We start from the raw sequence: 144,179 nt of genomic DNA, 5'->3' as shown, positions 1-144,179 counted from the left end.
GACCGAACCATGCAAAATCGCAATTTTTTTCCAAGTGCGAGCCCAAAAAAGTGTCCTAGAGGTTGAACTTTTTCACGCTTTTTTGCATTCATGTTTAGAACAAAAAAAAAACATCTCCCACAAAAAATTTGAATTTTTCGACAAGGTACGGATTAAATATGAATTTTTAACGCGCCTAAAATTTAAGACACGAAAACATCAAAACATCAACCTAAAAATTGAATTTTGAGCTGTTTTTTTGCAGACACATCTATAAAAATACATATAGAGGATCTACAAATTTTCTTAGTATTTCGACTAATCCTTAATTTATTTTGAATTTTTTACTGAAACGCGTAAAATTGCAATATTTTTCCAATTGCGCGTCCGGAAAAGTTATATAGAGGTTGAATTTTTTCATTATTTTTTGTACACATATTAAGAACGTAAAAAAAACATTTCCCGCAAAAAATTTGAATTTTTCGACAACGGATGGATTGAATATGAATTTTTAATGAGTCAATAACTCAAGAAACCAAAACATCAAAATGTCGACCTAGAATGTGTTGAATAACTCAAGACAATTTGTTGAATGTGTTTGTCTGTCTGAGAATGACTGGAAAATGGCAACCATGTTTTGAGTTCCGCCCACCATGTTCCTAGTCCAAACATGGACAGTATAATATGACAGGTTGTATGTGAAACAGTCGTGAAAACCTCTCTCTCTCTCTCTCTCTCTCTCTCTCTCTCTCATCCATGTTTAGAGGTTAATATGCATATATAACATAGATTAGAAGAAAAATAAATTGCGGTATTGAAAATTTGAAGGAATCAAAAATTTATTAATATTAATATAATGGAATATATGTATTTACACATATACGGGTCGACCTAATAGGTTTTTCTATACCCTTAACATGACCTGTTTAAATTAATGGACTTTTTAAATTGTATGAGCCTGACCTATTTTAGTAACAAGTTGAAAATTGCTTTTTTGACAATGAAAACTTCCTATTGACACAAGTAAAATACTAAAATGCCCCCAACGGCAGTTAACAACTGTTGGGTCAAGCGCCTGCAGTTAACTGCCGCTGGCTCCTCCAGAGGCAAGTAACTGCCTCTGGCTTTGCTGCTTTTTATTATGATTTTACGCGTTTCGGTCGAAAAATCAAAATAAATCGAAACTTATTCAGAATTCTACGAAACTTTACAGACACCTCTATAAAAATACATATAGATGATGTGAAAAGTTTCGTAACATTCCGAATAAGTCTTTGTTTTTTTTTTCCGACCAAAACGCGCAAAATCGCAATTGAAAAAATAAAAAAAAGCGACACTTATTCGAAATGTTACGAAACTTTGCACATCATCTATATGTATATTTATAGAGGTGTCTATAAAGTTTCGTAGCATTTCGACTAAGTCTCGATTTATTTTGATTTTTTGACCGAACCATGCAAAATCGCAATTTTTTTCCAAGTGCGAGCCCAAAAAAGTGTCCTAGAGGTTGAACTTTTTCACGCTTTTTTGCATTCATGTTTAGAACAAAAAAAAAACATCTCCCACAAAAAATTTGAATTTTTCGACAAGGTACGGATTAAATATGAATTTTTAACGCGCCTAAAATTTAAGACACGAAAACATCAAAACATCAACCTAAAAATTGAATTTTGAGCTGTTTTTTTGCAGACACATCTATAAAAATACATATAGAGGATCTACAAATTTTCTTAGTATTTCGACTAATCCTTAATTTATTTTGAATTTTTTACTGAAACGCGTAAAATTGCAATATTTTTCCAATTGCGCGTCCGGAAAAGTTATATAGAGGTTGAATTTTTTCATTATTTTTTGTACACATATTAAGAACGTAAAAAAAACATTTCCCGCAAAAAATTTGAATTTTTCGACAACGGATGGATTGAATATGAATTTTTAATGAGTCAATAACTCAAGAAACCAAAACATCAAAATGTCGACCTAGAATGTGTTGAATAACTCAAGACAATTTGTTGAATGTGTTTGTCTGTCTGAGAATGACTGGAAAATGGCAACCATGTTTTGAGTTCCGCCCACCATGTTCCTAGTCCAAACATGGACAGTATAATATGACAGGTTGTATGTGAAACAGTCGTGAAAACCTCTCTCTCTCTCTCTCTCTCTCTCTCTCTCTCTCTCTCTCTCATATCCATGTTTAGAGGTTAATATGCATATATAACATAGATTAGAAGAAAAATAAATTGCGGTATTGAAAATTTGAAGGAATCGAAAATTTATTAATATTAATATAATGGAATATATATATACGGGTCGACCTAATAGGTTTTTCTATACCCTTAACATGACCTGTTTAAATTAATGGACTTTTTAAATTGTATGAGCCTGACCTATTTTAGTAACAAGTTGAAAATTGCTTTTTTGACAATGAAAACTTCCTATTGACACAAGTAAAATACTAAAATGCCCCCAACGGCAGTTAACAACTGTTGGGTCAAGCGCCTGCAGTTAACTGCCGCTGGCTCCTCCAGAGGCAAGTAACTGCCTCTGGCTTTGCTGCTTTTTATTATGATTTTACGCGTTTCGGTCGAAAAATCAAAATAAATCGAAACTTATTCAGAATTCTACGAAACTTTACAGACACCTCTATAAAAATACATATAGATGATGTGAAAAGTTTCGTAACATTCCGAATAAGTCTTTGTTTTTTTTTTCCGACCAAAACGCGCAAAATCGCAATTGAAAAAATAAAAAAAAGCGACACTTATTCGAAATGTTACGAAACTTTGCACATCATCTATATGTATATTTATAGAGGTGTCTATAAAGTTTCGTAGCATTTCGACTAAGTCTCGATTTATTTTGATTTTTTGACCGAACCATGCAAAATCGCAATTTTTTTCCAAGTGCGAGCCCAAAAAAGTGTCCTAGAGGCTGAACTTTTTCACGCTTTTTTGCATTCATGTTTAGAACAAAAAAAAAACATCTCCCACAAAAAATTTGAATTTTTCGACAAGGTACGGATTAAATATGAATTTTTAACGCGCCTAAAATTTAAGACACGAAAACATCAAAACATCAACCTAAAAATTGAATTTTGAGCTGTTTTTTTGCAGACACATCTATAAAAATACATATAGAGGATCTACAAATTTTCTTAGTATTTCGACTAATCCTTAATTTATTTTGAATTTTTTACTGAAACGCGTAAAATTGCAATATTTTTCCAATTGCGCGTCCGGAAAAGTTATATAGAGGTTGAATTTTTTCATTATTTTTTGTACACATATTAAGAACGTAAAAAAAACATTTCCCGCAAAAAATTTGAATTTTTCGACAACGGATGGATTGAATATGAATTTTTAATGAGTCAATAACTCAAGAAACCAAAACATCAAAATGTCGACCTAGAATGTGTTGAATAACTCAAGACAATTTGTTGAATGTGTTTGTCTGTCTGAGAATGACTGGAAAATGGCAACCATGTTTTGAGTTCCGCCCACCATGTTCCTAGTCCAAACATGGACAGTATAATATGACAGGTTGTATGTGAAACAGTCGTGAAAACCTCTCTCTCTCTCTCTCTCTCTCTCTCTCTCTCTCTCTCTCTCTCTCTCTCATATCCATGTTTAGAGGTTAATATGCATATATAACATAGATTAGAAGAAAAATAAATTGCGGTATTGAAAATTTGAAGGAATCGAAAATTTATTAATATTAATATAATGGAATATATGTATTTACACATATACGGGTCGACCTAATAGGTTTTTCTATACCCTTAACATGACCTGTTTAAATTAATGGACTTTTTAAATTGTATGAGCCTGACCTATTTTAGTAACAAGTTGAAAATTGCTTTTTTGACAATGAAAACTTCCTATTGACACAAGTAAAATACTAAAATGCCCCCAACGGCAGTTAACAACTGTTGGGTCAAGCGCCTGCAGTTAACTGCCGCTGGCTCCTCCAGAGGCAAGTAACTGCCTCTGGCTTTGCTGCTTTTTATTATGATTTTACGCGTTTCGGTCGAAAAATCAAAATAAATCGAAACTTATTCAGAATTCTACGAAACTTTACAGACACCTCTATAAAAATACATATAGATGATGTGAAAAGTTTCGTAACATTCCGAATAAGTCTTTGTTTTTTTTTTCCGACCAAAACGCGCAAAATCGCAATTGAAAAAATAAAAAAAAGCGACACTTATTCGAAATGTTACGAAACTTTGCACATCATCTATATGTATATTTATAGAGGTGTCTATAAAGTTTCGTAGCATTTCGACTAAGTCTCGATTTATTTTGATTTTTTGACCGAACCATGCAAAATCGCAATTTTTTTCCAAGTGCGAGCCCAAAAAAGTGTCCTAGAGGTTGAACTTTTTCACGCTTTTTTGCATTCATGTTTAGAACAAAAAAAAAACATCTCCCACAAAAAATTTGAATTTTTCGACAAGGTACGGATTAAATATGAATTTTTAACGCGCCTAAAATTTAAGACACGAAAACATCAAAACATCAACCTAAAAATTGAATTTTGAGCTGTTTTTTTGCAGACACATCTATAAAAATACATATAGAGGATCTACAAATTTTCTTAGTATTTCGACTAATCCTTAATTTATTTTGAATTTTTTACTGAAACGCGTAAAATTGCAATATTTTTCCAATTGCGCGTCCGGAAAAGTTATATAGAGGTTGAATTTTTTCATTATTTTTTGTACACATATTAAGAACGTAAAAAAAACATTTCCCGCAAAAAATTTGAATTTTTCGACAACGGATGGATTGAATATGAATTTTTAATGAGTCAATAACTCAAGAAACCAAAACATCAAAATGTCGACCTAGAATGTGTTGAATAACTCAAGACAATTTGTTGAATGTGTTTGTCTGTCTGAGAATGACTGGAAAATGGCAACCATGTTTTGAGTTCCGCCCACCATGTTCCTAGTCCAAACATGGACAGTATAATATGACAGGTTGTATGTGAAACAGTCGTGAAAACCTCTCTCTCTCTCTCTCTCTCTCTCTCTCTCTCATCCATGTTTAGAGGTTAATATGCATATATAACATAGATTAGAAGAAAAATAAATTGCGGTATTGAAAATTTGAAGGAATCGAAAATTTATTAATATTAATATAATGGAATATATGTATTTACACATATACGGGTCGACCTAATAGGTTTTTCTATACCCTTAACATGACCTGTTTAAATTAATGGACTTTTTAAATTGTATGAGCCTGACCTATTTTAGTAACAAGTTGAAAATTGCTTTTTTGACAATGAAAACTTCCTATTGACACAAGTAAAATACTAAAATGCCCCCAACGGCAGTTAACAACTGTTGGGTCAAGCGCCTGCAGTTAACTGCCGCTGGCTCCTCCAGAGGCAAGTAACTGCCTCTGGCTTTGCTGCTTTTTATTATGATTTTACGCGTTTCGGTCGAAAAATCAAAATAAATCGAAACTTATTCAGAATTCTACGAAACTTTACAGACACCTCTATAAAAATACATATAGATGATGTGAAAAGTTTCGTAACATTCCGAATAAGTCTTTGTTTTTTTTTTCCGACCAAAACGCGCAAAATCGCAATTGAAAAAATAAAAAAAAGCGACACTTATTCGAAATGTTACGAAACTTTGCACATCATCTATATGTATATTTATAGAGGTGTCTATAAAGTTTCGTAGCATTTCGACTAAGTCTCGATTTATTTTGATTTTTTGACCGAACCATGCAAAATCGCAATTTTTTTCCAAGTGCGAGCCCAAAAAAGTGTCCTAGAGGTTGAACTTTTTCACGCTTTTTTGCATTCATGTTTAGAACAAAAAAAAAACATCTCCCACAAAAAATTTGAATTTTTCGACAAGGTACGGATTAAATATGAATTTTTAACGCGCCTAAAATTTAAGACACGAAAACATCAAAACATCAACCTAAAAATTGAATTTTGAGCTGTTTTTTTGCAGACACATCTATAAAAATACATATAGAGGATCTACAAATTTTCTTAGTATTTCGACTAATCCTTAATTTATTTTGAATTTTTTACTGAAACGCGTAAAATTGCAATATTTTTCCAATTGCGCGTCCGGAAAAGTTATATAGAGGTTGAATTTTTTCATTATTTTTTGTACACATATTAAGAACGTAAAAAAAACATTTCCCGCAAAAAATTTGAATTTTTCGACAACGGATGGATTGAATATGAATTTTTAATGAGTCAATAACTCAAGAAACCAAAACATCAAAATGTCGACCTAGAATGTGTTGAATAACTCAAGACAATTTGTTGAATGTGTTTGTCTGTCTGAGAATGACTGGAAAATGGCAACCATGTTTTGAGTTCCGCCCACCATGTTCCTAGTCCAAACATGGACAGTATAATATGACAGGTTGTATGTGAAACAGTCGTGAAAACCTCTCTCTCTCTCTCTCTCTCTCTCTCTCTCTCATCCATGTTTAGAGGTTAATATGCATATATAACATAGATTAGAAGAAAAATAAATTGCGGTATTGAAAATTTGAAGGAATCGAAAATTTATTAATATTAATATAATGGAATATATGTATTTACACATATACGGGTCGACCTAATAGGTTTTTCTATACCCTTAACATGACCTGTTTAAATTAATGGACTTTTTAAATTGTATGAGCCTGACCTATTTTAGTAACAAGTTGAAAATTGCTTTTTTGACAATGAAAACTTCCTATTGACACAAGTAAAATACTAAAATGCCCCCAACGGCAGTTAACAACTGTTGGGTCAAGCGCCTGCAGTTAACTGCCGCTGGCTCCTCCAGAGGCAAGTAACTGCCTCTGGCTTTGCTGCTTTTTATTATGATTTTACGCGTTTCGGTCGAAAAATCAAAATAAATCGAAACTTATTCAGAATTCTACGAAACTTTACAGACACCTCTATAAAAATACATATAGATGATGTGAAAAGTTTCGTAACATTCCGAATAAGTCTTTGTTTTTTTTTTCCGACCAAAACGCGCAAAATCGCAATTGAAAAAATAAAAAAAAGCGACACTTATTCGAAATGTTACGAAACTTTGCACATCATCTATATGTATATTTATAGAGGTGTCTATAAAGTTTCGTAGCATTTCGACTAAGTCTCGATTTATTTTGATTTTTTGACCGAACCATGCAAAATCGCAATTTTTTTCCAAGTGCGAGCCCAAAAAAGTGTCCTAGAGGTTGAACTTTTTCACGCTTTTTTGCATTCATGTTTAGAACAAAAAAAAAACATCTCCCACAAAAAATTTGAATTTTTCGACAAGGTACGGATTAAATATGAATTTTTAACGCGCCTAAAATTTAAGACACGAAAACATCAAAACATCAACCTAAAAATTGAATTTTGAGCTGTTTTTTTGCAGACACATCTATAAAAATACATATAGAGGATCTACAAATTTTCTTAGTATTTCGACTAATCCTTAATTTATTTTGAATTTTTTACTGAAACGCGTAAAATTGCAATATTTTTCCAATTGCGCGTCCGGAAAAGTTATATAGAGGTTGAATTTTTTCATTATTTTTTGTACACATATTAAGAACGTAAAAAAAACATTTCCCGCAAAAAATTTGAATTTTTCGACAACGGATGGATTGAATATGAATTTTTAATGAGTCAATAACTCAAGAAACCAAAACATCAAAATGTCGACCTAGAATGTGTTGAATAACTCAAGACAATTTGTTGAATGTGTTTGTCTGTCTGAGAATGACTGGAAAATGGCAACCATGTTTTGAGTTCCGCCCACCATGTTCCTAGTCCAAACATGGACAGTATAATATGACAGGTTGTATGTGAAACAGTCGTGAAAACCTCTCTCTCTCTCTCTCTCTCTCTCTCTCTCTCATATCCATGTTTAGAGGTTAATATGCATATATAACATAGATTAGAAGAAAAATAAATTGCGGTATTGAAAATTTGAAGGAATCGAAAATTTATTAATATTAATATAATGGAATATATGTATTTACACATATACGGGTCGACCTAATAGGTTTTTCTATACCCTTAACATGACCTGTTTAAATTAATGGACTTTTTAAATTGTATGAGCCTGACCTATTTTAGTAACAAGTTGAAAATTGCTTTTTTGACAATGAAAACTTCCTATTGACACAAGTAAAATACTAAAATGCCCCCAACGGCAGTTAACAACTGTTGGGTCAAGCGCCTGCAGTTAACTGCCGCTGGCTCCTCCAGAGGCAAGTAACTGCCTCTGGCTTTGCTGCTTTTTATTATGATTTTACGCGTTTCGGTCGAAAAATCAAAATAAATCGAAACTTATTCAGAATTCTACGAAACTTTACAGACACCTCTATAAAAATACATATAGATGATGTGAAAAGTTTCGTAACATTCCGAATAAGTCTTTGTTTTTTTTTTCCGACCAAAACGCGCAAAATCGCAATTGAAAAAATAAAAAAAAGCGACACTTATTCGAAATGTTACGAAACTTTGCACATCATCTATATGTATATTTATAGAGGTGTCTATAAAGTTTCGTAGCATTTCGACTAAGTCTCGATTTATTTTGATTTTTTGACCGAACCATGCAAAATCGCAATTTTTTTCCAAGTGCGAGCCCAAAAAAGTGTCCTAGAGGTTGAACTTTTTCACGCTTTTTTGCATTCATGTTTAGAACAAAAAAAAAACATCTCCCACAAAAAATTTGAATTTTTCGACAAGGTACGGATTAAATATGAATTTTTAACGCGCCTAAAATTTAAGACACGAAAACATCAAAACATCAACCTAAAAATTGAATTTTGAGCTGTTTTTTTGCAGACACATCTATAAAAATACATATAGAGGATCTACAAATTTTCTTAGTATTTCGACTAATCCTTAATTTATTTTGAATTTTTTACTGAAACGCGTAAAATTGCAATATTTTTCCAATTGCGCGTCCGGAAAAGTTATATAGAGGTTGAATTTTTTCATTATTTTTTGTACACATATTAAGAACGTAAAAAAAACATTTCCCGCAAAAAATTTGAATTTTTCGACAACGGATGGATTGAATATGAATTTTTAATGAGTCAATAACTCAAGAAACCAAAACATCAAAATGTCGACCTAGAATGTGTTGAATAACTCAAGACAATTTGTTGAATGTGTTTGTCTGTCTGAGAATGACTGGAAAATGGCAACCATGTTTTGAGTTCCGCCCACCATGTTCCTAGTCCAAACATGGACAGTATAATATGACAGGTTGTATGTGAAACAGTCGTGAAAACCTCTCTCTCTCTCTCTCTCTCTCTCTCTCTCTCTCTCTCTCATCCATGTTTAGAGGTTAATATGCATATATAACATAGATTAGAAGAAAAATAAATTGCGGTATTGAAAATTTGAAGGAATCGAAAATTTATTAATATTAATATAATGGAATATATGTATTTACACATATACGGGTCGACCTAATAGGTTTTTCTATACCCTTAACATGACCTGTTTAAATTAATGGACTTTTTAAATTGTATGAGCCTGACCTATTTTAGTAACAAGTTGAAAATTGCTTTTTTGACAATGAAAACTTCCTATTGACACAAGTAAAATACTAAAATGCCCCCAACGGCAGTTAACAACTGTTGGGTCAAGCGCCTGCAGTTAACTGCCGCTGGCTCCTCCAGAGGCAAGTAACTGCCTCTGGCTTTGCTGCTTTTTATTATGATTTTACGCGTTTCGGTCGAAAAATCAAAATAAATCGAAACTTATTCAGAATTCTACGAAACTTTACAGACACCTCTATAAAAATACATATAGATGATGTGAAAAGTTTCGTAACATTCCGAATAAGTCTTTGTTTTTTTTTTCCGACCAAAACGCGCAAAATCGCAATTGAAAAAATAAAAAAAAGCGACACTTATTCGAAATGTTACGAAACTTTGCACATCATCTATATGTATATTTATAGAGGTGTCTATAAAGTTTCGTAGCATTTCGACTAAGTCTCGATTTATTTTGATTTTTTGACCGAACCATGCAAAATCGCAATTTTTTTCCAAGTGCGAGCCCAAAAAAGTGTCCTAGAGGTTGAACTTTTTCACGCTTTTTTGCATTCATGTTTAGAACAAAAAAAAAACATCTCCCACAAAAAATTTGAATTTTTCGACAAGGTACGGATTAAATATGAATTTTTAACGCGCCTAAAATTTAAGACACGAAAACATCAAAACATCAACCTAAAAATTGAATTTTGAGCTGTTTTTTTGCAGACACATCTATAAAAATACATATAGAGGATCTACAAATTTTCTTAGTATTTCGACTAATCCTTAATTTATTTTGAATTTTTTACTGAAACGCGTAAAATTGCAATATTTTTCCAATTGCGCGTCCGGAAAAGTTATATAGAGGTTGAATTTTTTCATTATTTTTTGTACACATATTAAGAACGTAAAAAAAACATTTCCCGCAAAAAATTTGAATTTTTCGACAACGGATGGATTGAATATGAATTTTTAATGAGTCAATAACTCAAGAAACCAAAACATCAAAATGTCGACCTAGAATGTGTTGAATAACTCAAGACAATTTGTTGAATGTGTTTGTCTGTCTGAGAATGACTGGAAAATGGCAACCATGTTTTGAGTTCCGCCCACCATGTTCCTAGTCCAAACATGGACAGTATAATATGACAGGTTGTATGTGAAACAGTCGTGAAAACCTCTCTCTCTCTCTCTCTCTCTCTCTCTCTCTCTCTCTCTCTCTCTATCTCTCTCTCTCTCATCCATGTTTAGAGGTTAATATGCATATATAACATAGATTAGAAGAAAAATAAATTGCGGTATTGAAAATTTGAAGGAATCGAAAATTTATTAATATTAATATAATGGAATATATGTATTTACACATATACGGGTCGACCTAATAGGTTTTTCTATACCCTTAACATGACCTGTTTAAATTAATGGACTTTTTAAATTGTATGAGCCTGACCTATTTTAGTAACAAGTTGAAAATTGCTTTTTTGACAATGAAAACTTCCTATTGACACAAGTAAAATACTAAAATGCCCCCAACGGCAGTTAACAACTGTTGGGTCAAGCGCCTGCAGTTAACTGCCGCTGGCTCCTCCAGAGGCAAGTAACTGCCTCTGGCTTTGCTGCTTTTTATTATGATTTTACGCGTTTCGGTCGAAAAATCAAAATAAATCGAAACTTATTCAGAATTCTACGAAACTTTACAGACACCTCTATAAAAATACATATAGATGATGTGAAAAGTTTCGTAACATTCCGAATAAGTCTTTGTTTTTTTTTTTCCGACCAAAACGCGCAAAATCGCAATTGAAAAAATAAAAAAAAGCGACACTTATTCGAAATGTTACGAAACTTTGCACATCATCTATATGTATATTTATAGAGGTGTCTATAAAGTTTCGTAGCATTTCGACTAAGTCTCGATTTATTTTGATTTTTTGACCGAACCATGCAAAATCGCAATTTTTTTCCAAGTGCGAGCCCAAAAAAGTGTCCTAGAGGTTGAACTTTTTCACGCTTTTTTGCATTCATGTTTAGAACAAAAAAAAAACATCTCCCACAAAAAATTTGAATTTTTCGACAAGGTACGGATTAAATATGAATTTTTAACGCGCCTAAAATTTAAGACACGAAAACATCAAAACATCAACCTAAAAATTGAATTTTGAGCTGTTTTTTTGCAGACACATCTATAAAAATACATATAGAGGATCTACAAATTTTCTTAGTATTTCGACTAATCCTTAATTTATTTTGAATTTTTTACTGAAACGCGTAAAATTGCAATATTTTTCCAATTGCGCGTCCGGAAAAGTTATATAGAGGTTGAATTTTTTCATTATTTTTTGTACACATATTAAGAACGTAAAAAAAACATTTCCCGCAAAAAATTTGAATTTTTCGACAACGGATGGATTGAATATGAATTTTTAATGAGTCAATAACTCAAGAAACCAAAACATCAAAATGTCGACCTAGAATGTGTTGAATAACTCAAGACAATTTGTTGAATGTGTTTGTCTGTCTGAGAATGACTGGAAAATGGCAACCATGTTTTGAGTTCCGCCCACCATGTTCCTAGTCCAAACATGGACAGTATAATATGACAGGTTGTATGTGAAACAGTCGTGAAAACCTCTCTCTCTCTCTCTCTCTCTCTCTCTCTCTCTCTCTCTCTCTCATATCCATGTTTAGAGGTTAATATGCATATATAACATAGATTAGAAGAAAAATAAATTGCGGTATTGAAAATTTGAAGGAATCGAAAATTTATTAATATTAATATAATGGAATATATGTATTTACACATATACGGGTCGACCTAATAGGTTTTTCTATACCCTTAACATGACCTGTTTAAATTAATGGACTTTTTAAATTGTATGAGCCTGACCTATTTTAGTAACAAGTTGAAAATTGCTTTTTTGACAATGAAAACTTCCTATTGACACAAGTAAAATACTAAAATGCCCCCAACGGCAGTTAACAACTGTTGGGTCAAGCGCCTGCAGTTAACTGCCGCTGGCTCCTCCAGAGGCAAGTAACTGCCTCTGGCTTTGCTGCTTTTTATTATGATTTTACGCGTTTCGGTCGAAAAATCAAAATAAATCGAAACTTATTCAGAATTCTACGAAACTTTACAGACACCTCTATAAAAATACATATAGATGATGTGAAAAGTTTCGTAACATTCCGAATAAGTCTTTGTTTTTTTTTTCCGACCAAAACGCGCAAAATCGCAATTGAAAAAATAAAAAAAAGCGACACTTATTCGAAATGTTACGAAACTTTGCACATCATCTATATGTATATTTATAGAGGTGTCTATAAAGTTTCGTAGCATTTCGACTAAGTCTCGATTTATTTTGATTTTTTGACCGAACCATGCAAAATCGCAATTTTTTTCCAAGTGCGAGCCCAAAAAAGTGTCCTAGAGGTTGAACTTTTTCACGCTTTTTTGCATTCATGTTTAGAACAAAAAAAAAACATCTCCCACAAAAAATTTGAATTTTTCGACAAGGTACGGATTAAATATGAATTTTTAACGCGCCTAAAATTTAAGACACGAAAACATCAAAACATCAACCTAAAAATTGAATTTTGAGCTGTTTTTTTGCAGACACATCTATAAAAATACATATAGAGGATCTACAAATTTTCTTAGTATTTCGACTAATCCTTAATTTATTTTGAATTTTTTACTGAAACGCGTAAAATTGCAATATTTTTCCAATTGCGCGTCCGGAAAAGTTATATAGAGGTTGAATTTTTTCATTATTTTTTGTACACATATTAAGAACGTAAAAAAAACATTTCCCGCAAAAAATTTGAATTTTTCGACAACGGATGGATTGAATATGAATTTTTAATGAGTCAATAACTCAAGAAACCAAAACATCAAAATGTCGACCTAGAATGTGTTGAATAACTCAAGACAATTTGTTGAATGTGTTTGTCTGTCTGAGAATGACTGGAAAATGGCAACCATGTTTTGAGTTCCGCCCACCATGTTCCTAGTCCAAACATGGACAGTATAATATGACAGGTTGTATGTGAAACAGTCGTGAAAACCTCTCTCTCTCTCTCTCTCTCTCTCTCTCTCTCTCTCTCTCATCCATGTTTAGAGGTTAATATGCATATATAACATAGATTAGAAGAAAAATAAATTGCGGTATTGAAAATTTGAAGGAATCGAAAATTTATTAATATTAATATAATGGAATATATGTATTTACACATATACGGGTCGACCTAATAGGTTTTTCTATACCCTTAACATGACCTGTTTAAATTAATGGACTTTTTAAATTGTATGAGCCTGACCTATTTTAGTAACAAGTTGAAAATTGCTTTTTTGACAATGAAAACTTCCTATTGACACAAGTAAAATACTAAAATGCCCCCAACGGCAGTTAACAACTGTTGGGTCAAGCGCCTGCAGTTAACTGCCGCTGGCTCCTCCAGAGGCAAGTAACTGCCTCTGGCTTTGCTGCTTTTTATTATGATTTTACGCGTTTCGGTCGAAAAATCAAAATAAATCGAAACTTATTCAGAATTCTACGAAACTTTACAGACACCTCTATAAAAATACATATAGATGATGTGAAAAGTTTCGTAACATTCCGAATAAGTCTTTGTTTTTTTTTTCCGACCAAAACGCGCAAAATCGCAATTGAAAAAATAAAAAAAAGCGACACTTATTCGAAATGTTACGAAACTTTGCACATCATCTATATGTATATTTATAGAGGTGTCTATAAAGTTTCGTAGCATTTCGACTAAGTCTCGATTTATTTTGATTTTTTGACCGAACCATGCAAAATCGCAATTTTTTTCCAAGTGCGAGCCCAAAAAAGTGTCCTAGAGGTTGAACTTTTTCACGCTTTTTTGCATTCATGTTTAGAACAAAAAAAAAACATCTCCCACAAAAAATTTGAATTTTTCGACAAGGTACGGATTAAATATGAATTTTTAACGCGCCTAAAATTTAAGACACGAAAACATCAAAACATCAACCTAAAAATTGAATTTTGAGCTGTTTTTTTGCAGACACATCTATAAAAATACATATAGAGGATCTACAAATTTTCTTAGTATTTCGACTAATCCTTAATTTATTTTGAATTTTTTACTGAAACGCGTAAAATTGCAATATTTTTCCAATTGCGCGTCCGGAAAAGTTATATAGAGGTTGAATTTTTTCATTATTTTTTGTACACATATTAAGAACGTAAAAAAAACATTTCCCGCAAAAAATTTGAATTTTTCGACAACGGATGGATTGAATATGAATTTTTAATGAGTCAATAACTCAAGAAACCAAAACATCAAAATGTCGACCTAGAATGTGTTGAATAACTCAAGACAATTTGTTGAATGTGTTTGTCTGTCTGAGAATGACTGGAAAATGGCAACCATGTTTTGAGTTCCGCCCACCATGTTCCTAGTCCAAACATGGACAGTATAATATGACAGGTTGTATGTGAAACAGTCGTGAAAACCTCTCTCTCTCTCTCTCTCTCTCTCTCTCTCTCTCTCATCCATGTTTAGAGGTTAATATGCATATATAACATAGATTAGAAGAAAAATAAATTGCGGTATTGAAAATTTGAAGGAATCGAAAATTTATTAATATTAATATAATGGAATATATGTATTTACACATATACGGGTCGACCTAATAGGTTTTTCTATACCCTTAACATGACCTGTTTAAATTAATGGACTTTTTAAATTGTATGAGCCTGACCTATTTTAGTAACAAGTTGAAAATTGCTTTTTTGACAATGAAAACTTCCTATTGACACAAGTAAAATACTAAAATGCCCCCAACGGCAGTTAACAACTGTTGGGTCAAGCGCCTGCAGTTAACTGCCGCTGGCTCCTCCAGAGGCAAGTAACTGCCTCTGGCTTTGCTGCTTTTTATTATGATTTTACGCGTTTCGGTCGAAAAATCAAAATAAATCGAAACTTATTCAGAATTCTACGAAACTTTACAGACACCTCTATAAAAATACATATAGATGATGTGAAAAGTTTCGTAACATTCCGAATAAGTCTTTGTTTTTTTTTTCCGACCAAAACGCGCAAAATCGCAATTGAAAAAATAAAAAAAAGCGACACTTATTCGAAATGTTACGAAACTTTGCACATCATCTATATGTATATTTATAGAGGTGTCTATAAAGTTTCGTAGCATTTCGACTAAGTCTCGATTTATTTTGATTTTTTGACCGAACCATGCAAAATCGCAATTTTTTTCCAAGTGCGAGCCCAAAAAAGTGTCCTAGAGGTTGAACTTTTTCACGCTTTTTTGCATTCATGTTTAGAACAAAAAAAAAACATCTCCCACAAAAAATTTGAATTTTTCGACAAGGTACGGATTAAATATGAATTTTTAACGCGCCTAAAATTTAAGACACGAAAACATCAAAACATCAACCTAAAAATTGAATTTTGAGCTGTTTTTTTGCAGACACATCTATAAAAATACATATAGAGGATCTACAAATTTTCTTAGTATTTCGACTAATCCTTAATTTATTTTGAATTTTTTACTGAAACGCGTAAAATTGCAATATTTTTCCAATTGCGCGTCCGGAAAAGTTATATAGAGGTTGAATTTTTTCATTATTTTTTGTACACATATTAAGAACGTAAAAAAAACATTTCCCGCAAAAAATTTGAATTTTTCGACAACGGATGGATTGAATATGAATTTTTAATGAGTCAATAACTCAAGAAACCAAAACATCAAAATGTCGACCTAGAATGTGTTGAATAACTCAAGACAATTTGTTGAATGTGTTTGTCTGTCTGAGAATGACTGGAAAATGGCAACCATGTTTTGAGTTCCGCCCACCATGTTCCTAGTCCAAACATGGACAGTATAATATGACAGGTTGTATGTGAAACAGTCGTGAAAACCTCTCTCTCTCTCTCTCTCTCTCTCTCTCTCTCTCTCTCATCCATGTTTAGAGGTTAATATGCATATATAACATAGATTAGAAGAAAAATAAATTGCGGTATTGAAAATTTGAAGGAATCGAAAATTTATTAATATTAATATAATGGAATATATGTATTTACACATATACGGGTCGACCTAATAGGTTTTTCTATACCCTTAACATGACCTGTTTAAATTAATGGACTTTTTAAATTGTATGAGCCTGACCTATTTTAGTAACAAGTTGAAAATTGCTTTTTTGACAATGAAAACTTCCTATTGACACAAGTAAAATACTAAAATGCCCCCAACGGCAGTTAACAACTGTTGGGTCAAGCGCCTGCAGTTAACTGCCGCTGGCTCCTCCAGAGGCAAGTAACTGCCTCTGGCTTTGCTGCTTTTTATTATGATTTTACGCGTTTCGGTCGAAAAATCAAAATAAATCGAAACTTATTCAGAATTCTACGAAACTTTACAGACACCTCTATAAAAATACATATAGATGATGTGAAAAGTTTCGTAACATTCCGAATAAGTCTTTGTTTTTTTTTTCCGACCAAAACGCGCAAAATCGCAATTGAAAAAATAAAAAAAAGCGACACTTATTCGAAATGTTACGAAACTTTGCACATCATCTATATGTATATTTATAGAGGTGTCTATAAAGTTTCGTAGCATTTCGACTAAGTCTCGATTTATTTTGATTTTTTGACCGAACCATGCAAAATCGCAATTTTTTTCCAAGTGCGAGCCCAAAAAAGTGTCCTAGAGGTTGAACTTTTTCACGCTTTTTTGCATTCATGTTTAGAACAAAAAAAAAACATCTCCCACAAAAAATTTGAATTTTTCGACAAGGTACGGATTAAATATGAATTTTTAACGCGCCTAAAATTTAAGACACGAAAACATCAAAACATCAACCTAAAAATTGAATTTTGAGCTGTTTTTTTGCAGACACATCTATAAAAATACATATAGAGGATCTACAAATTTTCTTAGTATTTCGACTAATCCTTAATTTATTTTGAATTTTTTACTGAAACGCGTAAAATTGCAATATTTTTCCAATTGCGCGTCCGGAAAAGTTATATAGAGGTTGAATTTTTTCATTATTTTTTGTACACATATTAAGAACGTAAAAAAAACATTTCCCGCAAAAAATTTGAATTTTTCGACAACGGATGGATTGAATATGAATTTTTAATGAGTCAATAACTCAAGAAACCAAAACATCAAAATGTCGACCTAGAATGTGTTGAATAACTCAAGACAATTTGTTGAATGTGTTTGTCTGTCTGAGAATGACTGGAAAATGGCAACCATGTTTTGAGTTCCGCCCACCATGTTCCTAGTCCAAACATGGACAGTATAATATGACAGGTTGTATGTGAAACAGTCGTGAAAACCTCTCTCTCTCTCTCTCTCTCTCTCTCTCTCTCATCCATGTTTAGAGGTTAATATGCATATATAACATAGATTAGAAGAAAAATAAATTGCGGTATTGAAAATTTGAAGGAATCGAAAATTTATTAATATTAATATAATGGAATATATGTATTTACACATATACGGGTCGACCTAATAGGTTTTTCTATACCCTTAACATGACCTGTTTAAATTAATGGACTTTTTAAATTGTATGAGCATGACCTATTTTAGTAACAAGTTGAAAATTGCTTTTTTGACAATGAAAACTTCCTATTGACACAAGTAAAATACTAAAATGCCCCCAACGGCAGTTAACAACTGTTGGGTCAAGCGCCTGCAGTTAACTGCCGCTGGCTCCTCCAGAGGCAAGTAACTGCCTCTGGCTTTGCTGCTTTTTATTATGATTTTACGCGTTTCGGTCGAAAAATCAAAATAAATCGAAACTTATTCAGAATTCTACGAAACTTTACAGACACCTCTATAAAAATACATATAGATGATGTGAAAAGTTTCGTAACATTCCGAATAAGTCTTTGTTTTTTTTTTCCGACCAAAACGCGCAAAATCGCAATTGAAAAAATAAAAAAAAGCGACACTTATTCGAAATGTTACGAAACTTTGCACATCATCTATATGTATATTTATAGAGGTGTCTATAAAGTTTCGTAGCATTTCGACTAAGTCTCGATTTATTTTGATTTTTTGACCGAACCATGCAAAATCGCAATTTTTTTCCAAGTGCGAGCCCAAAAAAGTGTCCTAGAGGTTGAACTTTTTCACGCTTTTTTGCATTCATGTTTAGAACAAAAAAAAAACATCTCCCACAAAAAATTTGAATTTTTCGACAAGGTACGGATTAAATATGAATTTTTAACGCGCCTAAAATTTAAGACACGAAAACATCAAAACATCAACCTAAAATTGAATTTTGAGCTGTTTTTTTGCAGACACATCTATAAAAATACATATAGAGGATCTACAAATTTTCTTAGTATTTCGACTAATCCTTAATTTATTTTGAATTTTTTACTGAAACGCGTAAAATTGCAATATTTTTCCAATTGCGCGTCCGGAAAAGTTATATAGAGGTTGAATTTTTTCATTATTTTTTGTACACATATTAAGAACGTAAAAAAAACATTTCCCGCAAAAAATTTGAATTTTTCGACAACGGATGGATTGAATATGAATTTTTAATGAGTCAATAACTCAAGAAACCAAAACATCAAAATGTCGACCTAGAATGTGTTGAATAACTCAAGACAATTTGTTGAATGTGTTTGTCTGTCTGAGAATGACTGGAAAATGGCAACCATGTTTTGAGTTCCGCCCACCATGTTCCTAGTCCAAACATGGACAGTATAATATGACAGGTTGTATGTGAAACAGTCGTGAAAACCTCTCTCTCTCTCTCTCTCTCTCTCTCTCTCTCTCTCTCTCATCCATGTTTAGAGGTTAATATGCATATATAACATAGATTAGAAGAAAAATAAATTGCGGTGTTGAAAATTTGAAGGAATCGAAAATTTATTAATATTAATATAATGGAATATATGTATTTACACATATACGGGTCGACCTAATAGGTTTTTCTATACCCTTAACATGACCTGTTTAAATTAATGGACTTTTTAAATTGTATGAGCCTGACCTATTTTAGTAACAAGTTGAAAATTGCTTTTTTGACAATGAAAACTTCCTATTGACACAAGTAAAATACTAAAATGCCCCCAACGGCAGTTAACAACTGTTGGGTCAAGCGCCTGCAGTTAACTGCCGCTGGCTCCTCCAGAGGCAAGTAACTGCCTCTGGCTTTGCTGCTTTTTATTATGATTTTACGCGTTTCGGTCGAAAAATCAAAATAAATCGAAACTTATTCAGAATTCTACGAAACTTTACAGACACCTCTATAAAAATACATATAGATGATGTGAAAAGTTTCGTAACATTCCGAATAAGTCTTTGTTTTTTTTTTCCGACCAAAACGCGCAAAATCGCAATTGAAAAAATAAAAAAAAGCGACACTTATTCGAAATGTTACGAAACTTTGCACATCATCTATATGTATATTTATAGAGGTGTCTATAAAGTTTCGTAGCATTTCGACTAAGTCTCGATTTATTTTGATTTTTTGACCGAACCATGCAAAATCGCAATTTTTTTCCAAGTGCGAGCCCAAAAAAGTGTCCTAGAGGTTGAACTTTTTCACGCTTTTTTGCATTCATGTTTAGAACAAAAAAAAAACATCTCCCACAAAAAATTTGAATTTTTCGACAAGGTACGGATTAAATATGAATTTTTAACGCGCCTAAAATTTAAGACACGAAAACATCAAAACATCAACCTAAAAATTGAATTTTGAGCTGTTTTTTTGCAGACACATCTATAAAAATACATATAGAGGATCTACAAATTTTCTTAGTATTTCGACTAATCCTTAATTTATTTTGAATTTTTTACTGAAACGCGTAAAATTGCAATATTTTTCCAATTGCGCGTCCGGAAAAGTTATATAGAGGTTGAATTTTTTCATTATTTTTTGTACACATATTAAGAACGTAAAAAAAACATTTCCCGCAAAAAATTTGAATTTTTCGACAACGGATGGATTGAATATGAATTTTTAATGAGTCAATAACTCAAGAAACCAAAACATCAAAATGTCGACCTAGAATGTGTTGAATAACTCAAGACAATTTGTTGAATGTGTTTGTCTGTCTGAGAATGACTGGAAAATGGCAACCATGTTTTGAGTTCCGCCCACCATGTTCCTAGTCCAAACATGGACAGTATAATATGACAGGTTGTATGTGAAACAGTCGTGAAAACCTCTCTCTCTCTCTCTCTCTCTCTCTCTCTCTCTCTCTCTCATCCATGTTTAGAGGTTAATATGCATATATAACATAGATTAGAAGAAAAATAAATTGCGGTATTGAAAATTTGAAGGAATCGAAAATTTATTAATATTAATATAATGGAATATATGTATTTACACATATACGGGTCGACCTAATAGGTTTTTCTATACCCTTAACATGACCTGTTTAAATTAATGGACTTTTTAAATTGTATGAGCCTGACCTATTTTAGTAACAAGTTGAAAATTGCTTTTTTGACAATGAAAACTTCCTATTGACACAAGTAAAATACTAAAATGCCCCCAACGGCAGTTAACAACTGTTGGGTCAAGCGCCTGCAGTTAACTGCCGCTGGCTCCTCCAGAGGCAAGTAACTGCCTCTGGCTTTGCTGCTTTTTATTATGATTTTACGCGTTTCGGTCGAAAAATCAAAATAAATCGAAACTTATTCAGAATTCTACGAAACTTTACAGACACCTCTATAAAAATACATATAGATGATGTGAAAAGTTTCGTAACATTCCGAATAAGTCTTTGTTTTTTTTTTCCGACCAAAACGCGCAAAATCGCAATTGAAAAAATAAAAAAAAGCGACACTTATTCGAAATGTTACGAAACTTTGCACATCATCTATATGTATATTTATAGAGGTGTCTATAAAGTTTCGTAGCATTTCGACTAAGTCTCGATTTATTTTGATTTTTTGACCGAACCATGCAAAATCGCAATTTTTTTCCAAGTGCGAGCCCAAAAAAGTGTCCTAGAGGTTGAACTTTTTCACGCTTTTTTGCATTCATGTTTAGAACAAAAAAAAAACATCTCCCACAAAAAATTTGAATTTTTCGACAAGGTACGGATTAAATATGAATTTTTAACGCGCCTAAAATTTAAGACACGAAAACATCAAAACATCAACCTAAAAATTGAATTTTGAGCTGTTTTTTTGCAGACACATCTATAAAAATACATATAGAGGATCTACAAATTTTCTTAGTATTTCGACTAATCCTTAATTTATTTTGAATTTTTTACTGAAACGCGTAAAATTGCAATATTTTTCCAATTGCGCGTCCGGAAAAGTTATATAGAGGTTGAATTTTTTCATTATTTTTTGTACACATATTAAGAACGTAAAAAAAACATTTCCCGCAAAAAATTTGAATTTTTCGACAACGGATGGATTGAATATGAATTTTTAATGAGTCAATAACTCAAGAAACCAAAACATCAAAATGTCGACCTAGAATGTGTTGAATAACTCAAGACAATTTGTTGAATGTGTTTGTCTGTCTGAGAATGACTGGAAAATGGCAACCATGTTTTGAGTTCCGCCCACCATGTTCCTAGTCCAAACATGGACAGTATAATATGACAGGTTGTATGTGAAACAGTCGTGAAAACCTCTCTCTCTCTCTCTCTCTCTCTCTCTCTCTCTCTCTCTCATATCCATGTTTAGAGGTTAATATGCATATATAACATAGATTAGAAGAAAAATAAATTGCGGTATTGAAAATTTGAAGGAATCGAAAATTTATTAATATTAATATAATGGAATATATGTATTTACACATATACGGGTCGACCTAATAGGTTTTTCTATACCCTTAACATGACCTGTTTAAATTAATGGACTTTTTAAATTGTACGAGCCTGACCTATTTTAGTAACAAGTTGAAAATTGCTTTTTTGACAATGAAAACTTCCTATTGACACAAGTAAAATACTAAAATGCCCCCAACGGCAGTTAACAACTGTTGGGTCAAGCGCCTGCAGTTAACTGCCGCTGGCTCCTCCAGAGGCAAGTAACTGCCTCTGGCTTTGCTGCTTTTTATTATGATTTTACGCGTTTCGGTCGAAAAATCAAAATAAATCGAAACTTATTCAGAATTCTACGAAACTTTACAGACACCTCTATAAAAATACATATAGATGATGTGAAAAGTTTCGTAACATTCCGAATAAGTCTTTGTTTTTTTTTTCCGACCAAAACGCGCAAAATCGCAATTGAAAAAATAAAAAAAAGCGACACTTATTCGAAATGTTACGAAACTTTGCACATCATCTATATGTATATTTATAGAGGTGTCTATAAAGTTTCGTAGCATTTCGACTAAGTCTCGATTTATTTTGATTTTTTGACCGAACCATGCAAAATCGCAATTTTTTTCCAAGTGCGAGCCCAAAAAAGTGTCCTAGAGGTTGAACTTTTTCACGCTTTTTTGCATTCATGTTTAGAACAAAAAAAAAACATCTCCCACAAAAAATTTGAATTTTTCGACAAGGTACGGATTAAATATGAATTTTTAACGCGCCTAAAATTTAAGACACGAAAACATCAAAACATCAACCTAAAAATTGAATTTTGAGCTGTTTTTTTGCAGACACATCTATAAAAATACATATAGAGGATCTACAAATTTTCTTAGTATTTCGACTAATCCTTAATTTATTTTGAATTTTTTACTGAAACGCGTAAAATTGCAATATTTTTCCAATTGCGCGTCCGGAAAAGTTATATAGAGGTTGAATTTTTTCATTATTTTTTGTACACATATTAAGAACGTAAAAAAAACATTTCCCGCAAAAAATTTGAATTTTTCGACAACGGATGGATTGAATATGAATTTTTAATGAGTCAATAACTCAAGAAACCAAAACATCAAAATGTCGACCTAGAATGTGTTGAATAACTCAAGACAATTTGTTGAATGTGTTTGTCTGTCTGAGAATGACTGGAAAATGGCAACCATGTTTTGAGTTCCGCCCACCATGTTCCTAGTCCAAACATGGACAGTATAATATGACAGGTTGTATGTGAAACAGTCGTGAAAACCTCTCTCTCTCTCTCTCTCTCTCTCTCTCTCTCTCTCTCTCTCTCTCATCCATGTTTAGAGGTTAATATGCATATATAACATAGATTAGAAGAAAAATAAATTGCGGTATTGAAAATTTGAAGGAATCGAAAATTTATTAATATTAATATAATGGAATATATGTATTTACACATATACGGGTCGACCTAATAGGTTTTTCTATACCCTTAACATGACCTGTTTAAATTAATGGACTTTTTAAATTGTATGAGCCTGACCTATTTTAGTAACAAGTTGAAAATTGCTTTTTTGACAATGAAAACTTCCTATTGACACAAGTAAAATACTAAAATGCCCCCAACGGCAGTTAACAACTGTTGGGTCAAGCGCCTGCAGTTAACTGCCGCTGGCTCCTCCAGAGGCAAGTAACTGCCTCTGGCTTTGCTGCTTTTTATTATGATTTTACGCGTTTCGGTCGAAAAATCAAAATAAATCGAAACTTATTCAGAATTCTACGAAACTTTACAGACACCTCTATAAAAATACATATAGATGATGTGAAAAGTTTCGTAACATTCCGAATAAGTCTTTGTTTTTTTTTTCCGACCAAAACGCGCAAAATCGCAATTGAAAAAATAAAAAAAAGCGACACTTATTCGAAATGTTACGAAACTTTGCACATCATCTATATGTATATTTATAGAGGTGTCTATAAAGTTTCGTAGCATTTCGACTAAGTCTCGATTTATTTTGATTTTTTGACCGAACCATGCAAAATCGCAATTTTTTTCCAAGTGCGAGCCCAAAAAAGTGTCCTAGAGGTTGAACTTTTTCACGCTTTTTTGCATTCATGTTTAGAACAAAAAAAAAACATCTCCCACAAAAAATTTGAATTTTTCGACAAGGTACGGATTAAATATGAATTTTTAACGCGCCTAAAATTTAAGACACGAAAACATCAAAACATCAACCTAAAAATTGAATTTTGAGCTGTTTTTTTGCAGACACATCTATAAAAATACATATAGAGGATCTACAAATTTTCTTAGTATTTCGACTAATCCTTAATTTATTTTGAATTTTTTACTGAAACGCGTAAAATTGCAATATTTTTCCAATTGCGCGTCCGGAAAAGTTATATAGAGGTTGAATTTTTTCATTATTTTTTGTACACATATTAAGAACGTAAAAAAAACATTTCCCGCAAAAAATTTGAATTTTTCGACAACGGATGGATTGAATATGAATTTTTAATGAGTCAATAACTCAAGAAACCAAAACATCAAAATGTCGACCTAGAATGTGTTGAATAACTCAAGACAATTTGTTGAATGTGTTTGTCTGTCTGAGAATGACTGGAAAATGGCAACCATGTTTTGAGTTCCGCCCACCATGTTCCTAGTCCAAACATGGACAGTATAATATGACAGGTTGTATGTGAAACAGTCGTGAAAACCTCTCTCTCTCTCTCTCTCTCTCTCTCTCTCTCTCTCTCTCTCTCATCCATGTTTAGAGGTTAATATGCATATATAACATAGATTAGAAGAAAAATAAATTGCGGTGTTGAAAATTTGAAGGAATCGAAAATTTATTAATATTAATATAATGGAATATATGTATTTACACATATACGGGTCGACCTAATAGGTTTTTCTATACCCTTAACATGACCTGTTTAAATTAATGGACTTTTTAAATTGTATGAGCCTGACCTATTTTAGTAACAAGTTGAAAATTGCTTTTTTGACAATGAAAACTTCCTATTGACACAAGTAAAATACTAAAATGCCCCCAACGGCAGTTAACAACTGTTGGGTCAAGCGCCTGCAGTTAACTGCCGCTGGCTCCTCCAGAGGCAAGTAACTGCCTCTGGCTTTGCTGCTTTTTATTATGATTTTACGCGTTTCGGTCGAAAAATCAAAATAAATCGAAACTTATTCAGAATTCTACGAAACTTTACAGACACCTCTATAAAAATACATATAGATGATGTGAAAAGTTTCGTAACATTCCGAATAAGTCTTTGTTTTTTTTTTCCGACCAAAACGCGCAAAATCGCAATTGAAAAAATAAAAAAAAGCGACACTTATTCGAAATGTTACGAAACTTTGCACATCATCTATATGTATATTTATAGAGGTGTCTATAAAGTTTCGTAGCATTTCGACTAAGTCTCGATTTATTTTGATTTTTTGACCGAACCATGCAAAATCGCAATTTTTTTCCAAGTGCGAGCCCAAAAAAGTGTCCTAGAGGTTGAACTTTTTCACGCTTTTTTGCATTCATGTTTAGAACAAAAAAAAAACATCTCCCACAAAAAATTTGAATTTTTCGACAAGGTACGGATTAAATATGAATTTTTAACGCGCCTAAAATTTAAGACACGAAAACATCAAAACATCAACCTAAAAATTGAATTTTGAGCTGTTTTTTTGCAGACACATCTATAAAAATACATATAGAGGATCTACAAATTTTCTTAGTATTTCGACTAATCCTTAATTTATTTTGAATTTTTTACTGAAACGCGTAAAATTGCAATATTTTTCCAATTGCGCGTCCGGAAAAGTTATATAGAGGTTGAATTTTTTCATTATTTTTTGTACACATATTAAGAACGTAAAAAAAACATTTCCCGCAAAAAATTTGAATTTTTCGACAACGGATGGATTGAATATGAATTTTTAATGAGTCAATAACTCAAGAAACCAAAACATCAAAATGTCGACCTAGAATGTGTTGAATAACTCAAGACAATTTGTTGAATGTGTTTGTCTGTCTGAGAATGACTGGAAAATGGCAACCATGTTTTGAGTTCCGCCCACCATGTTCCTAGTCCAAACATGGACAGTATAATATGACAGGTTGTATGTGAAACAGTCGTGAAAACCTCTCTCTCTCTCTCTCTCTCTCTCTCTCTCTCTCTCTCTCATCCATGTTTAGAGGTTAATATGCATATATAACATAGATTAGAAGAAAAATAAATTGCGGTATTGAAAATTTGAAGGAATCGAAAATTTATTAATATTAATATAATGGAATATATGTATTTACACATATACGGGTCGACCTAATAGGTTTTTCTATACCCTTAACATGACCTGTTTAAATTAATGGACTTTTTAAATTGTATGAGCCTGACCTATTTTAGTAACAAGTTGAAAATTGCTTTTTTGACAATGAAAACTTCCTATTGACACAAGTAAAATACTAAAATGCCCCCAACGGCAGTTAACAACTGTTGGGTCAAGCGCCTGCAGTTAACTGCCGCTGGCTCCTCCAGAGGCAAGTAACTGCCTCTGGCTTTGCTGCTTTTTATTATGATTTTACGCGTTTCGGTCGAAAAATCAAAATAAATCGAAACTTATTCAGAATTCTACGAAACTTTACAGACACCTCTATAAAAATACATATAGATGATGTGAAAAGTTTCGTAACATTCCGAATAAGTCTTTGTTTTTTTTTTCCGACCAAAACGCGCAAAATCGCAATTGAAAAAATAAAAAAAAGCGACACTTATTCGAAATGTTACGAAACTTTGCACATCATCTATATGTATATTTATAGAGGTGTCTATAAAGTTTCGTAGCATTTCGACTAAGTCTCGATTTATTTTGATTTTTTGACCGAACCATGCAAAATCGCAATTTTTTTCCAAGTGCGAGCCCAAAAAAGTGTCCTAGAGGTTGAACTTTTTCACGCTTTTTTGCATTCATGTTTAGAACAAAAAAAAAACATCTCCCACAAAAAATTTGAATTTTTCGACAAGGTACGGATTAAATATGAATTTTTAACGCGCCTAAAATTTAAGACACGAAAACATCAAAACATCAACCTAAAAATTGAATTTTGAGCTGTTTTTTTGCAGACACATCTATAAAAATACATATAGAGGATCTACAAATTTTCTTAGTATTTCGACTAATCCTTAATTTATTTTGAATTTTTTACTGAAACGCGTAAAATTGCAATATTTTTCCAATTGCGCGTCCGGAAAAGTTATATAGAGGTTGAATTTTTTCATTATTTTTTGTACACATATTAAGAACGTAAAAAAAACATTTCCCGCAAAAAATTTGAATTTTTCGACAACGGATGGATTGAATATGAATTTTTAATGAGTCAATAACTCAAGAAACCAAAACATCAAAATGTCGACCTAGAATGTGTTGAATAACTCAAGACAATTTGTTGAATGTGTTTGTCTGTCTGAGAATGACTGGAAAATGGCAACCATGTTTTGAGTTCCGCCCACCATGTTCCTAGTCCAAACATGGACAGTATAATATGACAGGTTGTATGTGAAACAGTCGTGAAAACCTCTCTCTCTCTCTCTCTCTCTCTCTCTCTCTCTCTCTCTCATCCATGTTTAGAGGTTAATATGCATATATAACATAGATTAGAAGAAAAATAAATTGCGGTATTGAAAATTTGAAGGAATCGAAAATTTATTAATATTAATATAATGGAATATATGTATTTACACATATACGGGTCGACCTAATAGGTTTTTCTATACCCTTAACATGACCTGTTTAAATTAATGGACTTTTTAAATTGTATGAGCCTGACCTATTTTAGTAACAAGTTGAAAATTGCTTTTTTGACAATGAAAACTTCCTATTGACACAAGTAAAATACTAAAATGCCCCCAACGGCAGTTAACAACTGTTGGGTCAAGCGCCTGCAGTTAACTGCCGCTGGCTCCTCCAGAGGCAAGTAACTGCCTCTGGCTTTGCTGCTTTTTATTATGATTTTACGCGTTTCGGTCGAAAAATCAAAATAAATCGAAACTTATTCAGAATTCTACGAAACTTTACAGACACCTCTATAAAAATACATATAGATGATGTGAAAAGTTTCGTAACATTCCGAATAAGTCTTTGTTTTTTTTTTTCCGACCAAAACGCGCAAAATCGCAATTGAAAAAATAAAAAAAAGCGACACTTATTCGAAATGTTACGAAACTTTGCACATCATCTATATGTATATTTATAGAGGTGTCTATAAAGTTTCGTAGCATTTCGACTAAGTCTCGATTTATTTTGATTTTTTGACCGAACCATGCAAAATCGCAATTTTTTTCCAAGTGCGAGCCCAAAAAAGTGTCCTAGAGGTTGAACTTTTTCACGCTTTTTTGCATTCATGTTTAGAACAAAAAAAAAACATCTCCCACAAAAAATTTGAATTTTTCGACAAGGTACGGATTAAATATGAATTTTTAACGCGCCTAAAATTTAAGACACGAAAACATCAAAACATCAACCTAAAAATTGAATTTTGAGCTGTTTTTTTGCAGACACATCTATAAAAATACATATAGAGGATCTACAAATTTTCTTAGTATTTCGACTAATCCTTAATTTATTTTGAATTTTTTACTGAAACGCGTAAAATTGCAATATTTTTCCAATTGCGCGTCCGGAAAAGTTATATAGAGGTTGAATTTTTTCATTATTTTTTGTACACATATTAAGAACGTAAAAAAAACATTTCCCGCAAAAAATTTGAATTTTTCGACAACGGATGGATTGAATATGAATTTTTAATGAGTCAATAACTCAAGAAACCAAAACATCAAAATGTCGACCTAGAATGTGTTGAATAACTCAAGACAATTTGTTGAATGTGTTTGTCTGTCTGAGAATGACTGGAAAATGGCAACCATGTTTTGAGTTCCGCCCACCATGTTCCTAGTCCAAACATGGACAGTATAATATGACAGGTTGTATGTGAAACAGTCGTGAAAACCTCTCTCTCTCTCTCTCTCTCTCTCTCTCTCTCTCATCCATGTTTAGAGGTTAATATGCATATATAACATAGATTAGAAGAAAAATAAATTGCGGTATTGAAAATTTGAAGGAATCGAAAATTTATTAATATTAATATAATGGAATATATGTATTTACACATATACGGGTCGACCTAATAGGTTTTTCTATACCCTTAACATGACCTGTTTAAATTAATGGACTTTTTAAATTGTATGAGCCTGACCTATTTTAGTAACAAGTTGAAAATTGCTTTTTTGACAATGAAAACTTCCTATTGACACAAGTAAAATACTAAAATGCCCCCAACGGCAGTTAACAACTGTTGGGTCAAGCGCCTGCAGTTAACTGCCGCTGGCTCCTCCAGAGGCAAGTAACTGCCTCTGGCTTTGCTGCTTTTTATTATGATTTTACGCGTTTCGGTCGAAAAATCAAAATAAATCGAAACTTATTCAGAATTCTACGAAACTTTACAGACACCTCTATAAAAATACATATAGATGATGTGAAAAGTTTCGTAACATTCCGAATAAGTCTTTGTTTTTTTTTTCCGACCAAAACGCGCAAAATCGCAATTGAAAAAATAAAAAAAAGCGACACTTATTCGAAATGTTACGAAACTTTGCACATCATCTATATGTATATTTATAGAGGTGTCTATAAAGTTTCGTAGCATTTCGACTAAGTCTCGATTTATTTTGATTTTTTGACCGAACCATGCAAAATCGCAATTTTTTTCCAAGTGCGAGCCCAAAAAAGTGTCCTAGAGGTTGAACTTTTTCACGCTTTTTTGCATTCATGTTTAGAACAAAAAAAAAACATCTCCCACAAAAAATTTGAATTTTTCGACAAGGTACGGATTAAATATGAATTTTTAACGCGCCTAAAATTTAAGACACGAAAACATCAAAACATCAACCTAAAAATTGAATTTTGAGCTGTTTTTTTGCAGACACATCTATAAAAATACATATAGAGGATCTACAAATTTTCTTAGTATTTCGACTAATCCTTAATTTATTTTGAATTTTTTACTGAAACGCGTAAAATTGCAATATTTTTCCAATTGCGCGTCCGGAAAAGTTATATAGAGGTTGAATTTTTTCATTATTTTTTGTACACATATTAAGAACGTAAAAAAAACATTTCCCGCAAAAAATTTGAATTTTTCGACAACGGATGGATTGAATATGAATTTTTAATGAGTCAATAACTCAAGAAACCAAAACATCAAAATGTCGACCTAGAATGTGTTGAATAACTCAAGACAATTTGTTGAATGTGTTTGTCTGTCTGAGAATGACTGGAAAATGGCAACCATGTTTTGAGTTCCGCCCACCATGTTCCTAGTCCAAACATGGACAGTATAATATGACAGGTTGTATGTGAAACAGTCGTGAAAACCTCTCTCTCTCTCTCTCTCTCTCTCTCTCTCTCTCTCTCATCCATGTTTAGAGGTTAATATGCATATATAACATAGATTAGAAGAAAAATAAATTGCGGTATTGAAAATTTGAAGGAATCGAAAATTTATTAATATTAATATAATGGAATATATGTATTTACACATATACGGGTCGACCTAATAGGTTTTTCTATACCCTTAACATGACCTGTTTAAATTAATGGACTTTTTAAATTGTATGAGCCTGACCTATTTTAGTAACAAGTTGAAAATTGCTTTTTTGACAATGAAAACTTCCTATTGACACAAGTAAAATACTAAAATGCCCCCAATGGCAGTTAACAACTGTTGGGTCAAGCGCCTGCAGTTAACTGCCGCTGGCTCCTCCAGAGGCAAGTAACTGCCTCTGGCTTTGCTGCTTTTTATTATGATTTTACGCGTTTCGGTCGAAAAATCAAAATAAATCGAAACTTATTCAGAATTCTACGAAACTTTACAGACACCTCTATAAAAATACATATAGATGATGTGAAAAGTTTCGTAACATTCCGAATAAGTCTTTGTTTTTTTTTTCCGACCAAAACGCGCAAAATCGCAATTGAAAAAATAAAAAAAAGCGACACTTATTCGAAATGTTACGAAACTTTGCACATCATCTATATGTATATTTATAGAGGTGTCTATAAAGTTTCGTAGCATTTCGACTAAGTCTCGATTTATTTTGATTTTTTGACCGAACCATGCAAAATCGCAATTTTTTTCCAAGTGCGAGCCCAAAAAAGTGTCCTAGAGGTTGAACTTTTTCACGCTTTTTTGCATTCATGTTTAGAACAAAAAAAAAACATCTCCCACAAAAAATTTGAATTTTTCGACAAGGTACGGATTAAATATGAATTTTTAACGCGCCTAAAATTTAAGACACGAAAACATCAAAACATCAACCTAAAAATTGAATTTTGAGCTGTTTTTTTGCAGACACATCTATAAAAATACATATAGAGGATCTACAAATTTTCTTAGTATTTCGACTAATCCTTAATTTATTTTGAATTTTTTACTGAAACGCGTAAAATTGCAATATTTTTCCAATTGCGCGTCCGGAAAAGTTATATAGAGGTTGAATTTTTTCATTATTTTTTGTACACATATTAAGAACGTAAAAAAAACATTTCCCGCAAAAAATTTGAATTTTTCGACAACGGATGGATTGAATATGAATTTTTAATGAGTCAATAACTCAAGAAACCAAAACATCAAAATGTCGACCTAGAATGTGTTGAATAACTCAAGACAATTTGTTGAATGTGTTTGTCTGTCTGAGAATGACTGGAAAATGGCAACCATGTTTTGAGTTCCGCCCACCATGTTCCTAGTCCAAACATGGACAGTATAATATGACAGGTTGTATGTGAAACAGTCGTGAAAACCTCTCTCTCTCTCTCTCTCTCTCTCTCTCTCTCTCTCTCTCATCCATGTTTAGAGGTTAATATGCATATATAACATAGATTAGAAGAAAAATAAATTGCGGTATTGAAAATTTGAAGGAATCGAAAATTTATTAATATTAATATAATGGAATATATGTATTTACACATATACGGGTCGACCTAATAGGTTTTTCTATACCCTTAACATGACCTGTTTAAATTAATGGACTTTTTAAATTGTATGAGCCTGACCTATTTTAGTAACAAGTTGAAAATTGCTTTTTTGACAATGAAAACTTCCTATTGACACAAGTAAAATACTAAAATGCCCCCAACGGCAGTTAACAACTGTTGGGTCAAGCGCCTGCAGTTAACTGCCGCTGGCTCCTCCAGAGGCAAGTAACTGCCTCTGGCTTTGCTGCTTTTTATTATGATTTTACGCGTTTCGGTCGAAAAATCAAAATAAATCGAAACTTATTCAGAATTCTACGAAACTTTACAGACACCTCTATAAAAATACATATAGATGATGTGAAAAGTTTCGTAACATTCCGAATAAGTCTTTGTTTTTTTTTTCCGACCAAAACGCGCAAAATCGCAATTGAAAAAATAAAAAAAAGCGACACTTATTCGAAATGTTACGAAACTTTGCACATCATCTATATGTATATTTATAGAGGTGTCTATAAAGTTTCGTAGCATTTCGACTAAGTCTCGATTTATTTTGATTTTTTGACCGAACCATGCAAAATCGCAATTTTTTTCCAAGTGCGAGCCCAAAAAAGTGTCCTAGAGGTTGAACTTTTTCACGCTTTTTTGCATTCATGTTTAGAACAAAAAAAAAACATCTCCCACAAAAAATTTGAATTTTTCGACAAGGTACGGATTAAATATGAATTTTTAACGCGCCTAAAATTTAAGACACGAAAACATCAACCTAAAAATTGAATTTTGAGCTGTTTTTTTGCAGACACATCTATAAAAATACATATAGAGGATCTACAAATTTTCTTAGTATTTCGACTAATCCTTAATTTATTTTGAATTTTTTACTGAAACGCGTAAAATTGCAATATTTTTCCAATTGCGCGTCCGGAAAAGTTATATAGAGGTTGAATTTTTTCATTATTTTTTGTACACATATTAAGAACGTAAAAAAAACATTTCCCGCAAAAAATTTGAATTTTTCGACAACGGATGGATTGAATATGAATTTTTAATGAGTCAATAACTCAAGAAACCAAAACATCAAAATGTCGACCTAGAATGTGTTGAATAACTCAAGACAATTTGTTGAATGTGTTTGTCTGTCTGAGAATGACTGGAAAATGGCAACCATGTTTTGAGTTCCGCCCACCATGTTCCTAGTCCAAACATGGACAGTATAATATGACAGGTTGTATGTGAAACAGTCGTGAAAACCTCTCTCTCTCTCTCTCTCTCTCTCTCTCTCATCCATGTTTAGAGGTTAATATGCATATATAACATAGATTAGAAGAAAAATAAATTGCGGTATTGAAAATTTGAAGGAATCGAAAATTTATTAATATTAATATAATGGAATATATGTATTTACACATATACGGGTCGACCTAATAGGTTTTTCTATACCCTTAACATGACCTGTTTAAATTAATGGACTTTTTAAATTGTATGAGCCTGACCTATTTTAGTAACAAGTTGAAAATTGCTTTTTTGACAATGAAAACTTCCTATTGACACAAGTAAAATACTAAAATGCCCCCAACGGCAGTTAACAACTGTTGGGTCAAGCGCCTGCAGTTAACTGCCGCTGGCTCCTCCAGAGGCAAGTAACTGCCTCTGGCTTTGCTGCTTTTTATTATGATTTTACGCGTTTCGGTCGAAAAATCAAAATAAATCGAAACTTATTCAGAATTCTACGAAACTTTACAGACACCTCTATAAAAATACATATAGATGATGTGAAAAGTTTCGTAACATTCCGAATAAGTCTTTGTTTTTTTTTTCCGACCAAAACGCGCAAAATCGCAATTGAAAAAATAAAAAAAAGCGACACTTATTCGAAATGTTACGAAACTTTGCACATCATCTATATGTATATTTATAGAGGTGTCTATAAAGTTTCGTAGCATTTCGACTAAGTCTCGATTTATTTTGATTTTTTGACCGAACCATGCAAAATCGCAATTTTTTTCCAAGTGCGAGCCCAAAAAAGTGTCCTAGAGGTTGAACTTTTTCACGCTTTTTTGCATTCATGTTTAGAACAAAAAAAAAACATCTCCCACAAAAAATTTGAATTTTTCGACAAGGTACGGATTAAATATGAATTTTTAACGCGCCTAAAATTTAAGACACGAAAACATCAAAACATCAACCTAAAAATTGAATTTTGAGCTGTTTTTTTGCAGACACATCTATAAAAATACATATAGAGGATCTACAAATTTTCTTAGTATTTCGACTAATCCTTAATTTATTTTGAATTTTTTACTGAAACGCGTAAAATTGCAATATTTTTCCAATTGCGCGTCCGGAAAAGTTATATAGAGGTTGAATTTTTTCATTATTTTTTGTACACATATTAAGAACGTAAAAAAAACATTTCCCGCAAAAAATTTGAATTTTTCGACAACGGATGGATTGAATATGAATTTTTAATGAGTCAATAACTCAAGAAACCAAAACATCAAAATGTCGACCTAGAATGTGTTGAATAACTCAAGACAATTTGTTGAATGTGTTTGTCTGTCTGAGAATGACTGGAAAATGGCAACCATGTTTTGAGTTCCGCCCACCATGTTCCTAGTCCAAACATGGACAGTATAATATGACAGGTTGTATGTGAAACAGTCGTGAAAACCTCTCTCTCTCTCTCTCTCTCTCTCTCTCTCTCTCTCATCCATGTTTAGAGGTTAATATGCATATATAACATAGATTAGAAGAAAAATAAATTGCGGTATTGAAAATTTGAAGGAATCGAAAATTTATTAATATTAATATAATGGAATATATGTATTTACACATATACGGGTCGACCTAATAGGTTTTTCTATACCCTTAACATGACCTGTTTAAATTAATGGACTTTTTAAATTGTATGAGCCTGACCTATTTTAGTAACAAGTTGAAAATTGCTTTTTTGACAATGAAAACTTCCTATTGACACAAGTAAAATACTAAAATGCCCCCAACGGCAGTTAACAACTGTTGGGTCAAGCGCCTGCAGTTAACTGCCGCTGGCTCCTCCAGAGGCAAGTAACTGCCTCTGGCTTTGCTGCTTTTTATTATGATTTTACGCGTTTCGGTCGAAAAATCAAAATAAATCGAAACTTATTCAGAATTCTACGAAACTTTACAGACACCTCTATAAAAATACATATAGATGATGTGAAAAGTTTCGTAACATTCCGAATAAGTCTTTGTTTTTTTTTTCCGACCAAAACGCGCAAAATCGCAATTGAAAAAATAAAAAAAAGCGACACTTATTCGAAATGTTACGAAACTTTGCACATCATCTATATGTATATTTATAGAGGTGTCTATAAAGTTTCGTAGCATTTCGACTAAGTCTCGATTTATTTTGATTTTTTGACCGAACCATGCAAAATCGCAATTTTTTTCCAAGTGCGAGCCCAAAAAAGTGTCCTAGAGGTTGAACTTTTTCACGCTTTTTTGCATTCATGTTTAGAACAAAAAAAAAACATCTCCCACAAAAAATTTGAATTTTTCGACAAGGTACGGATTAAATATGAATTTTTAACGCGCCTAAAATTTAAGACACGAAAACATCAACCTAAAAATTGAATTTTGAGCTGTTTTTTTGCAGACACATCTATAAAAATACATATAGAGGATCTACAAATTTTCTTAGTATTTCGACTAATCCTTAATTTATTTTGAATTTTTTACTGAAACGCGTAAAATTGCAATATTTTTCCAATTGCGCGTCCGGAAAAGTTATATAGAGGTTGAATTTTTTCATTATTTTTTGTACACATATTAAGAACGTAAAAAAAACATTTCCCGCAAAAAATTTGAATTTTTCGACAACGGATGGATTGAATATGAATTTTTAATGAGTCAATAACTCAAGAAACCAAAACATCAAAATGTCGACCTAGAATGTGTTGAATAACTCAAGACAATTTGTTGAATGTGTTTGTCTGTCTGAGAATGACTGGAAAATGGCAACCATGTTTTGAGTTCCGCCCACCATGTTCCTAGTCCAAACATGGACAGTATAATATGACAGGTTGTATGTGAAACAGTCGTGAAAACCTCTCTCTCTCTCTCTCTCTCTCTCTCTCTCATCCATGTTTAGAGGTTAATATGCATATATAACATAGATTAGAAGAAAAATAAATTGCGGTATTGAAAATTTGAAGGAATCGAAAATTTATTAATATTAATATAATGGAATATATGTATTTACACATATACGGGTCGACCTAATAGGTTTTTCTATACCCTTAACATGACCTGTTTAAATTAATGGACTTTTTAAATTGTATGAGCCTGACCTATTTTAGTAACAAGTTGAAAATTGCTTTTTTGACAATGAAAACTTCCTATTGACACAAGTAAAATACTAAAATGCCCCCAATGGCAGTTAACAACTGTTGGGTCAAGCGCCTGCAGTTAACTGCCGCTGGCTCCTCCAGAGGCAAGTAACTGCCTCTGGCTTTGCTGCTTTTTATTATGATTTTACGCGTTTCGGTCGAAAAATCAAAATAAATCAAAACTTATTCAGAATTCTACGAAACTTTACAGACACCTCTATAAAAATACATATAGATGATGTGAAAAGTTTCGTAACATTCCGAATAAGTCTTTGTTTTTTTTTTCCGACCAAAACGCGCAAAATCGCAATTGAAAAAATAAAAAAAAGCGACACTTATTCGAAATGTTACGAAACTTTGCACATCATCTATATGTATATTTATAGAGGTGTCTATAAAGTTTCGTAGCATTTCGACTAAGTCTCGATTTATTTTGATTTTTTGACCGAACCATGCAAAATCGCAATTTTTTTCCAAGTGCGAGCCCAAAAAAGTGTCCTAGAGGTTGAACTTTTTCACGCTTTTTTGCATTCATGTTTAGAACAAAAAAAAAACATCTCCCACAAAAAATTTGAATTTTTCGACAAGGTACGGATTAAATATGAATTTTTAACGCGCCTAAAATTTAAGACACGAAAACATCAAAACATCAACCTAAAAATTGAATTTTGAGCTGTTTTTTTGCAGACACATCTATAAAAATACATATAGAGGATCTACAAATTTTCTTAGTATTTCGACTAATCCTTAATTTATTTTGAATTTTTTACTGAAACGCGTAAAATTGCAATATTTTTCCAATTGCGCGTCCGGAAAAGTTATATAGAGGTTGAATTTTTTCATTATTTTTTGTACACATATTAAGAACGTAAAAAAAACATTTCCCGCAAAAAATTTGAATTTTTCGACAACGGATGGATTGAATATGAATTTTTAATGAGTCAATAACTCAAGAAACCAAAACATCAAAATGTCGACCTAGAATGTGTTGAATAACTCAAGACAATTTGTTGAATGTGTTTGTCTGTCTGAGAATGACTGGAAAATGGCAACCATGTTTTGAGTTCCGCCCACCATGTTCCTAGTCCAAACATGGACAGTATAATATGACAGGTTGTATGTGAAACAGTCGTGAAAACCTCTCTCTCTCTCTCTCTCTCTCTCTCTCTCATCCATGTTTAGAGGTTAATATGCATATATAACATAGATTAGAAGAAAAATAAATTGCGGTATTGAAAATTTGAAGGAATCGAAAATTTATTAATATTAATATAATGGAATATATGTATTTACACATATACGGGTCGACCTAATAGGTTTTTCTATACCCTTAACATGACCTGTTTAAATTAATGGACTTTTTAAATTGTATGAGCCTGACCTATTTTAGTAACAAGTTGAAAATTGCTTTTTTGACAATGAAAACTTCCTATTGACACAAGTAAAATACTAAAATGCCCCCAACGGCAGTTAACAACTGTTGGGTCAAGCGCCTGCAGTTAACTGCCGCTGGCTCCTCCAGAGGCAAGTAACTGCCTCTGGCTTTGCTGCTTTTTATTATGATTTTACGCGTTTCGGTCGAAAAATCAAAATAAATCGAAACTTATTCAGAATTCTACGAAACTTTACAGACACCTCTATAAAAATACATATAGATGATGTGAAAAGTTTCGTAACATTCCGAATAAGTCTTTGTTTTTTTTTTCCGACCAAAACGCGCAAAATCGCAATTGAAAAAATAAAAAAAAGCGACACTTATTCGAAATGTTACGAAACTTTGCACATCATCTATATGTATATTTATAGAGGTGTCTATAAAGTTTCGTAGCATTTCGACTAAGTCTCGATTTATTTTGATTTTTTGACCGAACCATGCAAAATCGCAATTTTTTTCCAAGTGCGAGCCCAAAAAAGTGTCCTAGAGGTTGAACTTTTTCACGCTTTTTTGCATTCATGTTTAGAACAAAAAAAAAACATCTCCCACAAAAAATTTGAATTTTTCGACAAGGTACGGATTAAATATGAATTTTTAACGCGCCTAAAATTTAAGACACGAAAACATCAACCTAAAAATTGAATTTTGAGCTGTTTTTTTGCAGACACATCTATAAAAATACATATAGAGGATCTACAAATTTTCTTAGTATTTCGACTAATCCTTAATTTATTTTGAATTTTTTACTGAAACGCGTAAAATTGCAATATTTTTCCAATTGCGCGTCCGGAAAAGTTATATAGAGGTTGAATTTTTTCATTATTTTTTGTACACATATTAAGAACGTAAAAAAAACATTTCCCGCAAAAAATTTGAATTTTTCGACAACGGATGGATTGAATATGAATTTTTAATGAGTCAATAACTCAAGAAACCAAAACATCAAAATGTCGACCTAGAATGTGTTGAATAACTCAAGACAATTTGTTGAATGTGTTTGTCTGTCTGAGAATGACTGGAAAATGGCAACCATGTTTTGAGTTCCGCCCACCATGTTCCTAGTCCAAACATGGACAGTATAATATGACAGGTTGTATGTGAAACAGTCGTGAAAACCTCTCTCTCTCTCTCTCTCTCTCTCTCTCTCTCATCCATGTTTAGAGGTTAATATGCATATATAACATAGATTAGAAGAAAAATAAATTGCGGTATTGAAAATTTGAAGGAATCGAAAATTTATTAATATTAATATAATGGAATATATGTATTTACACATATACGGGTCGACCTAATAGGTTTTTCTATACCCTTAACATGACCTGTTTAAATTAATGGACTTTTTAAATTGTATGAGCCTGACCTATTTTAGTAACAAGTTGAAAATTGCTTTTTTGACAATGAAAACTTCCTATTGACACAAGTAAAATACTAAAATGCCCCCAACGGCAGTTAACAACTGTTGGGTCAAGCGCCTGCAGTTAACTGCCGCTGGCTCCTCCAGAGGCAAGTAACTGCCTCTGGCTTTGCTGCTTTTTATTATGATTTTACGCGTTTCGGTCGAAAAATCAAAATAAATCGAAACTTATTCAGAATTCTACGAAACTTTACAGACACCTCTATAAAAATACATATAGATGATGTGAAAAGTTTCGTAACATTCCGAATAAGTCTTTGTTTTTTTTTTCCGACCAAAACGCGCAAAATCGCAATTGAAAAAATAAAAAAAAGCGACACTTATTCGAAATGTTACGAAACTTTGCACATCATCTATATGTATATTTATAGAGGTGTCTATAAAGTTTCGTAGCATTTCGACTAAGTCTCGATTTATTTTGATTTTTTGACCGAACCATGCAAAATCGCAATTTTTTTCCAAGTGCGAGCCCAAAAAAGTGTCCTAGAGGTTGAACTTTTTCACGCTTTTTTGCATTCATGTTTAGAACAAAAAAAAAAACATCTCCCACAAAAAATTTGAATTTTTCGACAAGGTACGGATTAAATATGAATTTTTAACGCGCCTAAAATTTAAGACACGAAAACATCAAAACATCAACCTAAAAATTGAATTTTGAGCTGTTTTTTTGCAGACACATCTATAAAAATACATATAGAGGATCTACAAATTTTCTTAGTATTTCGACTAATCCTTAATTTATTTTGAATTTTTTACTGAAACGCGTAAAATTGCAATATTTTTCCAATTGCGCGTCCGGAAAAGTTATATAGAGGTTGAATTTTTTCATTATTTTTTGTACACATATTAAGAACGTAAAAAAAACATTTCCCGCAAAAAATTTGAATTTTTCGACAACGGATGGATTGAATATGAATTTTTAATGAGTCAATAACTCAAGAAACCAAAACATCAAAATGTCGACCTAGAATGTGTTGAATAACTCAAGACAATTTGTTGAATGTGTTTGTCTGTCTGAGAATGACTGGAAAATGGCAACCATGTTTTGAGTTCCGCCCACCATGTTCCTAGTCCAAACATGGACAGTATAATATGACAGGTTGTATGTGAAACAGTCGTGAAAACCTCTCTCTCTCTCTCTCTCTCTCTCTCTCTCTCTCTCTCATCCATGTTTAGAGGTTAATATGCATATATAACATAGATTAGAAGAAAAATAAATTGCGGTATTGAAAATTTGAAGGAATCGAAAATTTATTAATATTAATATAATGGAATATATGTATTTACACATATACGGGTCGACCTAATAGGTTTTTCTATACCCTTAACATGACCTGTTTAAATTAATGGACTTTTTAAATTGTATGAGCCTGACCTATTTTAGTAACAAGTTGAAAATTGCTTTTTTGACAATGAAAACTTCCTATTGACACAAGTAAAATACTAAAATGCCCCCAACGGCAGTTAACAACTGTTGGGTCAAGCGCCTGCAGTTAACTGCCGCTGGCTCCTCCAGAGGCAAGTAACTGCCTCTGGCTTTGCTGCTTTTTATTATGATTTTACGCGTTTCGGTCGAAAAATCAAAATAAATCGAAACTTATTCAGAATTCTACGAAACTTTACAGACACCTCTATAAAAATACATATAGATGATGTGAAAAGTTTCGTAACATTCCGAATAAGTCTTTGTTTTTTTTTTCCGACCAAAACGCGCAAAATCGCAATTGAAAAAATAAAAAAAAGCGACACTTATTCGAAATGTTACGAAACTTTGCACATCATCTATATGTATATTTATAGAGGTGTCTATAAAGTTTCGTAGCATTTCGACTAAGTCTCGATTTATTTTGATTTTTTGACCGAACCATGCAAAATCGCAATTTTTTTCCAAGTGCGAGCCCAAAAAAGTGTCCTAGAGGTTGAACTTTTTCACGCTTTTTTGCATTCATGTTTAGAACAAAAAAAAAACATCTCCCACAAAAAATTTGAATTTTTCGACAAGGTACGGATTAAATATGAATTTTTAACGCGCCTAAAATTTAAGACACGAAAACATCAAAACATCAACCTAAAAATTGAATTTTGAGCTGTTTTTTTGCAGACACATCTATAAAAATACATATAGAGGATCTACAAATTTTCTTAGTATTTCGACTAATCCTTAATTTATTTTGAATTTTTTACTGAAACGCGTAAAATTGCAATATTTTTCCAATTGCGCGTCCGGAAAAGTTATATAGAGGTTGAATTTTTTCATTATTTTTTGTACACATATTAAGAACGTAAAAAAAACATTTCCCGCAAAAAATTTGAATTTTTCGACAACGGATGGATTGAATATGAATTTTTAATGAGTCAATAACTCAAGAAACCAAAACATCAAAATGTCGACCTAGAATGTGTTGAATAACTCAAGACAATTTGTTGAATGTGTTTGTCTGTCTGAGAATGACTGGAAAATGGCAACCATGTTTTGAGTTCCGCCCACCATGTTCCTAGTCCAAACATGGACAGTATAATATGACAGGTTGTATGTGAAACAGTCGTGAAAACCTCTCTCTCTCTCTCTCTCTCTCTCTCTCTCTCTCTCATCCATGTTTAGAGGTTAATATGCATATATAACATAGATTAGAAGAAAAATAAATTGCGGTATTGAAAATTTGAAGGAATCGAAAATTTATTAATATTAATATAATGGAATATATGTATTTACACATATACGGGTCGACCTAATAGGTTTTTCTATACCCTTAACATGACCTGTTTAAATTAATGGACTTTTTAAATTGTATGAGCCTGACCTATTTTAGTAACAAGTTGAAAATTGCTTTTTTGACAATGAAAACTTCCTATTGACACAAGTAAAATACTAAAATGCCCCCAACGGCAGTTAACAACTGTTGGGTCAAGCGCCTGCAGTTAACTGCCGCTGGCTCCTCCAGAGGCAAGTAACTGCCTCTGGCTTTGCTGCTTTTTATTATGATTTTACGCGTTTCGGTCGAAAAATCAAAATAAATCGAAACTTATTCAGAATTCTACGAAACTTTACAGACACCTCTATAAAAATACATATAGATGATGTGAAAAGTTTCGTAACATTCCGAATAAGTCTTTGTTTTTTTTTTCCGACCAAAACGCGCAAAATCGCAATTGAAAAAATAAAAAAAAGCGACACTTATTCGAAATGTTACGAAACTTTGCACATCATCTATATGTATATTTATAGAGGTGTCTATAAAGTTTCGTAGCATTTCGACTAAGTCTCGATTTATTTTGATTTTTTGACCGAACCATGCAAAATCGCAATTTTTTTCCAAGTGCGAGCCCAAAAAAGTGTCCTAGAGGTTGAACTTTTTCACGCTTTTTTGTATTCATGTTTAGAACAAAAAAAAAACATCTCCCACAAAAAATTTGAATTTTTCGACAAGGTACGGATTAAATATGAATTTTTAACGCGCCTAAAATTTAAGACACGAAAACATCAAAACATCAACCTAAAAATTGAATTTTGAGCTGTTTTTTTGCAGACACATCTATAAAAATACATATAGAGGATCTACAAATTTTCTTAGTATTTCGACTAATCCTTAATTTATTTTGAATTTTTTACTGAAACGCGTAAAATTGCAATATTTTTCCAATTGCGCGTCCGGAAAAGTTATATAGAGGTTGAATTTTTTCATTATTTTTTGTACACATATTAAGAACGTAAAAAAAACATTTCCCGCAAAAAATTTGAATTTTTCGACAACGGATGGATTGAATATGAATTTTTAATGAGTCAATAACTCAAGAAACCAAAACATCAAAATGTCGACCTAGAATGTGTTGAATAACTCAAGACAATTTGTTGAATGTGTTTGTCTGTCTGAGAATGACTGGAAAATGGCAACCATGTTTTGAGTTCCGCCCACCATGTTCCTAGTCCAAACATGGACAGTATAATATGACAGGTTGTATGTGAAACAGTCGTGAAAACCTCTCTCTCTCTCTCTCTCTCTCTCTCTCTCTCTCTCATCCATGTTTAGAGGTTAATATGCATATATAACATAGATTAGAAGAAAAATAAATTGCGGTATTGAAAATTTGAAGGAATCGAAAATTTATTAATATTAATATAATGGAATATATGTATTTACACATATACGGGTCGACCTAATAGGTTTTTCTATACCCTTAACATGACCTGTTTAAATTAATGGACTTTTTAAATTGTATGAGCCTGACCTATTTTAGTAACAAGTTGAAAATTGCTTTTTTGACAATGAAAACTTCCTATTGACACAAGTAAAATACTAAAATGCCCCCAATGGCAGTTAACAACTGTTGGGTCAAGCGCCTGCAGTTAACTGCCGCTGGCTCCTCCAGAGGCAAGTAACTGCCTCTGGCTTTGCTGCTTTTTATTATGATTTTACGCGTTTCGGTCGAAAAATCAAAATAAATCGAAACTTATTCAGAATTCTACGAAACTTTACAGACACCTCTATAAAAATACATATAGATGATGTGAAAAGTTTCGTAACATTCCGAATAAGTCTTTGTTTTTTTTTTCCGACCAAAACGCGCAAAATCGCAATTGAAAAAATAAAAAAAAGCGACACTTATTCGAAATGTTACGAAACTTTGCACATCATCTATATGTATATTTATAGAGGTGTCTATAAAGTTTCGTAGCATTTCGACTAAGTCTCGATTTATTTTGATTTTTTGACCGAACCATGCAAAATCGCAATTTTTTTCCAAGTGCGAGCCCAAAAAAGTGTCCTAGAGGTTGAACTTTTTCACGCTTTTTTGCATTCATGTTTAGAACAAAAAAAAAAACATCTCCCACAAAAAATTTGAATTTTTCGACAAGGTACGGATTAAATATGAATTTTTAACGCGCCTAAAATTTAAGACACGAAAACATCAAAACATCAACCTAAAAATTGAATTTTGAGCTGTTTTTTTGCAGACACATCTATAAAAATACATATAGAGGATCTACAAATTTTCTTAGTATTTCGACTAATCCTTAATTTATTTTGAATTTTTTACTGAAACGCGTAAAATTGCAATATTTTTCCAATTGCGCGTCCGGAAAAGTTATATAGAGGTTGAATTTTTTCATTATTTTTTGTACACATATTAAGAACGTAAAAAAAACATTTCCCGCAAAAAATTTGAATTTTTCGACAACGGATGGATTGAATATGAATTTTTAATGAGTCAATAACTCAAGAAACCAAAACATCAAAATGTCGACCTAGAATGTGTTGAATAACTCAAGACAATTTGTTGAATGTGTTTGTCTGTCTGAGAATGACTGGAAAATGGCAACCATGTTTTGAGTTCCGCCCACCATGTTCCTAGTCCAAACATGGACAGTATAATATGACAGGTTGTATGTGAAACAGTCGTGAAAACCTCTCTCTCTCTCTCTCTCTCTCTCTCTCTCTCTCATCCATGTTTAGAGGTTAATATGCATATATAACATAGATTAGAAGAAAAATAAATTGCGGTATTGAAAATTTGAAGGAATCGAAAATTTATTAATATTAATATAATGGAATATATGTATTTACACATATACGGGTCGACCTAATAGGTTTTTCTATACCCTTAACATGACCTGTTTAAATTAATGGACTTTTTAAATTGTATGAGCCTGACCTATTTTAGTAACAAGTTGAAAATTGCTTTTTTGACAATGAAAACTTCCTATTGACACAAGTAAAATACTAAAATGCCCCCAACGGCAGTTAACAACTGTTGGGTCAAGCGCCTGCAGTTAACTGCCGCTGGCTCCTCCAGAGGCAAGTAACTGCCTCTGGCTTTGCTGCTTTTTATTATGATTTTACGCGTTTCGGTCGAAAAATCAAAATAAATCGAAACTTATTCAGAATTCTACGAAACTTTACAGACACCTCTATAAAAATACATATAGATGATGTGAAAAGTTTCGTAACATTCCGAATAAGTCTTTGTTTTTTTTTTCCGACCAAAACGCGCAAAATCGCAATTGAAAAAATAAAAAAAAGCAACACTTATTCGAAATGTTACGAAACTTTGCACATCATCTATATGTATATTTATAGAGGTGTCTATAAAGTTTCGTAGCATTTCGACTAAGTCTCGATTTATTTTGATTTTTTGACCGAACCATGCAAAATCGCAATTTTTTTCCAAGTGCGAGCCCAAAAAAGTGTCCTAGAGGTTGAACTTTTTCACGCTTTTTTGCATTCATGTTTAGAACAAAAAAAAAACATCTCCCACAAAAAATTTGAATTTTTCGACAAGGTACGGATTAAATATGAATTTTTAACGCGCCTAAAATTTAAGACACGAAAACATCAAAACATCAACCTAAAAATTGAATTTTGAGCTGTTTTTTTGCAGACACATCTATAAAAATACATATAGAGGATCTACAAATTTTCTTAGTATTTCGACTAATCCTTAATTTATTTTGAATTTTTTACTGAAACGCGTAAAATTGCAATATTTTTCCAATTGCGCGTCCGGAAAAGTTATATAGAGGTTGAATTTTTTCATTATTTTTTGTACACATATTAAGAACGTAAAAAAAACATTTCCCGCAAAAAATTTGAATTTTTCGACAACGGATGGATTGAATATGAATTTTTAATGAGTCAATAACTCAAGAAACCAAAACATCAAAATGTCGACCTAGAATGTGTTGAATAACTCAAGACAATTTGTTGAATGTGTTTGTCTGTCTGAGAATGACTGGAAAATGGCAACCATGTTTTGAGTTCCGCCCACCATGTTCCTAGTCCAAACATGGACAGTATAATATGACAGGTTGTATGTGAAACAGTCGTGAAAACCTCTCTCTCTCTCTCTCTCTCTCTCTCTCTCTCTATCTCATCCATGTTTAGAGGTTAATATGCATATATAACATAGATTAGAAGAAAAATAAATTGCGGTATTGAAAATTTGAAGGAATCGAAAATTTATTAATATTAATATAATGGAATATATGTATTTACACATATACGGGTCGACCTAATAGGTTTTTCTATACCCTTAACATGACCTGTTTAAATTAATGGACTTTTTAAATTGTATGAGCCTGACCTATTTTAGTAACAAGTTGAAAATTGCTTTTTTGACAATGAAAACTTCCTATTGACACAAGTAAAATACTAAAATGCCCCCAACGGCAGTTAACAACTGTTGGGTCAAGCGCCTGCAGTTAACTGCCGCTGGCTCCTCCAGAGGCAAGTAACTGCCTCTGGCTTTGCTGCTTTTTATTATGATTTTACGCGTTTCGGTCGAAAAATCAAAATAAATCGAAACTTATTCAGAATTCTACGAAACTTTACAGACACCTCTATAAAAATACATATAGATGATGTGAAAAGTTTCGTAACATTCCGAATAAGTCTTTGTTTTTTTTTTCCGACCAAAACGCGCAAAATCGCAATTGAAAAAATAAAAAAAAGCGACACTTATTCGAAATGTTACGAAACTTTGCACATCATCTATATGTATATTTATAGAGGTGTCTATAAAGTTTCGTAGCATTTCGACTAAGTCTCGATTTATTTTGATTTTTTGACCGAACCATGCAAAATCGCAATTTTTTTCCAAGTGCGAGCCCAAAAAAGTGTCCTAGAGGTTGAACTTTTTCACGCTTTTTTGCATTCATGTTTAGAACAAAAAAAAAAACATCTCCCACAAAAAATTTGAATTTTTCGACAAGGTACGGATTAAATATGAATTTTTAACGCGCCTAAAATTTAAGACACGAAAACATCAAAACATCAACCTAAAAATTGAATTTTGAGCTGTTTTTTTGCAGACACATCTATAAAAATACATATAGAGGATCTACAAATTTTCTTAGTATTTCGACTAATCCTTAATTTATTTTGAATTTTTTACTGAAACGCGTAAAATTGCAATATTTTTCCAATTGCGCGTCCGGAAAAGTTATATAGAGGTTGAATTTTTTCATTATTTTTTGTACACATATTAAGAACGTAAAAAAAACATTTCCCGCAAAAAATTTGAATTTTTCGACAACGGATGGATTGAATATGAATTTTTAATGAGTCAATAACTCAAGAAACCAAAACATCAAAATGTCGACCTAGAATGTGTTGAATAACTCAAGACAATTTGTTGAATGTGTTTGTCTGTCTGAGAATGACTGGAAAATGGCAACCATGTTTTGAGTTCCGCCCACCATGTTCCTAGTCCAAACATGGACAGTATAATATGACAGGTTGTATGTGAAACAGTCGTGAAAACCTCTCTCTCTCTCTCTCTCTCTCTCTCTCTCTCTCATCCATGTTTAGAGGTTAATATGCATATATAACATAGATTAGAAGAAAAATAAATTGCGGTATTGAAAATTTGAAGGAATCGAAAATTTATTAATATTAATATAATGGAATATATGTATTTACACATATACGGGTCGACCTAATAGGTTTTTCTATACCCTTAACATGACCTGTTTAAATTAATGGACTTTTTAAATTGTATGAGCCTGACCTATTTTAGTAACAAGTTGAAAATTGCTTTTTTGACAATGAAAACTTCCTATTGACACAAGTAAAATACTAAAATGCCCCCAACGGCAGTTAACAACTGTTGGGTCAAGCGCCTGCAGTTAACTGCCGCTGGCTCCTCCAGAGGCAAGTAACTGCCTCTGGCTTTGCTGCTTTTTATTATGATTTTACGCGTTTCGGTCGAAAAATCAAAATAAATCGAAACTTATTCAGAATTCTACGAAACTTTACAGACACCTCTATAAAAATACATATAGATGATGTGAAAAGTTTCGTAACATTCCGAATAAGTCTTTGTTTTTTTTTTCCGACCAAAACGCGCAAAATCGCAATTGAAAAAATAAAAAAAAGCAACACTTATTCGAAATGTTACGAAACTTTGCACATCATCTATATGTATATTTATAGAGGTGTCTATAAAGTTTCGTAGCATTTCGACTAAGTCTCGATTTATTTTGATTTTTTGACCGAACCATGCAAAATCGCAATTTTTTTCCAAGTGCGAGCCCAAAAAAGTGTCCTAGAGGTTGAACTTTTTCACGCTTTTTTGCATTCATGTTTAGAACAAAAAAAAAACATCTCCCACAAAAAATTTGAATTTTTCGACAAGGTACGGATTAAATATGAATTTTTAACGCGCCTAAAATTTAAGACACGAAAACATCAAAACATCAACCTAAAAATTGAATTTTGAGCTGTTTTTTTGCAGACACATCTATAAAAATACATATAGAGGATCTACAAATTTTCTTAGTATTTCGACTAATCCTTAATTTATTTTGAATTTTTTACTGAAACGCGTAAAATTGCAATATTTTTCCAATTGCGCGTCCGGAAAAGTTATATAGAGGTTGAATTTTTTCATTATTTTTTGTACACATATTAAGAACGTAAAAAAAACATTTCCCGCAAAAAATTTGAATTTTTCGACAACGGATGGATTGAATATGAATTTTTAATGAGTCAATAACTCAAGAAACCAAAACATCAAAATGTCGACCTAGAATGTGTTGAATAACTCAAGACAATTTGTTGAATGTGTTTGTCTGTCTGAGAATGACTGGAAAATGGCAACCATGTTTTGAGTTCCGCCCACCATGTTCCTAGTCCAAACATGGACAGTATAATATGACAGGTTGTATGTGAAACAGTCGTGAAAACCTCTCTCTCTCTCTCTCTCTCTCTCTCTCTCTCTCATCCATGTTTAGAGGTTAATATGCATATATAACATAGATTAGAAGAAAAATAAATTGCGGTATTGAAAATTTGAAGGAATCGAAAATTTATTAATATTAATATAATGGAATATATGTATTTACACATATACGGGTCGACCTAATAGGTTTTTCTATACCCTTAACATGACCTGTTTAAATTAATGGACTTTTTAAATTGTATGAGCCTGACCTATTTTAGTAACAAGTTGAAAATTGCTTTTTTGACAATGAAAACTTCCTATTGACACAAGTAAAATACTAAAATGCCCCCAACGGCAGTTAACAACTGTTGGGTCAAGCGCCTGCAGTTAACTGCCGCTGGCTCCTCCAGAGGCAAGTAACTGCCTCTGGCTTTGCTGCTTTTTATTATGATTTTACGCGTTTCGGTCGAAAAATCAAAATAAATCGAAACTTATTCAGAATTCTACGAAACTTTACAGACACCTCTATAAAAATACATATAGATGATGTGAAAAGTTTCGTAACATTCCGAATAAGTCTTTGTTTTTTTTTTCCGACCAAAACGCGCAAAATCGCAATTGAAAAAATAAAAAAAAGCGACACTTATTCGAAATGTTACGAAACTTTGCACATCATCTATATGTATATTTATAGAGGTGTCTATAAAGTTTCGTAGCATTTCGACTAAGTCTCGATTTATTTTGATTTTTTGACCGAACCATGCAAAATCGCAATTTTTTTCCAAGTGCGAGCCCAAAAAAGTGTCCTAGAGGTTGAACTTTTTCACGCTTTTTTGCATTCATGTTTAGAACAAAAAAAAAAACATCTCCCACAAAAAATTTGAATTTTTCGACAAGGTACGGATTAAATATGAATTTTTAACGCGCCTAAAATTTAAGACACGAAAACATCAAAACATCAACCTAAAAATTGAATTTTGAGCTGTTTTTTTGCAGACACATCTATAAAAATACATATAGAGGATCTACAAATTTTCTTAGTATTTCGACTAATCCTTAATTTATTTTGAATTTTTTACTGAAACGCGTAAAATTGCAATATTTTTCCAATTGCGCGTCCGGAAAAGTTATATAGAGGTTGAATTTTTTCATTATTTTTTGTACACATATTAAGAACGTAAAAAAAACATTTCCCGCAAAAAATTTGAATTTTTCGACAACGGATGGATTGAATATGAATTTTTAATGAGTCAATAACTCAAGAAACCAAAACATCAAAATGTCGACCTAGAATGTGTTGAATAACTCAAGACAATTTGTTGAATGTGTTTGTCTGTCTGAGAATGACTGGAAAATGGCAACCATGTTTTGAGTTCCGCCCACCATGTTCCTAGTCCAAACATGGACAGTATAATATGACAGGTTGTATGTGAAACAGTCGTGAAAACCTCTCTCTCTCTCTCTCTCTCTCTCTCTCTCTCTCATCCATGTTTAGAGGTTAATATGCATATATAACATAGATTAGAAGAAAAATAAATTGCGGTATTGAAAATTTGAAGGAATCGAAAATTTATTAATATTAATATAATGGAATATATGTATTTACACATATACGGGTCGACCTAATAGGTTTTTCTATACCCTTAACATGACCTGTTTAAATTAATGGACTTTTTAAATTGTATGAGCCTGACCTATTTTAGTAACAAGTTGAAAATTGCTTTTTTGACAATGAAAACTTCCTATTGACACAAGTAAAATACTAAAATGCCCCCAACGGCAGTTAACAACTGTTGGGTCAAGCGCCTGCAGTTAACTGCCGCTGGCTCCTCCAGGGGCAAGTAACTGCCTCTGGCTTTGCTGCTTTTTATTATGATTTTACGCGTTTCGGTCGAAAAATCAAAATAAATCGAAACTTATTCAGAATTCTACGAAACTTTACAGACACCTCTATAAAAATACATATAGATGATGTGAAAAGTTTCGTAACATTCCGAATAAGTCTTTGTTTTTTTTTTCCGACCAAAACGCGCAAAATCGCAATTGAAAAAATAAAAAAAAGCGACACTTATTCGAAATGTTACGAAACTTTGCACATCATCTATATGTATATTTATAGAGGTGTCTATAAAGTTTCGTAGCATTTCGACTAAGTCTCGATTTATTTTGATTTTTTGACCGAACCATGCAAAATCGCAATTTTTTTCCAAGTGCGAGCCCAAAAAAGTGTCCTAGAGGTTGAACTTTTTCACGCTTTTTTGCATTCATGTTTAGAACAAAAAAAAAACATCTCCCACAAAAAATTTGAATTTTTCGACAAGGTACGGATTAAATATGAATTTTTAACGCGCCTAAAATTTAAGACACGAAAACATCAAAACATCAACCTAAAAATTGAATTTTGAGCTGTTTTTTTGCAGACACATCTATAAAAATACATATAGAGGATCTACAAATTTTCTTAGTATTTCGACTAATCCTTAATTTATTTTGAATTTTTTACTGAAACGCGTAAAATTGCAATATTTTTCCAATTGCGCGTCCGGAAAAGTTATATAGAGGTTGAATTTTTTCATTATTTTTTGTACACATATTAAGAACGTAAAAAAAACATTTCCCGCAAAAAATTTGAATTTTTCGACAACGGATGGATTGAATATGAATTTTTAATGAGTCAATAACTCAAGAAACCAAAACATCAAAATGTCGACCTAGAATGTGTTGAATAACTCAAGACAATTTGTTGAATGTGTTTGTCTGTCTGAGAATGACTGGAAAATGGCAACCATGTTTTGAGTTCCGCCCACCATGTTCCTAGTCCAAACATGGACAGTATAATATGACAGGTTGTATGTGAAACAGTCGTGAAAACCTCTCTCTCTCTCTCTCTCTCTCTCTCTCATCCATGTTTAGAGGTTAATATGCATATATAACATAGATTAGAAGAAAAATAAATTGCGGTATTGAAAATTTGAAGGAATCGAAAATTTATTAATATTAATATAATGGAATATATGTATTTACACATATACGGGTCGACCTAATAGGTTTTTCTATACCCTTAACATGACCTGTTTAAATTAATGGACTTTTTAAATTGTATGAGCCTGACCTATTTTAGTAACAAGTTGAAAATTGCTTTTTTGACAATGAAAACTTCCTATTGACACAAGTAAAATACTAAAATGCCCCCAACGGCAGTTAACAACTGTTGGGTCAAGCGCCTGCAGTTAACTGCCGCTGGCTCCTCCAGAGGCAAGTAACTGCCTCTGGCTTTGCTGCTTTTTATTATGATTTTACGCGTTTCGGTCGAAAAATCAAAATAAATCGAAACTTATTCAGAATTCTACGAAACTTTACAGACACCTCTATAAAAATACATATAGATGATGTGAAAAGTTTCGTAACATTCCGAATAAGTCTTTGTTTTTTTTTTCCGACCAAAACGCGCAAAATCGCAATTGAAAAAATAAAAAAAAGCGACACTTATTCGAAATGTTACGAAACTTTGCACATCATCTATATGTATATTTATAGAGGTGTCTATAAAGTTTCGTAGCATTTCGACTAAGTCTCGATTTATTTTGATTTTTTGACCGAACCATGCAAAATCGCAATTTTTTTCCAAGTGCGAGCCCAAAAAAGTGTCCTAGAGGTTGAACTTTTTCACGCTTTTTTGCATTCATGTTTAGAACAAAAAAAAAAACATCTCCCACAAAAAATTTGAATTTTTCGACAAGGTACGGATTAAATATGAATTTTTAACGCGCCTAAAATTTAAGACACGAAAACATCAAAACATCAACCTAAAAATTGAATTTTGAGCTGTTTTTTTGCAGACACATCTATAAAAATACATATAGAGGATCTACAAATTTTCTTAGTATTTCGACTAATCCTTAATTTATTTTGAATTTTTTACTGAAACGCGTAAAATTGCAATATTTTTCCAATTGCGCGTCCGGAAAAGTTATATAGAGGTTGAATTTTTTCATTATTTTTTGTACACATATTAAGAACGTAAAAAAAACATTTCCCGCAAAAAATTTGAATTTTTCGACAACGGATGGATTGAATATGAATTTTTAATGAGTCAATAACTCAAGAAACCAAAACATCAAAATGTCGACCTAGAATGTGTTGAATAACTCAAGACAATTTGTTGAATGTGTTTGTCTGTCTGAGAATGACTGGAAAATGGCAACCATGTTTTGAGTTCCGCCCACCATGTTCCTAGTCCAAACATGGACAGTATAATATGACAGGTTGTATGTGAAACAGTCGTGAAAACCTCTCTCTCTCTCTCTCTCTCTCTCTCTCTCTCTCATCCATGTTTAGAGGTTAATATGCATATATAACATAGATTAGAAGAAAAATAAATTGCGGTATTGAAAATTTGAAGGAATCGAAAATTTATTAATATTAATATAATGGAATATATGTATTTACACATATACGGGTCGACCTAATAGGTTTTTCTATACCCTTAACATGACCTGTTTAAATTAATGGACTTTTTAAATTGTATGAGCCTGACCTATTTTAGTAACAAGTTGAAAATTGCTTTTTTGACAATGAAAACTTCCTATTGACACAAGTAAAATACTAAAATGCCCCCAACGGCAGTTAACAACTGTTGGGTCAAGCGCCTGCAGTTAACTGCCGCTGGCTCCTCCAGAGGCAAGTAACTGCCTCTGGCTTTGCTGCTTTTTATTATGATTTTACGCGTTTCGGTCGAAAAATCAAAATAAATCGAAACTTATTCAGAATTCTACGAAACTTTACAGACACCTCTATAAAAATACATATAGATGATGTGAAAAGTTTCGTAACATTCCGAATAAGTCTTTGTTTTTTTTTTCCGACCAAAACGCGCAAAATCGCAATTGAAAAAATAAAAAAAAGCGACACTTATTCGAAATGTTACGAAACTTTGCACATCATCTATATGTATATTTATAGAGGTGTCTATAAAGTTTCGTAGCATTTCGACTAAGTCTCGATTTATTTTGATTTTTTGACCGAACCATGCAAAATCGCAATTTTTTTCCAAGTGCGAGCCCAAAAAAGTGTCCTAGAGGTTGAACTTTTTCACGCTTTTTTGCATTCATGTTTAGAACAAAAAAAAAACATCTCCCACAAAAAATTTGAATTTTTCGACAAGGTACGGATTAAATATGAATTTTTAACGCGCCTAAAATTTAAGACACGAAAACATCAAAACATCAACCTAAAAATTGAATTTTGAGCTGTTTTTTTGCAGACACATCTATAAAAATACATATAGAGGATCTACAAATTTTCTTAGTATTTCGACTAATCCTTAATTTATTTTGAATTTTTTACTGAAACGCGTAAAATTGCAATATTTTTCCAATTGCGCGTCCGGAAAAGTTATATAGAGGTTGAATTTTTTCATTATTTTTTGTACACATATTAAGAACGTAAAAAAAACATTTCCCGCAAAAAATTTGAATTTTTCGACAACGGATGGATTGAATATGAATTTTTAATGAGTCAATAACTCAAGAAACCAAAACATCAAAATGTCGACCTAGAATGTAACACCCATACTAGACGTATCTAGAAAGTCTAGCATGTGCGTTATTTTAGTATTGGATACATTAAAAAAAATTACAACATAAAAACTTCGAATGAATTTATATACAACAGCACGCGTTCGTACATATCAAATACCTCATATCTTATCTAAATAAAACTAGAACATCCTTGAGATCCATAATCTTCATGCTTCGGGTACGAACGAGCTCTTGCTGAAAAATCCATCCGCTTCAAGCTTGCATGCCGACTTGCTTATCTGAAACAAATAAGGATTGGGATGAGACATAATGTCTCAGTGAGTTCCCCTAAAACCTAGGCTATAGGTAACCTCAGGGAAAACCTACGGTCACCACATGTCTATTTTACAACCTGACGGTTGATTATACGTGTGTGGGGACATGCTTGCTTAGACGGTTGTGCATACTAGGGCCGTCATAGTATTCTTAACTTGTTATAGGCTTCTCATCTCACACGTGTCATGGCGGTTAAGGGGATCTAAAACCGCATTGCCAAGATACGAACTACGCATCAAGGCCTTCACTTGCTAAAATCATGACACGACTCTAACCGGACGATTAGGGGAAACCTAAGATCGTCGTCGGTATAAATCTCTTAACTTGCTTGCTTACTTACTTGGATAAGAAGTATTAATAAACTTTCTTAGTCTTGTCACAACAGTGACTCTTTCTAGCTTGCTAGCTCTTGACTTTCTACTTCTATATTCTTTCTAATTCTTGACAGTCTATGCCAAGGCTCTATGACTTAACACACATAAATGTATGATGAATATGCAAGGTCAGCTTCATTTATTATGTTAGCGTGTAACAAACAATTATCTGAGTTCATTTTACGGATTAGTTCCGAGTGGAGTAACCCCGGAAGTTAATCCCTTACTACCGGTGAAAATGCTTTGCAATAGCGCACCGGACTCCCTTAGTGAACGTGCGGGTCCCTTACGGCTTACCCCATTCCCCTTGGAGAACCTTTTATATCCAACCTTGGATGGAATATAAAAGACACGACACCTTAACTTAGTGAAATGCGGCTCCCTTTCGGCTTAACCATTCCCCCTTGGGGAACCCCTTGAACCCAACCTTGGAAGGGATTCAAGAGACACAACACTCTTATTATAATCTTAGTCTTAGGCATGTATGAAGGTTAAACCTAAACATACTATCTCTTTTACCTCGGATCCTTGAACGATCCCACTAGAGGTAAACTAAGGCTTGCTTAACTTACTTTGTGAATAGATATGAAATCGATTCACCTCTTGCCATACTCGTATGGCTCTTGCTTCTTAAAGTAGATAATATTCTTAAACTTATGCGAAGAGCTTAAACTTCGCATCTTAACATTCTAGGGATCTTGCTAACTTACTAATTCTCGACAACTATGTCGAGGCTCTAGTTTTCCCTTGCTTATGAATAATTTGCTACCCCATTCAAGAATCAAACACTTCTCTCATATGTCGTACTTTCCAATATAAATAAATACTTGTTCTTCCTTCGATACAACGTTTAAAAACCTATGCCTTGGAGTCTTATTTTGAAGGGTTTATACATATAAAAGTATACACGAATGAAAGCCGAACCGGAACAGGGCATCTAGGCAAGACGAGCAAAACAGGGCAGCAGCCATGCTTTACTCGCCATTGCGAGTGGATAGCTCGCCATTGCGAGCAACACTTTACTCGCCATTGCGAGTTGGTTAGCTCGCCATTGCGAGCAACACTCAAGGATGACCATTTTGCTTGCCATGGCGAGTAATAGCTCGCCGTGGCGAGTTATGACAGTCCAGCACCTGCACAAAACATGTTTTTGACCCAAAATCCACAAAACAAGATTTCCCAAGGCATATTATGACTCTATGGATCAAATAAACTTGCAAAATAATCTTGGAACAAGTATTCACATATATTGAGAGCATGACATAAAAAGGGGTTACTAAACATTTACTTAAAATCCTAGAATTGTCTTATGCATCATATTAATTAACAAGGCTTAACATACTCCCAAAAGGGTGGAAGAACTAACTATGGAACTCACCTTAACATAACCTTGCTAATTCTACAAGCTCCAAGCTCAAGCCAACAAACCCTAGTTCTTGCTTCCCACTTGAATCTTTTCTTCTTTGATTCTTAACCTTCAAGAAACCATACCATACCCAAAATCATGCTTCAATCATCACTTTCACCAAAACCCTAATCTTTGTCTTGATTCCAATCTTGATCTCAAGCTTCCATTCAAATCCATGATTAAACCTTGCTTGTTAAGTTGTTAACATCCATAAAGATTCACCAAGCATCAAACATAATCATCACCTCACAATAACCCTAGCTTCTTGATCAAATCTAAGGAGAAGAAGAGTAGAGAGTAGAGACAACAACAACCCACAAGCTTCTAATAGTTTAGAAAATCAAGAGGGAACAAACATAAAATCTTGCTAAAGAAGAAGAAGATTGAAGAAGGTTTGATGGAGAGGAAGAGAGGGAGACACGTGAGAGAAGAGAGAAGGAAGAGAGAAATTATTTCCCAACATTTAAGAGAGAGAAAGAGATAAGGGAAAATGAGATATTTTCCAACACAAACATATAAATATTCCTTTTTCGTGAAATTACGGAAATGCCCTTGCCCTAGGCGTATTTAATACGTCACTAATACTTTATCCGTAATAAGCTGACATCTCATAAAATATTTCCATTAACTTACTTTCCTTAAACTTTATTCCTCTGGCACGATCTACTGGTAAAATAACGATACCGACAGGCGGGATGTTACATTCTACCCCCCTTAAAAAAATTTCGTTCTCGAAATTTAGAAACCATCTATCAATCTCTGAGATTAAACTCGTCTTCTTCGGTTTCTAGTTAAACAAAGTCCAGTCGTATTCACTCCAAAGAGTTCAAAGCATACTTTCCTCAACCAACCTGTAACTTATTCTTATGTTACTTATCTTGATAGTTTCACACATTTCTTATCTCCTTCAAGCTCTTCAGAATCCTTTCTATCTTTTCTCAATCTCCTTGCACTCGAAACCATGGGTAACTCACATAACTTGACTCGGAGAACAAAAGCAATTATTTCGACACATCTGACAATCTATTAACCAATCTTGTATTTTCATGCTCTTAAACTTTCTCCTAATTTCTTTTTACACTTCACGTGGACACTTTTAATACAATTCCATGTATCCTGTATGATATTGACATCACACAAACGTTGCCATTCCTCTTGAAACTTTATCTTCATAATACTTGCATACTTCCAAATACCGCTTCTTGTTAGTTAATAACGATACCCAATCTAGTACTTTGCTTCTAGAAATTTCAAAATTTCAGTATATAGGTTCTTGGAACGAACATTTACTTAAATAAAGAAAAACTCCTTTTGAAACCAAGTTTATAATGGTACCTCAGAACCACAGAGCGAGTCTCTAAATTTTATTAAAAAGGTTTTATAACTCGTCCCAAACTTGTTTATATCAAGTTGGTCCTGAAGCCTGGACGTCTTAAGTGAGCTTGCTCGCTTATGGCGCACCTCATTGGTTTCGTCAATGTTTAATATCATACTTTTAAAACAATTTCGTTCCCAAGTTCCTTAATACCACTTCTCGCTTTAAGAAAGTTGAAATCATAGCTTGTTACTATCTTAGCAAGCATCGTTATCATTTAACAAGTTTGATATAGGAGGGTATGTACTTCATCGTGTAATTCTCATGAACCTTAATCCGTTATCATTACACAATCTCTTCCGGACTAACCAATAGCTCTTCTATTCATTCGACACCACCAGATAGGTAATCCGATTACTTCCTCTGTGATACTCTAGTCATTCTTGTCTTGCTTAAATGAAAATACATCCTTTATTCTTCTACCTTAATCACCACTGACCGTGTGAGTATCATTACTTACTTAGCATATCGAATATTTCTTGCTTGTCTCATACTATTTCCCACTAAATTGCAACACTATCTCGGACATTCTTCACAAAGATTCTTCTTACTAAATCCACATTCCATGACTACCAATTGATTTCCGTTGCGCTACTCTGATTTCCACCGGTTGGCTTAAACCAATACTCTATCCTGTTGTGACGAGTGAAACACCGCAATCCTGTTTACCTCATGATTTCTATCTTCTTGAACTATTTCAAAATCTCCCATGATGTAACCTTTCTCTAATCTTTATCACTGGTTGTTTTTACTTTCCGATAAACTCATTATTCTGAAGCTTATTCTCGAGCAACCTTGACTTAAAGAACTTATCTTGATTCTTGGTGTACCTCCTTGGTACTACATACTTACTATTTTCATGAGTCTTCTTCACGACTTCCCATGGTAGCTCCTCTTGCTCTCGGCACATCTTCCTCGAACCTTTAACCTGATATCTTCGGATTCTACATTTTGTTTAATCATTCTTATGCTTGCTCGTTAGTCCTTCTTTTAAAGAAACTTTATAAACTAGCATATGGGTCATTGACGTTGACGATTCTTTAATATTAAAACATATACTAAACCAAGGTCCCATTTGTCACTCTAAAATCACAGAGTAAGTTGATAACACTCATGTGTCATCAAATCTTGATTCTAGTGAGTTTAGCCCACTCTACGTGAGTCGCAACAAATCGGCACCTACAAGAATTTAAATTTTTAATTTCGAAAATGTCAACTTCTATCACCCATATGTGTATATATATATATCTTTCTAAAATCATATAAAATTTACACTTTAATATCGTAACGAGCCTTAGCAAGTCAATTAAACAAAACATAGATTCGGAGGATACTCTTAAGTCCACAAAAAATGAGAACCTTGCGCGTTCATGTAATCCTTCGACACTTAACTTCTTACTTCATGTCTTCACATCCGTGACGTCCATTCTAAATACCGGAACCTCTAAACTCTTAGTCTAACTCCTTCTTACCTCTTGTCACATTAACTTCCTAATTTACCTTCAACCAATCAACTTTTGTGGATGATTGCCCATGCCCTTTTTCCTTTGAAACTTTAGGGTGTGATATGCATTTATTACTTGACGTCATAAAAAAAAATTTCGTGATACAAAAGGATTATGAAACAACTCCCCAATAGTCGAATAAACTCTGGAGATGAAATAACAGTTTTTAGAAAATAGGAAATCTCATTCCGGGTCTGCTATTGGTGAGTTTTTCTAATTCAATTCTCTGGAAAATATACTTTACATACCAATATTATTTCAAGTAATTCAATGCACATCAGTCACTCCTAACTTCTTAAAATATTTTATCATCTATGCATGGCAAGCATCCACTTAATCCGATACAATTTCTGGTACATTGGAAATTAGTGCATTAGTCCTAATGACATAAAATTCCGCGCTTAACTTCTTAACTTCTTCCGCTACAAGTAGCTTCTCTCTCTGCTTGTTGCTTAACACAATCTTCTGAACACTAGAACCTTCTCCACTCTGAGCATACAAAATTTGAATTTCTATCATATAACCACTTCTTGAGAGCTTACTAACTCCGTCAACATACGTCGACTTCTGCTCATCTTAAAGCCTTGCACTTACGTCTCTGGATTAATTCCTTTCTCCAACGACTCCTACCGTAGCTTCCGGTCATACTTGGTTATATCTAACTTCTTCACTTACGGGTATATGAATTATCCTTAACATCTTACCCAACGTCGTTAGGATGATCCTTCTCTTCATTATCTTACACTTTCCAGTGCATCACCACTTTATGCTTCATTCCTCCTGGGTCCCATTCAGCTCTCAGGCATCCATCCTAATCGTCGAATGTTAAATTGAGTTGATCAGGCTCAACTAACATCAACAAATAGAATATTTACCCGGAACCCAATCGTCCCACTACCTTAGTTGTAATTTAATGACCCAAGGCACGGTCTGAATCGACCTGCTCTGATACCAAATGTAACACCCATACTAGACGTATCTAGAAAGTCTAGCATGTGCGTTATTTTAGTATTGGATACATTAAAAAAAATTACAACATAAAAACTTCGAATGAATTTATATACAACAGCACGCGTTCGTACATATCAAATACCTCATATCTTATCTAAATAAAACTAGAACATCCTTGAGATCCATAATCTTCATGCTTCGGGTACGAACGAGCTCTTGCTGAAAAATCCATCCGCTTCAAGCTTGCATGCCGACTTGCTTATCTGAAACAAATAAGGATTGGGATGAGACATAATGTCTCAGTGAGTTCCCCTAAAACCTAGGCTATAGGTAACCTCAGGGAAAACCTACGGTCACCACATGTCTATTTTACAACCTGACGGTTGATTATACGTGTGTGGGGACATGCTTGCTTAGACGGTTGTGCATACTAGGGCCGTCATAGTATTCTTAACTTGTTATAGGCTTCTCATCTCACACGTGTCATGGCGGTTAAGGGGATCTAAAACCGCATTGCCAAGATACGAACTACGCATCAAGGCCTTCACTTGCTAAAATCATGACACGACTCTAACCGGACGATTAGGGGAAACCTAAGATCGTCGTCGGTATAAATCTCTTAACTTGCTTGCTTACTTACTTGGATAAGAAGTATTAATAAACTTTCTTAGTCTTGTCACAACAGTGACTCTTTCTAGCTTGCTAGCTCTTGACTTTCTACTTCTATATTCTTTCTAATTCTTGACAGTCTATGCCAAGGCTCTATGACTTAACACACATAAATGTATGATGAATATGCAAGGTCAGCTTCATTTATTATGTTAGCGTGTAACAAACAATTATCTGAGTTCATTTTACGGATTAGTTCCGAGTGGAGTAACCCCGGAAGTTAATCCCTTACTACCGGTGAAAATGCTTTGCAATAGCGCACCGGACTCCCTTAGTGAACGTGCGGGTCCCTTACGGCTTACCCCATTCCCCTTGGAGAACCTTTTATATCCAACCTTGGATGGAATATAAAAGACACGACACCTTAACTTAGTGAAATGCGGCTCCCTTTCGGCTTAACCATTCCCCCTTGGGGAACCCCTTGAACCCAACCTTGGAAGGGATTCAAGAGACACAACACTCTTATTATAATCTTAGTCTTAGGCATGTATGAAGGTTAAACCTAAACATACTATCTCTTTTACCTCGGATCCTTGAACGATCCCACTAGAGGTAAACTAAGGCTTGCTTAACTTACTTTGTGAATAGATATGAAATCGATTCACCTCTTGCCATACTCGTATGGCTCTTGCTTCTTAAAGTAGATAATATTCTTAAACTTATGCGAAGAGCTTAAACTTCGCATCTTAACATTCTAGGGATCTTGCTAACTTACTAATTCTCGACAACTATGTCGAGGCTCTAGTTTTCCCTTGCTTATGAATAATTTGCTACCCCATTCAAGAATCAAACACTTCTCTCATATGTCGTACTTTCCAATATAAATAAATACTTGTTCTTCCTTCGATACAACGTTTAAAAACCTATGCCTTGGAGTCTTATTTTGAAGGGTTTATACATATAAAAGTATACACGAATGAAAGCCGAACCGGAACAGGGCATCTAGGCAAGACGAGCAAAACAGGGCAGCAGCCATGCTTTACTCGCCATTGCGAGTGGATAGCTCGCCATTGCGAGCAACACTTTACTCGCCATTGCGAGTTGGTTAGCTCGCCATTGCGAGCAACACTCAAGGATGACCATTTTGCTTGCCATGGCGAGTAATAGCTCGCCGTGGCGAGTTATGACAGTCCAGCACCTGCACAAAACATGTTTTTGACCCAAAATCCACAAAACAAGATTTCCCAAGGCATATTATGACTCTATGGATCAAATAAACTTGCAAAATAATCTTGGAACAAGTATTCACATATATTGAGAGCATGACATAAAAAGGGGTTACTAAACATTTACTTAAAATCCTAGAATTGTCTTATGCATCATATTAATTAACAAGGCTTAACATACTCCCAAAAGGGTGGAAGAACTAACTATGGAACTCACCTTAACATAACCTTGCTAATTCTACAAGCTCCAAGCTCAAGCCAACAAACCCTAGTTCTTGCTTCCCACTTGAATCTTTTCTTCTTTGATTCTTAACCTTCAAGAAACCATACCATACCCAAAATCATGCTTCAATCATCACTTTCACCAAAACCCTAATCTTTGTCTTGATTCCAATCTTGATCTCAAGCTTCCATTCAAATCCATGATTAAACCTTGCTTGTTAAGTTGTTAACATCCATAAAGATTCACCAAGCATCAAACATAATCATCACCTCACAATAACCCTAGCTTCTTGATCAAATCTAAGGAGAAGAAGAGTAGAGAGTAGAGACAACAACAACCCACAAGCTTCTAATAGTTTAGAAAATCAAGAGGGAACAAACATAAAATCTTGCTAAAGAAGAAGAAGATTGAAGAAGGTTTGATGGAGAGGAAGAGAGGGAGACACGTGAGAGAAGAGAGAAGGAAGAGAGAAATTATTTCCCAACATTTAAGAGAGAGAAAGAGATAAGGGAAAATGAGATATTTTCCAACACAAACATATAAATATTCCTTTTTCGTGAAATTACGGAAATGCCCTTGCCCTAGGCGTATTTAATACGTCACTAATACTTTATCCGTAATAAGCTGACATCTCATAAAATATTTCCATTAACTTACTTTCCTTAAACTTTATTCCTCTGGCACGATCTACTGGTAAAATAACGATACCGACAGGCGGGATGTTACATAGAATGTGTTGAATAACTCAAGACAATTTGTTGAATGTGTTTGTCTGTCTGAGAATGACTGGAAAATGGCAACCATGTTTTGAGTTCCGCCCACCATGTTCCTAGTCCAAACATGGACAGTATAATATGACAGGTTGTATGTGAAACAGTCGTGAAAACCTCTCTCTCTCTCTCTCTCTCTCTCTCTCTCTCTCTCATCCATGTTTAGAGGTTAATATGCATATATAACATAGATTAGAAGAAAAATAAATTGCGGTATTGAAAATTTGAAGGAATCGAAAATTTATTAATATTAATATAATGGAATATATGTATTTACACATATACGGGTCGACCTAATAGGTTTTTCTATACCCTTAACATGACCTGTTTAAATTAATGGACTTTTTAAATTGTATGAGCCTGACCTATTTTAGTAACAAGTTGAAAATTGCTTTTTTGACAATGAAAACTTCCTATTGACACAAGTAAAATACTAAAATGCCCCCAACGGCAGTTAACAACTGTTGGGTCAAGCGCCTGCAGTTAACTGCCGCTGGCTCCTCCAGAGGCAAGTAACTGCCTCTGGCTTTGCTGCTTTTTATTATGATTTTACGCGTTTCGGTCGAAAAATCAAAATAAATTGAAACTTATTCAGAATTCTACGAAACTTTACAGACACCTCTATAAAAATACATATAGATGATGTGAAAAGTTTCGTAACATTCCGAATAAGTCTTTGTTTTTTTTTTCCGACCAAAACGCGCAAAATCGCAATTGAAAAAATAAAAAAAAGCGACACTTATTCGAAATGTTACGAAACTTTGCACATCATCTATATGTATATTTATAGAGGTGTCTATAAAGTTTCGTAGCATTTCGACTAAGTCTCGATTTATTTTGATTTTTTGACCGAACCATGCAAAATCGCAATTTTTTTCCAAGTGCGAGCCCAAAAAAGTGTCCTAGAGGTTGAACTTTTTCACGCTTTTTTGCATTCATGTTTAGAACAAAAAAAAAACATCTCCCACAAAAAATTTGAATTTTTCGACAAGGTACGGATTAAATATGAATTTTTAACGCGCCTAAAATTTAAGACACGAAAACATCAAAACATCAACCTAAAAATTGAATTTTGAGCTGTTTTTTTGCAGACACATCTATAAAAATACATATAGAGGATCTACAAATTTTCTTAGTATTTCGACTAATCCTTAATTTATTTTGAATTTTTTACTGAAACGCGTAAAATTGCAATATTTTTCCAATTGCGCGTCCGGAAAAGTTATATAGAGGTTGAATTTTTTCATTATTTTTTGTACACATATTAAGAACGTAAAAAAAACATTTCCCGCAAAAAATTTGAATTTTTCGACAACGGATGGATTGAATATGAATTTTTAATGAGTCAATAACTCAAGAAACCAAAACATCAAAATGTCGACCTAGAATGTGTTGAATAACTCAAGACAATTTGTTGAATGTGTTTGTCTGTCTGAGAATGACTGGAAAATGGCAACCATGTTTTGAGTTCCGCCCACCATGTTCCTAGTCCAAACATGGACAGTATAATATGACAGGTTGTATGTGAAACAGTCGTGAAAACCTCTCTCTCTCTCTCTCTCTCTCTCTCTCTCTCTCTCATCCATGTTTAGAGGTTAATATGCATATATAACATAGATTAGAAGAAAAATAAATTGCGGTATTGAAAATTTGAAGGAATCGAAAATTTATTAATATTAATATAATGGAATATATGTATTTACACATATACGGGTCGACCTAATAGGTTTTTCTATACCCTTAACATGACCTGTTTAAATTAATGGACTTTTTAAATTGTATGAGTCTGACCTATTTTAGTAACAAGTTGAAAATTGCTTTTTTGACAATGAAAACTTCCTATTGACACAAGTAAAATACTAAAATGCCCCCAACGGCAGTTAACAACTGTTGGGTCAAGCGCCTGCAGTTAACTGCCGCTGGCTCCTCCAGAGGCAAGTAACTGCCTCTGGCTTTGCTGCTTTTTATTATGATTTTACGCGTTTCGGTCGAAAAATCAAAATAAATCGAAACTTATTCAGAATTCTACGAAACTTTACAGACACCTCTATAAAAATACATATAGATGATGTGAAAAGTTTCGTAACATTCCGAATAAGTCTTTGTTTTTTTTTTCCGACCAAAACGCGCAAAATCGCAATTGAAAAAATAAAAAAAAGCGACACTTATTCGAAATGTTACGAAACTTTGCACATCATCTATATGTATATTTATAGAGGTGTCTATAAAGTTTCGTAGCATTTCGACTAAGTCTCGATTTATTTTGATTTTTTGACCGAACCATGCAAAATCGCAATTTTTTTCCAAGTGCGAGCCCAAAAAAGTGTCCTAGAGGTTGAACTTTTTCACGCTTTTTTGCATTCATGTTTAGAACAAAAAAAAAACATCTCCCACAAAAAATTTGAATTTTTCGACAAGGTACGGATTAAATATGAATTTTTAACGCGCCTAAAATTTAAGACACGAAAACATCAAAACATCAACCTAAAAATTGAATTTTGAGCTGTTTTTTTGCAGACACATCTATAAAAATACATATAGAGGATCTACAAATTTTCTTAGTATTTCGACTAATCCTTAATTTATTTTGAATTTTTTACTGAAACGCGTAAAATTGCAATATTTTTCCAATTGCGCGTCCGGAAAAGTTATATAGAGGTTGAATTTTTTCATTATTTTTTGTACACATATTAAGAACGTAAAAAAAACATTTCCCGCAAAAAATTTGAATTTTTCGACAACGGATGGATTGAATATGAATTTTTAATGAGTCAATAACTCAAGAAACCAAAACATCAAAATGTCGACCTAGAATGTGTTGAATAACTCAAGACAATTTGTTGAATGTGTTTGTCTGTCTGAGAATGACTGGAAAATGGCAACCATGTTTTGAGTTCCGCCCACCATGTTCCTAGTCCAAACATGGACAGTATAATATGACAGGTTGTATGTGAAACAGTCGTGAAAACCTCTCTCTCTCTCTCTCTCTCTCTCTCTCTCTCTCTCTAAAAAAATATATATAGAGGGAGTGTAAAGTTTCGTAGAATTCTAAATAAGTTTCGATTTATTTTAATTTTCGACCGAAACACGTAAAATCACAATAAAAAACAGCAAAGCCAGAGGCAGTTAACTACCTCTGAAGGAGCCAGCGGTAGTTAACTACCGCTGGAGGCAATTTGGTCATTTACTTGTGTCAATAGGAAATATTCAATGTCTAAAAAGCAATTGTCTAACAAGTTAGGTTGGGCTAGACTTTAAGTTTGCAAAAATGATGATGTGTCATTATGATATTCAACATTGTGACATTTTTATAATTTATAACTCTCACAATAACAGTTTAAAATAAAATAATAAGAGGTTTAATTACAAATCACGTCTCCTTATTTTCATCCTTTTTTGAACTTTTTTTTTTGACAAAAACAAAATGATATTCAATCATTCAAATCGAGAGATTACATCATTCAACACCGCTAAAAACGTAAAGGATGAAAAGGATGAATCTGCGAACAAACTCACAACATCCAAGTTAATAGCATATAACGGCATAATGCCTACAAAAATATATGATAAAACTAAAGTGACCGGAATATCCATGCCTCTGGATCTGCAACGTTGACGACCAAATCTTTGATTGAATAATCGATCTTTCAATATGAATCAAATGAACACCGCAAGAAAACGGGAAATTCAAACAACGCCGTACAAGACGACGAACAACAAAACACCACACTTAGATGATGAAATCACAAAGAAAAAACCTAGATCTATGTGAAAATCACTTATTTAGATTGAAATAGAGAGAAAAAGATGGAGAGGGGTGATTTCAGGCCAAAAATTGACCCAAAACCACCCCCTTAATGAAGAAATAGGAAGAAAAAAACCTAGAGAGAAAAAACTAGAGTCGGCTTGTTGGAGAGGGAGAGGAAGAATTTGTCACCCTTTTTTGAACTTGATTCCTCTAATTTAAAATATGACATTTTTTATTTCTATATTTATTTTTTAACAAAAAATTTGGTGATGCGGTATGTTGATGTTGTATATGATCAGATGATGAAAAATGGGCAATATAGATGAAACTGATCTATAAATGGATTATAGGATTCACAACCCTACTTCCTTCCGACCCCAACACTATTAAATTGTTTATTTTTTTCAATTAAATTCCATAAAGGAATTTAAGTATGAATTTAAGGTTCTGGCTCATCTGAAGGGAAAGCCACAATTGTAACGGGTTGAATTGCGGTAGTATAAAAATAAAATTTTCACTGCTATATCACGGGGTCATAACACTACTTTCTTAAATCAAAAGACATATCAAAGACATATCATAAACAAATTTTACTTGCAAAAAATCACAATGAGGAATACTAGGGTTAAGTATCGTATTATAGGGTTTATACTGATTATCAGATGCCTTGAGAGGGTTCCCAAGGGTTGTATTTAGCTTGTTTTAGCGTGACTTCAGCCCCAAGAAAGCTGGGTTTTTGGTCTTTTTTAGGAGGTTTCTAGAGATTTCTAGAAGCTAAGGAAATGCGGCGTCCTAGGAAGGGCCTTCCTAGGCCTCAGAAGCCCTTCGGGAGGGCGTCTGAGCCTTTCTAGAGGGCTTTTAAGTCTTTAAGAATATTATGACGGTTCACTAATGATTAACTGTTAATTCCAACAAAGACGGAAGGAGGGATTCAAGGATTCCCTGATCACTGTAACATATCTTAATCAAACTAAGTTAATCTTGCTCCATCAAAAGTATGTAATTTTCTTAACAGTATAGGGAGATTAGTCACTTTAGTCCTTGAACGGGTAAGGAGTCGTCACTTTAATCACTGAATGCAGATAAACTGCAAAATAGTCTTTGAATGTAGACTATGTTAGTCAATTTAGTCCCTGAATGCAGACTTAGTTAGTCAATTTAGTCCTTGAATGTAGACTCCGTTGGTCACTTTAGTCCCAGAAATTGACCAACATAGTCTACATTAAAGGACTGTTTTGCAATTTCTCTGCATTCAGGGACTAAATTGACTGCTCATTTCCCATTCAGGGACCAAAGTGACTAATTCCCCACTTTTCTTACCTAGAACATCAATACTTTTAACTACTCGGTTACAAAAAAATAAAAAATAAAAATTAACCACTCGGTTGCATTTTGATTTGACTTGAAAGAGAAAGAAACTACTACTACTACTTTTTTTTTTTTTTTTGAATGGCAAAATATATTATATATATAAAGGGATTAAATCCCAAGAATTACACCAAAAAGAGAAAATAAAAACACCAAAAACCCCAAAGAAAAACCACCAGCACCCTCAAAATGCCAAATCCCCCTAAAAACAGCTCCTCAAAGAACCAACACCGCCATCAGTGAACGATATGACCACCAGCCTAAAAAGACTTGAGTCACAAGCTTGCTCCCGACCTCGAATCAAAAGCAAGCGGCCCACAAGACTCCCGACACAAGTCAAAAAGGCACCCCTCAATTCACGAACCACCGGAGCAGACACCTAAACCTGAGGCCCCTCCGGGATCTGGAATAGGAATGACCACTTCACACCTATCTGTAGACTTCCTCAAGCTATTCCTCAGCTCTGCATCTTTGAACAGCTCACGCGTCACATCTGAAGCATCCACCAAAGTCAGAGTTCCCTTGCCTTTTGGCCTACCCCTAGGCTTCTTCTTAGGCCTCCCCGGCTTCCTTTTCTCCTTCGCATCCCGCGAAAAAAAGACTGGTTGCGACACCTTCCCTGTATCCGGTGAAGAAACCGAAGACAAAACAATATGTTGCCGCATAACCGTATCTGAAAACGTGGACTGAACAGGGACCATAGCCTGCTCTTCCTTGACATCCCGCATATCCAGAATCTCCTCAGCCTGTTTTGTTGTACCACGAATGAAACTAGAAACCACATCATTCGTGCCGGAGGTGATAGGTGTATTAGCAAGTTGTTGGTTGTCAACATGATTCCCATGCTCTTGATTAGTGTACAAAATATCACCAAGGCCCAAGACATCATTTTTGGAGCCCAATACAAAATTTGAATTTTGTAGATAAGGTGGGACTCGCGTCCCACATGATGTGAGAGTGGAAGTCAAGTGCGGGCCCACCCCAGCAGAATTTGCTCCTTCCAACATATTAATCTTAGTCACGGACCCCACCTTTGAAATTTGAACCAACTCATTCTCACTTACCATACCACACGCGCCTTTAGTGGGAGTGGATGGAGAAACATCTAACAACCCACAATGTCCTCCTTGCGTGGTCCCCTCATTCAAAAGTTGTCCCTCCTTTTCACCATACAAATTACACGCTGAATGTGGAGATGCAGGAGAAATTGCTTTTGAATTTTGAAAATTACCTTTAGAGCACGCGGATCCCACATTCTCCTTATTCAATGATACTTTTCTCCTTCTATCACTATCTTCCTCTTCCCCACATACTGACTTAACCAAAAAAGATAGAGATGACAGGGGGTTTTGTAGACAAAAATTTGTTGGAGTGGATGTTTTCTCCAAAAGAGGCTTTTTGACTAAAGCACTATCTCTCTCACCCAAACAGCTTTTGACACTCACTCCATCCTCTCCCTGCCACGTGTCAGAGTCTTCAAAATTCAAAGAATTGTTTCCAACTTCTTCAGCCCAAGCTTCTTCCTCAGAGTAACCTTCCAATCCTTCTGCCAACAGACCCGCCGCGCCTGATGCAGCCGTCACCCTCGCCGGAGAAACAAAGCGGTGATGCTCCTCCATCTGAATATCTTCTGAAACAAATAGCGGATACCTCCTTCCCTCCGACACCAGTACAACCGTTGCTGCTATCGGAATCAACCCCGACACTAACACCTTGGCCTTCGCTGATTCAAAACACATGGAATCAAACAACACTTCCTGGACATCACCGAAAATGGCCCCCACCTTACCGAACACATCTGGGCACCACAAATGCGCCGGAGCTCCTTTGAGAGTGAGCCACACACAGCGCCCCGGATGTGGCACATCTCGCGACCATTTTGTGAACCCCACAAACCAGGATATCCACCAATCCTTCCTCACCAATAGCGATTCTTTAATCATACCTTTGATAGGGGAGGAAACAAGAGCTTGGTTCCCTCCCAAAGAGATAACCGATATGTTCTCCATCCCCGCCACTATCAATTGCTCGCGAATCCGTTGCACAGAGATGTTAGGTAGCAGCAACCCTACCACACTTTCAGATAGTTCCTCAATCCTTCCCGGACGGCTTTCACAAACCACCTCTGCCACCTCTTTAACGTTACCAGACTGACCTGCAACACCTGACACCGAAGCAAAAGTAACCCCTGCAACCACCTTTGAAGACGGGACCTCAGTAACCACTGGATGAACCGTAGCAGGACCAAGCACCTCCACTCGCGCCTCCACCACATCCTCCCTATGAAACTTGGAGATATTCACATACAGATTGGTGGATTGCACCCTAACCTGACGAAGCTTTGCGATCAACTCCTCTTCATTACCATTATCAGCAAATCTCACAAACCCAAACCGTTTCCCCTCTTTGTTCTTCTTCAAAGGAAGAAATACATCCTTCACCTTCCCATACTTACCAAAAACCTTCCATAGATGCCCATACTTAGTGTCTTCAGGAAGATTTGAGAAGTAGAAAGAGATTGAGTTTTTCAATCTGGCACGTATCAGCTCCGGTAGAGGCCGAAGATACCGGCGCTCCACCACCTCCTTACTCTTACTAGGCATGGATAAGGAGCCACCGTGGGTATAGAGGGGACAACATGACAACAGAGAGTAGTTTACAGCAAGGAAAAAACTAGAGAGAAGTGAAAAATTATTTCTACTACTACTACTACTACACTTAATGATATGATTACTAAAGGTAAAGTAACTAAATAAATAGAAAGAGAGTCAAACGAAGAAACCCTCAACATTACTCTCTGAAGAAAGAAACCCTCAACTTAACACTACTCTCTGAAGAAAGAAACCAAGGAACCCTAACAACAGAAATGTCGCTGATCGATTATCTAAACAGTGACGACATAGCTAAACACTTCCGTGATCGATTATCCGCACGATGTTGAATCTGTGGATTGGTTGATGGGTAGAGTGAATAACAAAGAACTACCACCTTTTTGGAGGAAAGATGGCACCAAGTTCGTCAACGATTTTACCAAACAAAGCACCAAGCAACGGCCTAGTCCCTTACTAGGAGGCATATTCAATGACTCTAAAGGTTTGGATATGATAAAACCCTTGCTTTATTTGGTTCTCATAGATAACTTGCTTGCTGGTAATTGTGATTGTAATCCAACTTTGATTCTATACCCTGAAGATGAACAAGTGTGGCGAGTTTTGTTTAATAAGCAAGTTAAGGGAAAGAATTTTATGGACGAAAATGGGATAGTGATCTCAGATTATGATAGTTTCATTGAATGTTTCAATGACATACGTAATGAGAATTTTAGGCGTATCATTGTCACCGACCATAGAATGACACCCTCTGTCGATCTTCAAGAACACGTCCGGATGCTAAATGCTGACGTCAAATGGGTTGTGACCGTGAAACCCATTCGTTTTCCATCCGTACTGAATTCTATCTTTCGAATGTTCAATGTTGAACCATTTTGCAATGATCATAATCTGATGCAGCAGTATATTGATGAGCACCACTCAAGTTTTGAAAAGGTATAATAGCAATCTATTTTTACTGTTTTATGTTCTTGGTTAGATTAGGCAAAGCATAGGGCTTTACAATAGCCTTTCCATGGGTTTATGATTTCATGTCAGAAGGATTAGGCAAATAAGAGATTATTTCTTATATCGATCTTTATTTTGTTGCAGCTTTTTATGTCAGAAGGAGAATTCATAACATTGCGCAGAACTCTGGTACAGCTCGGTCTCTTGCCGGAAATTGACATAACAAATCACTTCGTTCAACTTTCCGATAAGGACCAGAATACACACAATATGATGCTTGAGGAAGCTGATGTGATGTTTATGCGTTACAACAAGAACAAAGCGGAATTAGGACCAATGCTCCTCCCTATTGTAGAGGCTTTGTTTGCGAGCTGTCGGCTAATTTCTACTCATCCATCGCTGTGCCATACACGATTAAACCTTAAAACATTTGAAGGTACATACTTATCTCTGATACCACCCTGTTTTTGGTGTGTGTGTGTGTGTGTTGTGACATTGAATGGATCTTATTTATGTAATAAATGAAAGGGAAACAATTACTGCTGAGGTCATTTAAGATTAATCTGGTACAATTAAATAATCTAAAGTACGTAATACATTTCTCGATCATGATTTCAACTGGTAATACATTTCTCCTTTAGAATAGTACATGTATCACTGATATTTTTTGATTGAGAAACTCTTCTGTAATCTTTAGCAATGCTCATGTATGAGTTGATTGTATTTTGAGCTCATGAATTTGCATGATTTTCAATTTTCTATCACATCAGGTATTCCACTAAGTTGAGACACTAAAAACACAATGAAAAACAGAGAGACTATGATGACAATACTCAGGAAACAGAGACGGTCCTTTTCCATTATTAAATTCATTCATGATTTAAATTAGGAAATAATATTATCACTAAGCATTGCATTTGATTTTACTGTGTTAGTTTTGACGCAAATTACCATTTGTTTCTACATATGCAGACCTTTCGAAGAATCCAGTTTTAATGGCAAGGTTTGGTGCTGCTCTGCAAGGAGACGGTTTTCAGGACTGTTCAATTTGTACATCTAAACTGAGTGGTCATTCTTTAGTTACAATGTGTTGTCATGTCTTCTGCCAGAAGTGTATCAGGAAACATCTTCCACAAGATCCCAGGTGTCCAAATTGTCGCGAGGTCCTTTCCGAAGAAACCGACCTATTCTCGTGTGTAGTACCTCCTCGTGAGACTAAGTCTTCTAAGGTACTTGATTTGTTGTCTACTAACAAGGCAGAAGATGTAGTACCTCCTCATGAGACTGAGTCTTCTAAGGTACCTGATTCATCGTCTACTAACAAGGTAGATGTGTTGTTAACACTTCTAAAAGAACAGCAATCTAAACAAGCCAGTGCAAATTCGGTAGTTTTTTCACAATATAATATGATGCTATCGTTGCTGGAAAAAGCTTTAAATGAGGAAGGTTTCAAGACTTTGTGTCTTTATGATACCACCTCAGATAAGGATAGTGTTATTAAGAAATTTAATTCGGTCTTATGGAAAGATAGGCCAATGGTTCTTCTTGTAAGCATCGGAGCTGAAATTGAAACTAAAAGGGAACAATTTGTTCTAAAAGCTGCATCTAATGTCTATTTAATGGAGGCTCTCAAGAAAAAAGCTGAGAAATGGGCTGTCAAATGCATCCAGCTTGGACAGAAAGAGCTTGGGCAGAAAGAGCCTGTAAAAGTGTTTCGAATCATTGCAAAGAATACCATTGAGGAAAAAATACTAGAGCTACATGAAAAGAGAATAGAGCCGAGTGTGAACCCAGAAGTAACGTGTTGTGCGGATGCTATCGATGTAAATGAAATGAGTTTCCTTTTCAATGGTTGATACAACATAACATTTCTTGCACTAAATGAAAAGCACCGGTATGGACCAAATACCTCTTTCAGCTTTTAATCTTTCTTCCTTATCCTTTTTCCATTTTTACTCAGAATTATCTGCACCGAATGTTGGTTTTACCCCTCTTAATCTTGAAATATTTGCTGATTGGAAATTATTGACACTGCCACACTTCTTAGGAAGATTGCTCCATTTGAAACAAGGTGTATTTTATGTCAATGAACCTGGAAAACCGGGGACCTGAATTGTCTTAGTTGTTTGATTAATTTTGCTGCTCATAAAAAATTTAAGCTAGTTCATTTGTTTGTTTTTCAACCCATTTGAATACAGACATTATTATATATAAACAGTAGCTGAAAGTGTGTGTTTCATCATCTTGTTTTGATTGATTAAAGTATGAGATGGTTGTTATCACGAGTCTTGAGGTTTATGTATTAGCTGGTTATTAATTAAGACTGAGGTTTTATGAACTGCAGAAAAACGTTTCTTTTATATGCACCGAATTCATGTTCTGTTTTGTTTCTTTTACCGCCGCCGGTATTGACTAATCCTCCGACGGAGGGTAGTTTGACCGATATTTTAGTGAGGAGGCCTTCGACGTCGCAGGCTTCAGGTGATTGTTGATTATGGCTTAATGATTCAGATGAATAGTAGATTAGAATGTAGGGATTATTGTTGCAGTTAATTAGTTGTTAATTTTTAGGTACATTTTCGCCAAGTTATCCGAAAATAACATAAAATACAATCATTTTTACATAAGTTATAAGTTGTTTTCGTAATTAATCCTGGAAGGCTTATGAAAATAAGCTAAAAATAACTTATGGTCAGTTCATAAGATGTTTCTATAAGCTCGTCTGAAAACTCTCACAAGTGATTATGTCAGTAGATAAACCCAAACAAGTCAATACACATAGACCCCTGATCAGCTTATCAGTTATCACTTCTTAGAATTGAAGGCTTATTAAGTTATCGTATTAGTGTTAGAATTTATTTATGAACTAATTATACCATTGAAGATTGAATTAGAGGAAATTCATTCTTGAAGATATTTTAAGAAGCTTATGGGAGTAAGCTGAAAACAGGTTATGTGCAATATGATGGTTCTTTTATTTAGAGTCAAGCACAAGATTCTTTTTTTGGTTCCCTAAAAATAGATTCTTGACTATAAACATGACCAATTCCATTCAATCTGCATTATTCCCTAAAAAGTTTTCAAATTTCCCCAAAACATTTTCTCATCCCTCTTTTTATTGCTGACAGTTTTGGTCAAATCATTTAGTGCTTGCAAAGTTTTTCTGCAATGGCTTTAAGTTTTGAACCCATTTCACAAATTTCATCATCAAAATCAGCATGGCATGTAAAAGCTAAAGTCATTAGGTTATGGACTGTCACAGATTTTCATAGGCAAATTGTACCTTTCATTAAGTTGTTTATCCAAATAGGGTCTTCGTCATATGTCATAATTTATAGAAATGTTATGAGTTGTTATTGTTAAGTACTGACTACTGGTCTGTTATTCATTGGAATAACATGCAGCCTGTGTCATTGAGAATAAGATGATAGTGTTTGGTGGTGAATCTGGAAATGGATTGCTAGATGAGATGCAGGTGAGTGAGGGAACATTTCTGGTTTTGGAATTGGAAAATTTATGATAGAGAGTTTGTTGTTTCTATATGAGCATTAATATTGACTAATTATTTGGTTGTTGGTGGTTAACCACATCAACATACTATTCATTTTATTGGCAGGTTCTAAATTTTGACAAATTTTCATGGACCGCTGTGTCATCTAAGCTATACTTGTCACCAAGTAGTCTGCCGTTACAGATTCCAGTTTGCATGGGTCATAGTTTGGTATATAAATATATGCTTTTGTCAATAATTGTTAGCATTCAGACATGTTTAATTAATTTTTCCAAGTGACCTTAATAATGACATGATGCTCTCATCATAGACATGGAATAACATGTCTGTTTAGATGAGAAGTTCATGTAATCCACCCTTAGTAAATTGAGGCTGCTGCAAATGAGATGCTTACAAATGCAACCAATCGAATTTCATTCACAACTGACAATAAGTTTAACAAGGACTATAAACTCCGCTCACTAATTGCTTTTCGAATAATACATTGAGTTGTAAATGAGATAGATAATTAATTATAATGCAAATGGGCGTGGTTCTTGGATTGGCACTTGCTTTCATTCTTGGAATAGGATTGCATTTTGGATATTCATCCTTCTCCATGGTATGTAACTTCATCCATATTATAATCTGCATTGATCTTTTATTTAGCCTTCTTAAAAATAACGTATTTTGTTCAGATGCCCAGATTAAAGGATTTTTTTTTTTTTTAAAACATAACTTAATTCAAGTGTATTTTATACTTCTTAAACATTAAATGACATCACTTGATTCATGTAGATGGTTGGACGTAATAAAAAACATTGACTGTTGTTTTGTGTCGCTGCTGCTATATACAAGTTATTCCTGAAGTTTTGAGAATTTGAGTTATGAGTTCAACACTTAATGTATTTGCTTCTGTTAGCTTGATTGTACTGTTTAAAATAAGAAAATAGTGACCAGGTCTTTGTACATTTTCCTAGGAAAACTAGGTAAAAGGTTTTGATTCTTGAATGACATGCAGAATTGGCATTTTGCATTGTCTTAATTATGACATTGAATATAACCCCTGACCAATTTTTGAATGGACTTAAGTTGAAGTTCATTGCAGGATAATATTGCTAAATATATCTTTCTTTTATTGTTTAACCAATAATCCTAATTTGATGAATGATAGTTTAGTTTTTCGTTTATTCTTTTTTTACTGGGAATCGGTTTTTCTGTATTTGTTCATATCTAATGTCAGCAAGCTTTAGTAATATTTCAATCTAAATATTATGTAGTTGTAATGTCTCTACCAATGTATCCTTATGTTAGTCCTAAGCAAACTTCTTTTCGATGTTTCGGAAAGAAGGGTTTGTGAATTGATGTTGATAGGTTTGGATCAACTTTGTGGTTGTGCAGAAGGGAGAGCAGAGTTGTTAAATCATGGAGCAGGATTGGCTATTGTGTCAAAGAAAATTTTGAGGGTTTCTCATGTTGCAAGTGATAGAGGTGTTAGAATTATGAGTTCTATTTGTAGGTATTCTGCAAATTCTAGAGTTTTACATGAAATGTTGCGTGTTGGAGGAGTTTCAAAGTTGTGTTTGGTGCTTCAAGTTGATAGTAATTTCAAGACAAAAGAGAGGGCTAAGGAGATACTCAAACATGTAAATGATATGGCTAACTTATTTAGTTTTAGTTTTATTGTTTGAAACACTTATTCCACCATGTATTTTCTATTGTTTGATGTACTACATTTTATCACTTTTGATATTTCAGTGATAACTCGCCTTAAAATAATATTGTTTTCACATGAAAATTATGTATAACCAAATATTTGAAGTGTGTAACCACAATTTTACAAAGGCGTAACCATGTTTTTTTTCTTTCATGTGTTTAAAACTAGTCGTCTCTAAGTTTGCATGCCTCACAATAGAAAACTAATGAAAGACATTCTAAAATTATGGTTATATTGTTTGTTTATTTGGTTATCTGTAACTTACATGTGCAAAAAAAAAAATCAATTCAAGCCAATTGTCAGTGAGACATTCTAATTTATGAAAAAATAGTGGTCACGCATATGTAAAAATGTGGTCATACAGACCATATATTTGGCTAGTTTATATTTCCCAGATGTAAATAATTTCGTTTTAGGCGAATCGAACGCATAATCTCATTTGATCACTGCACTAAAAACATTTCCAACCATAAATAACCTGTTTTACAATCGGCGAGTTTATCACGCCTAAAGACGGACAAGTTCTAATTTATGAAAAAATAGTGGTCACGTATTTGTAAAAATGTGGTCATACATATCATATATTTGGCTAGTTCATATTTCCCAGATGTAAATAATCTCGTTTTAGGCGAATCGAACGCATGATCTCATTTGATCGCTTGAGATCATGCGTTCGATTCGCCTAAAACGAAATTATTTACATTTGGGAAATATAAACTAGCCAAATATATGGGTTGTATGACCACATTTTTACAAATACGTGACCACTATTTTTTCATAAATTAGAACTTGTCCGTCTTTAGGCGTGATAAACTCACCGATTCTAAAACAGGTTATTTATGGTTGGAAATGCTTTTAGTGCAGTGATCAAATGAGATTATGCGTTCGATTCGCCTAAAACGAAATTATTTACATCTGGGAAATATAAACTAGCCAAATATATGGGCTGTGTGACCACATTTTTACAAATACGTGACCACTATTTTTTCATAAATTAGAACTTGTCCGTCTTTAGGCGTGATAAACTCGCCGATTGTAAAACAGGTTATTTATGGTTGGAAATGCTTTTAGTGCAGTGATCAAATGGGATTATGCGTTCGATTCGCTTAAAACGAAATTATTTACATCTGGGAAATATAAACTAGCCAAATATATGGGCTGTATGACCACATTTTTACAAATACGTGACCACTATTTTTTCATAAATTAGAACTTGTCCGTCTTTAGGCATGATAAACTCGCAGATTGTAAAATAAGTTATTTATTGTTTGAATTGCTTTTAGTGTAGTGATCAAATTAGATTATGGGTTTGATTCGCCTAAAACAAGATTATTTATACCTGGTAAATATAAACTAGCCAAATATATGGTATGTGTGACCACATTTTTTAATATGCGTGACCACTATTTTTTCAGAAATTAGAACTTGCCCGTCTTTAGGTGTGATAAACTCGCAGATTGTAAAATAAGTTATTTATTGTTGGAATTGCTTTTAGTGTAGTGATCAAATTAGATTATGTGTTTGATTCGCATAAAACAAGATTATTTATACATGGAAAATATAAACTAGCCAAATATATGGTCTGTATAACCACATTTTTACATATGCGTGACCACTATTTTTTTTATAAATTAGAATGTCTCACTGACAATTGGCTTGAATTGATTTTTTTTTTTGCACATGTAAGTTACAGATAACCAAATAAACGAACAATATAACCATAATTTTAGAATGTCTTTCATTAGTTTTCTATTGTGAGGCATGCAAACTTAAAGACGACTAATTTTAAACACATGAAAGAAAAAAAAACATGGTTACGACTTTGTAAAATTGTGGTTACACACTTCAAATATTTGGTTATACATGATTTTCCTGTGAAAACAATATTATTTTAAGGCGAGTTATCACTGAAATATCAAAAGTGATAAAATGTAGTGAAAACAATATCATTTTAAGGCGATATATGTATTCGAGTTTAAACTATTTACTCATATCATTTACATGGTGGAATAAGTGCTTCAAACAATAAAACTAAATAAGTTAGCCATATCATATACATGGCCGAATTAGTACATCACATAATAAAATAAAATTCAAAAAATTGAACGTAGTTGCTTGAAGTTGATTCTTCTGATAAATGGGAAATGGATGCATGTGAATGCATAAACAATGAATTAAGGTATATGAATTAAGTTGATTCTTCATTTTCGATTTCATCATCAGTTGAACCTTCATCTTCCAAATTTGTGTCATTAGTTGGGTCCTCGTCTACTTCTTCAAAATCCATATCATTATCTAGTAAGTTGTCAATTACGTCATCTTCCCAGTATATGGTGTTTAATACACTTGAATTGCTTGTTGAGCCAATAAAGATATCACATAAAACATTGTATGAGAAAATAAAAGGCATGTATTATCAAGTTAATTCTAGCAGAACCACACAAAAGACAACACCAAACTAGAGTCAATAGAAACTAAAAACCACAAACTCCTAGCAAGTAAGTAAACTAAAAATATGTATAGATAATAAAGTTAACTGATTTCTAGATTTTGTTTATTGCTTGTCATATTTAACTAGCCTGGCCCTGACTTCACTTGTTTGACCACTAAATATTTCGATAGATAGATCCATTTATGCAGAGTAATTCAATCAGTTATGTTTTTTTTTTATTTCAAACCCATTTGGAACCCCAGGACTATTTGTTTAAGATGACCAAGCCTCTTAGCACTCAGACATACCAACCATATGTTGGTAAGATCTGAGGTTATTCCTTATTTTTTTTCATATGAAAATACATTCTAATGAGCAAATAAATAAAGTGGGTAACTAAATTTTCATTTAAAGCATTAAAAGCAGCAATGTGTTCCTTTTACCTATAGAAGGCTGACACGGTTAAGCGCTCACATAGTTTGATGCTTTGCCTGGTTGGAATCACACCCATATTGTAACTGTCATAAAAATAAAAGAATGAATGAAACAGATACATGCAAGTAGCTCACAACAGGGCCAATAAATTAACTAGATCCCAACCCCTCGAGAAGAGAGAGTTGGTGCTGCAAAACACGCAACAAATACAAACCTCGGCGCTAAGGCAAAACAGGGCTAAATGTACAAGCTAGCCTTTACTAATCATCAATAACAACTTCCATTGTACAAGCTGTTAATATCAATCTATTAAATTACCAAAACCAGTTCGGGCTAAATGTTGAAAGTTTCCACAACCATTGCTAATTATTCCAATGGCAGTCCTTCACCTATAAGTAAACCTTTTATTTTAACTCACAAAACAATTGTTCATCCATCACTCTTACTCTCAACCAACTTAAGATCATTCGATAACCTTTGGTGAAACAACTCAAAACAATTTCAAGACCTAAACTATTAGAAATTATTGTATTTCTCTCAATATCTCTTATTAGTTTTTATGTCCATGTGATCACTGGTTACTATATTCTAATTATTCCACCGTAGAAATTTAACTATCAATCTATTCAATGATCAATTTAATTTAAGGCAATCCTCCACCAAATAAACCTCAAGAAATAATTGATTATAAAAATTATAATGCTAATGTCCTTCACAAATAAGTAGCAAGACATATAACAATTAGAAAAGTAGTACCTTGATTATGAGCATCTCATTCAATGATTCCTTCCAAAATGCCAGGTCTTTCATGATAAGGTTATGTTTGAACAATCCACCTGCAACTCTTATATGTGAATACTAAAAGATATCTACCTAATTTAAAATTCTCTCCTAATATCTCCTATGGTTTCAAAAAAATTCTAGTCTATTAACCTGTAACATACAAACAAAACAGTTCCAAATAGATTGTTCAAGTTAGTATATACTCTACCATGAACAACTTATTGGGGCTCAGAACCTTTCACAGTTTTTTTTTTTGACATTTTGAAAGATGTTGACACTCCTAAAAGGTCCAATAGGTCATGGTTGTGATATTGTTCACGTTCATAATCGTAATTGTCATAATCACAATTACCATTCTATCAAAAGTACCTCGGCTCAAACTTTGGAGTTGTGACATAAACATTAACATCTCCAACACACCTATATCTTCAAATTACATCACAGTAAAAACTAATACAATGAAAGGGAAAGATACAAGAAACTTACATGAATCGAAATGAAGCAACTAACTTTGTCAAAAAGCAAATTTTCAATTAACCCACTAACCAAACGCTTATTTTCAACAAATTCAGTCATCAAAAACCAAAATTTCAACAAACCCATTTCATTAAAAACCAAAATTTCAATAAAGAGCAGCCAGTTAACAAATAGAAAATAGAAAATTTCCTATATTGGGGAATAAAGCTGAGAAAGAGAGGAAATGTCGAACCTGAGATGTCAAACCGTGAAACAAAGCTGAGAAAGAGAGGAAACCGTGAAATGGCAGAGAAGGGAACGGTGATGTCAGAGATGAGAAGGAGTTAGCGATGGAGACAACAGAGGCTTCAATGGAGTAGATCGAGAGAGTGAGATGGAAGTTGGGATGAAGAGTCAATGAGGGAGAAAGAGAGAGAGGAGATCCAGTGGGAGGGAGTGATGATACATAAACAGGATGAGAAAGAGAAAGTTGTGTGAAATTTCAAAAATACCCATGCCACATAAGGGGTGTATGGAAGAGTGGTATGGAGAAGGGTGTTCACCAATCTTTTTAAGAGAGGCGTGCCACCCAAATCAGTAGTAGTACTACACCCACCTATATATCACATGTTAATTTTGCTCTTTTTACTATTTTTTGTAATTTGGAAGCTAAATGAAACAAATTGTTGTGAGTAAAATAGTTTTACATTATACACAAATAAATATGTTTTTTTTTCATCTTTCAAACAATGGAAATTGTTCTTCTCCATCTCAAAATAGTTCATTTCCTTAATTATGTCCAACGTGAGGCTTTTTTCAACTTGAATTAACTTACACAGACACTTTTAAGATCGATGAATGTAGAAAAACAAAAGGGAAAAGAACAATTTTCTAAAATAATAAGTGTCGTCGTATCTTATTTGATTAGATGATATTTATTTATCCAATGATAGCAACTAATTATTTTTAGGGGGAGAAACTAACTTGTGCATTGATGCAATATTTATTTCACTTGTGCTCTATATAATTTATTGAAAAAATTAATAATGATTATGATGACCAAATTAACGGGCTTAATGAATGAATCTGTTGAGATAACTATAATTAGTAAAGGTAATTAGAGTTGGTTAAATGTTTTTTTTGAACAAGGTAGAGTTGGTTAAATGTTAGTAAAAAATATAGTTAGTTATACATGTGGTTAAGTGTAATTGAGGTCTATAAAAGATCACCCATATGCTCATTACTCTTCATCCTTTTCAATACAATTAAATATGATTCTAAGGAATTTCCCTATATTTCTACATCTCTCTAATCCTATTATTTCTGACATAATCTTCTCATTTGGGCTGATAATCTCATTAAGTCACCAATCATTAACCAAGGATCCCTAGTGCCTTCTACCAGGTCATGCATCTTATTCCAATTATCACCTCTTTATCAAAATACAATTTCAAGTTATCATACTCATTAAAAAATAATCTAAGCTGCTAGTTTTTAACAACTATTTTTTTTATAACACCTAGCTTTTTAATGATTATTTTTTATAATGGTTAACATTTTAATGCTTATTTGCAGTACATTAGACTAATGATAGTAAAATAAAACATCAATAGTATCATTCACATAAAGATTTAAATTTCATAACTATTTCAATAAAGACAAACTCAATAATTTGTAGGCCTCAAATACTAAGATCTTTCTCAACATATGTTCTCAACATTTTATTTTTATTTTTATTTTCTTGATAGCTTGTATTATTCTTTATTCATATTATCGACAATCATGTTATTTCTGAAGTATTAGATGATTTTTATCCATGAAAAATATAGTAAAGCTGAAGGAAAAAGTGAATTTCCCCCCATATGTTTCCTACATAGAGAATTTATCACAAAATGAGAGTCCAACCTCTTTTGCTAAATCAAAACTTGATTTATAAAATCGAGAGATTGGTTTATGTAAATGTAACATAAGTTACACTTACACAACTGTTATATCGCACCGTCAAGCAAACGCTCCACGGTAGAAAGTTTTCAAAATCAAGTTTCCTAATCTTTTGTTATGATGTGTTCTACATGTACTCTTATTTTTAGTCAAAATATTAGGAATAATATAATGTATCAAAAAGAAGTTTTGATAAAATTTATCACCTTCAGTCATGGTGATCATCACATAGCAAAGAACTTTTCAAATGAACATAGAAAATAGTACTTAATTCAGAAATATTACAAACAATTTAGAGGCATGTTCAAATTTAGAATACTACAAACAATATTTGACCTTTGACATGCATGGTCACATATAAAACCACCAATATCCTAAATTGCTACTTGTTAGACAGAAATATAACATAGTTGCCAATAGTTTTTGACAGTGGCATGCTGTCAGATGAACACTAATTCATGCGATCTTCTTCGACTTGACCAGCTACAAAAAATTTAAAATCCATTAAATTCATATAAGAGGCAAGCTAATAGATTGTTCTCAATATTTCATTCAAAACGTTATCTAAATGAGAATATATCAACTGAAACAGAAAACCAATTAAAGCAACTTTGGCTTCAAGTTTATTACAATTCTCATTTATTAGGAAATCAAATAATTTAACAAAAAGACGCTTTTTGGTTTCAAAGAAGATTTGGCTGCAAAGCTTGACTTTATAGGAAATCAAAGAAAAGAAAACAATTGTAACTTATAGGGAGCTGAGAAAAGTCTAGTGGTCTAACCTCCGAGATAGACGGCCTGGTTTGCTTGAGCATCAGCTTCAGTGTTAAGTTCCTTAAACAATTACAAAGGAAAACATGTTATTTGTTTACAATGAGATAAATATATAAGGAGTTGTATTCTAAAATGGAAGAGATAAAAACAAGTCAGAACTGAATGTCATTCGAGTTAGTGATCATGAACAATAAAGCGTTAAATCGCTAAATAAATACCCTGCGAATGTATTGGATGGTGCATGAGTGAAAGTAACCCTTCAGCTCCAAAGCCTCGTTACATAAGCTCCATAAATTTGCATTGTAGATGTTACATGCACCCGTAAACTGTTGCAAATCCAATAACATATGTAAGTATATTGTTTAGAAAAGAAAAATGAATAAGTTCCACAACTCTATAAACCTCAGCAGCATATAATAGAACAAACCTGGTTGACAACCAGCTGAGAGTCCCCTTTGATAGCGATGTGATGATATCCTTTTTGGATGGCTTGTTTCATTCCTAAAATCAAAGCGCGATACTCAGCTACATTATTTGTTTGGTAGCCTAATCCTTCACGGAATCGATAGAGCTACAAAGAAACATAAGAATTAGCTACATTTTACAAATAACATATAATATAAAGCTCAGATCAGATGAATTGTTGAGTAAAGTTGGTACCACATTCCCATTTTCCGATCGCAGTATAGCTCCTGCTCCAGCTGGTCCGGGATTTCCACGGGATGCGCCATCAAACTCAACGATACAAGAACGCTGCAAATAAGATTTTGTTACTGCATTATCTCATAGATAGAATAGATTATGTTATAAAACTTTAGAGTTAATATAAACTTTATATTGCGAAAACTATACAGTAGATTTCCAAAAAGTTAACATCTAAGTATCTATAAGCAAATAAAATTTATACAATTGACTAACATTTTTAAACTTTATAATATGATTTCTGGAACTTTTGTATATCTGCCAAAAGCTTAGTAACTATGCAGTGAATCTTATGTCACGGTACTGTTATTCATGAGCCTCATACAGGGAGATAGCTCCAAAATCAAGTCACCTGTTTTTGGTGTTGAGTTTCTTTCAAATAAATCCATACTATAGGTTAAGATCTTTTTAAAAATAAAACTTTCAAAACATTTTTTTTTTTAGAGTGACGTTATTTGAACATCTAAAATTTGATAGTTTATTTCAACACAGTATAAAAATGTATTATTTATAACCATTGATTTGACTTAAAAGATCGAAAAAATTATTAAAAATTGAAATCATATCTACAATTTATAACATATACGGTGTCGACCTAAAAATGGTGTGAAAATAGTCATACAAAGGGAAGTTTGAAAATTAGAAATTTTTATTTCAACAAACTTGTGATTTGTAACTAATCTATCTTTGATTTATTCAGGAACAATAGATATTACTCATTTTATACTGTAAAGAGAATTGTTCAACTTAGAGGGGTCGAATCCATGCAAAGCAAAGGTTAATAATAATAACAAAAAGTTACACTACTAGTTTTGTGTCATTCCGAGCAAGAAATTTTTATGTTATGCTATCTAAGATTTTTCTAATACCGTAATAGTTAATATAATTAATATTCCATCTGATTTGAAATACCGTATAAATAACTTCATTATATCCAACATAATGCTGCATCTGGACAAGAAAGAAAAAGAGATCAGATAATTCAATCAAACGGTAAATAATGAATAAAATACACAATCAAACTTCAAGAATGTAACACCTTGTATATATAGAATTAACATCACTACTACCCGTGATTTTAGCTCACTTGGTAAGAGATATTGTATAATATATGCAGGGATCGGGGTTCGAACCCAGACACCCCATCTGTCAAATTTTCTAACCGTTAGGCTACTTGACACAAAAAAAAAAAATTAACATCACTAAAATCACTAGTTTTATGCATTTTTATACCAAAAATCCCAATAATGCCTCCAAAGAAATAAATTAGAGGTCTATATGTGTTCAAAGTTCAAACAAGTGACCTTGAATTCCATGCATTTTCAAAGAAATGAAGAATATAGCATAAGAACTTACGAAGAAGATGAATCACTCACCTTGTTCAAAAAAAAAAATCACTCACCTTGTTACTTAAATTTTTTTCTCTAATGTATTTTTGTAGAGCCACACTATACTATATACTATAGTGTGTGTGTATATATATCACAAAAAGTAACCGGATTTTAAATGTTCATAAACTAGAATAAATTATTTGCTTCAGTTACGGATATATTCCAGTAAAAATGAATTTAATATGGAGTAGTAGCTAGCTACACCTCAGCATAACAAACTCTGTCAAAAAATAACTATGATGTGGTCAAATTATATTGAGTACTATGGACAGTAATAAAAACTAACTAAGGTAAATGTAATAATGAGCATGGAAGAAATAATGGCTATCCTATGTCACCAATGTACTATTTATTTTGAAACTTGGTGGTTTTTTTTTAAGGATTTTGAAACTTGGTGTTGTTGTGTCCTATATGACAAACTAATCAATGTAATCCTTGGGATTTATTCCCCAATTCTTATATAATATATTTTGCCATTCAAAAAAAAAATCAATGTTTTCTTTTTCCCATTCCCCATTTTGAGTGAAAAAGTCATATTTTGTATTTAAATAGCAGTTTGCTTTATATACAGTTCTTGTATATAAAATTTAATTAAGCATTGGTGCCTCTATTTAGTTAATTTTAAATAATAATGGGGAGTACAGCTATTGGCACGGTTTATATATTTGCTTAATATATACTTTAATCTATATTGGGGTGAGTCATGACATGAGTGTATGAGAAAAGTAACTTTTTTAAGATAATACTTATGACCATATTCATAGAAAGCTTAGATTTCAATGCTTTACTAACTAATGCATGCCAGGAAGCTTTTATCCCATTTATACAAATATATTATGGAATTATTATATTTAGGCATGGTGCTTGTGCTTTTCTTGTATATATAGCATGACCATTTCAATTTTTGTGGGTCTTAAAGCTATGATAATTTTTCAGTTACATTTTAAAGAAGAAATATAACGTTATAGATTTATACTTTTACATAATTAGCCCTAATTTGGTTATGTCATAAACCCTTCAATTTTTAGCTTAAATGGACGATATAGTTAATCTAGAATTAGATATGACTTTCTAGCTAATGATTGTTAAATCAGAATGGAATTACTTGGACACTCCCAACCAAGTCAACATTAGTTAAAGGGAAATGTTAACTTGTGCCCTTAAGACACAAGATAAGGAACCCAACATAGTAACTTTTTGTTGGAATATGTACATTCAATTTAATTTTTGAATTTATAATAAATAAAATTTACAAAATTTGAAGGAATATTTCTACTTTTAGGTTCCTTATCTTGTGTCCTAAAGGCACAAATTAACATGACCTTTAGTTAAATCACTTGATTGTTATCTTTTTTATTCACAAGGGCTTAACCCCTTACCCCCGATTGAAGAAAGCCCAAATTATTCAAGTAAACATAACGTTTATCATTGATGTTCAATACAAGTTGAAACAAGTTCAACTGAACAACGACTAACATATAATATTAATGTTCCACCTATTCAATGAACGACTATATTAACTTGTCTACCAACAAAAATAATCGTTACAAATGGATAAAGTAAACTATAAATCAATTTATTACTAGCTTCCCTTATACCTGATTATTATTTAATTTGTGAAAATTATAATCACACATGCATTGACTATTGTTGTACATTTGCTTGGCATTGATAGTTTCTATAACTAACTTTTATTTTAGCATATCTAATTTTCACAAGTTTGAACATAACTTCAAATAATATGAACTAAATCATATTGCTATGTGATCAAGCAGGTGTCTTGCTATGTGATCAAGCAAGTGAAGAAATCCCATTTCGTTAGTTCTGATAAGGTATATCCGAATATTCCTTTCAATATTTTCAAAGCTGCATGGGGTAAAGAAAAGTGAAGACAAATAAGATGACATTCATTATAATTACGCGCAAAAATATGGTTGATCAAATTCAATTCGAAAAGTAATTCATATAGTCGAACTAACCATTTTTTTTTGCGGCAGATTAAATTAACCAAAAATTTTGTCGTTAAATGAATTAATCATATACTCAATTAAATTTACCATGGTATAAAACCTGATTTAATCAAGTGTCATTCGGGTGTAAAAAAAATGTCGGTGTTCATGTATCATTATAGTTTTAATAACCTTTTGGTTTTGGTCTTCACACATTCCTAATATTGTGCATAATGGGCTATATTATATGATAATCTAATATGTTGCTATGGCTAATATAATACTTGTTAATTTATATTATTAGGTTCTTAGTGGAATCCATATTCACATTCGCCAACAATGACAGGAAAAAGGCAATGAAGTTTTTAAGACCCCAACAACATAAAGATTCTCATATGGTCACTTTTCTTGTCGGTAAATATAATGCTTCTCTCTTTGTCTCTCCTTAATCAAGGGCACTTTTGATTCCGTAACATTAGTATATATGGGCTCTGTTTGGTAAACCCAAAAAAAGAGCTTTTAGCTCTTAGTTTTTAGCTTATAAGCTCATTTGACAAAAAAAGCTCTGTTTGGTAACACAAAAGCTCTGTTTGGTACAACGAGCTTATAGCTTATTTAAGGAGCTTATAAGCTATTTTTCAGAAGCTACTTCAAGTAGCTTTTGAGCTTATAGCTTTTAGCTTCTCATTTTTTCTTCCATATTTACCCTTATTATTCAAAGCAAAAGCTATCAGCTAATTTTACCAAACACTTCAGCTAGCTTATCAGCTAAAAGCTATCAGCTAGCTTATCAGCTATCAACTAATTTTACCAAAGAGAGCCATAGTATTTTATTTTATACATAACGACAACACCCTCAGTTCAACTTGCAATGCAATATATGAGGTGCACACTACATGTACCAACACTATATAAGTCTATAATATATAGGCCAGGTAAAATTTTGCTGCACTACTAGGCAACCATGAAGCAGATGGACGATCTACTTATATATATTATATATATTATATATTTTATATACATACATACATATATATATATATATATATATATATATATATATATATATATTATATTATATGAAAACAAGTATCTACCATTTTTACTTAACTACCCATACCTAATTTTCTTCCAAAAATTTTCCTTTACAATTTCAGGGTTATTTTTGTTAAATCTACTATCAAAATCCACTTTATTAAAACCCACTTTCTTACCTTTCTTTATTTAATAATAAACTTTTCTCTCTCATCATAATTTCTCACATTTCTTTATTTAATAATATTTTTTTCTCTCTCATCTTTATTTATTTAATAACAAACTTTTCTCTCGCCTTTATTTTTTAATAATAAACTTTTCTCTCAATCTCACTCTCCTCTCTTATCTTTTTCTTACCAACTTTCTTCATTTTTTCATTTTCTCTCTTAATTTACAACTCCATTTTCTCTACTAATTTTCAATTCGGTTTTACTAACAAGTTTTTTTTAGAGGAAACTAACAAATGTTGTTGTTATAGCAGAATATAATTTTCTATTTTACGATAACACTATTATATAATACGTTAATTATGTTTTTTCACGGGACACATATTAATATTATTCACACTCAAACATATTAGTAAATGATTATTTTTATTTATTAGCTTTTTTCATATCATCAATACTAAAACAAGAAAAATATTATAATATACTATGATTAATCATACTTCAATTTTTTTTGTTGTTTTTTTTTTAAATGTATCACTAAAAAACTTGTTGGAGTGTACAATTGTAACAGGAGACCCATTTTAGTAACTACAACGAGTAATCAGTTTTAATTAGTATTTTTTTAATATCTCAAATTAAACTCCGCGATTGTCTAAGTTTTATTAATATATTAATAAAATATATGTGGGTGTATGGACCATATATTAATATATTCTTATTTCTGAAATTTAATGGGAACTATATATTGATAAAATACAAATGAGTATATATTAACAAAAATATATCTCACTATATTTTTTTTACGGGAATATGTTAGTATATATTTATTTAATACAAATGAGTATATATTAACAAAAATATACCTCACTATATGTTATTTTACGGGAATATGTTAGTATATATTTATTTATGAAATGTATTTTTATTTATTAGCTTTTTTAATATCGTCAATACTAAAACAAGTACAATATTATAATATACTATGATTAATCATACTTCAGTTTTTTCCGTTGTTTTTTTTTTTGAAAATGTATCAATAAAAAAATCATTGGAGTGTACAATTGTAAGACGGGACCCATTTTAGTAACTACAATGAGTGATCAGTTTTAATGTGTATTTTTTTAATATCTCTAATTAAACACCGCTATTGTCTAAGTTTTATTAATATATTAATAAAATATATGTGGGTGTATGGACCATATATTAATAAAAATATATATGTGAGTATATGTTTGTTTTACGGGAATATATTAGTATATAATTATTTCCAAAATCTAATGGAAACTATATATTGATAAATATATATGAGCGTATGGACTATATATTAATAAAAATATATCTCACTAATTTATACGAGAATATGTTTTTTATTTTTTTTTGTGGTGGCTGGGGTTCGAACCCCAGACCTTGCATATTTTATGCATTGTCCATACCAACTGAGTTAAGCTCACGAGGACTTATACGAGAATATGTTAGTATATGTTTATTTGTGAAATGTATTTTTTTTTAATATCATCAATACTAAAACAAACAAAAAATTATAATATACTATGATTAATCATACTTCAATTTTTTCCGTTGTTTTAAATGTATCAATAAAAAACCTGTTGGAGTGTACAATTGTAACACGGGACCCATTTTAGTAACTATAACGAGTGATCAATTTTAATTAGTATTTTTAATCTTTCAAAAAAATATAGTATTTTTTTAATATCACTATTTAAACACCGCGACTCCCTAAATTTTATTAATATATTAATAAAGTATATGTGGGTGTATGAACTATATATTAATAAAAATATATATGATTATATGTTTGTTTTACAAGAATATATTAGTATATTCTTATTTATGAAATCTATTGAAAACTATATATATTGATAAAATATATATGAGTGTATGGACTATATATTAACAAAAATATATCTCACTATATTTTTTTACGGGAATATGTTAGCATATGCTTACTTATGAAATATATTTTACGATAACAATATTATATAATACATTACTTATGATTTTTCACGGGAAGCTTATTAATATTTTTCACACTAAAACATATTAGTAAATAAAAACTACGATTATTTTTTTTATTAGTTTTTTTAATATCGTCACTACTAAAATTTAATATATATTTGTCCATATTAAAATTTAATTATTTTACAATTTTTCATTACTACCTATCAATATATACATCATTATGCTTTAAATACTTTACATATTTTTACCATGGACAAAAAAAAATTACTATGTCAAGCGCAGCCGAGACGCAACACGCGGCAGAGCCGCGGCCATATAGCGCGGCGAAGCCGCGCTACCCGTGCTGTAGCACGGGTATCTCGACTAGTAGTAATTTAAGAACAAAAAATGATTGAAGGTAACTACGCTTGTGTTAGTATCGTGTCGAACATCAGACAGATCTTCAATTTAAAGTATCGGTAACAAATAGTTTTGAGCAAATATGCCGTGCTTCCAAACGAGCATTTAGACGAGTCAAAATCAATAACACATTCTTCGAGTTATATAAGTCACACATCATTACCTGTTAAAGCCTACATTATTTTCTTCCAAAAAAATTATTCATTATCTCGTGCATATTACACCGACAATAGCGTTGAAATATTTGTAAGTACACCCCGCTGTCGGGCGTCAGCTCTGCCGCGAATTTTGGCCAAACGCAATGGCAACCATTGATATAACATATATTCCCATCATTCATAATATTGCTAACGTGATCGGATTAGGATCCTCTCCATTGAAAATTCTCTCAAGTTTTCTCAAGTGAAATCTCAACCATTAAACATGAGAGAGAAAGTGAGAATTAAATTATAATAAAAACTAGTTGTTGTATTTTAATGATGGAGATTGAAAATGGAGAAAACTTGAGAAAATTTTCAATGGAGAGGATCCAAGTCCAACGTGATACCATTATCATTGTTTAATGTTTCTTAATTTAGTGTTGAAATTAATATGAAAAATCTAGTAAAATTGAGGAGGGGGTAAAATTGATATATAATATACATTAATACATATATATGATAAACAAAGTTTAGAGAAGGTGGATGGAATTGATCAACGGTCCTGTTGTGTTGCTGCATTGTGTGAGAAAGTAAGGTATATAGAGAACATGGAAATCAACTTGTAATGTAAATGGTTATAATCTAATCTAATCATGTGTGTCATCTCATACATGAATCACATAGCTATTGGTTAGTAGTCAATGGAGTATAGAACATAGGAGATATTTTTCTACATCATTGCATAAGATACATTTTACCAGCTAACCAAATTATACTGGAGTACAACTATATGCTGAATAACAGATCCATGACAGTGGAGAGGAGGATTGAAGTTTGGTGACTGCAAAATATGGGATGGAATTATTTAGACTGCTGGTCTTTGTTTATGTTTATTCAAAAATATTTTTGTTGGTATGGTTTATGTTCTAGCAAAACTATGAAAATCACAAAGGGTGGCACTAGGTAGGTACAAATCATTGACTTAGAAATGTTGGTAGAAAATAGGCTTAGATGGTTTTGGCATGTAGAGAGAAGACCCGTAGATGCTGTGGTAAGAAGAGTAGATCAAATGGAGGAGACTCAAGTTAAAAGAGGTAGAGGAAGTCATAGAAAAACTATTTGAGAAACCATTAGAAAAAATTTAGAGGTCAATGAATTGGATCTAAATTTGGTTTATGGTAGAACATTATAGCGTCATTTGATCCATGTAGCCGACACCACTTAGTGGGATAAGGCTTGGTTGTTGTTGTTGGTTAGGCAGCATAAAATACCATTATTATTTGATTTGATATATATTAATTAAAGAACTAGGTATAAATCTAGGTTAAGGCAAGTTTCTGATGAGGAAAATGCCAAATTGTGCAGCTGAACTACTGAAACACTCTTCATGCAGTCTGAACAACTGTGTATTTGTTTAAAGTGAAAGATGCCTACATTTATGACTTGCACGTTGGGGAGCTAGAAAAAAAAGTTAGGGTGAGTCACTAAAATTAAAGATAATATATAAACACAAATTAAAGTTGTAATAAGCATTAAATACGAAGTTGAAATGACGGAGTTTGACTAAAAAGTTAGGATGAATACTTATAATTCCATATTTAACAACTATTATAAATTATGAAACTTTTTTTTACATTACAACTGTTACTGAGAGAATTTTCAGTAGACAGAACAATATACGAGAGATTTGAAACCCATGCAAATTCGAAGGTCTATAAGCCTCCGCTAATATGTCAAGGATAAGCATCACAAAAATCACGTATGTCACTTTTGAAAGCGCGGAAAGCTATAACCATTGAAAAATTGTTTAAAGTCTCGCAAAATAGACCTATAATTGAATTATTTAAATTTTTCAGGTGGGCCACTACACCACTTTGTAGGAATTTGAATCCACCGAAACCTAAAACCGACACAAAATTATATAAAATCTCGCAAAATAGACCTATAGTAGTTAATTTTTTAATTTTTCGGGGTGGGCCGTGGCCCAGCGCATGAAGGGCTACGCCACTTGTGCATTGATATGGAAAAATAATGAGAAGGCAAGGATAAAGGTTCTTGGGTGGCATAATAATTAAGGTAGGAAAAGCAGACAGGGTTCCATCCATATCACCAGTAGTACAAAGGTAAATTTGTTTTGCTTATGCGATTTTTAACCTTTAAATCAACAAGTCTCGTCATATCTCATTTAATCTAATAATAAGTATTATTAATTTAATGGTCGAAACTAATGATGCAATACTTATATTATTTGTGTATTATAGTTTATTTCATCGGGAAAAAAAAATAGTCAATAGGATTAGTGATGACCAAATTAGCAAGCTTAGTGAATGAATCTTGTATTTGATATTTGTAGGATGTTAAAATGACGGCAATTTATATAACATTAAGGGCTACAAATATTTTTAGTTCCTATAAGATTTTAAAAATTCAATTTTAGACCCTCTCATTTTTTTCCCAACTTTAATCCCTATACAATTAAAGGTTCTCAACCGAAAGTCTGATTTGATGCATATTGGACATTAATTGTGAATATCTCAACTGAAAATCTACAGAAGAAAAAAAAAATCAGGCTTTCAAGCAAAACTTCACCTTAGAAAGGTTCTACATATACACTCATTTTTTTGTTAAAACATTAGGAAGAATGCAATGTATCAAAAAGAAGTTTCATTTTGGGGTCATAAAATTTTCACATTCAGCCATGGTGATCATCACAAGGCAAATAGTTTTTCAGATTAACATAGAAAATAGTACTTAATTCAGAAATGTGCACATAAGATAGCATGCATGACAGCATTTTTTTAACTCCCTAAGCTGCTAATGGTGGCCATCTACACATGGAGGTATGTTCAAATTTAGAATATTACAAACAATATTTGACCTTTGACATGCATGGTCACATATAAAACCACCAATGTGCTAAATTGCTGCTTGTTAGACAGAAAAATAACATAGTTGCCAATAGTTTTTGACAGTGGCATGCTGTCAGATGAACATTAATTCATACGATCTTCTTCAACTCGACCATCTACAAAAAAATTAAGATATGTTAAATTCATATATGATGCAAGCTAATAGATTGTTCTCAATATTTCATTCAAAACATTATCCAAATGAGAATATATCAACTGAAATACAAAACCAATCAAAAAGCAAAAATGTTATTTGGTTTCAAAGTAGCTTTGGCTGCAAGTTATTGCAATACTCATTTTGCAATACTCATTTATTAGGAAATCAAATAATCAAATTAAAAGATGCTTTTGAATTTCAAAGTAGATATTAGAAATGGTGGTTGGGCCTAACACAACCCCACAAAACCGGCTTGTGAGGTGAGGATTGCCCCCACTTATAAACAAATTGTCAGGCCAACTCCTAACCGATGTGGGACTCTTAACACACCCCCTCACGCTCAGGATTGCACATCTGAAGCGTGAACATAAATGACGGGTGACCCGATAACGGAAATTGTCAGGCCAACTCCTAACCGATGTGGGACTCTTAACACACCCCCTCACGCTCAGGATTGCACATCTGAAGCGTGAACATAAATGACGGGTGACCCGATAACGGAAACCTGATAACAGGTGGCCCAAAGAATCGTGAAGAGGCTCTAATACCATATTAGAAATGGTGGTTGGGCCTAACACAACCCCACAAAACCGGCTTGTGAGGTGAGGATTGCCCCCACTTATAAACAAATTGTCAGGCCAACTCCTAACCGATGTGGGACTCTTAACAGTAGATTTGGTTGCAAGACATAGCTATTCTTATTTATTAGGAAATCAAAGAATCAAACAATTGAAACTTTTAGAGAGCTGAGAAAAGTCTAGAGGTCTAACCTCCGAGATAGACAGCCTGGTTTGCTTGAGCATCAGCTTCATTGTTAAGTTCCTTAAACAATTACAAAGGAAAACATGTTATTTGTTTACAATGAGATAAATATATAAGGAGTTTTTTTTTTTTTTTTAGGTTAAATATGTTTTTGGTCCCTATAAATATATCAACTTTTTGTTTTAGTCCCTCTAAAATTTTCCTTCAACTTTTAGTCCCTATAAAATTTTCAATCACTACTTTTGTCCCTATTTTAAAGTTAATTTTTGTATTTTTTAATGAAATTGTGCAGAAATGTGTAGAATATTATAAAAATCTTACTCAAAAAAAATTAGAATTTTTTAACAAAACATAAATTTAATATGAATATTTAACCATAAAAAATATAAAAATTCATATTAAATTCATGTTTTTTTAAAAAATTCTAAATTTTTTTGGGAGAGATTCTTATAATATTATGAATTTTCTGCAAAAATTCTATTCAAAAATATGAATTCTACATATGAGTTTACTTTAAAATAGGGACCAAAAGTAATGATTGAAAATTTTATAGGGACTAAAAGTTGAAGGAAAATTTTATAGGGACTAAAATGAAAAGTTGGTATATTTATAGGGACCAAAAACATATTTAACCCTTTTTTTTTGAGAGAATGTCATTCGTGTATAAGGAGATAAATATATAAGGAGTTGTATTCTAAAATGGAAGAGATTGTTCACAACATTTCTTTCAAAACGTTATCTAAATGAGAATATATCAACTGAAACAGAAAACCAATCAAAAAGCAAAGATGTTTTTTGGTTTTAAAGTAGCTTTGGCTGCAAGTTATTGCAATACTCATTTATTAGGAAATCAAATAATCAAACTACTTTTGAATTTCAAAGCAGATTTGGCTGCAAGACATAGCTATTCTTGTTTATTATGAAATCAAAGAATCAAACAATTGAAACTTATAGGGAGCTGAGAAAAGTCTAGAGGTCTAACCTCCGAGATAGACGGCCTGGTTTGCTTGAGCATCAGCTTCAGTGTTAAGTTCCTTAAATATTTACAAAGGAAAACATGTTATTTGTTTACAATGAGATAAATATATAAGGAGTTGTATTCTAAAATGGAAGAGATAAAAACAAGTCAGAACCGAATGTCATTCGTGTGAGTGAATGTCATTCGAGTGAGTGATCATGAACAATAAAGTGCTAAATCGCTAAATAAATACCCTGCGAATGTATTGGATGGTGCATGAGTGAAAGTCACCCTTCAGCTCCAAAGCCTCGTTACATAAGCTCCTTAAATTTGCATTGTAGATGTTACATGAACCCTTAAACTGTTGCAAATCCAATAACATGTTACTATATTGTTTAGAAAAGAAAAATGAATCAGCTCCATAATATATAAATCTCAGCAGAATATAATAGAACAAACCTGGTTGACAACTAGCTCAGAGTCCCCTTTGATAGCGATGTGATGATATCCCTTTCGGATGGCTTGTTTCATTCCTAAAATCAAAGCGCGATACTCAGCTACATTATTTGTTTGGTAGCCTAATCCTTCACGGAATCGATAGAGCTACAAAGAAACATAAGAATTAGCTACATTTTACAAATAACATATAATATAAAGCTCAGATGAATTGTTGAGTAAAGTTGGTACCACATTCCCATTTTCAGAACGCAGTATAGCTCCTGCACCAGCTGGTCCGGGATTTCCACGGGATGCGCCATCAAACTCAACGATACAAGAACGCTGCAAATAAGATTTTGTTACTGCATTATAGAATAGATTATGTTATAAAACTTTAGAGTTAATTAAATATGATTGTCAAAACTTTATAGTGGTTTCCAATTAGCCAGGGCTTATATTGTGAAAAGTATACAGTAGATTTCCAACAATGTAGAAAATCAAACAATTCACACAGAGACACACATGTATGTGCATATAAAAGTTAACATAGGTCAGAAACTAACATCTAAGTATCTATAAGCAAACAAAATTAATACAATTGTGTAACATTTTTTAATTTATTTTGAGGAACCATCTTTTAAAGTTTAAATTTTGATTTAGAGTTAAACTGATGCAATAAAAGGCGTATAAAGTGTATATAGAGTAATTTTTTTAAATTAAGATCTTTCAAAATTTCATACTATAAATTAAGATCTTTAAAAACACATTTCAACACATTCATTTTTTTAGTGATTATTTGAACATCTAAAATTTGATAGTATTTTGATAGTGTATAAAAATATATTACTTTTAACTTATGAAGCACGGACACGTGTCATGTTTGACACCGACACGTATAATTACACTAAATTATGTGATTTTCTCAAATTATTATCGGTGTCAATATCCGTATCTTGTCCGATGTATGCGTCTGTGTATTTGTGTTTCATAGCTTATAACTATAACTATTGATTTGACTTGTAGAAAGCGAAAAAAATAATTAAAAATCAATAACTACACTGTATGAATATGATTTTTAGAGTGATTATTTGTATCATTCTGAGCAAGGAATTTTCATGTTATGCTATCTAAGATTTTTCTAAATATACTGTAATAATTAATATTCCATCTGATTTGAAATAAAGTATAAATAATTTTTTTTTTATATTGTGTATCTGTTTGAATGAATCTGATATTTTTTTATTTTATTTTTTATATTTGATACTAGAGGGAATACTACATAGACAAGACAAATACAAACAAACTTACAGTATTATGACGAGGAACAACATCAACAGTTGGAACATAATGATACATCTGGACAAGAAAGAAAAAGAGATCACATAGATCAATCCAACAGTAAATAATGAATAAATACGCAATCAAACTGTAAGAATGCATGTAACACCTTAATACCTTATATATATAGAATTAACATTACTATAAAATCACTAGTTTTAAGCATTTTTATACCAAAATCCCAAAAATGCCTCTAAAAGAGTCCTAAAGTTTTACTGTGTGTGTTTGAACAAGTTATGCAAACCAAAACACCATCATGCATTGTGCTTTGCATTGAATAGAGATTTTAAATTGCAATAAATTTAAACTATACATTATAAGTAAAAAGAAAATCAAAATCAAAATCTACTATGTGTGTGTTCTAACAAGTGCAACATTTCCTTTTCATATTCAACAACAAGAAAAAAACAAACAAGTGCAACATCATTGCATGAAAAAATCAAAATAAATTAGTACTATATATGTGTTCAAAGTTGAAACAAGTGATCATTGCTTTAAGATAACAAAAATGCTAACTAAAAAAGTATCATCATGAATTCCATGCATTTTCAAATAAATGAAAAATATAGCATAAGAACTTATGAAGAAGATGAATCACTCACATTGTCACTCTAATTTTTTTCTCTAATGTATTTTTGTAGAGTCACACTATACTAGTGTGTGTGTGTAATATATATCACAAATTGAGACCGGATTTTAAATGTTCATAAACTAGAATAAATTATTTGCTTCAGTTACGGATATATTCCAGTAAAAATGAATTTAATATGGAGTAGTAGCTAGCTACATCTCAGCATAACAAACTCTGTCAAAAAATAACTATGGCGTGGTCAAATTATATTGAGTACTATGGACAGTAATAAAAACTAACTAAGGTAAATGTAATAATGAGCATGGCAGAAATAATGGCTATCCTATGTCAACAATGTACTATTCATTTTGAAACTTGGTGTTTTTTTTTGAAGGATTTTGAAACTTGGTGTTGGTGTGTCCTATATGAGAGACTAGTAACGTGGCTGATGCAAATTTTCATTCGGTTTATTTAATTTAGGTGTTTGTTTTTTACCAAGTTGATTTAGGTGTTTTGATATTGCAAATATTTCTTAGCCTTACTGTGTGTATACGAAACTTGCATTATACAATGCTATATGACGATTTTAAAGGGTGGTCTTATTCACTAACTGTGAATTGATATTAATGGTAAGGGATTTGAGTCTTTTAAATAAGTGGTTAAAATTTTGATTTCAACTCTTAACATAACTTAAAAATGTGTATAAACACTTTAGGTGGGTACATCCTTTCATAAATATTTTAGTAAAGGCATTCTCAGCAATATGTTGTTTGTTGGCCACAAATACTAAAATCTTCCTCAACATATGTTCTCACTGTGATGGAGTATGTTATGGCTTTGACCATGTATGTTTCACCATTTTAGATTTTTTTTTTTTTTTTAATTTCTTGACCTTTGTTTTTACAATTTTTGTTCTACAAGGTAGACAGACTTATATAGAGTGATATCACGTTTCGAGGCACTTTAGATGGGAAAATGGAGAAGCCACAATATGTAGCTTCATGGCAGATGCACATTTTGAGCAAATGTGCCGTGGTTCCAAACTAGCACTTAGACGAGTCAAAACCAATACCACATTCTTCGAATTATATAAATCACACATCATTACCTATTAAAGTCTACATTATTTTCTTCCAAAAAAATTATACATTATTTTAAACCTTCAACTTATCTCGAGCATATTACACCGACAATAGTGTCGAAATATTTGTAAGTACACCCCGCTATCGGGCATCAACTCTGCCTCAAATTTTGGCCAAACGCAAGGGCAACCATTGATATAACATGTATTCCCATCATTCATAATATTGCTAACGTGATCGATGAGAACCAATATCATTGTTTAATGTTTCTTAATTTAGTGTTGAAACTAATATGAAAATTCTATACATATATATGATAAACAAAGTTTAGAGAAGGTGGATGGAATTGATCAAAGGTCCTGCTGTGTTCTGTGTTGCTGCATTGTGTGAGAAAGTAAGGTTTATAGAGAACATGGAAATCAACTTGCAATGTAAATGGTTATAATCTAATCTAATCTTGTGTGTCATCTCATACATGAATCACATAGCTATTGGTTAGTAGTCAATGGAGTGTAGAACATAGGAGATATTTCGACATCATTGCATAAGATACATTTTACCGTCTCACCAAATTATACTGGAGCTGATACATATGTCACAGGTAGGCATTAGTGAACTGGTCTTTTTTCTTTACTGGACAAAAAAATCTTTCATAGATTATTTATAAAGAGTTCAACTATATGCTGAATAACAGCTCCATGACTGTGGAGAGGAGGATTGAAGTTTGGTGACTGCAAAAGATGGGATTGAATAATTTAGACCAGTCTTTGTTTATGTTTATTCAAAAATATTTTTGTTGGTATGGTTTATGTTCTAGCAAAACTATGAAAATCACAAAGGGTGGCACAAGGTACAAATTATTGTACATCTGGATTTTAAAATCCTAATGTATAAAAATCATGAAAACGCATTTAGTAATGATTCAACTGTGACAAAGTATGTGTTTGTTTTCACAGTGGGATACCCACCCACCGTGCATTAGCTCAACACTACAAATTTGAGCTTCTACATTTTCACGTTTTATGAGCCTTGGGGCGCGAAATTGATTTTGAAATGGCTGGCTTATCATAATCATCAAGATTGATTTTGAAATCCAGATAAAACATTCGGAGTTTAAAATCTGGAAAGAGGTATTTTCGGAATGGTACTTTAACCAAATATTCAAAATGGGATTCGAAGTACAATAATATATGAATGAACTTAAACAAATATACCATGTATTCAATCAAACACTGCACAGTAGAAAATTTGGAAAATCTAGTGAATGTGCATAGTGCCCTAAATTTTTAGTCAAATTATTACCAAAAGAAAGTTTCATTTTGGGGTCATGACATCAAACACATTCGGTTGATCATCACATAACAAAGAGTTTTTAAGATGAGTGTAGAAAATAGAGATCCACAAAATATGAACATAACAATTTAATTTCCTAATCAAATGATGGTCATCTATACATCATGGCATGTTGAAACAGACAAAATTATAAGCAACATTTAACCTTAGACATGAAGTGTCATATGTAAAAACCTCAATATGCTAAATTTCTAGGCTCAGCTTAAAACAAGAAATGTAACATAAGTTAGTTGTCAATAGTTTGTTACGGTGGCATGCCGTCCGTGATGATCATTAATGCATATGATTTTCTTCAACTTGACCATCTACAAAAGTAAAACATAAAGATCCATTAAATTTTACATTCCGCTACCAAGTATACTCTTCGTCCCAAAATGTCCGACATATTTGTAAAAATAAATAAATTGTCCAAAAATGACGGACTTATTTCAATTTTCAATACAACATTAACTATTTTCTCCTATTATACCCTCTAAGTAATATTGCTTGGATCACTCTCAATCAATATTTTCTACTTTGTATTTCTGATGAAAGTGAATACACCAATACATGATAATGGTACTTTAGTAAAATCACTCTTCTCTCTTTTTCATTTATACAATTTTCTTAATTTGTGCGAATTGGGGTCAGTTATTTTGGGACGGAGTGAGTATATGTAAATATAATTTGAGGCAAGCTAACAGATTGTTTCACTATATTTCTTTAAAAATTAAACCTAAATTATATCAACCGAAATAAATAACCACACACAAACCAAAGATACTTCTTGGTTTCAAATCTGCAAATCATTGGAATTCCCATTAATTGAGAAATCAAAGAATCAAATGATATGTTTCTCTAATGGTAGCAAAGTGGATATCACGACAATCCACCGTACTTTGAAGAATCTACAATGTGCAGCTTTTAATGCTAGATATGCTTCTCTAATGGTAGCATATCATTTGCTGTTAAATTGGAGAAATTGAACCGTTTACTTTTCTTTGATTTTTATTGTTCTTAAAATTGAACCGTTCCTTTTTTTTTATTTAAGTAGAAGGGAAAAAAAGATTACATAAAAAGTAAACGAGAGGAAACAATCACTAAACAAAGAGCATTCTCTTTTTTATTTTTGGTTACAACAAAGAGCAATCTCACAAATACATAATACGAAAATACAAAATATGATAACATTGACTCTTAGAACACTAACACATTTGGCGTGTGAGAGTTGGTATTGAGCAGGACTTTCGACTGTGTTGCAAACGCGAGTTAGAACTGAGAGCAATTTGGCAGATTTTGTTTTTGACATATGTTGTTCAGAAAGTCGAGACATTGTCGGTCGGGTGGCTTTACTCTTTTGGCAAATTTGGGCTGCATGTAATGATGTCATTTGGAATGACGCTCATCATACTTCAACAAACATTGGAAGGACATCACTAGATGCATGACAACAATGGCAAGAGGTTCATAAACATCCCTCACCACCGGTTGTGCAACATAGGATGAATAGAGTGCAAGGTAACAATTCAGTTTGGGAGAAACCGAGCGAGACGTGGTTGAAGTGCAATGCGGATGCTGCGTTCCATGACTGTAACCATCTTACATCTTTTGCATGTTGTGTTAGAGACTCCCGGGGGCACTTTATTCGGGCTCAAACGAAATGGCAACGGACAAATATGACAGTTTTGGAGGGGGAGGCAATAGCCTTACTCGATGCCATTCACTTTGCTGATTTGAACAGATGGGACCGGGTTGTTTTCGAGTCTGACTCCGCTACTCTAGTGCAAGCTCTATCGTCTTCGGGCCATATGGTGATTCAGAATTTTATGCTATTGTTTTCAATATTATTTATCAGTTATCTTTACATTTCAACTTCAAGGTGAAGTTTGTTAGGAGACAAACGAACATGGTTGCTCATACTTTAGCTAGGGCGGTCTGTTCTTGGGCTAGTCACCGTATTTTTGATTCTTATCATTCTTGTATTGAACATTGGTTGATTAATGATAGTTAACTTTGCTTTGGTCAAAAAAAAAAAGAACACTAACACATCCAAATAAAACAACGACAATGAAGACTCTTAGAACACTAACACATCCAAATAAAACAACGACAATGAAAGTAATACATAAAACATGAAAGGAGCTTAGAAGACAAGATTGACTTCTTTCTTACTACAATATGCATTTTTCACATGTTCATCTCTGTCAGCTTTTACCACATAAGTCCGTTTGCACTTTATGCACTTGTATTTTCCTGGATGCATTTTCATGTGGTCTTGAAGTGTCTTCTTACTGGTCGCATTATATCCACAAACATGACAATTATATTTGTTGTCATTTAATGCACTCATGGCTTCCTGAAGCCATACCTAATACCAACAAATTACCCATGTTTTGAGTTGAAATTATGAGAGGAATGAAGATGTGAAGGAAAAAGAAGCTGCATGAATCATATATATATACTCACACAAAAGCATGCAGGTTCGTGGACCAATAATTGAGTAAAATAATTTTTCAAGTTTTTACTCCTATGACTATACACTATCATATCTATATCTATATTATATAAAGAAAACTACCTCTTTCAGCACTTTTGGCTTGGATTTTTCCTTCCAAAAATACCCTGAATTTTCAATACAAATAACACATGCAACAAATAGTTAAGAATAAATTTAAATATTAAAATAAAAATGTAACAAACACAAATATTCACTTTTTTCCTTTATCATTTAAAAAGTGTAACAAATTAGATGAATGAGTATGTGTATGTGTGCGCGTGTGTGTGTGTGTGTGTGTGTGTGTATATATTTTCATTATCTAAATTATACCCTTAAACAACTACTTTTTCTATAATAAAGATTGTAGTTGGTGTCATTAAAAAAAATAAGAATTTAGATTATATATTTTTGTTATATTGTTAGTTTCATTGAATAGATAATCAGTTTGATTGAGGATCAACTTCAGTTAAGTTGGTTGATGATTGTGGTTGAATTTTATCACAGCTATTTTCCCAGCTTTGTAATATCTCTCTCAATTTATATGCAATAGCAACAATTCTTTCAGAATAATTATTCAATCTGTAAGTACCCAGCTTCAAGTAAACACATTATAGAGCATGACACTAATGCAGTTGCTTTAAAATTGTTGGGCTCAAGTGTTGCACCACTTTTTCAGTGACATCAGTTTGTTACTTAAGAATAATCATAAAAAAAATAAGACTGGCACGCATATATAATTGGGGAAAATACTACATTTTTACCCTTTAAAGCTTTTTTAAGCATTGTATTACATAAAAAATTATTTTCTATCCCTTTAGATGTTAAGCCATCGGGGTCGTTCCTACGAATTCGGAGGCTCGGTTTTGTAAGTGAAAAGAGGCCCGTAATAAAATAAAAACGTATTTTTTTTAAAAGAACAATGTTCTATTTAAATTTTTTAAAAGATAAATACAAGGTGTTGTATACATGTGATACAACCAAAAGTGAAAATCACTACCGTATACATGAGGAAGTGCAAACCACCCTCCCAAAAAAACACCCACCTAACACCAAAAGCAAAAGGATCCAATTCTAATAGGCCTAAAACAAGACAACAGAAGAGGAAAAGGAAATCAAATTAGGGAAGAAGAAAAGGAAAGTCTGATGGAGTGATTGTGATGGAACGCGTAGTATCAGAGAGAAAGAGAATAAGGAATTCTTTTTTTTAATGGGGTAGTACTTAGTAGTACTACTGAGCTATAATTTTTTTTTTGAGGCCCATACCTTGAGGAGGCCCAGTTCCATTGAGCTTCTTGCACACCCCAAAGTCCGGCTCTGTAAGCCATTGATTTTACTTTAAATTTGAATTAGCTGTTATTCTTAAGTTTTTTTTTTGTTGCTCTTTAGTGGTGTGCAATTCATAAGTTGTTTAGTCAATTTAATAGGCTGGTAATTATATGATAACGATAAATAATGCTACTATTTTATTTGGTTGTGAATAAGCAAATGCACACTATTTTTTCGGTCATTATAAGTATCCGTTGAAAAAAAAGTTACGATTCTAAGTTATTAGGTGTAATTGTTTAGTTCTCCCCCCTAAATACACCCTTAATATTTTTTTTTTGAAGAGTTTTAAATTTTAAATTAGTATTTTACTTCAAGAAGTATTGGATATTAATATGTCTATATATATTAGAGATTTTTATTAGTTTATTTTTATGAATGTGTAATGATTTACAAACTTCTTATGGTTAAGGTCATTTTATTTTTTTTCACAAAAATGATTTACAAACTTCTTATGGTTAAGGTCATTTTATTTTTTTTCACAAAATGATTAAGGTCTTTTGGAGTATGTGGTTTTGATCATTTTAACTAAACCAATGTAGAATTTTTTTTTTTTACAAATTACTTTCATATATATATATATATATATATATATATATATATATATATATATATATATATATATCAAATTTGTTTATCAATTTATGAAAAATATATTAAAAAAAATTGGCTTGCATATAATGATAAATAAGCTTTTAAAATGGATAAACACTAATAATCTATTTGATATCTAATCTAATAATTTTAATTGGCAATTCATATTTCACATCTTTTGGATAAGGGTGATGGTTATCCTTAATGTAGTACCTTATTGTTTATGAAAGATCGAAAGCAATTGGCAAATAATAAATACATTCCTTTCGGAGGTAAAGTAATATTCGTTTTTGGTGGAGGTTTTAGACAGATTTTGCTGGTAATACCTAAAGGCACTAGACAAGAGGTTGAGGGTGAGGTAATATTTGGAAGTAGTTGGAGAAAAAATATTTATACCGCCTTTATTTCTATCACCTTCACATGTCCGAATTCCTTTCAAGTTTCAAAGACGACAGTTCCCTTTAGCTGTCTAATTTGCCATGACCATTAACAAGAGCCAATGGGAATCACTGCAACAAGTTGGACAATATTTCCCAACGCCTGTATTTTCGTACGGACAACTATACGTTGCTGTATAAAGAGTTACATCCAGAGAAGGACTGAAGATACTGATTAATAATGAAGATGGTGAAGATATGGATGAGACGTCTAACGTTGTGTATGAAGAAGTATTTCAAAATGTGTAATACCCCCTATTATGCATTTTGTTGTAACATTCTTAGTTGGCGATATGATATTTCGCCTAACGATACATTTTGTGACTCTGATAATTGTTCTTTACATAGTTTAATTATTTATGTTCCATTCCAAAATATTATGATTTACCAAGTATCAAAATATTTCAACTCATAAGACCCGTGCGGCGCACGGGTCGGCGATCTAGTTTCTATAATTTAAAAAAATTAAAATTTAGTAATAGGGTTAGGTACTATGAAATGAATTAGCATGTATCTTAATTTCCTTTAATTACAAATCAGTTCGACCCCTCTAATTTTGAAATCTTCGTATGTACAATGCTTTGAAGCATTCTGTTATTAATTGGACGATATAAAGATACGAGTGTTTGGTGAAACTAAAGTACACATGTCGGGAAAAGATTAATATGCTTGACAGTAAAAATGTGGGTATGATAAATTTATGCCAAATCCAATATTCCTAATATGACTTTTATGATTTAATATATATATTTCCAAACACAATTACTAAATCATCTAAACATTTTATTTGGAAGGAAAATCATCTAAACATTTTATTTATTAACTAAACATTAAATTTATATTTCTATAGTAAGAAAGAGGAAGTAAAAAACAAAATTCATTACCTATTTTCCAATTCCACCCATGCCCAAAGGCAGCTCCACACTTCATGCACATGGTGAGTTTATGCACCAACAAGACAAATCACGTTTAATCCCTAAAAAAAAAAAGACAAATCACGTTTAAGAAGATAATAATTAACTTGTTTCAACTTACATTTACATAGGCTTTTAAACGTGGAAAAAAATGGAAAGGGACCAAGACATTAAGAAGAAAGGAACTACAAAATAATAAAGTCATATGAAAAGGATGTTAAAAATACATATACATATAGTGTATGTGTATGTATATATACCTTAATTTCTTGATAAAATACATGGTTTTTTTCTTGGTTTTTAGTCACTATATAATTGGCAGAATATGAGAAGGTTTTCAATATGGTGATGTTAGGGGTGAAAAGAAAATGAATGTTTGTGATTTTTAGAATGTTGGGTGGATCAAAGAGCCAATATACAAAAGATGACCACAAAACAAATTATTCTTTGTGAGATGAGAAGCATTCGTTGTTGGAACTTGGAAGAACAACACTCAAAGGGAATTTAGTGAATAATTTGTTGTTGAGGTTCAATGTGAGTTAGTGGTAAGTTTCAGCCATTATATAAAGCAATCATTATTGAGAAAAATAATTTTTGGTACTTGGTAGATAGATGCATTTATTTTCTAGTGTACGTGGAATATAATACGTTTTTATTTCAAATTTAGGTTCACAGATTTAATTTGAACAAAAATGAATATAATAAAGGTTAGTAAAGTTTAAAAGTGTGTCAAAAAAAAATTATATAGTTTTTTAAAGAAGTTAAATGATTTATATCTAATGTTGTGTTTCGTTTATTTCATTGAGGTATTTTTTTCTCAAAACTTGACTGCCTCCGATGAATTTCTCACGGAGAGTCATGATGTTCTCCACAAGTCTTACATACTTCATCGAAATTGTTAGGCTGGATGTCATGATTGGGATTCGAATCCCGACACTTTCATTTATGTGTGAATGGGTTTATAATGTTATAATGACTTTGTTATTTCGTATATTTACCATAAAATTAAAAATAAAATAAAATTTTCACGATGTTTTTCATCTTGTGGTAGCTTGTGTGCTATTCTTAATCTATATTATCGTCAATCATGTTATCCTAACGTGATGGATGAGATTCTTTATCTTGGTTTCTTTAGTGAAACATATTAACCTAGTTTTTTTTTATAGATGTTCTGCACGTACCCTACTTTTTAAGTCAAAATATTAGGAAGAATTTAATGTATCAAAATGAAGTTTCATTTTCGGTTCATAACATCATCTATCACGTTCATACATGGGGATCAGATACACCAAAGAGTTTTTCACATGAACATTAGAAAATAGAAATTTATAAATGTGCACATATGACAACATTTTTTTAAGTCTCTAAACTGGTAATGGTGGGCATCGACACATAGAGGCATAATTAATGTTCAAATTTGCAATATTACAAACAATATTTGATGATCATTAATTCATGCAATCTTCTTGAACTTGATCACCATCTATACGTTGCAGCATAAAAATACCAATATGTGCTTCATTAGATTATGAAGTGATAAGGTAGCATAAAATACCATTATTTGATTTGATATATATTAATTAAAGAACTAAGTATAAATCTAGGTTAAGGCAACCTTCTGATGAGAAAAATGCCAAATTGTGTAACTGAACTACTGAAACACTCTTCAGGCACAGTATGAACAACTGTGTATTTTGTTTAAAGTGAAAGATGCCTACATTTATGACTTGCATGGAAATGGAAAAATAATGAGAAGTCAAGGATAAAGGTTCTTGGGTGGCATAATAATTAAGGTAGGAAAAGCAAACAGGGTTCCATCCATATCACTAGTAGTTTTGGTCTTTCTCTCTAATTTCTAGATTAAAAAATTGTGAAGCAATGTGTTTTAAATGACGCGGAAAAATTGGTTTTTTTTCTCCTTATGTTTACGCCATGGAGATAACTCTATTTGATAGATATTGGACATTAATTGTGACATCTCAACCAAAAGTCTACAGAAGAAAAAAAAAAACAGGCTTTCCAGCAAACATTTCACACTAGAAAGTTTTCAAAATCAATTTTCATAATCTTTTTATTATTGTCGGTTCTTCATGTAAACTAATTTTTTGTCAAAACATTAGGAAGAACGCAATGCATCAAAAAGAAGTTTCATTTTGGGGTCATAATAAAATCTATCACATTCAGCATGATGATCATCATAAAGCAAAGAGTTTTTCAGATGAACATATAGAAAATAGAAATTAAGAAATGGGCACATAAGATTCAAACATCATGACAACATTTTTTAAGCCCCTAAGCTGCTAATGGTGGGCATCTACATATAGAGGCATGTTCAAATTTAGAATATTACAAACAATATTTGACCTTTGACATGCATGGTCACATATAAAACCATTAATGTGCTAAATTGTTACTTGCTAGACAGAAAGATAACATAGTTGCCAATAGTTTTTGACAGTGGCATGCTGTCATATGAACATTAATTCATGCGATCTTCTTCAACTTGACCATCTACAAAAAGTTTAAGATCCGTTAAATTCATATATAAGGCAAACTATTAGATTGTTCTCAATATTTCATTCAAATAGTTATCTAAATGAGAATATATCAACTATTCAAACTAAAAGATGCTTTTGAATTTCAAAGCAGATTTGGTTGCAAGACATAGCTATTCTTATTAATTAAGAAATCAAACAATTGAAACTTATAGGGAGCTGAGAAAAGTCGTAAGGTCTAACCTCCGAGATAGATGGCCTGGTTTGCTTGAGCATCGGCTTCAGTGTTAAGTTCCTTAAACATTGGCAAAGAAAAACATGTTATTCGTTTACAATGAGATAAAAATATAAGGAGTGTTGTATTCTAAAATGGAAGAGATAAAAACAAGTCAGAACTGAATGTCATTCATGTGAGTGATCATGAACAATGAAGCGAAGATGACGAGCATCAATTCAATAAAAAGAGGGGGAATCGTAATCTAAAATAAAATCGAACAAGCCAATCATAACTGCGTATAAATATTCATAAAATTAGGAGCATAATGATGAGGAATTGGGAGACATATTGAATAATATATAACTAGCTAATATGGTTGAACACTTTGATAACTATAGATGCATGTCTACTGAATTCATAGAAAGATTGTTTACATTTTCGGTTACACGTTGAACATGAATTGAGTCATTCAAGTAGTTTTAAATATGCCGAGTTGTGTAAAATGAAGTTTCTTCTCTTAGGAAAGAAGGTGAAAATTCAGTTCTTGCTAGATTAAATGCAAACATATAACTAAGACTTGTTCATCAACCTAATCTAACAATACTTTCTAAAACCATCCATTTGCTTAACAAATACTTATTCAAGGTAACAGAAAATGTAAACAGTCTTTCCATAAATTCTGCATATTTTCTATTCAATGGGGAACCAATATGTCTAATTTCAAATCATACCAGTTTTAGTTATTCAAGCAATTGGAACACATGACTTTTGTCGAAAAGTTTGTGAATTAAAAAATCATATGTAAAAGTATGATCAAAATGATTTCCAAATTCCAATGTAAATGTTTCCAACTGCACATAATAGACTAAATTGCTAAGTAAAATACCCTCCGAATGTGTTGGATGGTGCATGAGTGAAAGTCACCCCTCAGCTCCAAAGCCTCATTACATAAGCTCCTTAAATTTGCATTGTTGATGTTCCATAAACCCTTAAACTGTCGCAAATCCAATACCATATGTTGGTATATTGTTTAGAAAAGATAAACGATTCAGCTCCATAACTCTATAAACCTCAGCAGTATATAATATAACAAACCTGGTTGACAACTAACTCAGAGTCCCCTTTGATAGCGATGTGATGATATCCTTTTCGGATGGCTTGTTTCATTCCTAAAATCAAAGCGCGATACTCAGCTACATTATTTGTTTGGTAGCCTAATCCTTCACGGAATCGATAGAGCTACATAGAAACATAAGAGTTAGCAACATTTTATAAATAAACAAAATATAGTATAAAGGTCAGATGAGTTGTTGGCGTAAAGTTGGTACCACATTCCCATTTTCAGAACGCAGTATAGCTCCTGCACCAGCTGGTCCGGGATTTCCACGGGATGCGCCATCAAACTCAACGATACAAGAACGCTGCAAATAAGATTTTGTTACTGCATTATCTCATAGATAGAATAGATTATGTTATAAAACTTTTACATTTAATATAAACTTTATACTGCGAAAACTATACAGATTTTCAAAAAGTTAACATAGGTAAGAAACTAACATCTAAGTATCTATAAGCAAACAAAATTTATACAATTGAGTAACATTTTTAAACTTTATAATATGATTTCTGGACTAAGTAATTTAGCTTACTAACTTTTGTATATTTGCCAAAAGATTAATAACTATACAGTGAATCTTATGTCACTGTATTGTTATTCATGAGCCTCATACAAGGAGATAGCTCCAAAATCAAGTCACCTGTAATTTGGTGTTGAGTTTCTTTCAAATAAATCCATACTGTAGGTTAAGATCTTAAAAAAAAAAACTTTCAAAACATTCACTTTTTTTTTTAGAGTGACATTATTTGAACATCTAAAATTTGATAGTGTATAAAAATGTATTATTTATGACCATTGATTTGACTTAGAGATCGGAAAAATTATTAAAAATTGAAATCATATCTACAATTTATACATATACGGTGTCGATATAAAAATGGTGTGAAAATAGTCATACAAAGGGATTTGAATCATTTAGAGTGACTAAAGTGAAGTTTGAAAATTAAAAGTTTTTATTTCAACAAACTTTGATTTATTCACGAACAATATATATTATTCATTTTACACTCTAAAGAGAATCGTTCAACTTAGAGGGGCCGAATCCATGCAAATCAAAGGTTAATAATAATAACGAAAACAAAAAGTGACACTACTAGTATTTGTGTCATTCTGAGCAAGGAATTTTCATGTTATGCTATCTAAGATTTTTCTAAATATACCGCAATAATTAATATTCCATCTGATTTGAAATACCGTATAAATATTTTTTTTTTTTATATATATTATGTATCTGATAGACAAAACAAATACAAACAAACTTACAGTATTACGATGAGGAGGAACAACTTCAATATATCCAACATGATGATGCATCTGGACAAGAAAGAAAAAGAGATCAGATAAATCAATCAAACAGTAAATAATGAATAAATACACAATCAAACATTAAGAATGTAACACCTTATATATATAGAATTAACATCACTAAAATACTAGTTTTAAGCATTTTTATACCAAAATCCCAAAAATGCCTCCAAAGAAATAAATTAGTAGTTTATATGTGTTCAAAAGTTTAAACAAGTGATCATTGCTTTAAGATAACAAAAATGCTAACTAAAAAAGTATCATCATGCATTCCATGCATTTTCAAAGAAATGAAGAATATAACACAAGAACTTATGAAGAAGATGAATCACTCACCTTGTCACTCTAATATTTTTCTCTAATGTATTTTTGTAGACTCACACATACTATAGTGTGTTGTGTGTATATATCACAAAATGAAACCGGATTTTAAATGTTCATAAACTAGAATAAATTATTTGCTTCAGTTACGGATATATTCCATTAAAAATGAATTTAATATGGAGTACTTGCTAGCTACACCTCAGTATGCATAACAAACTCTGTCAAAAAATAACTATGGTGTGGTAAAATTAATTATATTGAGTACTATGGACAGTGATAAAAACTAACCAAGGTAAATGTAATAATGAGCATGGCAGAAATAATAGCAATCCTATGTCACCACTCACCAATGTACTATTCATTTTGAAACTTGGTGTTTTTTTGAAACTTGGTGTCCAATATGAGAGAGTAGGAAGTAGTAACGTGGCTGATGCAAAATAGAGTTTTAATCTCTAGTGTTATTCGTGAAAGGTGAACCGATTCAAGTGGTAGAAAAATTGCTCATTTACGCAAGTGGTCAGAGTTTTGATCTCTATTTTTTTGTTTATCAAGAAAATTCAATCGGAAGAACAAAGCTGACGCTGTGTGCCTCAAATTCTCTGACGGAGGTTAATCATCGATTAAACGATGGTGAAAAGTCTTTACTTCTAACATGGTAAAAGATTGTAGTGTTATTAAATAAAAAGGATATAGTGTATAATTTTTTTTAGGGTCATGTTAACTTGTGCCCTTAGGGCACAAGTTAAGAAGCTTAAAATGGAAATTAAAAATAAATTTTATATTGAAAGTATAACTTTTGCAACTTTTAAGACATTGAATGCACAAATTCCAAGAAAACCCTTCTATATTTGTCTTCTTAACTTATGCCCCAAGGGCACAAGTTAACATTTCCTTTTTTTTTAATATATTTAATTGAAAAAATAAATTATGAAAATTATTTTTTGATAGATCGAATTATGTAACTTAAAAAATGTGTGTAAACAATTTAGATGGACACACCCTTTCATAAATATTATAGTAAAGACACTCTCAATATGTTGGCCACAAACACTAAAATCTTCCTCAATATATGTTCTCACTTTGATGGAGTGTGCATGTCTTTGACCCTGTATGTTTCACCATTTTAGATTTGAACTACCCTTCTGTGTCATCTCATACATGAATCACGGACAGCACTTGGGTGACATAATGTCACCGTGACATTAAATCTGAGCCACACAACACACATTGCCATTTGCATCTGGGTCACACAACACATCCATGAGTACATTTGTGTGGCCCAGATTTAATGTTACGGTGACATTATGTCACCCAAGTATTCACATAGCTATTGGTTAGTAATTCTAGCAGTTCATGGTTTAGTAGTCAATGGAGTATAGAACATTAGAGATATTTTTCTACATTATTGCATGATATGCATTTTACGGTCTCACCAAATTATACTGGAGCTGATACATATGTCACATGTAGGAATTAGTTTGGTGAAAGCAAATGGTGGGATGGTATAATTTAGACTGGTCTTTGTATCCTAATTGTTTGTTTATTCAAAAATATATTTAGTTGGTATGGTTTTTGTTGTGCCCGTTTGGTTCAGCTTTGAATATAATTGATTCTGAGAGAATTGATTCTGATAGAATTGATTCTAACAGAATTGATTCTGAGAGAATTGATTTATGTTTGGATACAATTATGTAGAATTGATTAAACAAAATGATTTATGTTTGGATGCAATTATGTAGAATTGCTTTTGAATGTATAATTACTAAAATAGACATAGCTAAAGGAGAATTGATAAAGAATGAGAATTGATAAAGGGCAATAAAGTAAAATAACATGTTGTAATAATAAAATATACAAACATATACACGTTGTTCAAGGAGAATTGATTCTAGAAAAGCTAGAAGCTAGGATTTGTAGCTTCATGGAGAATTGTTTTTGGAGGATAAAAGCAATTCTGAAAAGCTGAACCAAACACGTTGTTTTTGGCTAGAATTGCTTTTGGCACTGTAGAGAATTGATTTTGGGCTAGAATTGCTTCTCAGAAGCCAAACCAAACAGGCCCGTTCTATCAAAAGAATGCAAAGCACAAAGGGTAACACAAGGTACAAATCATTGTACATCTGGATTTTAAAATTCAAAGGTGTAAAAATCATGTAAACGATTCAACTGTGAACCAAGTATGTGTTTGTTTCACAGTGGGATACCCACCCACCACGCATTAACTCAACACTACAAATTTGAGCTTCTAAATTTCTCGTTTTATGAGCCTTGGGACGCGAAATTGATTTTGAAATGGCTGGCTTATCATAATCGTCAAGATTGATTTTGAAATCCGGATAAAACACATTTGGAGTTTAAAATCTGGAAAGGGGTATTTTCCAAATGGTACTTTAACCAAATATTCAAAATGGGATTTGAAGTACAATACTATATGAATAAACTGAAACAAATATATCATGTAGTCAATCAAACACTCCACAGTAGAAAATTCGGAAAATCTAGTTTCCTAATCCTTTTTTAGTGTATGCTCCATAAGTACCATAAATTTTTATCAAAAGGAAGTTTCATTTGGGGGTCATGACATTAAACACATTTGGTTGATCATCACATAGCAGAGTTTTGAAGATGAAAGTAGAAAATAGAGATTCACAAAATATGAACATAACAATTTAATTTCCTAATCACATGACGGTCATCTATACATCATGGATGTTGAAACTTACAAAATTGTAAGCAACATTTGACCTTGGACATGCAATGCCATACTGTCATATGTAAAATCCTCAATATGCTAAATTGCTAGGCTCAGCATAAAACAAGAAATGTAACACAGTTAGTTGTCAATAGTTTGTTACGGTGGCATGCCGTCTCTGACGATGATTAATGCATATGATTTTCTTCAACTTGACCATCTACAAAAGTTAAACATAAAGATCAATTAAATTCTATGTTCGGCTACCAAATATGCTCTCTCCGTCCCAAAACGTCTAACCTATTTGTAAAAATAAAAACATCGTCCCAAAATGTCCCAAAATGACAGATTCATTTCAATTTTCAGTACAACATTAACTATTTTTTTCCTATTGTATCCTCTAATTAATATTGTTTGCATCACTCTCAATTCAATATTTTCTACTTTGCATTTTATGATGAAAGTGAATACACCAATACACGATAAGGGTACTTTAGTAAAACTACTCTTCTCTCTTTTTCATTTATACAATTTTCTTAATTTGTGCGAATTGGTCAACTGGGTTAGTTATTTTGGGACGGAGTGAGTAAATGAAAATATAATTTGAGGCAAGCTAACATATTGTTTCACTATGTTTCTTTAAAAAAAACCTAAATTATATCAATTGAAGTACAAAACTACACACAGACCAAAGATAATTCTTGCTTTCAAAGCAGCCAAAGCTGCAAATCATTGGAATTCCCATTAATTGGAAAATCAAAGAATCAAACATTAATTGAAACCTAAAGAGAACTGAGAAAAGTTTTTTGAGGTCTAACCGTTGAGATTGATGGCCCGGTTTGCATTACGAACAGCTCCATAGTTACGTTCCTTAAACATTAAAAAAAATACAGTTATTGATGTAATAAAATAATTTGCAATCCAAAATTGAGGAGATAAAAACTAGTCCGAACTGAATGTAAATATTCATATAATTAGGAGTCTAATGTTATTGGTGCGAGTGATCTTGAACAATAAAGCTAGGATGCTGAGTTTATATTCAAGAGTTGAACCAGAATTTCCAAATTCATATTATACTAGATTTAGTTATTCAAGCATTTGGATCACATGACTTTTTTTTTTGTAGACAGGCATGCAAATTAAAAAATCATAAGAAAAAGTATGATCAAAATTATTCTCAAATACAAATGTACTTGTTTTCAACTCCACAAAGCAATATTCAAATGTGTTGGATGCATTGGATGATCGAAATGTGTGATCAAATGCTTTGGGCAACTTAAACATAATAGACCGAATTACTAAATAAATACCCTGGAAATGTGTTGGATGCGGAATGAATGAAAGTTATCACTCAGCTCCAAAGCCTCAGCACATAATTTCTTTAAATGTTCGTCTTTGATTTTCCAGGGATCCAGAATCTGTTGCAAAACCAATAACATATGTCGGTATTTGTTCAAAGAATAAAGTGTTAAAAATGAAAAGTAACAATGGGTAAATCTTTAACAATATCTAACCAATTAGGATGAATATGAACTAAATGAATCCAAAGAAACCTTTCTTTTTTTGGGAAGGGGATGGGTTCCTTAGGTTGCTCTTAATGTAGAAACCATATAATTACTTGGAATTTTCAAATAACCAAGTAATATTCTGTGAACAATTGGATTATGATTTCTTTTTATGAACATTCAAATGAAAATTTAAGTTTAATTAATGAAAATTATACTATTAAATATAATAACGAATTAACGATGCATACTCTATAATAGAACAAACCTGATTGATAACAAGTTCCGAGTCTCCTTTGGCAGTAACATACTTAAATCCTTTCATACTCGCATGTTTCAATCCTAAGAGTAAAGCCCGATACTCAGCGGACTCTTTTGTTTGGTGACCCAGTCCTTGGCGAAACCCATAGAGCTACAAAGGAACATAAGAGTTGGCTACGTTTTATAAATAAATAGTATAATACCCAATTGAATTGAATTGCTGCATATAAAGTATATACCAGACTCCCATCTTCAGCAAGCAGTAAAGCTCCTGCACCTGCTGGTCCACGATTAATGTTTAGATCACCATACTCAACCCCCATGGATACACCGCCAAACTCAAGGATACAAGAAAGCTGCAAATAATACTTTGTTACTCTATTATCTCGTAGATAAAATAAATTTTGAAGCATAAACTATACAGTAGATTTCTAACCATAAAGAAAACCAAGCATAAACTGTGAAGCACGGTGCTGGTTCAATAGAAACTTTGAGGAATTGAGCAATTACAGGGTGTAGAAAGCTTTCAGAGCTTCCACCATCTACTAGCCCTTGTTTTTCACATCGTCCACCAACTGTAGTATCATAAAATCAAATGTCTATTGGGACATTTGTGGGAGAAGAACTTTTCATCACAGTCGGTAAGTTGGATTCTTCTGATTTGAATTTCAGAAGGGGAAACTCTATATATACATGTTTTTCTGTTGGTTGGTAAAAGGTTTGGTGCTACTGCTAGGAGTTTCAGAAGGGGATAGTGCCATCACAAACCATCTTTACTTCATAAAAGCTTCATTTACTAGAGCCGTAAACTCTCCAATTTGAAAGGTACAACTTCAATATCTAGAAAAACAAAGACCAATTCTTTCTCAGAGCTTTTTTGTCCCAGCCAAATCAGCTTGTGAAGTTCTATGCAGAAAAACGTTGATGGTTGTCTTGTAGTTAAGACAAAATTTAAACATGTTCAATCCTCTACTCATCACCATTCAAGCAAGTCCACTAACTTCAAAGGGAAATCAAATGAAGCAAAAACAAGCACTGAAGGTTGTAATAAGAGGATTATTTTTCCTCATTGCCTTTCTTTGTTGTAGTTTCTTTACTTCTTACATTGTTTTCCATGTTCAAAACAATATTTCTTTTCTATGTGCTAGTTTGGAAGGTCTACTTTAGTTGTTGCAGTAACCAAGAGTCACATATCTGAGGCATCCATGTAAGTCCCAACGTATGTAGCATTGACACCTTAGATTAAAGGTGAATTCACTATTCACTAACAAAACCAGTTTGGATAAGCTTAAACAATGTAACTCTAGGGCACTCTCATACACAGAAGGTCCAAAATCAAGCTCTAACGCTCATGCTAAATCCAAACATAATTGCTAATTATCTACATCAGATGTTGCATAATAATCAAAGACTTTAAAAATCCAATCTATAACATTTTGGAAATCAAGTTTAACATTTCTCACCTGTTGTTTGGTTGGTTTAACTTGTGATTGAGTACCATGCGCATACCCTTGAAGTGTACCAAAGGCATCTGTGATTCGATTGATCTTGACATTCATCCACTCCATCTTTTCTAGCAGCTCTGAGTGGTACTTCTCCATTTTTTCACTTATTCGCTTCACTTCAGCTTCGAGTTCCATCATTCTTGTGTTGTTGTCTGCCATGGTGAGATGAAACCACCAAAATTATAATGAGCAGAATAAATGAATAACAAAAGAAAAAATAGTAAAAAAATTAAAATTGTAAATAATTACAATTGTAAGTATCTAACTTCTAAGAAACTAACATAGATAAGATGAAAGCATTTTGATTTTGATTTTGCTCCCTCATTTTACAAAAATAGCTTATCAAGACCATGCCATCACCTTCTTTTCCAATTGCATGTCGTTCCTTGTAAACATAATTTCCCGCATCTCGTTTGCAAAATGGTGTAATTTCATGCGCTCCTACATCTTTAACAAGAGGTTGAAAAGTCTTCTTGATCCTCACTCCTGGATCATCAGTGCTTTGGATTGTTCTCTTTACACGCAAGTTCATTTTCCTGTTAGCCTTGAACAATCTTCCCTTTGCAGGGCTAGTCTCGTGAGAATGGCTAGATTCAAATCTTTTAATGTACCACAAACCATCGTCTTCCAACTTAATGCAAATCTTGGCTGGACAATTTTTTTCCTTAGATGGGAGAGTTTTTAACGAACTTTTTGACAATCTAGATCCCTCTCTTGAGCAAGCAAGAATTACATAGCAGATCTCTCCATTATCTCCTTTTCTTGATGTTCTAATCTTCCACCTAAAACCCTTTTTCAAAGCATACTCTCCATAAAATGTTTTAACATCATCTATGCAAGAAAAACACATCCCTGTTTCAGGCTTCCAACGTGCTTCATCATCATTAGAGTTATCAACTTCTATAACTTCATTATCATTAGAGTTATTAACTTCTATACCTTCATTATCATTAGAGTTATCAACTTCTATACCTTCATTATCATTCGAGTTATCAACTTCTATACCTTCATTATCATTCGAGTTATCAACTTCTATACCTTCATCATGAATAGTACCACAATCTACCAAATTCTTTGAACTATCCATGAAGTTCCAATTGAGGGTGAAAGTGCCAACCCAAAACTGCACAAAATAAGTCATTAAGATCTATAATAAGTTCTGTTGCAAACATGGAGATTTACAAGCTTATTTCAACAAATATGGTTGTAAAATTAAAAGAAAATAACACTACAACAAGTAAATAATTACAAGGAAAAGTTCTCATCAACCCAATACAAAATACATCAGACCGGTGACACAAAGCTAACACTAGGAACTGCTACAGATCAAAATAAAACAAGCAAATAAGAGAAAGTAGCAGTCCTGCAACATTCCAATACCACACCAACATGGAGACTACACCAGACCCATACTAATTAAAACATACCTATCATTAACTTTGTTGCACCGACATCTTATAGAAGGCGTGTCCAGTATCCAACACCATACGACACTAACACATGTGATTACATTCAATTATGACATTTTCTCAAATTATTACTAGAGTCAACGTGCAAGTGTCGTGTCCAGACGTGTTTGTGTCAGTGCTTCATTGATAATTAACAATAAAGCAACTCCTACATAACCTGGCAAGATAAACCAAGGCAGCCTTGACTTTCCCAACAAAGTCTAACTAACTTAGTGTATGTTTGGATTTAAGTGACACAAATTGATTTTGAATGAATTGATTTTGTCTAAAAGTAATTTGAATGCTAAATGGTTTATGTTTGAATATATTAATGTAAAAGAAGGTTGAACGATAAATCCAAGGCTAAAACCAATTGTAGAAACCAAAAACTACAAATTCTAGCATCAAGTAGAATCAGTTCTGCAAACAAAATCAACTCTACTTTAAAACATCCAAACATGTAAAATTGATTCTACACCTCTAGAATCATTTTGACCCCACCAAAATCAAAAACAAACACACCCTTACAAAATGATATCGACACGTAATCTATTGGTCCTCTACCACATGCATCAAGGCTTGATATTAAGTTAATATCAAGACTTGATGCATCTTGGCTTCATATTATTAAGTGTATGTTCGATTCCACTTTTAGAAGAACCATAATTGATTATGGAGCTGTAGAAATGATTATGACATGTTTGGTTGCTGATGAGTAGAATTGATTATGTCTCCAGAATTGATTCTACTTCAAGCTAGAAATTGAAGTGATTTTTAAACCAAAAAATATGTTAACTTCTACTATTGTAGCTTCTAATTCTATAAGTGATTTTTACACTAAAAAATTTCATTATTCAAGTCACTTTAACATGAATGTGTCCAAACATAAATAATCAATTTTTGTCATAATCAATTTACTCAAAATCAATTTTTTTCACTCCAGAACCAAACATTAACATTTCACACTTTAATCCCTTGAAACAAAGAAAGGCCACTATCAATTTCTACAACATTGCAAATATAAAATTAGAAACTTGGAAAAAAGGGGGCAAAACTATAAACCCTAATCAGAGCTAAAAGTATGAAAATAAGTATGAAAATATACCTTTTTCACCAGAATGAAATTCTGCAAGTTTATTCGGAATCAAAGCGCTTTAAATTTGATTTGAATCAGTAACGATTCTGAAGAAGAAGAAGAGAGAGAGAGAGAGTCCAAAATGAAAGTATGTATGAACAACAAGTCAATACGGTGTCTATAGTGTTGTCAAACTTTGTGTCTGTTGTGTGCATAATGAAAACGTTAGTTGGACAATGGTCCAGTTTGCCGGGGTTCGAACCCCGATATTCCATATTATAATAATGTATGTCTCTGTCAATTGAGTTATGATAAAAGGATATCAATTCTTATAATTTTTTGACAGATAATTAAAAATATTAATTGTTAAAATTGTACATTAGCACGTGTGAAACAATCAACTGAGAACTTATCGTGAAATGGAAGAGTACAATTTTATTTTGGAAAATGTTAAAGAGTATTCTTAAGTTAGGCCATTAATTAAAGAAAAAAAAATAGAAATGTTGTGAAAAATGGTAAATTTAGTTTTTAATTTTGGCCACTTGATAACATGACTCGTTTGTTTTTTATTAGTTTTTTTTTTTATATCTATTTTTGAGTTACGTCTATAGTTATAAGTGGTGTATTTTTATACAAAATTATGCCTAAAAGAAATTAACACTGCTGCCCCAAGAGATTTAACTTGCTTTATCAATGTTGGATTTGAACACAAAACATATGGTTAAACCGAAAAATATCATTTACCATCGCATTCAAATGCTTTTGAGGGTGTAAAATATGATTTGATTGTTAAATCAAAAACCTAAATCGGGTTTTAAATATTATTTGTTCACTGACAAATTGGTCGAAGTGATATAAAATTAGAACCCTTTAACCAAGTAACTATGAGTTCGATTTCCGATTCTTGTGTATGAACCAATGCAATTGAGAAGGAAAGAATTCAATTTATATGTCCCATAATTTCTTTGACGAAGATAAGTTAATCCTATATGAGAGTAAAACATTTGTACTAATAATATGGTAACAAAAAGAATTATTCTATTCTATTCAAAAAAATCGAAGTGTTTACCCCAATAACCTTTCTAAACTCAAGTCACTGTCTCTTGAATTACGTGTTGTGTTTTCATTTGGTAAATTACTCCCTCCGGTCTTATTTATAAGAGAAATTTGGGTCAACAAAAGTGGATGTATTTGGTCCAATTTTTTAACCAGATACATTAACTTTTGTTGACCAAAATTTTTCTTATAAATAGGACCGGAGGGAGTACGTACGTGTGAAAATATAAATGAAGTTAAATGCTCATACAGTTAAAATTTAAAATCATATTTTTATCCCCAATTTTGACAAATTTTTTTTTTGAGGGAGACAATATTTATTTGTTAGTCTCCTCTCTAAAATAACATGAATAAATATTTACATTTATCTTTTGCTAAACCAATGTATCCTCCGAACGTAAATGCAAAGACATCTTATCAAAATAATTGAGATTTATTTAAGGAGTTGACATCTCCTAACAAATATTTGTTGGGACACACATAGTACGCAAGTATTTATATCTTGTATCAAACAATGTTGGTACATTCATCTTTCTTTAATATAGAGAAATTAGATTTTCTCGTGGTATGTGTAACACATTGCAAAAATTTGTAATTTCATATATTTTCTTCAAAAAAAATTTAAAAAAAAATTCTTACAATCTTACTGTTTGCAAATTACCTTTTCTAAAGAATGTATAATACCTTAAATATGCAAAATGTTATACGATTGAAGTGAAAGTACAAGAAACAATCATATTTGCATTTTCTTTAAAAATAAAAAATAAAACTCATATTTGCAGTTATTTTCATTTTTTAAGGAATTTCTATTTCTTTTCCCACTTCATTTGAAACCAGTATCACAAGGGTAAAGGTAAATTTTAATCGTAAGAATAAAGCTACTCGCAAATTTATTACATTATGATATTATTTCCAAATATAATTCACTCCAAAGAAACGTACAATTAACCCCCAAAAGCACTTTATATACATTTGAGACTGGCATCATTCATAGCTTTAAACTCGGGGAATTAGTCACTTTAGTCCCTGAATAGGAAAGAAGTAGTCACTATAGTCCCTGAATGCAGAGAAATTGCAAAACAGTCCATGAATATAGACTCTGTTAGGCAATTTCAGAGACTAAAGTTACTAACGGAGTCTACATTCAGGGACTAAATTGACTAACAGAGTATGCATTCAGGGACTAAATTGACTAATAGAGTATACATTCAGGGACTATTTTGCAATTTATCTGCATTCAGGGACTAAAGTGACGACTCCTTTCCTATTTAGGGACTAAAATGACTAATATCCCCTTTCAACTCTTTTTGTTTAGGACAAAAATAAAATTCTCTTTTATCTTCTAGCATGAGAGGTGACAATTTTCTTTAGTAAGTTTTTAAAATTAGCATCGAGTTTCACTTGAGTGATTTTGATTTTTTGTGATTTGGATGACTTTAGGGTGTTACATTGATAAAATGACTAAAATGAATTACATTGATGAGAAAAGAATGATTGAAATCCAAGAGGAACATGATTCGAAATCAGCCATGCATTAGTGTTAAATTCTTTTGAGGCAAAACTTTGCCACACATTGCGGTCCTACCCGACTAGAGAGATTAATTTTTATAGTTACGCACCAAGGATACTCGGTTCAAAAAAAAAAAGTACAACATAATTTATCCACCAAGTAATAAGTGATTATTTAAAATACTTTCTTAATTAACAAAATCCATCCATCAGAGGGGGGTACTGTGTTGGTTTGTTTGGTGTACTGTGTCACTGGTATGGCTTATGCATTAGCCATCTTCTTTCAGCCTAGTCCTGCTCAGCTGGTAATTATCATGGCAATAAACTCACTCCATCTACATACACATTTTCTTACAAGCTGTTACTTATAATAACTGCATTTTTTTCTTCTTTCTGTCTCTTGTAGTGGTCAGTGCTTCTTCCTGTTGTTATGACTCTCATTGCTAAACAGAATAGAGATACTATATTTATGAAGATCTTAGTACAATTGTGCTATCCTAAATGGGCTTTGGAGGCCTTTATCATTGCAAATGCTGAAAGGTATGTTTAGTTTTCCTTCTGCTGGAGTACTGAGAGAATGTATTCATACATGTAAATCTAAAATCATATGCACGAACGCGCTCACACGCACACATCAATTTATGTAACTCTACATTGATTTCCTCACCTGTTATCTTTTACACTTTTTGAAATCTAATAATTTGTTTGTGCTATAGGTCTGTTTGAATTGATTTGTTTGAGTTTATCTACTAATATAAGTATTTGTGAGACTATCTAGAAGAGCTTATAGAAACAGCTTATGACATATCGATGAGCTGTTATGAGTTTATTTCCATAAACTCTCCATGATAGCAAATGAAAATAGCTTAGCTTATATGGAAACTGTTTGACATTATTCTATCTTTTATTATAGAAATAATTTATACATAAGTACTTAATTAAGTTGTTTATTCAAACAAATACCTATGACTTATACATAAGTACTTAAATAAGTTGTTTACTCAAAACATAAGTTGTAATCCAAATTGGTGCTAGTGATATTTGATTGTATAATATGTCTACTGAATAAGGGGTAACTTTGGCGCAACTGGTAAAGTTATTGTCATGTGACTATAAGGTCACGGGTTCAAGTCTTGGAAACAGCCTCTTGTGTAAAAACAGGGTAAGGTTGCGTACAATACACCAAATGGTGGGACCCCTTCCCAGACCCTGCATATGCGGGAGCTTCAGTGCACCGGGTTGCCCTTTTAATATGTCTACTGAATGCATGGAAAAATTGTTTACATTTTCTGTCACAAGTTGAACATGAATTGAGACATGCATGTAGTTTTAAATGCAGAGTTGTTTAAATGGGGAGCTTCAGTGCACCGGGTTGCCCTTTTAATATGTCTACAGAATGCATGGAAAAATTGTTTACATTTTCTGTCACAAGTTGAACATGAATTGAGACATGCATGTAGTTTTAAATGCAGAGTTGTTTAAATGAAGTTTCTTCTACTAGAAAAGAATGGAAGGAAAATCAAAATATGCAGTAATAATGCAATTTTAGTATAATATCTCAGGTTCCCTAGAAACACAAATTGGAAAAGGGCATATCATTGATGTATTTCAAATTACACCATTTATTTTCACAATAATAAAATGAAAACAATCTTATCAAGAAAATTATGCCCCAATCTACATAAATGGTGAACCATAACTTTCTCATTAAGCAGCAAAATGTTAAGGCATGTTCAGCCTAATTTAGTTTATCAGCCTAATATGGTGATGTTTCAAATGGATTTGGCAGAATTCTAATTCAAGGTGGAACCACTATTTCTTCAAATTATACTATTATTCAAGCAATTAAATCACATGACTTCTTTGTAGACAAGCATGGAAATTTAAAGAACATTTGAAAAAGTATGATCAAAATGATCCTCAAATTGCAATTCAATTACGTACCGAAAGAATGTGATGGATCGAGAATGAGTCAAAGTTATTCCTCAACTTCATAGCCTCAAGACATAACTTCCATAAATCCTTATCAGCTATTTTCCATGGTTCCCCAAACTGTTGCAAAGCAATAACATATGTGCGTAAATTGTTTAAGAAATAAAAATGCATAAAAGATGATAAGGTAATATATGAACTAAATGAATCCAAAGGAGCCTTTCTTTTTTTGGGAGGGGATAGGTTCTTTAGGTTGCTCTTAATGTAGAAATTGTATAATTACTTAATGCATTCAAGGATAGGTTGAGTGATTATAATTACGATCCTTCAGAAAGTCATTCAAAAACATCTCAAGAAATCATCAAGAAAATGGGGACGTCGGCAAACACACTAGAAGGAGCGACGTAAAAAAAACGGCCAAGGGTATGTAACACATGTCCCTTACGCACTGGAAAGGTGTCACACATGTGGAGGCACGCATGACAAGATATGGGCGCCAAATTTGGCCGCAAGCAGATTGGCGATGTCTAAGGCTGATGGAAGCATGTGTATCCCCTGCGGAGGCTGCGGTGATGGATTTACGAGTACTCTACGGAGTTTTATACAACAATAGGTCACCGATTACGTCTGCTGAGACGCTAAAATAAAAATAGACGAAGGGACCAGATCAAAGAGTTCTGGTACCAACTTAAATAATATTGAATGATCAACTTATATTTCATAATGAGCTTATTCATATTTCATGTACAAGGGACAATTTCTCAAGAAAGGAAAAATAGAAAATAAGGGAACTATATCAATGCTAAAAAATAGAGAACAATCAACACTATAATAAAACAAACCTGATTGGTAAAAATATATTTAGTTCATATATTACCTTATCATCTTTTATGCATTTTTATTTCTTAAACAATTTACGCATATGTTATTGCTTTGCAACAGTTTGGGGAACCATGGCAAACAGCTGATAAGGATTTATGGAAGTTATGTCTTGAGGCTATGAAGTTGAGGAATAACTTTGACTCATTCTCCATCCATCACATTTTTATCATACCAACTTTCTTACATATTTACATAAAAATATGTTTCTCCATATAGAACGCATAAAATCTGTAATGGGTGTGAAGCAAACATTGAATGATGTTTTACATATAAAATTAAAAGTTATTTAATAGAAACACTACATTGATGTTGATATTTTGAAAATAACCATAAGTTTTTAAAACTTTATTATATCGATTTTCTCATATATGTACATAAAAATTTATTTAAGCATATATAAGCATATAAAATCTCCAATGGGTGAGGTGAAAACATTAAACGGTGTTTTGCATATAAATAAAAAGTTATTCAATATAAACACTTTATTAATGTTTATATTTTGACAATATTTACGAGTTTCCATAATTTTATCATATCAATTTTCTCATATATTTACATAAAATTTGTTTATGCATATAAAACACATAAAATCTGCAACGGGTGCGATACAAACATTGAATTGTGTTTTGCATATAAAATAAAAAGTTTTTAATAGAAACATTACATTTTTTTTAAAGAAAGAAAGATGAAACATTACGTTGATGTTGATATTTTGAAAATTTGTATATGTATATAAAAATTTGTTTTCGCGCACATAAGAAAATAAAATGAACAACATATGCGTTTCAAATATTTAACCTATTTCCTATATATAAGAAAAAAATATTCAATAGAAACATTATATTAATGTTGATAATTTTCATTTATTATCCTTAAACATTCGACAATATTAACAATGTAATTTGTTTTAATATGATTACCACAATATTATGCGACCCATGCGAAAGCACGAGTCTATTACTAGTAAACTAAACAAACGTAAAACCAACATCAATCTAAAACCAAAAGAAATTGTTGTATGTACAACTAAAAGAAAAAAATATTCAATAGAAACATTATATTAATGTTGATAATTTTCATTTATTATCCTTAAACATTCGACAATATTAACAATGTAATTTGTTTTAATATGATTACCACAATTTTATGCGACCCATGCGAAAGCACGAGTCTATTACTAGTAAACTAAACAAACGTAAAACCAACATCAATCTAAAACCAAAAGAAATTGTTGTACGTACAACTAATTCAAGCCGAAAACACTAAATAGACAGGTTTTAAATCATATAGTAGGCGTTAATACCACATGTAAAATTATTAAATAAGTTACTATATCAAATTAAAACACATTCACTTGAAGACAAAATCACGACTACTCGGATTCGTCGAGATTTGAGATAAAGTCTTGTTTTCCCTTATCACAAGCTTCGTGATTCGTGGTTATCAACAGGGGCAAACCACAAAAGAGTGACGGCAAAGAGATCTAGAGCTATTCACAATCATTTAATCATAAGTACCATCTATCATGGACTCTAGTGGCCGAGCCTACACATTCATTGTTTCTACACAAATCATTATAAGATGTTCAAAAGGTGTCAATATTGATTGATCACATTTATTGTATCAAACATACTCAAATGGAAAACCACATCATTCCGTCTTAATAAAACCAAATGTCACTCAGGCTTTGGCGGACGTGTTACTTTAATAGGATCATTAGCTACATAAAGAAAAAGAAGATTTTTTTTTAACCTTATGTTGTTCCCCTACGAAATAAATATCAAAAATCAAATAAACATTACTAAAAATAGTTTTATGTCTAACTATTAAGAATTGCAGACTTTTTTGCACTTTTGCATGCATATGCATTATCGTCCTGAAACAATTAGTAGCATAGCATTAGCATAGATGTTATGCAAATGGTATGATACCAAACTTAACAATCCTAACAAAACAAATGCAATAATTAAATACTAGTACTAAACTAAACATCTAATACTAACATAAATTAACGAGATATGTTAGATTGACACACTTTTCTTCATTTAATTTTTTTTTCTGACCAAACCATCCTCCCCCTCTCTTTCAACAAACATCTCTCTCACACAGAGTTCTCTTCCCCCTTTCCGCTCAATTAAATAGACTAAATTCTAAAATAAATGAATACCTCATGAATCAGAAGGATGGTAAAAGACTCAAAGCTCTTCTGAATGTCCATAGCCTTTATGCAAAAATCCATTATATCCTTATTCTTATTTGTTAACCTCCACGGTTTGCCATACTGTTGAAAAATAAAAATAAACAATAACACAAGTTTATAATAATAATAATAATAATAATAATAATAATAATAATAATAATAATAATAATAATACCATGTTATGAAGGTCCACAGAGTTTTCAATTGCCTTCACATGCTTATACTTTTTTCTTTAGCATAAGCCATGCCAAGAATCAATGCATGAAAGGCAGGTACAACTTTATCTTCATAACAACTTATTTCTTAAGCAATAGTTTAGAAAAAAATGATGGATGAAAAAAAAAGAATAGTAATTTTACAAATTTATTTTTATCCTTATTTCAGAAAATGCAAATTGAAGAATAATAACTTGAAAAATGTTTAACCTTTTCAAAGTCATTCTCAACTTCGAGTAAAAAAAGAGAGTCGCGTTAGGAATCGACAATCAACGTAAAACTTTGTCAAATGTTTATGACATGATTTAATTACGAAATAACGTGAATGCTAGGGGTAGCCATTATTGTGGATGAGAAATGAAAGAAAGAAATTGTGGATGTTAAAAGGACAAAGGTCATATTATATGCACAAAACAAAACACATTTAATGTTATTAGCGCTTACACACCTCGTGTAGGATTAGAAGAATACCTTAAAGTAAAGTGTTGGGAGGAATTAGAAGGATTAATTCAAGATATACCATTAGAAAAAAATCTTTTTTTTAAATAGACATGTTAGCAACACACCAACTAACATTCACTTTCTTATAGATCTCACATTACACCTTTATTACTCGTTGATTTTCTCGGAATTAATATTATATAGGTTTTTTGTTTTGGAAAAGTCAAAAAGAAGTATATCTACCCAAAATGAAATCCTAACCAGGACAATATATAAATACAAGGTCATGATTCAAAAGTACCTACATCCAATATTACGATCAAAGACCAACAAAAAAGAATAAACAAAAACACTAGCTAAAGAAAACCAGAATCATTAAGTAATTTAACTCACTAAAGAGGATCTAACACAAGAGGATTACTACTTAATTACCTAAATACTTTGTGTTCATTCCACAAAATCTTCATACATTTGTTTTATTTTCTTTTAAAATGTGATAACTTCATGCATTTATTGATTTTACAATTTTGTTTTATTTTCTTTGAAAATGCAAAATAACTTCACGTGTTTATTAATTTTACAATTAAACAGGGCAAACTGTGAATGAAACTCACACCTCAATTAAAGTTGTCTTAGTTAATTTCATGGACCTCATCTAATGCTTGTGACAGAACCCATTATTTTACGTTAATTTCATAGAACTCATAATTTTATGACCTAATACTGAACATTATTTTACGCTCAAAAATGAAAAGTTATTTCAACAAAAAAAAGTGTAATTTTGATAATAATAAAAAAACTAAAATAATTTACCAATCAATTAACGAGTAATGACATCATAGCATGCCGTCAAGCAAACAACACGTCTAAAAGATTGCATAACATAGTTTATTATCATTGTGAATAGTCCAAAAAAAATCATATCATATCATGTTGCCAAGCAATTAACACAACTAAAAAATTGCAAAACAAGTTTCGTAATAATTTTTTATTGTATGTTTTACAAGTACCAACAATTTACTTCTTCAAAAAAAGTACCTCAAATTTAAGTTAAATTCTTATAATATATACATAAGTTCTTTTCCTTTTGGGAGTCATAATTTCAAACATCTTCGGTCATATAACTAAAAGTTTCAAATATAAAAGTTGTATAACATAAAATAGAGATTCGCAAATATCTTATAATTATTTTCTAAAATACATTATATAGTCACAACATCAAATAAAAATCATTAAACACACAAAAAATATATATCATTTATTGATTTTAAAAATATGTAATATTTGATTATTTTCTTTTTCATACCTTCTCTATTTATATTTATGTGTTTAAATGGACTTTACCAAACAAATTTACCTCCCATTTTTAATCACGTAGAGTAAGAGTAGTGTCACACACTAGTACGTAAAATTGATTGGTTTGTTATAACTTAACCGGATTTCTAAATGCTTATTTATGCATTAAAATAAATCGTTTGAAACTTGATATGAGTGCGTCCTTTGTGAGACTACGTGGTTGGTGTAAATTTCCACTCAATTTCTTTAATTTAGAGTATGTTGTAAATATTGGAGAAGAAAAACAAAGAGTTTCTCTTTGTAAGTGAAATGTTTACATTAGAATATAACAAATAATGGTGTAGTAGTATTTGTTAAACATGCATTATTAAAGTCTAGCATTAATCGACCAAAAAAAGGCGCAATATATAATTTTTTTAATGAATTTAATTGAAATTAATTTTCTTTTAAGAGACTAAAAGCAATATAGATTAAAACTTTCATATCAAACATAATGAGTGCTTAAAAGGGAAACTTTCATATTAAACACAAAGAAGTTTCTTTTTAAGCACTCCTAAACAAGTGAATAAAAGTATCCACCGCAGATAATAAAAACATGCTAGTTCTTCGCTCCTCCAAATTATATCCATCACATATAAGTCGTCGTAACTAAGTCTAACTCTGACATCTTCAATTAATTCTTACATTCTCAATTTTATTTACGTAATAATATTTTACAAAATAAGGTTGCTTTAGGTTTATGCTTGCTTCCAAGCGAGGTCATTGGAAATATAGGAATTGTACTCGGGTTGCTAAGACCACTGATAAAGGTCTGAGCAGTTCTAACTTATAACACCCATTACTTCTGACGAGCCTTATTGCTAAGACCACTGATAAAAAAACGTTTATTTCTAATCTCCATGTTGATCAAATCTGATGAATAATTTATCAGATGACTTTTAGAAGGTAACCTCAAAAAACGAGCTACTTGTCCGCTCATCTAAATTATATCCATCGTACATGAGCCGTCGAAACCTCAACATGGAGGAACCGTTTTGCAGTAACTGTCCACGTTGTTATTACTACTATTATTCTTCATATCTTATTGGTATTCCTCGTACCATATGAATGGATAAGCTATAACTGCATTGGATCCTTTATTAAGCTTGTTTCCTTTTGAAAATTGTTGTATGGAATTCGCCGTTTTTTTTGCCACTTTCTTGCACCATTTGTGTGGTTATTATTTTTCTTTCGAGAGATTGTTTTATGTGACATGGTGATTATTTAAAAAAACAATAATTCCATTTATTTGAGTACTATATATGTTGTTCAGCTTCTTTTCCCAGGTTTAGTTTATTTTTTGGAACTAAATTTGGTCTCACAGAACTAAAATATGTATCACTCTTAAATTAATTATTTATTTCAAATATTGTTTTATAATAGAGTAAATCGTCGTTTTTGTCTTTGAATGTGTAACGAGTAGTCATAATATTTTTTTTAATGTATCAAAAAACCAAAATAGTCTTTGATTGTACATTGTATTAGTCAAAATAATATCTAACGTTAAAATGTTTCCTTAATAATGTCATATCAGTCATTCAATTTACTTATTTACAGTCATATAGTCATATTAATCCATATATACGAAAAAAGTTGCGATCGTTGATAGATTATATTCCCTTTATAATAACACTAGCGGAAAGACGGACACTCATTTTATTGCGCTAACGTTTGAAAATTATAAACGGTATTGTATATATGAAACTTTGATTTTGATTAAAAGTAAAAATATAAATGTTTGTTCCATTCAAATTATAACAAACTAAACTAACAACGTTTAATTTATCTATTTCAATGACATCAACAAAAAAATAAATATAATATATTTTTTTAACAACACCAACAACAATCTTTATTATAGAAAAAGTTGTTTAAGTTATAATTGAGATAATGGAAAAGTAAGTTTAAATATACTCATTTAGTTTGTTACACTTTTAAAAAAACAATAATTTCATTTATTTGAATACTATATATGTTGTCCAACTTCTTTTCCCAGGTTTAGTTTATTTTTTGGAACTAAATTTGGCCTCACAGAATTAAAGTATGTATCACTCTTAAATTAATTATTTATTTCAAATATTGTTTTATAATAGAGTAAATCGTTGTTTTTGTCTTTGAATGTGTAACGAGTAGTCATAATTTTTTTTAATATATCAAAAAACCAAAATAGTCCTTGATTGTACATTCTTTTAGTCAAAATAATATCTAACGTTAAAATGTTTTCTTAATAATGTCATATCAGTCATTCAATTTACTTATTTACAGTCATATAGTCATATTAATCCATATATAAGAAAAAAGTTACGATCAACATTGAGAGATTATATTCCCTTTATAATAACACTTGCGGAAAGAAGAACACTCATTTTATTGCGCTAACGTTTGAAAATTATAAACGGTATTTTATATATGAAACTTTGATTTTGATTAAAAGTAAAAATATAAATGTTTGTTGCATTCAAATTATAACAAACTAAACTAACGACGTTTAATTTATCTATTTCAATAACATCAACAATATAACAAATAAATATAATATTTGTTTTTAATGACACCAACAACAATCTTTATTATAGAAAAAGTTGTTTAAGTTATAATTGAGATAATGAAAAAGTAAGTTTAAATATACTCATATAGTTTGTTACACTTTTTAAATGATAAAAAAAAACCAAACATATATATATATATATATATATATATATATATATATATATTCATATCGTGTTTGTTACATTTTTTTAATATTTAAACTTATTCTTATCTATTTGTTACATGTGTTATTTATTTATATTTAAAATTGAGGACATTTTTGAAAAGAGAAAAAACCAGCCTAAAAGAGTTATTTTCTTTATATATAGTATATATATAGATAATTTTTTCCTTAGAAAAAAATTAAAATTTCAAAACCACTTTATTTTACATACATTATTATTATTATTAAGATGAAGATTTGATAAACAAAAATACAAAAAATTGCTTTTCATAAAAGAGAGGGGTATAACTTATAAGGTATTCTTTGGTAATTTTTAGAGAAGAGTAACTACTTGGTCTACAAAGCATTGTCTCTTTGGACCAAAGTATTAATATGCATGGGCAGAAGTGTTTAAGCAGAATTTCCCTTTTCATGCATATTCTTTTGTGTAAGAAATTTCATGCAGAAACACAAGTTTCCACTTCTAGCATTGCATCACAACAAACCAATGTGACCATAGATCATAAATACAATACAATGGTTTCTCACCAACCTCTCATTACTCCCCACTTTCTCCAAGGTGATCAACCACCATTTTCACTCTTGCCTCCCTCCATGGGAAGATCAAGAGGTCGTCGAAAAAGTCGTAGCCGAGGTCAGCACCCCCGTGACGGAAACCCCTCGCCCACCAGTTCTCCACCTTAGCATTTTTCGTTGTATAACCATAGAAAGTGAAAAACTAAAAGCTGAAGGTTAACAATGACAAATAAGGCTATATAATCATGTGATTCTAGTTATATGTAGTATGTATTATAGAATTATAAGTACAAAAATCTTAGCCATCAAGTGAAGAACCGAAAGGCATAACTTGATATACTAGACATCAACCGACGGACCGAAAGGTGAAGGGTGACAATGGACACATACAAGATTAAAAGAAAAAAAAGTTTGAAACACGAAAATAGTCTAGTTTTTATTGTGGTGATAAGGGTAATTGATCTTAAATGATTTTGTCAATGATTTTGCAATGAAAATAGGAGATTTCGTTGAGATTCAAAACAAAACATTTACATCTATAAAAGGAGACATTGATTACATTAGAAATTTGGTTTCCACTGAAAATAAAAAGAATTGAGATTAGAGTTTCTATCATTGCGATGAAACCACAATCTTAAGGTACTTTTGATATTATTGCATTTTCTCTATTAAAATCAATCTCTAAAATTTTAATCTTTTTCACTAATCAACATAGAGAAGGTTCTTACGGAATCAATACTTTTTATTACGTGATTGAACCGTGTGTTTGCAGCCTATCAATGTCCCCTCTAAGTTCTTTGTTTTTCTCTTTTTTTATTGATAATATTTACTTGTGGTTTGTCGCTTTTAGTTAGTGATATCATCCTAATTGAGATGGCTAACCATTTTTTTATGCTGCTTGCTTCCTATGCCCTAAAAACAATATTAAGATGCAAATTCATGCTTTATGATATTTCAAAGTTGATAAATCAAAATCAATTTCAAAAAGCCATACCGTTTATTGTGTGTCTAAATCACTTTTTTTTTTTTTTTAAAAGATAACAATTTTATGTTAGAGGAGTGCTATAAATACTCTTTTTCTAACACTTCCTCTAATAACCAATAATAAAAAGATATCATGGAAAAAGACATCATTTATGCTAACCAATAATAAAAAGATACCATGGAAAAAGACATCATATATGAAGAAGATGATTCAATTGCATGGTTTCCATGCATTGTATGATCTTTTCCATGCATTGTATGTTTCAAGTAAAAAATACCTAATAGTTGATAGATTAAGCTTATACAAGACGAGCTTATACCAAATAGTAGACATCTTAATTGATAGTTGATATACAAATAAACTAATCTACAGTATTTGATAAAAGTAAGGATTGAACTAACTTGTAAAAATATAATTACAAAAGGAGACATGTTTAATTAATATTTAAATTTTTCTGATTTAAGATAACTTATAGAGAAAAAATGATAACCTATAAACATAGGTATAAGCTACTTCAATTTGTTTATCGGAAAATGTTATAAGTTAGTAAAAATTAGTTATAAACTCATGAAAAAAATAACGGTTATCATAAGAATACCCTTTATTTTATAAGATACACTCCAATTATCAAAAAATGATGTGATCATAAAATCAAACACATTCCGTCATGGTGATCATCACATCACATATCAAAGAGTTTTTGAATTCCCTAAGCAAATGGTGGGCCTAAACGCTCTTCTTCAACTTGACCATCTACAAAAGGTTAAGATAAAAATCCATTAAAATTAATGTCCCCCCTACAAAACATAGATATAAAATTAAAATTTGATGGTTTTTTTTTCAAAATATTTCTTTCAAAAAGTTATCTTTTTAGTTTTGAAACAGTTTTGGTTGTAAGTCGTTGAATTTCTCATTTATTAAGATATCAAATAATCAAACCGATAGGGAATTGAGAAAAATCTTGAGGTCTAACCATTGAGATTGATGGCTAGGCTTGCATTAGAATTAGCTCCTCCATTTTGTTCCTTAAACATTAAAACAAAAATACATGTTATTTGTGGAGGTTGAGATAAAAATATAAGTTGTAATCCAAATGTCATAAGAAAAAGTATGATCAAAATGATTCTCAAAATTCAATGCAATTACTAAATAAATAAAAAATAATAGGGTTAATTATGTTTCTAGTCCCTATAAAATAGCGACCTTGTAAGTTTAGTCCTTACTTAATTTTAATAGCATTTTTAGTCCCTAATTTTGTTTTTTTGCCCTGAGTATTAGTCCCTACTCAATTCCAATTTGTTTAATTTATGCTTAAACTCTTAAATTTTTGAAAATTTTTTTGCAGACATGTTTAGAACATTACTAAAAGTTCCTCCGCAAAAAATTATCGCAAAATTTGATTTCTACATCCAGATTTTATTACTTTTTATCTTTAACTTTTGTCGTTTTAAAAAATTCATATTTAATTCATTTCATGTCTGAAAATTCTAAATTTTAGTAAACGAACCTTTCATAGTGTTCTAATCTTGTCTCAAAAAAATCGTTCAAAAATTTAAGAGTTTAAGGATAATTAATCAAACTTTGTTTTAGCAGGGACTAAAATTATAAGTAAATTTTTTTTTATAGGGACTAAAAATGCTATTAAAATTAAGTAAGGACTAAACTTACAAGGTCGCTATTTTATAGGGACTAGAAACATAATTAACCCAAAATAATAATACCCTAGGAATGAGATCGAAGGTGCATGAGTGAAAGTTACTCCTCAGCTTCAAAGCCTCGCCACATATAATCTCTTTAAATGCACGTCGTTGATTTGCCATGGTTCCGTAAAGTGTTGCAAAACAAATAACGTATGTTTGTTTTTTTTTTTTGGTAAAGTCTTAGGTTGTTGTTGGTGTAGAAACTATATAATTACTCAGAATTTTTAAATAGCTATGTAACATTTTGTGAACAATTGGATTATGCTTTTTTATCAACATTCAAATGCTGTTATAACTCTTCCACCGTTAACCACTCTGGTCCTTTATGTTATTAGAGTTAAGGGATCAAAACGAAACCAAAAAATAAGTTAAGAGACCAAAACGAAACCAAAAAGTAAGTTAAGGGACCAAATTGTAACGTTAATAACTTATGGGACCAAAATGTAACCAACAAATAACTTAAGGGACCAAATTGTAACGTTAATAACTTATGGGACCAAAATGTAACCAACAAATAACTTAAGGGACCAAATCATTAATTAAGCCCTTTATTAACTTCTTTCAATTTTTGATTCTTTATGTTTGATTGCTTCTTCTTTGATTTGGTTTGGATTGACTTGGTTTGATTGGGATCTTCTCTAGGTTGGTTCTCTTTATTTGATCGACTGATCATTGCTTCTCTCTCAGATGGTTCATCGTTTTGGCTGCTGCACCTCTCTGTTAGTTATGATATTATTTTTAGGGTTAATTTGTAACAAGCTTAAAGCTTAGTAAGCTTCAGCTTGAGGGGTAGTATTAGGAGCTTATATTATTGTGCAATGTTTTTCGTATTTTGTTTGACAAACTCATAATGTTTCTTGTTAATGAATCATGAGTTTGAGGGTAAGTGTTAGATAATAAACCTATCAGACTTAAGCTATTGGACTTCTACATTTTTAAGTTAGTAGTTCATTAAGAATTATTATATATTCTCTTGTAACATATTGATAAGTAATGCTATTGTTATCAACAATAGGTCACCACTCACGACGGTTGAAACCTTAAAATAAAAATAGAGAAAGGGACGAAACTATAGGGCTCTGGTACCAACTTACATAATAAAGAATGATCAACTTATATTTCACAATGAGGTTAAGCAAATTAATATAGAAGAGAAAGTCTCGCAAGAACAGAAAAATAGAAAAATAAGGAAACTATATCAATGCTAGTAACAAAGAATAATCAACACTCTAAAAAAGAAACCTGATTGATAACAAGCTCAGAATCTTCTTTAACAATAATATGCTTAAATCCTTTCTTGATCGCTTGTTTCAGACCTAAAATCAATGCTCGATACTCAGCCACCGCTTTTGTTTGACACCCTAGCCCTTCGCGAAATTCATAGAACTAGAAGAAGAAAAAAAAATATTGGCTACATTTTAGAAATAAATAATCTAAAACCCAAATGAATTGTTGCATAATGTAGATACCATACTACAGTCTTCAGCAAGCAGTAAAGCTCCTGCACCAGCTGGTCCTGGTTTTCCAAATGATACACCACCAAATACAATGGTACAAGAAAGCTGCAAAAAATATTTTGTCATTGTATTATCTCGTAGATAAAATAAATTGTGATATAAAACTTGAGAGTTAAATATGACTGTTAAAACTTTATGGGGGATTTCAATTTAACAGAATGTATAATGCATAAACTATACAAAAGATTTCTAAAAATGAAAAACACCAAGCATAAGCTAGACAACAGAAATTTCTCTTCCTGCAATGTAATAAACTTGTCAAGCTAGAAAAACTTTAATGTCACAGTTACATTGCATAGTCTGCAACGTGAGGTAACATTCTTTGGTACATAATCTACAAGTGTTTCTCATTTATTGTGTTCTACATGAGATTGTTATTTTTGTACTGTAATTTGTCTTACAAATGTCTTAAAATGTCCCCTCACAAACAAACCCTAAAACAAACCCTAACATAAAAAATTAGGTTAAGCTCAAACAATGTTGCTCTAGGGCACTCTCTTACACAGAACAGAAGTTCCAAATTCAATCATGTCGTAATGCTCGCGTAAAAGGCTCGTGTAAGAGCATGACATTAATTAAATCATTTGGAACCACGGAACAACCATCTAAATCCAAATGCAAACTATATATCTCATAGCGAGTTTAACATTTCTCACCTGCTGTTTGATTGAGTTCATTTAATCGCTTTAATTGAGCTTCGAGTTCCACCACTCTTGAGTTGATGTCTTCCATAGTGAGGAGTTCCGTTATCCTCGAGTTGTTGTCTGCCATAGTGAGATGAAAAGCAACAAAATGTAATGAACAACAAAGTTAAAATTAAATAATTACAATTGTAACCATATCTAAATACTAAACTAACATAGATAACAAAAGAATAAATTAGAAATTTTCATGTAACATCAATGCGATGCTATGCATTTTCTCTTTTTTAAATTCAACTCCAATTCTTGATCTACGACTACATGTTTGGTTCAATACCGAGGAAACAAAAATAAAAAGAAACAATACAAAACGCAGTCAAGGAACACAATTTCGGCCAAGTGCGTTTTATGTTTCCTTGTTCCTTTTTACGTGGATGAAATTAGGGTTTAGCATATTTCAAGCTATAAGATTATTACGGGAATACCCTTGGGCTATATTCCACAAAATGCTTGTAGAGTCGCATGCAGCTGGCCCGTCTTAAATACTTTGTCACATCATAACTTTTTGTCTCATGTACAAATTATATAAAATACAAAAATAGCTTTTTATCCACAAAAAATTATAAGACCAAAAATATTTCAACACCATAAAAATTTGTGATATTCCGTCTTGTGTTGTGTTGTTCTGTCCATTACATACCGTTTGGCTAATCAAACGTTTTAATCAATGATATATTGGAACTTGGCTCGTTTAGGCGCTCTCCCACGTAAGGGAACCCCTCACATTTTTAGAAAAGATGATACTAGTATTCTCTTGTCATACATGTCGCCCAAAGAGCACACAAAATTATGAAGAATTATGTATGATGACACGATGCATTTTTCTCTATGTGGCTTGTCCAAAAAGAAGCAAATAATCTGCAAACATTGAATGAGAAATTGATGGTCTAGTCCAACTCGTTTTTATAGCTTTCCACTTTCCATCATTCACAACATGAGAAATAAGATGAGGTCATTTGTCCATGCAAAAATAAATAAGGGGATCCCCTTGCCTGATACCTCTGTAAGGTCATTTGTCCACTTGACCTTTGTTTTAACACTAGTAACCCCATTAACAATAACATTAATCAGTTTGGGAACCCAACCTCTTCATAGAATGTAAAAGAAAATTCCACCTAATTAAACTAACTCACCATCTTCTTCAACTTGACCAGCTGCAAAAGTTTAAGATCCCTTTAAATTTATGTTCTCTCTCTAAATGAAGATATATGAGAGTAAAATTCTTATGGATAAAGGAATTTTATTTTTTACCATCATAAATTTTGTTTATAAGATAGATACAATTAGGAAAAATAGTAGGTGCTGGTGATTATAAAAGATTTCAAATAGTAGGTCTTAAATTTTTTTGCTTGAACATCAGCTTCGGAGTTATATTCCTTGAACATGAAAAAATTGTTGGTGCTGGTTATTATAAAAGATTTATAATAGTAGAAGGACAAAAGAAATAAGGGCGCTATAATCTAAAAACAAAAAGCAGAAAATAGTGTGCGAGCAATTATTATTCATATAATTAATCCTATTGGTGCTGGTGATCATGACTATACAAACCAATAAAGGTAACATGTTTATCTTCTAGTTAAAAATTGAACGAGCATTTTTACCTATGAAGCACGTACACTCTTCGGATTAGGCGTGTTCCGATATTGGACATGTGTCATGTTTGAAATCGACATGACACCGACACATATAGTTACTTTGAATTATGTGATTTTCTCAAATTATTAGCAGTGTTGATGTGTTAGTGTTTGTATTGTGTCAATGTCGACACATATAAGTATTGGAAGCAATACAATGGTAAATCAAATTTAAAAGCAACTTGTTAGATGTGTCATTCGACATGAGGATTATTCGTGTTATCAACCAATTCTCCAAGTAAACGAATTCAAGCAAAATTTATTGGGTGAAGTTGATTAGAATAGATTTTGACTCCAAAATTGATTCCAACTTTAAGTTTCAGATATGTAGTTTTACATTTAAATTTAGTGTCTAACTTACTTTTAATGAGGAATATCTAATCATAGGAAACCCCTAATATAGACCTCAAATAAAAAGGATCATGGACCTCAATAAATAACCTGCTACAACCGGTCACTTTAGTTAATTATTTGAGTGTCAGTTTTTTATTATACCTTTGGGTCCTTCTTCCACCTCAAATCCAGGAAAACTCAATCTACAATCAAACTTATATTTAATTCCTTTCTAGTTAAAATTTTCAGTTGCTCTTTTAGTGCCTTGAATCTTTCTACAAACAATATAATCGGAAGCATTCTAATGAGTTAAGGGAAGATTACATCATCAACCACCAACATCTAACCTCAATTCCATAACACAGAGGGAAATTGTGGAAAAACGGGAGAGTCAAAATACAAAGGAGATCCAACCACCTATGAAAGAACCACTGTACAATCAGTACCTACATCAATTTCTCTTATGAGTCTTAAACACATACAAGTACAACCCACAAAGAATTATCTTCAAATTTATTTTGGTAGATTCCGCTTTTTTTTTTTTTTTTATCTATCCATCATATTATGCTCACAAATAAAATGCATCCCCATCAACAATCAACAATTGGCACACCACTTTTTTCATCAACTCATAGAAGAACCCAACTCACATTTGAAACCATCATAAAATTTCCTCAGAGCGATAACTAACAGTATTGCCAACAGTACCGTTGCCAGAAAGGCTGGGAAAATACTTGGGTGACATAACGTCACCGTGACATTAAATCTGGGCCACACAAATGTACTCATGGATGTGTTGTGTGGCCCAAATGCAAATGGCAATGTGTGTTGTGTGGCCCAGATTTAATGTCACGGTGACATTATGTCACCCAAGTGCTGTCCAAAAGGCTGTTAGTAAGGATCGAGAGTGTTGGGCTTGAAGACTTTGAGAGAGACGAGAGAGATGCTAGAAGCAACAGATAATTATGTACTCCCTCCATCTCGGTGAGAACTACGTTACCCTCTCTTGTTTAGGGGGTAATTACCCTCTCATGATATCAACCAATCAAAATGTAATATGCATAGACAACATTAAATATCAAATAAATGAATCAATTTTTTCTAAAAATAAAAGAGTTAATCTTAATCATAAGGTAACTTTTAATACTTTTAATTTTTATTTAGAGTAAATTACACTCCCCTCCACTTTTATGTTAAAATATACACTTCCCTCCCTTTAAAAATAAAATCTACACTCCTCTCCCTATAAGATGCTTGAATTACAACCCTCTCCCTTAAAAATTAAATATGTACTACACTTTAATCTATTTTAACATAAATAAATATTTTTATGATATATACTAATTTTGAACCACCATTTAAGAAAAATAAATTCATTTCTTTATAATTTAAATATCAATGGTAATTAAACTTAAATATTTTGCTATTAAGTTTATAATTTATAGTATAAAACTAATTTTTAAATAACCATATTTAACTGTATTTAGTAATTATTGTAATTTTATTTTTTGGTTGTTTCATATTTTATAATAGGGTTTAAACCTATATATTAATGTAATTGTGAATAAAAAATAGCGAAAAATATGTATTCAAATTTTGATTATGTTAAAATAGACCCGTGATGTAAGCATATTTTCACATCAAACGAGGTAAGTATTTGTGTATCGTCTCCACAGGGAATAGTGCGTTATCAATGACAGTTTAACATCGATTATCATTCAAAGTATTAAGAGTACTTGTTTGTTTGAATTGAAATGTATCTAGCTAAACTAATTGCAAAAAGTAAAAGATGAGATAAATAAGGATTGAAACTTGTTAGGAGTAGCGTTCCTTAACCAAGCGTCACACGTAACCTAATGATCCATACGAATTCTAGCTTCATAAGCAACATTATCACAATCAATTCTAAACTATCCTTCGTGTCCAAAGTGATATAATTATTTCTAAGTTATCGTTTAAACATTCGTGTCCAAATTCCTTAAACGATAACAAAGTCGATCGGATAACCTAATCGACCGTGTCCAGCCTGGTTGAGTTATACGAAAGCATTTAGCTCTTGATTATGGTGATTATCACAAGATTAACAAAGATGTCAAGTAAGTTAACCTAAGATATATTGCTATTCTAGCTCAAGATTCAAGAGTTTGTGTCCAAATCATCTTTGAATCTCATTGAAAGCATTAACACAAGAATAACAACAATATTGAATATAAATTGCTAGAAACATATTTTGCAAGATCAAAAGATTACATGTTAAGCAAAGATCAAGTACCTCTCATCCCAACAAAGGGTATTTAGCTACACATCATCATGGAAGCCATGCAAGGATGGATTGAAAAGGAAGGATTCATTACACTTGTGATGTCTCAACAAAGTATTAAGATCCAACTTCCAAAACCAATCTCACTCTATGAAGAACTACCTTACTTCTCTCTATGAAAATATCTAAACTAAAACCTAAGAGAAGCTAAGAAAATATCAAGCTAAGATATGATAAGATCCTCTCCAAAGAGTAGCAAGAGGCTATATAAAGACTTCTGCCCTGCCTCAACTCGCAGATGCGAGCTACACCACTCGCAGATGCGAGTTGCTTCTCTGGCCCAATAATAAGCTGCCACGTCATAAATGAAGGGATCAAACCGCCCTAACTCGCAGCTGCGAGTTAGGGAACTCGCAGTTGCGAGTTACTCGCATTTGGAACTCGCAGATGCGAGTTTGGGTGCGAGCTGCTTGCTTCCAGGGACAGCTTCTGCCCAAATAGTACTTTTTCATGATTTTGCTTCTTTGATCAATGTCTTGGGCTAATTCCTGCACAAAAGGATAGAATAATGATAAGTAAAGCGTAATAAGGCATTTAACGCTTATTTCTCGGCTTTTCCTTCAATTACTTGCAAAGCAAGCAACAAAAAGTGCTTAAAATATAACATGAAATTAACACTTTTTAGCATTTATCAAACTCTCCCCAACTTAACTCTTTGTTTGTCCTCAAACAAAAGATTGAAAATCAAACAAGTTAATAACAAGACACAAGTACAAAAGGCTTTGAAAACATCTTCAGATGAATGATTTAAAAGTGAATGCGCGGGCAAGTCTAAGTTTCTAACTAATCTAAAATTCTACTACTAACATGAGATGAGTCCTAAGTACAAAGTTCATGTCAAACATTTCAAAACAATAATATATTTATTTACGAACCACACCTAACACACTTCTATGAAAGTAGATAAACAATTGAAATCAAATGAATGAGGGTTATGAACACACATCCAACAATCATGCTAACATCCTGATTAA

The 144,179-nt window shown here is 32.2% G+C and overlaps 5 protein-coding genes and 5 long non-coding RNA genes across 21 annotated transcripts; 3 read left to right on the top strand and 7 right to left on the bottom strand.

The window, feature by feature from the left end:
- The first annotated feature begins 70,038 nt into the window (after nucleotides 1-70,038).
- On the top strand, nucleotides 70,039-74,067 carry LOC146912175 (putative SWI/SNF-related matrix-associated actin-dependent regulator of chromatin subfamily A member 3-like 1). The gene is made up of 3 exons (XM_085719636.1): nucleotides 70,039-72,158; nucleotides 72,315-72,606; nucleotides 73,143-74,067. The coding sequence occupies exons 1-3, from the start codon at nucleotides 71,571-71,573 to the stop codon at nucleotides 74,024-74,026; spliced, it is 1,764 nt and encodes a 587-aa protein (XP_085575762.1). The 5' UTR covers nucleotides 70,039-71,570; the 3' UTR covers nucleotides 74,027-74,067.
- Nucleotides 74,068-74,364: 297 nt separating this feature from the next.
- On the top strand, nucleotides 74,365-77,504 carry LOC146912174 (acyl-CoA-binding domain-containing protein 6-like). Of its 2 annotated transcripts, none has more exons than XM_085719638.1 (4): nucleotides 74,365-74,651; nucleotides 75,575-75,645; nucleotides 75,787-75,891; nucleotides 77,062-77,371. In XM_085719638.1, exons 1-4 carry the CDS (start codon nucleotides 74,504-74,506, stop codon nucleotides 77,080-77,082), a joined length of 345 nt encoding a protein of 114 aa, XP_085575764.1. In that variant the 5' UTR covers nucleotides 74,365-74,503; the 3' UTR covers nucleotides 77,083-77,371. The 2 variants fall into 2 exon arrangements, 1 of the variants encoding a protein (XP_085575764.1); XR_015015921.1 differs by having other exon boundaries at nucleotides 74,515-74,651; nucleotides 75,787-76,282; nucleotides 77,062-77,504.
- Nucleotides 77,505-79,345: 1,841 nt separating this feature from the next.
- On the bottom strand, nucleotides 79,346-82,055 carry LOC146912173 (uncharacterized). Of its 2 annotated transcripts, none has more exons than XR_015015916.1 (4): nucleotides 81,736-82,055; nucleotides 81,000-81,079; nucleotides 80,252-80,326; nucleotides 79,346-79,731 (listed from the first exon to the last, which is right to left on the bottom strand). It is a non-coding gene; the product is annotated as an uncharacterized LOC146912173 (long non-coding RNA). The 2 variants fall into 2 exon arrangements; XR_015015917.1 differs by having other exon boundaries at nucleotides 79,346-79,672.
- Nucleotides 82,056-83,663: 1,608 nt separating this feature from the next.
- On the bottom strand, nucleotides 83,664-99,223 carry LOC146912171 (uncharacterized). Of its 7 annotated transcripts, none has more exons than XM_085719627.1 (7): nucleotides 99,125-99,178; nucleotides 98,493-98,540; nucleotides 84,858-84,950; nucleotides 84,625-84,768; nucleotides 84,416-84,523; nucleotides 84,206-84,257; nucleotides 83,664-83,906 (listed from the first exon to the last, which is right to left on the bottom strand). In XM_085719627.1, exons 2-7 carry the CDS (start codon nucleotides 98,538-98,540, stop codon nucleotides 83,875-83,877), a joined length of 477 nt encoding a protein of 158 aa, XP_085575753.1. In that variant the 5' UTR covers nucleotides 99,125-99,178; the 3' UTR covers nucleotides 83,664-83,874. The 7 variants fall into 7 exon arrangements, with proteins under 7 accessions (XP_085575753.1, XP_085575755.1, XP_085575754.1 ...); XM_085719629.1 differs by lacking the exons at nucleotides 98,493-98,540; nucleotides 99,125-99,178 and adding exons at nucleotides 85,812-85,850; nucleotides 86,302-86,377; XM_085719628.1 differs by lacking the exons at nucleotides 98,493-98,540; nucleotides 99,125-99,178 and adding exons at nucleotides 85,812-85,850; nucleotides 86,276-86,356.
- On the bottom strand, nucleotides 94,684-95,855 carry LOC146912172 (uncharacterized). The gene is made up of 2 exons (XR_015015914.1): nucleotides 95,797-95,855; nucleotides 94,684-94,985 (listed from the first exon to the last, which is right to left on the bottom strand). It is a non-coding gene; the product is annotated as an uncharacterized LOC146912172 (long non-coding RNA).
- A 2,358-nt stretch (nucleotides 99,224-101,581) lies between the features above and the next one.
- On the bottom strand, nucleotides 101,582-121,368 carry LOC146912167 (uncharacterized). Of its 2 annotated transcripts, none has more exons than XM_085719624.1 (8): nucleotides 121,247-121,368; nucleotides 119,054-119,816; nucleotides 118,652-118,845; nucleotides 117,428-117,544; nucleotides 117,196-117,339; nucleotides 116,733-116,840; nucleotides 116,241-116,292; nucleotides 101,582-101,833 (listed from the first exon to the last, which is right to left on the bottom strand). In XM_085719624.1, exons 2-8 carry the CDS (start codon nucleotides 119,778-119,780, stop codon nucleotides 101,802-101,804), a joined length of 1,374 nt encoding a protein of 457 aa, XP_085575750.1. In that variant the 5' UTR covers nucleotides 119,781-119,816; nucleotides 121,247-121,368; the 3' UTR covers nucleotides 101,582-101,801. The 2 variants fall into 2 exon arrangements, with proteins under 2 accessions (XP_085575750.1, XP_085575749.1); XM_085719623.1 differs by lacking the exon at nucleotides 101,582-101,833 and adding an exon at nucleotides 115,276-115,642.
- LOC146912169 (uncharacterized) lies at nucleotides 102,130-107,898 on the bottom strand. 3 transcript variants are annotated; one of them, XR_015015910.1, is made up of 4 exons: nucleotides 107,533-107,898; nucleotides 107,243-107,457; nucleotides 104,086-104,129; nucleotides 102,130-103,875 (listed from the first exon to the last, which is right to left on the bottom strand). It is a non-coding gene; the product is annotated as an uncharacterized LOC146912169 (long non-coding RNA). The 3 variants fall into 3 exon arrangements; XR_015015909.1 differs by having other exon boundaries at nucleotides 107,243-107,334; nucleotides 107,533-107,888; XR_015015908.1 differs by having other exon boundaries at nucleotides 107,243-107,887.
- Nucleotides 104,137-105,864, top strand: LOC146912170 (uncharacterized). The gene is made up of 2 exons (XR_015015913.1): nucleotides 104,137-105,739; nucleotides 105,791-105,864. It is a non-coding gene; the product is annotated as an uncharacterized LOC146912170 (long non-coding RNA).
- LOC146912168 (uncharacterized) lies at nucleotides 109,483-112,850 on the bottom strand. Its single transcript, XM_085719625.1, has 7 exons — nucleotides 112,743-112,850; nucleotides 112,365-112,415; nucleotides 111,313-111,405; nucleotides 111,080-111,223; nucleotides 110,871-110,978; nucleotides 110,011-110,062; nucleotides 109,483-109,783 (listed from the first exon to the last, which is right to left on the bottom strand). Exons 2-7 carry the CDS (start codon nucleotides 112,413-112,415, stop codon nucleotides 109,752-109,754), a joined length of 480 nt encoding a protein of 159 aa, XP_085575751.1. The 5' UTR covers nucleotides 112,743-112,850; the 3' UTR covers nucleotides 109,483-109,751.
- Nucleotides 121,369-135,543: 14,175 nt separating the features above from the next.
- On the bottom strand, nucleotides 135,544-136,027 carry LOC146912166 (uncharacterized). Its single transcript, XR_015015911.1, has 2 exons — nucleotides 135,974-136,027; nucleotides 135,544-135,753 (listed from the first exon to the last, which is right to left on the bottom strand). It is a non-coding gene; the product is annotated as an uncharacterized LOC146912166 (long non-coding RNA).
- Between the last annotated feature and the right edge of the window lie 8,152 nt (nucleotides 136,028-144,179).

The sequence above is a fragment of the Medicago sativa genome, chromosome 6 (assembly GCF_051527215.1).
Source record: "Medicago sativa cultivar Bolivia chromosome 6, Bolivia_mono, whole genome shotgun sequence".
Taxonomy (NCBI): domain Eukaryota; kingdom Viridiplantae; phylum Streptophyta; class Magnoliopsida; order Fabales; family Fabaceae; genus Medicago; species Medicago sativa.
This window is presented reverse-complemented; position numbering and strand designations above follow the sequence as displayed.

Excerpts from the sequence above, each read along its gene's own strand:
- LOC146912167 (XM_085719624.1), bottom strand. The coding sequence starts at position 119,780 with ATGGATAGTTCAAAGAATTTGGTAGATTGTGGTACTATTCATGATGAA. Across the intron at positions 117,545-118,651 it reads TTAAACCAACCAAACAACAG|CTTTCTTGTATCCTTGAGTT; the intron begins GTGAGAAATGTT and ends TATTATTTGCAG. Across the intron at positions 116,293-116,732 it reads GCATCCAACACATTTCCAGG|GAACGTAACTATGGAGCTGT; the intron begins GTATTTATTTAG and ends TTAATGTTTAAG.
- LOC146912174 (XM_085719638.1), top strand. The coding sequence starts at position 74,504 with ATGAACTGCAGAAAAACGTTTCTTTTATATGCACCGAATTCATGTTCT. Across the intron at positions 74,652-75,574 it reads TTCGACGTCGCAGGCTTCAG|CCTGTGTCATTGAGAATAAG; the intron begins GTGATTGTTGAT and ends AATAACATGCAG. Across the intron at positions 75,892-77,061 it reads TTTGCATGGGTCATAGTTTG|AAGGGAGAGCAGAGTTGTTA; the intron begins GTATATAAATAT and ends GTGGTTGTGCAG.
- LOC146912175 (XM_085719636.1), top strand. The coding sequence starts at position 71,571 with ATGGGTAGAGTGAATAACAAAGAACTACCACCTTTTTGGAGGAAAGAT. Across the intron at positions 72,159-72,314 it reads ACCACTCAAGTTTTGAAAAG|CTTTTTATGTCAGAAGGAGA; the intron begins GTATAATAGCAA and ends ATTTTGTTGCAG. Across the intron at positions 72,607-73,142 it reads AAACCTTAAAACATTTGAAG|ACCTTTCGAAGAATCCAGTT; the intron begins GTACATACTTAT and ends CTACATATGCAG.
- LOC146912168 (XM_085719625.1), bottom strand. The coding sequence starts at position 112,415 with ATGCATCATCATGTTGGATATATTGAAGTTGTTCCTCCTCATCGTAAT. Across the intron at positions 110,979-111,079 it reads CTGAGTTAGTTGTCAACCAG|TTTAAGGGTTTATGGAACAT; the intron begins GTTTGTTATATT and ends GATTTGCGACAG. Across the intron at positions 110,063-110,870 it reads CCATCCAACACATTCGGAGG|GAACTTAACACTGAAGCCGA; the intron begins GTATTTTACTTA and ends CCAATGTTTAAG.
- LOC146912171 (XM_085719626.1), bottom strand. The coding sequence starts at position 85,840 with ATGTTGGATATAATGAAGTTATTTATACGGTATTTCAAATCAGATGGA. Across the intron at positions 84,769-84,857 it reads GATCGGAAAATGGGAATGTG|CTCTATCGATTCCGTGAAGG; the intron begins GTACCAACTTTA and ends GTTTCTTTGTAG. Across the intron at positions 83,907-84,205 it reads CCAGGCCGTCTATCTCGGAG|CTGGTCAAGTCGAAGAAGAT; the intron begins GTTAGACCACTA and ends AATTTTTTGTAG.